Raw genomic sequence first — 112588 nt, forward strand, 5'->3', positions numbered from 1 at the left:
GGAGGGCTTAAAGCCACTGAGAGGGCTCCTTTCCCCTGGACCTCTCATGAAGCAGCTTGAACATTGGGCCCTATCAGGTCAGTCAATGAATCAATCAATCAATCAATCAGAATAGAAGGGGCCTTGGAGGTCTTCTAGTCCAACCCCCTGCTCAAGCAGGAGACCCTATACTATTTCAAAAAAATGTTTGACCAACATTTTCCTTTTTGCTCCTTATATACAGACTAGCTGGATACCTGTGCTATGCTATGAAACTATGTGGCGGGTCTTAGTTTTGGGGGAGGAAAATAAGGGGGAGAAATTATCCCTCTGCCTCCCAGCATCCATCGGTATTCATCTGGCTAGCGTCCTGTCAGTGTGTGAGAGAGTTGAGGGCTGTTTGGAAACTGAAAAGGTATTTGCTGTGTGAGCAAGGAGACAGCAGGGAGCTTGGGTGTGGCTTAGCTCAACTGTTCTGTACTAAAGCTGCTTGGTGCTGTGAAACTGAAACGAAACTCATCTCCTCTGCTTGTGTTTTGCCTTTGGAACAGATTTCTTTTCAGGTGGGGAGGGGAGTAGAACTCCTTAGCATCAGAACGTAAAATAGTTAATAATAATAATAATATAGGAAATACTTCTAAATGCTCTGATGGTCATTTCAAGAAATCGTTTCTTAGTGAGCCCCTAGAAGCCAACAGGGAAAATACAGGCCCAATTTCAAGTTTGTAGGCTTTATGGTTCTGGAGACTTTGTGATGATGCATGAGGGGACTTTCGCTTTTATATAGATAAATAAAACCTCTGAAAAAGTAAGATTACAGCTATCTTGCTCAGTTCTCACCTCAAACTCTGGAAATCCTCTGTCCATCTTTTTCAGAGAGGTCATTGGTGCCAAGATGTACAACAGCATCAACCTCCTTACTGGCATTCTTGACTACCTTAAAAATATGCCTCTTGTCTTGCTGGCAGTAGCACCCGGCAGACACCTGACTTTTTCCCAAGTGTCTACATCCTTTCATAAATTGGCATATCTTTTAATTGAGTCACCAACCAGAAAGTGGCTTCTCTTTTTACATGCTTTGCTTACCTCACCTGACTGATGTACAATACCTGGTTCTGTGCTGTCAGGCTCACCCGCTCTCACACGCACACAGCTAAAAGTGGTTTGGTGAGTTTATTAATATCTCCCAGCAATTCCTTTCACCAAAAACCCAGGACTGTCCTAGTTAAGTCCAGTTTTGGTCACCACATTATAAAAAAAGATGCTGAGACTCTAGAAAAAGTGCAGAGAAGAGCAACCAGGAGGATGAGGGGACTGGAGGCTCAAACATACAATGAACGGTTGCAGGAACTGGGCATGGCTAGTCCAGGGAAGAGAAGGACTAGGGGAGACAGGAGAGCAGCCTTCCAGTATTTAAAGGGAGAGGGAGAGAAAGAAAAAGAAAGAAAAGGAAAGGAAAGACAAAGAGAAAGGTAGGAAGGAGTGAAAGAAAAAAAGAGGGAGAGAAAGAGTGAGAGAAAAAGAAAGGAAGGAAGTAAGTAGAGAAAGTAAGAAAGAAAGAAAGAGAGAAAGAAAGAAAGAAAGAAAGAAAGAAAGAAAGAAAGAAAGAAAGAAAGAAAGAAAGAAAGAAAGAAAGAAAGAAAGAAAGAAAGAAAGGGAGAGAGAGCAAGAAAGAGTGACTAAATCATAAATTGAATGGTTGCAGGACCTGGGCCTGGCTAGTCTAGGGAAGAGAAGGACCAGGGGAGACAGGAGAGCAGCCTTCCAGCATTTGAGGGGCTGCCATAGAGAGGAGGAAGGGGTCAAGCTATTCTCCAAAGCATCTTTGAAGGCCAGACAAGGAATAATAATGGATGGAAACTGAACAAGGAGAGATTCAACCTGGAAATAAGGAGAAACTTTCTGACAGGGAGAACAATCAACCAGTGGAACAGGAGTTGCCTTCAGAAGTGGTGGAAGCTTCATCCCTGGAGGCTTCCAAGAAGAGACTGGACTGCCCTCTGTCAGAAATGGTGCAGGGTCTCCTGCTTGGGCAGGGGGTTGGACTAGATGACCTACAAGACGCCTTCCAACTCTGATTATCTGTTAATCTGTGTCCTTTGGGTTTTTCTTGCCTAAGTGTAAGACTTTACTTTTCTCTACATTGAATTTCATCCTGTTAGTTGAGGTCCTTCTTCGCACTGTGGCAACCCTGACACCTCCAAAATGCCCCCCATCCCCCCCCGGTCAGGTTCACTTCCCAGTTGGCACTCTACCTGTGCATTTGGTTTATCTCCCCTAAGTGTAGAACCTCATCCCTTTCTTCCTAGGGCTCCTAATCCTTGAACCAACCAGCTCCCCCTTCCCTGGACCATTTACTTATTTTTATTTATTTATTTGATCTGTCAATCTCTTACAGGATCATAGGTATGAGTATAAACATGAGTAAGAATACAGGAAATAGGTATGAATAAATGGGGACAATAGGACAGGTAGGAACGATGGTGCACTTATGCACGGCCCTTACACACCTCTTAGGAAAAGGGTGAGGTCAATAGTGGACAGTTTGAGGTTGAAGGAGTGGGGGGTTAGAGGATGTAACACCAGAGTCAGGTAGGGCATTCCAGGCATTGACCACTCTGTGGTTGAAGTCATACTTTCTGCAATCAAGTTTGGAGCGGTTTACATTGAGTTTGTGCTCTTGTGTTGTTGCGGTTGAAGCTGAAGTAGTCATTGACTGGTAGGACATTGTAGTAGATAATTTTGTGTAGTACACTTAAGTCTAACTGTAGGCGGTGTACTTCAAGGTTGTCCAAGCCCAAAATCTCAAGGTGATATAGGATATTCTGTTGCGAGCAGAGGAGTGGAGCCCTCTTCTCGTCAAATACTTCTGGACTCGCTCAATTGCATTAATGTCCGATATGCAGTGCGGATTCCAGACAGAGGAGCTGCGTTCGAGTATTGGTCTAGCAAAAGTTGTGTATGCCCTAGTTAGCAATTCTATATTTCCGGAGGAGAAGCTTCATAAGTTTAGATTTACAACTCTTCATGTCTTTTTGGCCATGCTGTTGCAGTGAGCTCTGGTGCTTAAGTGGTTAGATATCAGCCTCAGCTGCCCAGACTTGAGGTCATGGAAGAGGCTTCGGCCAAGCTGCCTCCGGAGAGGAAGTTGCTGGCCAACAACAGTGTAAGGTCAGCCAGGCCCTAGACAAGGCAGAGCCCAACGCAGCCTCGGCTGTCAGAGCGAAAGCAACCCGGGAAGGAGACAATGTCTTCACTTCTCTTTCCCCATCCTGGACCTGTCTTTTGTTTTATTTATATTATATTTCCTTCTTCCTCTGCTTGGATCCATTCGAGGACGTCCAGCCCCAAGTGGGATGCAGCCATGATTAATATTTCATTGTCTTTATGTGCAAAGCAATCCGATGTTGTTTTTTGGGGTTCTGCCTTAAAGACAGCCTGCAAAGATCTTTTTTAAAAAAGGAATGAATCAATGCCTGAGGTCATGTCCCGAAACAACATTTGATCAGCGTTGCTGTGTGTGTGTGTGTGTGTGTGTGTGTGTGTGTGTGTTTGAATCTTGTTGCAACCCAGAAATAGAAAATACAAATGCAAAGCCAGCTTAAGCCCAGAAACTAGCAGTTGGTTTGCAAAGGCTGCTTCTGAAAGAGGCCGGGAACCTGGTTATAACAGATAAGAGATCATCAGAGTTGGAAGGGACCTTGTGGGTCATCTAGTCCAACCCCCCATGCCCAAGCAGGAGACCATACACCATTTCTGGGAGATATTAGTCCAGTGTCTTCTTGAAAGCCTCCAGCGATGAAGCTCCCACAATTTCTGAAGGCAACTTTTGTTCCATTGGTTGATTGTTCTCACTGTCAGATAGTTTCTCCTTATTTCCAGGTTAAATCTCTCCTTGTTCAGTTTCCATCCACTATTCCTTCTCTGGCCTTCAAAGGTGCTTTGGAGAATAGCTTGACCCCCTTCCTCCTCCCTGTGGCAGCCTCTCAAATATTGGAAGATGCTCTCCTGTCTCCCCTGGTCCTTCTCTTCACCAGACTAGCCAGGCCCAGTTCCTGTAACCGTTCTTCGTATGTTTTAGCCTCCAGTCCCCTCATCCTCCTGGTTGCTCTTCTCTGCCCTCTTTCCAGAGTCTCAACATCTTTTTTATAGTGTAGTGACCAAAACTGGATGCAGGACTCTAGGTGTGGCCTTACTCAGGCTTTATAGAGTGGTATTAGTACCTCCCTTGATCTCAATTGTATCCCTGTTAATGCAATTTAGGATTGCATTGGCTTTTTTGGCATGGTGATGATTGTTTCATAAACGGGCAACAAAATGTCTCTTTCAAAGGAAAATTATTTTATTAAGAGGCCAACAACCGCAAAGTGTCCCAGGTCATGTTTGGCCCATTGGGTGAATTAGGGGTGGGCGGGCTTTTCAGGCACACCTTCTCCCAACCTTACCTGTGCCAGTGGAGATGACCTTGGTTCTCAAGTCCTTTGTGGTGTTTAGTCAGGCACTCCGACCTCTGTCCCAGCCTCTTCCTGTCCCTTTCTGTTTGGCAACTGGGGACAGAGAGAGGGCTGCAACCAGGTTCGGTTCAAAGCTGACCATAAGGCGTAAGATAAGACCTTTATTGACACTTTTTTTACTGTAAACAAACTGGCACACTTTAAAAAATATGAAATTTGGATGCTTGGAAAGAAAGAAAGAGAGAGAGAGAGAGGAGGAGGAAAGCTAGGAGGAAAGAAAGAAGAAAGAAAGAAAGAAAGAAAGAAAGAAAGAAAGAAAGAAAGAAAGAAAGAAAGAAAGAAAGAAAGAAAGAAAGAAAGAAAGAAAGAAAGAAAGAAAGAAAAAGAGGGAGAGAGAGCAAGAAAGAGTGACTAAATCATAAATTGAATGGTTGCAGGACCTGGGCCTGGCTAGTCTAGGGAAGAGAAGGACCAGGGGAGACAGGAGAGCAGCCTTCCAATATTTGAGGGGCTGCCACAGAGAGGAGGGAGGGGGTCGAGCTATTTTCTAAAGCCCCCAAAGGCCAGACAAGGAATAGTGGATGGAAACTGAACAAGGAGAGATTCAACCTGGAAATAAGGAAAAACTTTCTGACCGAACAATCAACCCGTGGAACAGAAGTTGCCTTTGGAAGTTGTGGGAGTTTCATCACTGGAGGCTTTCAAGAAGAGACTGGACTGCCATCTGTCAGAAATGGTGTAGAGTCTCCTGCTTGGATGGGGTGTGTGGACTACATGACCTCCAAGGACCCTTGCAACTCTGTAAATCTGTAAGTCCAGCCCAAAGCAGACTGATGCTAGTCCACAGAACAATGTCCAATGAGCCCACAAGGCACTTTGAAAATTTCCCAAAGAAGACAAATCCACCAAACAAACTTAAATCCACAACACAAGAGGGTTCACAAGGCACAATCCAAGTCAAGGCACACTGTCAATCCAAAGCAAGGAATCACAACAACCAGGAAATACCCAGCCAGGAAGTGAACACCTTGTTCCCAGCATCGCATCCATCTGTTTGCTGTACTAAATAGCCAACTTCTGGTGCAGCCCATCGAGAGGAACGAAGCTGCCTCCTCACAGGTAAATTTGGTTGACTTATTCTGCTCCTTCCTTTTCTCTGCCGTACGTGTTCTTGGATCGGTACAGAAGGCAGTTCCTCTTCCTCATCGCTGGCCAACTGCAGCTGTGTGCTTTCCCCACCTGAAGCCTCAGGTATTCTGTCCTAGGCGTCCCCCAAAAGCACTGAGCCAACTCTGTGTCCTGGCAAAACCTCTTTTATTAAAAGGGAATGGGAATTTGTTACATTCACATTCAGCCAACGGTCTGGCAAACAGTCTAGCAAAGGTATAATTATTAGCTCAGACCTTATCTATCTTGGAAATCTGCCCGGTAAGTATTTCTACACTCAGTGCTGACAGGGAAGGGCTGGGTTACACAGACAAATCTTCCCGAGGATGGAATGAATGAATGAACGAATGAACGAGTTGTTTCCTGCAAAAGTCCCCTCCCCTTTTACTCCTCTTTTAATCCTGATGGGAGGGGCCGTTCGTTGTCCACCAGTGGCCTTACTCCCACGTCAACCTTGAGATCTTAATTGTGCCTTCCTTTGGGCACCTCTCCACATGCGCAGCCTGGGAACCAGTTTCAGAAGCTCCCCCACCTCACTGCTGTCCAAGCCCGAAGGCAGCTGATGACTGCCAGCCTTCCCTGTAGGATAGGGTAGGGTATCTTTGCCTCCGACGCAGAGCCCTCGTCCGAGCCTTCCTCAGCCTCCAGGACTGGCCCGGGTTCCTCCCCAACCTTTTCGCTGTCTGACTCTGCTGCCAGCTCCATCAGCCGCCGGTGGGACACAACACTAGGTACGCCCTGCCTCAGCTGCACTTTAGCCAAATCCCTCTCTGCCAGCTGCCTGGAGCTATTGACCAACTCCCCTCCTGAGAGGCCAGGGTCTGGTTCATCCTCCTCTGAATTGACAGCTGGAGAGGGATCTGTGGAAGGATCCTGGTGAGACTCATCACAGTTTCACACCTTCTCCTATCCAAAAAAAACCCTTCTTCCTCTCGGACCACAATCTCCTGCTCAGGTGAATTATCGTCCTCATCGCAAACAGCTGGACCTGACCCCTCAGTGTCTCGATTAAGGTCAGCAAGAGTGCCGTATGTCTTAGGCCCGGGACCAGTGGTGGTATTCTAGTGGTTCGGCCCAGTTCGGCCAAGCCAGTAGCAGCGATAAGCAGCAGAGACTGAACCGGTTCTCTCCTCCGCTCTGCTGTTGGGCCCACCCGCCTGCCCGAGCTCCCGTACTCAACTGTTTCCTCTTCACCGCAGCAGCTGCTGCTGAAGCGACTGGGAGGGTGCAGGCTTGCAGGAGGTGAGTTGGAACGCCTCTGCGCCTGGGCGAAGGACACGTTTGGCATGTGTGCACACACCAAGTGCGTGCATAAGTGGAAAGTACGCCCACCAAGCCATGCCCACCAAACAGGTGGCAAAACGTTGTGAATCCCACCACTGGCAGGGACACACCAAAAGCTTCGTGTTGGTGGTTCACAGCTCTCGCCCTGCAAATGTCCGTACTGCCCTTCCACCTGCAGGATCTTTGGGGTGGGGTGGGCGCATAGCTGGGCACCTCCATGGAACAGGAGGGCTGAGCTGGACAACTAATTTCAGCCTGGAGAGGCACAGATTAGAGCAGGGGTGTCCAACCTTGGCAATTTTAAGACTTGTGGACTTTCAACTCCCAGAGTTCCTCAGCCAGCTTTGCTGGCTGAGGAACTCTGGGAGTTGAAGTCCACAAGTCTTAAAGTGCCAAGGTTGGACACCCCTGGATTAGAGACTCTAGAACAGGGCTCCCCCCAGGGCCATAGCCCACTACCGGGGCTTGAGCTGTTCAGAACCGGGCTGCAGAAGCGGTGAGTGAGCTCACACTCACCTCCTCACTTTGGGCATTGGGTGAGTGTTTGTCCTCCATTTGTGCCTTTGTCGGTACGCATGCCTGCCCCTCATGCAAATGGAGGTACGTGCATATACTTGCCTGCCACTTGCATGGAACCATTCCTTCTGATCCTCCTTGCGGCGATCCACCAAAGTGGAAAGATTGGGGAACTAATCTGTCCATGTAGACTAGCAATTTGTTTACAACTAAAACCTAGAACTACGCCGCCTTCGGTCCGATCTAAGTATAGTATATAAAATCATACATTGCAATGTCCTTCCTGTCAAAGAATACTTCAGCTTCAACCATAACAACACAAGAGCAAACAATAGATACAAACTCAAGGTTAACCGCACCAAACTTGATCGCAGGGAAATACAACTTCAGCAACAGAGGGATCAATGTCTGGAATCCTCTACCTGACTCTGTGGTTTTTTCCCCAAACCCCAAAAACTTTAACCTTAGACTGTCTACTATTGATCTCACCCCCTTCCTAAGAGAGGGGGTGTAGGGGGTGTGTATAAGCGCACCAACGTGCCTACCATCCCTGTCCTATTGTTTCTTTTATTTTTTCTTATATGCATCCATTTCATGTATTCGTAACTATGTCTATACTTATACCTGTAATCTTATAATCACTTGACAAAATAAATAAATAATTTTTTTTAAAAAAAACTAGGAAACTATCTGAATTTAAAAAGAGCACCAAGAAAGACAGCTGCAACATACTGACTAAATTAGTAGGTCAGCAAAATACTGTGGGTGTAATATACTTAAGACTTCAGCAAGGCATTCAACAAAGTAGACCACAACCTACTTCTTGGTAAGCTAGAAAAAAAGTGGGATAGACAGCACCACCACCAGATGGATTCGCAACTGGCTGACAAACCGTACTCAGTGAGTAGTCCTTAATGGGTCTCCTGCTTGGGTGGGGGTGGGTGGGTTCTCGACTAGAGGACCTCCAAGGTCCCTTCCAACTCGGCTAATCTGTAATCTGCAAAACAAAGTGTTGCATTAAACGAAGCCAGGCATTCTGAAATCAAATTGCAACCACAGAAGTATTTACCAAGAGTGAACTTTGAGTTATATGATTCGGGCGCCATTTAGGCGCATGGACGGCTACCTTGGTCCACTGGGCTCCGTCTCAGTCCTCCTGAATTCACAGTGAGCGGCCTCGGGTGCTATGCCAGTGCAAGGCAGATGCCACCAGATGAAGGGGCTACACCAGAGAAGCCACTAAAATATGGGAGAGGGGAAGACTGGAGAAGGTGTATCGCCGGCACACCGAAAGGTATCTCTCTTGAGTCCATAAGGAAGCAGGAGAAGAAATGATGGATGGATGGAAACACCTCTCTTGGTTGGCACGCCCAGTCGTTGATATTTCTGGATGGCTCAACCTGAATGACTTCAATGACTTCTGGAACATTCTGTGCTGGAATATTCAGTGCTATGTCTTCATTGACCAGTCAAGCAAGTGGGAGATGTTTTTAAATTAGGAGATGCTGTCAGCGTTCCAAGTAACAAACCCAAAGCAATCAAAACCCTGAGGCTTAGAGAAAGACCCCCAAAGCATAACTTTATTTGGGATGTCCTCTTGGCACAGCTGGTGAAAACCCTACTCTGAAGAACCCAGGGTTTTCCCCCTGCCAAATCAAAGCCCAAAGTTCTTGCCCCCAGACCCCATGGCCATCACATGGTCCAATCAGGTTGCAGTCCCAACTCCAGCTGGCTTTGGTCCATGCCCACCTGGTAGAGCGTCCTTGGCTCCCATGTGAAAGAATGTTATTTTGGCTACATATCCCCACCCCCAGCTATCTCTCCCTCCCCCATTATGTTCCCACAGCTTCACTCAGCCTCGCTGTGGCAGCCCTGAAGATGCCCCCCCACCAAAATGACTTCAGGACTGACAGGCTGCCCCCCTCAGCTGAGAAGGATCTTTTGCAAGAGAAAGTCAAAGGGAGGTTAGATGCTCCCTCCCAAAAATGACTTCGGGACTGACAGGCTGCCCCCTCAGCTGAGAAGGACCTTTTGCAAGAGAAAGTCAAAGGGAGGTTAGATGCTCCCTCCCAAAATGGCTTCAGGGCTGACAGACTGCCCCCCTCACTTGGGAAGGACCTCCTGCAAGAGAAAATCAAAGGGAGGTTAGATGCTCCCCCCCAAAAATGGCTTCAGGGCTGACAGAAGCATTTATGGTAGGGAAGATTACCTTGGGACACCTTCTGCTGATGATGATCAGTAAAACGGGTGTGAAGGAGAGAGGTGGATGCTAACCTCAAAGTCTTTCTCTCCCCCTCTCTCTGTCTATCCACTTGGTCACAATCCTGAATCAGGAAAACACTTTGAGCAACGTTGGGTTGGGCTGAGAAATGGGTTGGCTACCCCCAACTCTTTCATTGGTGCAGAAGGGGGCATTTCCACTGAGGAAGCAGCATGGTGGCCAGGAATTACTCATGAATAATTTTATTATTTATTTATCTTGTCATGTTTATGTTTACATTAGAGGTGGAGACCCTTTGAGAGAGCTCTTTGCAACGTAATTTCACTTTAATGTATGCCGATTAGGGTGCATTCAAAGTGACAATAAATTTATTCTAAGTCTAATCCAACAACCCAACTTTTGGGGGAGGAAGGAATGGGGGAAGGAGGCTGAGATATCAGCAGAAGAGATTCCCATGTAATGTGGGTCCTGTCTGAGGTATCTCAGTAGAGAACAGAGCAGAACAACAGGGTTGGAAGGGGTCTTGGAGATCTTCTAGTCCAGTCTAGTTCATATAAGTATGAACATAACATATAAATGTATAAATATAAACAGATATAAGTATATACTTGAGTACGAATATCATATCACCCATGTCATTCTTTTTCTTAAACTGGACATACCTAGTTCCTGCAACCGTTCTTCATGTCAGGACCAACTAATCCACCCTGATTCAAATCATAAGTCTCTAGCCGCATCTCTCAAGAGAAAATAAAATTGATTTATTAGAACTGGCCATGTTGGTGTTAGCTGGATGCAGCCGATCCTAAAATACATCATTTCCCCCTTGACCCTGGTCTTCCCCCGCACTCCCTGGATGTATACTCTCCAATGGGACACATCCATAGCCAAGAGTCATCAATCATGCTCTCCAGTAATATTCTTGCGCTCTGACAACTTTGGGCTGCCAGGGCGATTATCTAGGCACCTAAGGAATGCACTGTTTTCCCCCACTCCCTTTTCCTGGCAGCTAAAAAGACCAAAAGGAGTATCTTTCTAGTTGACATTTCATATGTTTTAGCCTCCAGTCCCTTAATCATCTTTGTTGCTCTTCTGTGCGCTTTTTCTAAAGTCTCCACATCTTTTTTACATTGTGTTGACCAATGCTGGATGTGGTATTCCACGTTCCCAAGCAACATTGGTGTTGTCATCTCAGAAATACGTGTGAGGTTGGGTTTTGAAATGGATTTTGAAGGTTCAAAAGACAAGCTTTCAAGAGCCTCTTCAGATACTCAGAAACCATGAAATCAACCCATCAACAGTAGACTACTTGGAGAAGGATATAATCAGCGGAACAGCTTGTAGGTAAGAAGGTGGGTTCTCCGTTACTGGAAGTTTCTAAGAAGAGATTGGACAGCCATTTGTTCAGAATGGTACAGGGCTTCCTGCTTGGGCAAAGAGTTGGACTAGAAGACCCCCAAGGTCCCTTCCAACTCTGTAATGTGCAAAACCAGGAAAGGACTAGGGATTCTGGGGTCTGGCTTTTCCACATTCCTTTCTTCCTCTTCCTCTCCTTCCTTTTCCTCCTCCTTCTCTTCTTCTTTTTCTTCCTCTTCCTCTCCTTCCTCCTCCTCCTCTTCTTCCCCTTCCTCCTCCTTCTCTTCCTCTTCCTCCTCCTCCTCCTCCTCCTCCTCCTCCTCCTCCTCCTCCTCCTCCTCCTCTTCTTTTGGAGTGTTATTCTAGATGTGAATATCACTGCTCGTCTGGTGACCTCAAGCTGGCCCTTAAAAGGCAGCACAGGATCAACAGTAAAAGACCTTCAAGTTTCTAGGTTCTTGTTATATGTGGAAATTATATATTGTCAGTTACACCTGAGAAAATGAAGAACAGAAGAGATTCCATGTTTATCTGATATCTGACCTGTACAACGATTACTGAACAATTAGATAACTGTATCTAGCAAACATATTATGTTTTGTAACTTGTTATGTTTTAAAAGTAAAATGTCATGTTCTTGGCTGGAGTGGGGGTTTGTAATTTTGGCTTGAAAATTAATGTAAGAGATATTAGATCACTCTGACCCAACGGAAGCCTGTTAATGATCCATTGTGCTTAGATGGACATAACAAGAAGACATGGTGATGAGAAAAAGGTAGTTTCCCAGAGATGATGGTCTGGGCGGAGTAAGGATGGAAAATTACTCAGAAAAACCCCTAAAACCCCTGAGCGAGCATAACAGGAAGAATTATGAGTATGATATCCTATAAAAGCAGCAACCATTTTAAGGGTGGTCCTATTTGTTAGGGAGATGGCGTCCTATTCACACATTTGCAAATATTCTGAATAAACAAAGCTTTTTACGAGTTCTTTGGTTCTCAAGTCTGTTTTTTGTGGTGAATGTCACAGTTCTATTCTCTCCCGGGACTTGAAATGGACAACTAACCTTAGAACCATCGTTGAAAAGGCATGGCAAAGAATGTTCTTCCTGCGTCAACTCAGAAAGCTCAGGCTGCCTACTGATCCAGTTCTACAGAGGAATCATTGAGTCTATCATCTGCACCTCTATCACTGTCTGGTTTGGTTCTGCAACCCAACAGGACAGACAGAGACTTCAGAGGATAATTAGGACTGCAGAAAAAAACAATTACTACCTACATGCCTTCAATTGAGGACCTGAATACTGCAGGAGTCAAAAAGGGGGCTGTGAAAATACCTACAGACCCCTCACATCCCGGACATAAAGTATTTCCTTCCCTCAAAACGACTCCATAAGGCATTGCGGGCCAAAACAACCAGACATAAATATATATTTTTTCTTCTCTGCCATCACTCTGATCAACACTTAATTCCCACAGCACCGTCTCATTTCTCCTCTGTTCTCATCTTCTCATCTTTCCTACTGTCTTCTCCTGTTGGTTTCTTATGATTTGTCAAATGTACATTAATCATTAATCATAAGCTACAATCATTCGTAACTTACGATTAATGATTGTAACGATGATTTATGATCTATGACTGATTCACGTGGTGTTTATAGGTACACTGTGAATTTATGCAGCGGAGACAAGTTCGTTGTGTGTCCAAACACACTTGACCAATGAAGAAAAAAAAAAGAAAGAAAGAAAGAAAGAAAGAAAGAAAGAAAGAAAGAAAGAAAGAAAGAAAGAAAGAAAGAAAGAAAGAAAAGAAAGAAGAAGGAAGGAATAAAGGAAGAAAAGAGAAAGAAAGAAAGAAAGAAAGAAAGAAAGAAAGAAAGAAAGAAAGAAAGAAAGAAAGAAAGAAAGAAAGAAAGAAAGAAAGAAAAAGAACAAAGGAAGGAAAGAAAAAAGGAAGGAAGGAAGAAAAGAAGGAAGGAAGGAAGGAAGAAAGAAAGAAGGAAGGAATAAAGGAAGAAAAGAGAAAGAAAGAAAGAGAGAGAGAGAGAGAGAGAAAGAGAGAGAGAGAAAGAAGGAAGGAAGGAAAGAAAGAAAGAATAAAGAACAAAGGAAGGAAAGAAAAAGGAAGGAAGGAAGAAAAGAAGGAAGGAAGGAAGGGAAGGAAGGAAGGAAGGAAGGAAGGAAGGAAGGAAGGAAGGAAGGAAGGAAGGAAGTGCAAGAACCTCGTGGCTATTTTTACCATCAAGCTGCCTCCAAGAGAGGCCAGCAGAAGGAAAGAGAGATGGAGTCTGTCTTTTAAGGGTCTATCTGGCAAACCGTAACCCTTCCAAATGATCAGATTGGATCCTTCTGTGCTTCTTCCTTGGATACTTGTTCTAAAGTAACCTGATTTCCATGTCTTATCTTGAGCCGTCTTCCAATATTTGAGGGGCTGCCCCAAAGAAGAAGGGGCTCAACCTTTATCCAAAGAACCTGAAGGTAGGACAAGAAGCAACAGATGGAAACTAACCAAGGAGAGAAGCAACCTGGAATGAAGGAGGAATTTCCTAACAATGAGAACAATTAACCAGTGGAACTGCTTGCCACCAGAAGTTGTAGGTGCTTCATCCGTGGAGGATTTTAAGAAGAGACTGGACAACCATTCATTGAGAATGGTATAGTCCCCTGCTTGAGCAAGGAGCTGGGCTACAAAACCTTTAACATCCCTCCCAAAAGTATTGTTGTTCTCAGAGTTTTCTCAGATAGACGAGGAAAAAAAAAAATCTGGTACCAGCCACCCAGCTTATTGGAAATGAACCCATGGAACAGCTGGCCACCAGAAGTTGTGGGTACTTCCTCACCACGGGTGGTTTTCAAGAAAAGACTGGAGAGCCATTTGTCTCGAATGGTAGAGGGTCTCCTGTTTGAGCAGCGGGGTTGGACTAGAAGACCTCCAAGGCCCCTCCCATCTCTATTCCGACTGACCTCGCCTTCAGCTCTGTGTCCTAAGAGAGAGACAACCCACAAACTCTCGTTCCAGTGGACACGTTGCTCTGATGAGGCAACCCTCGGAGTCAGGCGCAAAAGCCTCTTGAGGAAACAAAGGTACGTGAGCAAATATTTGATCTCTCGGAGGACACAGATGGAAATTCAAGCAAGAAGGAAAACCTCGCCGCCCCGTTCTCGGAAGCAGGAGAAAATGCAAAAAGGTCAAGAGGATCCTCGTAGGGCCCCGAAAATTCCACGTGAGCCCACAGAAAAGGCATCGGGTGGGAAACGCTTGAATCTCTCCTTTGTTTGATTGGATGAAAGAGTTTCAGGAAGGACATCAGAAATTGGCACCGTCATCGGGAAGGCTCTGTTCCTTCCACCTGGAAAGACGGAGCAGAACGAATGGGGAGGCCTTGCCGTGTTTCCTCTTCAAACTGCTTTTTAAAAAAAAGCTAATTTATGCAAATAGGGTACACAGGTCCTATGGTTGCCATTAGAGTAGTCTGTAGAGATTCTCCATCCTCTGAAGAAATAGAGTAGAGTAGAGTAGAGTAGAGTAGAGTAGAGTAGAGTAGAGTAGAATAGAAAGGAATAGAATAGAATAGAATAGAATAGAATAGAATAGAATAGAATAGAATAGAATAGAATAGAATAGAATAGAATAGAATAGAATAGAATAGAATAGAATAGAATAGAATAGAGAAAGAATAGAATAGAATAGAATTTGAGAATGGAACGGAACAGAATAGAGTAGAGTAGAGTAGAACAGAAAATATAGAATAGAATAGAGAAAAAATACAGTAGAATATAAATGAATAGAAATGAATAGAAATGAATAGAATAGAATAGAATAGAATAGAATAGAATAGAATAGAATACCTTTATTGTCATTGCATTCCACGAATACAATGAAATTTGAAAGCTACTCCAGCACAGTGACCCAAACACCACATCACAATCACACTACGGAGTATTTAAAAATTATTATTATTATTATTATTATTATTATTATTATTATTATTATTATTATTATTATTATTATTATTAAATAAATCAATTACTGTCTTGGAAAAGAAACTTGTTTCTCAATCTATTAGTCCTCATTTTAAGATACCTATAACGCCTCCCTGTCTTTCCAGTACTTACCAGCCCTGTCTAAGCAGTTTACAGAGCCAGCCTCTTGCCCCCAACAATCTGGGTCCTCATTTTACCCACCTGGGAAGGACGGAAGGCTGAGTCAACCTTTAGAAAGAAGGAAGGAGGGAAAGAGGAAGGAAGGAAGGAAGGAAATGTGAAAGGCAGGAAGGTAGCAATAGCGCTTAGACTTATATACCGCTTCACAGTGCTTTTCCAGCCCTCTCTAAGCAGTTTACAGAGTCAGCCTCTTTCCCCCAACAATCTGGGTCCTCATTTCACCCACCTCGGAAGAGTGCAAGGCTGAGACGGCCTTGAGCTAGTGAGAATTGAACTGCTGACAGTCGGCAGAATTAGCCTGCAATACTGCCTTCTAACCACTGGGAGGGAGGGAGGAAGAAAGATAGCAATAGCCCTTATATACCACTTCACAGTGCTTTTACGGACCTCTCTAAGTGGTTTACAGAGTCAGCCTTCCCCCCCACCCACCCCCGCCGCCAACCATCTATGTTCTCATTTTACCGACCTCGGAAGGACAGAAGGCTGAGTCGACCTTGAGCCATCGAGAATCGAACTAGCCTTCGGCAGGATTAGCCTGCAATCCTGCATTCTGACCCCTGCACCACCACGGCTCTTAAGTGAGTTTTGCCACGTCTTATTACCTTTCTTGTTCAACGAATCACCGCAGTTGTTAAAATTAGCAACACGGTTGTTCCAGTGGCGGAATTCAAATTGTTTTACCGCCAGTTCGGTGGGGTGTGGCTTGGCGGAGGTGCTTTGCGTGGCAAAGTTAGACCTCGTGCGCACGCGCCAAGGCTTTCCTACTGACCTTCTCCTGTGCTCCTGCACTTTTCCCGCGTCTTCAACAGCTGATGCGTGGCAGTCAGCCGTGCCACGCGATGCAGCCTGAGCTTCAAAAGCCGGAAATAAAGGTCAGTATGAGAACCTGGGCAGGTGAGCCCAACAGCTGATCGTTGAAGTGAAGTGGTTTGCTCCCCGATGATCTTCAGAGTTACCGGTTTGGGAAACCGGTCCGAACTGGTACAATACCACCACTGGGGTTATTCAGTGAATCTGGCTCCCCCATTCAATTTGATTGGTCAGAAAGTCGCAAAAGGGGATCACGTGACCACACACCCCTCCCCCACCCCACTCCACCCCTGGGAACACTGCAACCGTCCTAAGTACAAGTCAGTCGCCAAGCGGCTGAAATTCGACCACGGGGATGCTGCAACGGTCGTAAGGGTGAGGGAAAAAAATCCCAGTCCTAAATCACTTTTTTTTCGGTGCCGTTGTAACTTTGAACGGTCACTAAGTGATCTGTTGTAAGTTGGGGACTGCCTGTCAGGACCCGTTTTCTCCAACCCTCTTTCCAAACAGCCGATGATCTTTTGCAGTCTACAGACTCAAAGTGCAATGAAATCAGAAGTTTTTATTAAAACGAGAAACGCAACGTTCTTGGCTGTGTGTGTGTGTGTGTGTGTGTGTGTGTGTGTGTGTGTGTTGGCGCAGGGAGGGCCAGGTTCACGCCCCCACTTGGAAGCGACAAAGCTGTATCGGAGCCTGGTGAGGACGGCTCAAAAGGCCGCCATTGTCCCTTCTGGAGAACGACCCCTTTGTCTTCCCACGAACGGAGTTAGGTCTTGTGGGGGGTTTCTTTTGTCCAGAAAGAAGGAGAAACTCAAAGCTATGTGTTGAGGAGGAAGGGAAAGGACGGATCCTGCTACAAGAAACTTGCTTCTTCTTCTTCTTCTTCTTCTCCTCCATCGTTGTCCTTCACCGAGTTCTTCTCTTACGCAGACAACACCAGCAGATCCTGACCAAAACAAGACCCCATTTATGAATTCCCATATTGTGGAGCCTTCATCTTGCAACTTTCATGGGGCAGGAATATCATCCAGGGGTGGGATGCTGGGGGTTTCTCAGGGGTTTGGGCAATCCTCTAGCTAAGATTCTGTGCAGTTCAGAAAACCCCCCAAATCCCACTCCTGGGTGGCCCCACCCACCACCACCCCTCCCACGAGTCCCCACGTGGCCCGTTTTAGATGTAGGTTGTTAACTAAAAAGATACTCCTTTGGTTTTTTTTAGCTGCCAGAAAAAGGGACTGGGGGGGAAACAGTGCATTCCTTAAATGCCTAGATAATCACCCCAGCAGCCCAAAGTTGTCAGAGCATAAGAAAGTTATTGGAGAGCATGATGGATGACTCTTGGCTATGGATGTGTCCCATTGGAGAAGTCGCATCCAGGGGGTGGGGAGAAGACCAGGGTCAAGGGGGAAATGTATGATGTAATTTAGTATCGGCTGCACCCTGCTAAATGCCAACATGGCCACTTCTAATAAATCAATTTTTTTCCCCTCTGAGATGTGGCTGGAGACTTTTGATTTGAATGGGGATGGATTCGGTGAAGCCCTGACATAGGTAAGTGCAGGGCCCATGTGGAGGCTTGGGGAGGGTGAAAAACGGCTTCCAGAGAGCCTCCGGAGTCTGGGGAGGGCAAAAATTTCCTGTTTTAGCAGTTTCCATTAAAAAAATGGTGGGGGGCGGGGGGGGGGGAGGAAGGCAATCTAGAAGAGCAGGGCAGCAGTTTGAAAGCAAAAGTACATTCCAACTCTTTATCTTTAAAAGATTGCAACTCAAATACCAGAGCTTTTGTCCAAGAATATATTCAATTGGAGAATGTGATTGATGACACCCAGCCCGTGAACAGGCTCAATTGGAGAATCTGATTTATGACACACCCAGTGGGGAGCTGGGGGGAACAGGGTCCCAGGGGACTGGAAATGACGTAGGCCAGAGTTGGCTTCATGCAGGGCAGGGCCAGGATGTCGCCTCTAATGAATCCTTTGAATTTTTTTGAAGTTTGGCTCGAGAATCATTGTTTCATTAGAGCCTTCTCTCTCCCCCCTTCCCTCTCTGTCTCTTTCTCCCTCCCCCTCCCTCTCTGTCTCCCTCCCTCTCTTCCTCCTTCCCTCTCTCCCTCCCTCTCTCCTTTTCTCTCCCTCCCTCTGTCTCTCCCTCCCTCCTCCCCTCTCTCCCTCCCTCCTTCCCCCTCCCTCTCTCTGTCTCTCCCTCCTTCCTTCTCCCTCCCTCCCTCCCTCTCTCCCCCTCCCTCCCTCTCTCCTACATATACATTACTGACTTCCTTCTTTAGCACTTACTTCGATGACATCAACCGAGGCGTTGTTGAAATCGATGCCCAGCAGTTTTGGGAGGGGAACTCCTCCACCTAAGACGCCTGCAGTCAGAAACAAAACAGATCGGGTTTCTAAGCTCAAAGACAAAATTAGGGAGGTTTTGCTTCCTTCTCTTTTTATCCTCCCCCCGCCCCACGGTCTCTGCTGTGCCTCAAATAAAATGTGCATTTTGCAATATCGTGTGTGACAAACGAGCCAGGTTTACATGTGGTCCCATGGGTGAGGTCTGGGGCAGTTCTCCCTAGCTACCAAGGAGACACAAAATCACAGGTGTTGTGGTCCTCTCCAAGGTCCATCAGTTTAAAGTCCTTTCCCCAAGGGGAGGCATCACAACTTTGCTACCTATTAAACATTAATCATGATTCTCTAGGATTGACTGTCTGGATTCTCTTCTGGTTTTCAATCAGCCCAAGGATTTATGCATCTTAGAAAGATGGCAACAACTTCAGCGTTAGCGGCTGAAATTTATGTTTTCAGAACAGAGGATTTTAAATCTTGCTCTTCTCCTCTTCCCAGGAAGCTTGTGGGAAAGCCACAAACACAACCTGAGGTCTTAAAAGGACCAGCTTGCATGTGGGAAACGGCCTTTCTGTTCACCCGAAGACGTTCTGGTATAGATAACTTCACGGAGGGTCCATTGAATTAGGTTATTATTGGGGGTCCTTGGTGCTTCTCCAAGCTTGGTGGTTTTCTGGAAGATGTTTCATGACCCAACTAGGTAACATCATCAGTGGTAGAAGAGAGGAGGGTTTGCGGAGAGGAGGAAGAGGAGAAGGAGGAGAAGGAGGAGGAGGAGTTGATGATGGTGCTGGTGGTGGAAGGGAAGGAGGACGATGACTCTGGGGTCCTTGATGCTCTCTAAACTTGTTGGTTTTCTTGCAGGCATTTCATGACCCAACTAGGGAACATCATCAGTGCTAGAAGGGAGCGGAGAGGAGGAGAAGGAAGGAAGGAAGGAAGGAAGGAAGGAAGGAAGGAAGGAAGGAAGGAAGGAAGGAAGGAAGGAAGGAAGGAAGGAAGGAAGGAAGAGGAGGAAGAGGAGGAGGAGGAGGAGGACTGTGGGGATGCTCTCCAACCTTGGTGGTTTTCTTGCAGGCATTTCATGACCCAACTAGGGAACATCATCAGTGGTAGAAGGGAGCGGAGAGGAGGAGAAGGAAGGAAGGAAGGAAGGAAGGAAGGAAGGAAGGAAGGAAGGAAGGAAGGAAGGAAGGAAGGAAGGAAGGAAGGAAGGAAGGAAGGAAGGAAAGAAGAAAGAAAGGAAGAGGAGGAGGAGGACTGTGGGAATGCTCTCCAACCTTGGTGGTTTTCTTGCAGGCATTTCATGACCCAACTAGGGAACATAATCAGTGGTAGAAGGGAGTAGGGTTTGCTCTCTGTTTATATTCAAGTGGCTTGCTGTGTCAGTCTTGGTGGGAATGTTTTCTTCTTCTTGGTGGTGGTTTCTTGATTAGGTTATTGTTTATTGTTAACTTGTTTGTCTGAATTGTTTGGAGTATTGTTACTTCTTGATTGTTGGGGTAGTATTAACCTTGGAGTTAAACTCTGCTTATACCCCAATCAAAGAACCACCAAGACTTCCAGCAACACTGATAGGGCAAGCCACTTGTACCTAAACAGAGAGCAAACCCCAAACTCTTCTAGCACTGAGGATGTTACCAAGTTGGGTCATGAAACGTCTGCAAGAAAACAGTCAACTCAGAGAGCACCAAGGACCCCACAAGCCCTCCTCCTGCTCTTCCTTCTCTTGCTCCTCCTTCTCCTCCACTCTTTGTGGCTTGGGACTGGGTCACTTGAAGAACCGTCCCCTCTCGTTATTTCTTCTTCTTCTTCTTCCTCCTCCTCCTCCTCTTCTTGTCCTCCTCCTCCTCCTCCTCCTCCTCCTCCTCCTCCTCCTCCTCCTCCTCCTCCTCCTCCTCCTCCTCCTCCTCCTCCTCCTCTCCTCTTCTTCTTCTTCTCCTCCTCCTTCTCTTCCTCTTCTCCTTCTCCTCCTCCTCCTCTCTTCCTTCCTTCTTCCTCCTCCTCCTCCCTCCTCCTCCTCCTCCTCCTCCTCCTTCTTCCTCTCCTCCTCCTCCTCCTCTATCACCTCCTCCTCCTCCTCCTCCTCCTCCTCCTCCTCCCCTCCTCCTCCTCCTCCTCCCTCCTCCTCCTCCTCTTCCTTCCTCCTCCTCCATTCCCTTCCCCTTCCTCCTCCTCCTCCTCCTTTTCCTTCTCCTTCTCCTTTTCTCCCCTCTTCCCCTTGTTCAGTTTCCATCCATTATTCCTTGTCTGGCCTTCAAAGATGCCTTGGAGAATAGCTTGACCCCCTCCTCCTCTCTGTGGCAGCCTCTCAAATATTGGGAGATGCTCTCCTGCCTCCCCTGGTCCTTCTCTTCGCTAGACTATTATCCCTCCATTGTCCACAAAGTATCTAGAACCCTGTTGGTCAACCTTCCGTGGGTGTTGACCTCTGCTCCCAGAATTACTCTAGCCAACATTTGCCGTGGCAGAGAATCCTGGGAGTTGAAGTCCACACCCCTGGCAGTTGTCCAGGTGGAGAAATGCTGAGTTGAAGCCTCTCCAAGAAGCTCTGGAATTCTCTTACTGTTCATGGCAGGAAGGAAGGCCTCTTCAACGATCTTGCCCACCAGTCCCTCCATCAGGGAGACCTGCATCCAAGGGAAAAACCTTTTAACACCTTCAACTCATCCAAGGGGCATGGTGGAGACAATTGAGGTTCCCCTGGATTTTACCATTCATGAGCCCCACCTTCCCATCGTTGAACTTAAACGCAGAAAGGACGCTTGCCTAGCAAACATTCCTAGAATCCAAAATTTACTTTCATAACTTCTAAGAAAGGATGTTTAAATAAGACCCTTGCTAAGTCACACTTCATGCTTCCATGGCCCTGTTGGGTCTTTGAGGCATGATTTTAAGTCAGAGATGTCCAACCCTTGGTCGCTTTAAGACTTGTGGACTTCGACTCCCAGAATTCCTCAGCCAGCTGGCAGGGGATTGTGGCTCGCAGACTTGGACAGTGAGGAGGTTGGGGAGGAACGTGGGCCAGTCCCGGAGTCTGGAGAAAGCTCTGACGAGGGCTCTGCCTTGGAGGCAGAGGTGGGGCCAGGGCCGTCCGACAGTTATCAGCTGCCTTCGGAGTTGTAGATCAATGGGGCAGAAGAACAGCTGGAGCCTGTTCCCAGTGTGCGCATGCACAGAGCTGCCAGATGAAGGGAACAGCTAAGGAACGAGGGCCGACTCGGGAGGACGGTGGACGGTGAATGGCCCCTTCCATAGGGAATAAAGAGGAATGAAAGGGAAGTGGGGTTTGCAGGAGGCAATTAGTTCAATTCATGAGGGTGAAGATCTGTTCCTGACTCCTTGTCAAGTCATTGCTGCTACAGCGTGGCGTTTGGAAGCTATCGGCCTGGCAACTCTCCAAGCCTGATAAAGGTCTGTAGTTGTGAAATCTCTTGGAAGACTGTTTGCCGGGACTTTGCTGGAGTGGAATTCCCTTTAACCTAAATAAAAAGGGGTTTTATTGGGATGAGGATTCGGCTTCGTGATCTTGGGAAGCCCAGGTCAGAACAGGGGAATTCTGGAAGTCAAAGTCCACAACTCTTAAAGTGGCCAAGATTGTACACCCCTGATTTTAAGTTAAGCCTTTAATATCCATAAGCATGATCTAACCCATAAGGCATGCCGTTAAACATGTTACGTGTGAACATGCAAGCATTCAGCAGGAGGCGCAAACATGTCAAAATTCCTGTTGCGAAGCAAGACGGTTGTTAAAGTGAGTTTTGTCCCGTTTTACAACCTTTCTTGCCATAGTTGGTTCAATGAATCACTGGAGGTGTTGTTAGTACCACAGTTCTTAAGCATCTAAACTAGGGGTCTTCAAACTTGACAGCTTTGAGACTTGTGGACTTCCAACTCCCAGAATTCTTCCTCCAGCCATGTTAACTCAGGGATTCTGGGAGTTGAAGTCCACAAGTCTTAAAGTGGCCAAGTTTGGAGACCTCAGAGAGAGAGCAACCAACCAACCAACCAGCCACTGGCCATGCTATCTGGGGATGATGATGTTGACTAACCCATCATATTGGTGGAGGTTGAATTTGAGAGCAGGTGTGGATGTGATCCTTTGAGCCAGGAGTCTTCAAACTTGAAACAGCTTTAAGACTTGTGGACTTCAACTCCCAGAATTCCTCCTCCAGTCATGTTAGCTCAGGAATGCTGGGAGTTGAAGCCCACAAGTCTTAAAGTGACCAAGTTTGGAGACACTTTGAATAGATACATAGATACATAGATAGATGGAGATAGATACTGTAGATCAGGGGTCTTCAAACTTGTCAGCTTTAAGACTTGTGGACTTCAACTCCCAGAATTCCTCCTCCAGTCATGTTAGCTCAGGAATTCTGGGAGTTGAAGCCTACAAGTCTTAAGCTTGCCAAGTTTGAAGACCTTTGTGATAGATGATAGATAGATGATACATAGATAGATAGATAGATTGATTGATTGGTAATTAGGCAGGTAGGTATGGAGAGAGAAGAGAGAGAGAGAGATGATAGATAGATAGATAGATAGATAGATAGATAGATAGATAGATAGATAGATAGATAGATAATAGATCAAGGGTCTTCAAACTTGAGAGCTTTAAAACTTGTGGACTTCAACTCCCAGAATTCCTCCTCCAGTCATGTTAGTTCAGGAATTCTGGGAGTTGAAGTGCACAAGTCTTAAAGTTGCCTTAATCTAAAAGAAGTGAAACCACTGGACCAAAGTTTATTGAAACCGAGACGTTTCGTTACTCATCCAAGTAACTTCTTCGGTCAAAATCAAAATTTTAGTTAAGCGGAGAACCAGAAAGTCCTTGGAAGGTACTTCGTCTTGGCATAGCGACTGCAGGGGTTTCTCCCAGAATGTATTGCAGTACAGGTAGTCCATGACCCCCCAATTGAGCCCAAAATGTACATTGTTAAGTGAGAAACTGGTTAAGGGAGTTTTGCCCCATCTTATGACTTTTCTTGCCATGGTTGTTAAGTGAATCTGGCCTTCCCTGTGCTTCTCAGAAGGACACAAAAGGGGATCATATGAGCCCAGGACCCTGCAACTGTCATAAATGTGAGTCAGTTGCACAAATGTCTAAATTTTGATCAGCTGACCGGGGGGGGGGATGCTGCAGCGATCATGTGAGAAATGGTCATAAGTCATTTTTTCCAGTGCTGTCATAACTTGGAGTGGCCACTAAATGAACCATTGTAAGTCGAATGAAGATTCCATCATCCAGGCCAAAAGCATCTATCAAGGTTAAGTCATGGCAACTAGAAGAACCAAAGTTGATTAAACTGAGGCGTTTCATTACTCATCCAAGTAACTTTTTGGGTCAAAGTCAACACTTTAGTTAGAGTCAGAAAGTCTTTTCAGAATTTTTTTTTTTTTTTGCCCGGGTGATGGATTTTGAGTCTTCCTTTACAAATGGTTATTAAGCCAATCTGGTTTCCCCGTCTGAGTTTTTAACAATTATTCAACTGGCAACAGTTAATAAACTGGAAAGGGACGTGGAGACTCAGTGGCTAAGGCACTGAGCTTGTCGAGCAGACAAGATCGGCAGTTCGGCGGTTTGAATCCCTAGCGCCTTGTCATGGAGTGAGCTCCCGTTCCTTGTCCCAGCTTCTGTCAACCTAGCAGTTCGAAAGCACATAAAAAAGCAAGTAGAAAAATAGGGACCCCTTTGGTGGGAAGGGAACAGTGCTACGTGTGCCTTCGGAGGCGCTTAGTCCTGCCGGCCACATGACCACGGAGACGTCTTCGGACAGCGCTGGCTCTTTGGCTTTTTAATGGAGATGAGCAGCGCCCCTTAGGGCCGGAAACGACTAGCACAGGTGTGTGAGGGGAACCTTTACCTTAAACCAGCAATGGGGCAACAGAGCCTGTCGTGCCAGTGTGGGTTTTCTGCCAACTCAGCTGAGTCCTGGCAAAAGAGACCCAACGACCTGACCTCAAGAGCCAGCGGAGGGCAACTTCAGGCCGTGTCTCCAGAACTATCCGTCAAGTCATCAAGGAGGAAGGTTGAGTTGACTTCTTCTACCCTACTTCTCCCCGAAAGAGGCACTGCCTTTCCCACACCCAACAAAGAGCCAAAGTTTATTCTTACGTCAAATTTCCCAACGTTGGAGGAAACCAGCTTCACCTGGGACCTGCGGGAACAAAAGGAAAGGCGGATGAGAAGACGGGGGAACCTTTGAAATGGCTGGACTGGGAGGGACGGAGGGAGCATAGAAAGGAATTTTAGTGGAAGGAAGGAAGGAGGGAGGGAGGAAGGAAGGGAGGGAGGAGGAAGGAAGGGAGGAAGGAAGGAAAGAAGGGAGGAAAGAAGGAAGGAAGGAAGGAAGGAAGGAAGGAAGGAAGGAAGGAAGGAAGGAAGGAAGGAAGGAAGGAAGGAAGGAAGGAGGGAGGGAGGGAGGAAAGAAGGGAGGCAAGGGAAAGAAGGAAGGGAGGAAGGAAGGAGGGAGGGAGGGAAGGAAGAAGGGAGGATGATAGAGAGGAAATGACATGAAATGACAGAAGGAAGGAGGGAGGGAGGGAGGAAGGAAAGAATGAGGAAAGGAAGGGAGGGAGGGAGGAGGAAGGGAGGAAGGCAGGAGGCAGGGAGGAAGGAAGGAAGGAAAGAAGGGAGGGAGGGAGGAGGAAGGAAGGGAGGAAGGAAAGAAGGAAGAAAGGAAAGAAGGGAGGGAAGAGGAAGGGAGGGAGGGAGGAAAGAAGGGAGGAAGAAGGGAGGGGGGAAAGAAGGAAGGGAGGAAGGAAGGAGGGAGGGAAGGAAGGAAGAAGGGAGGATGATAGAGAGGAAATGACACAAAATGACAGAAGGAAGGAGGGAGGGAGGAAGGAAAGAATGAGGAAAGGAAGGGAGGGAGGGAGGAGGAAGGGAGGAAGGCAGGAGGCAGGGAAGAAGGAAGGAAGGAAAGAAGGGAGGGAGGAGGAGGAAGGAAGGGAGGAAGGAAAGAAGGAAGAAAGGAAAGAAGGAGGGAAGAGGAAGGGAGGGAGGGAGGAAAGAAGGGAGGAAGAAGGGAGGGGGGAAAGAAGGAAGGGAGGAAGGAAGGAGGGAGGGAAGGAAGGAAGGAAGAAGGGAGGATGATAGAGAGGAAATGACACGAAATGACAGAAGGGAGGGAGGAGGGAGGGAGGGAGGAAGGAAAGGAGGGAGGGAGGAGGAAGGGAGGGAGGAAGGAAAGAAGGCAGGGAGAAAGGAAGGAGGCAGGGAGGAAGGAAGGAAGAAAGGAAAGAAGGGAGGGAAGAAGGAAGAGAGGGAAAGGGAAGGGAGGGAGGAAGGAGGAAGGAAGGAGGGAGGGAAGGAAGGAAGAAGGGAGGATGATAGAGAGGAAATGACACGGAATGACAGAAGGAAGGAGGGAGGGAGGAAGGAAAGAATGAGGAAAGGAAGGGAGGGAGGAAGGAGGAAGGGAGGAAAAAAGGAGGGAGGGAGGGAGGAAGGAAAGAAGGAAGAAGGAATACAATGGAGGGAAGGAGGGAAGTAAGTCAGGTGGAGAGAGAAAGAGAGAGGGAAGGAAGCCGAGAAGGAAGGGAGGGAGAAATTAAGAGGCTTGCATGTGCAATTATATATTACTAAAATGTTATTCTTTGTGTGTCATCTTTAACTGGACCAAACGGCATATTTGAGGGCAACCATTTTTAAACCAAAGTATCCCCAATGGGCCAACTCACAAAGAGGCACACAAAATCCGGACCCCAGGACTCCCTTTGGGACTGAAAAAAACGGGCAGATTTCATGAAACGTTTCATGACCCAAAGACGGTTCCCCCCCCCCCCCGAGCAGTGGATGACATCCTACAAAATGCCACCAGAAACGTTTCTCGCGGCCCATGCCGGATCTTTGAGTTCCAGGCGGGCTCCTTTCATGGAAGACCCCTCCCCCAATACAGGTAGTCCTCGACTTACGACCACAACTGAGCCCCAAATTGTGGGCCTGGGACCACGACTGAGGCCGTAAAAGCAAGACAGGGGTTAAGTTGAGGCTTTGGAGCCTGTTTTTTAGGGCATGTCCTGCAGTTGTTCCCTTAGTCAGATGGCCATTCAGTGAATCAGGCTTCCCCATGAACTTGGCTTGCCTGAAGGTTGCAAGAGAGGATCATGTGACCCCCCCCCCCCCAGGGACGCTGCGGCCATCATAAATATGAGCCAGTTGCCGAGCGTCCGAATTTCGATCACATAACCAAGGGGGGATGCTGCCAGAAGTCGTAAGTGTGGAAAAAGGGTCGTAAGTCACTTTTTTTCAGTGCCGTTGTAACTTTGTACGGTCACTAAATGAACTCTTGTAAGTCAAGGCCTGCCTGAATCTCCCTGCATTCTTAAGAACTTTTATATACCAGAACAGAATAACAGAGTTGGAAGGGACCTTCAAGGTCTTCTAGTCCAACCCCCCTGCTTGAGCAGGAGACCCTGTACCAGTGATGGCGAACCTTTTTGTTGTGGTGTGCCGAAAGCCCACCCACAATGCAATGCGCCCTGCCCCTCCCCAACGCATGCACACGCAACACTCCTGCCCCTTTTAACTGCACGGCGCAACTGCGCACCTCCCAGCTGATTTTTGGCCCATTTGAGGCCGTATTCACCCTCCTGGAGGATCGAGGGAAGCCTCTGCAGCCTCGGGAGGCCGAAAAAATGGGGCAGTTCCACCGGAAATACCGGAAGTGCCCGTTTTCAGCCTCCGGAGGGCTTCTGGAGCCCAGTGCTAAAATGGGCCCATTTTTTTGGGCCCCAAAGGCTTCAAGGCTTCGCTTGAGCCCCCGGGAGGGCAAAAACAGCCTCAAACGGGCCAAAAATCACCTGGGAGCTGCGCGCACACACATGCCATAGGTTCAACATCATGGGTATAAGTTTTCCTGCTTCTTAAAAACCTCCAGTGATGAAGCACCCACAATTTCTGGTGGCAAGCAGTTCCGCTGGTTAATTGTCCTCCCTGTTAAGAAGTTTCTCCTTAGTTCCCAGTTGCTTCTCTCCAACTTAGTAATGGGGAAGGGGAGAAGCTGGACCCCCGCCCCCAAGGTCATCCTGGGAGGGGCCTCTACTTTATAAAAAAGCAGAACCTCGCAGTTAAAACAGCTGCCCGAGAAAATCCAATGAAAACCACTATACGTTGTTTTGGTTTTTGTTTTTTTTAAGGCATAGAAAATGGGAAATCATAACTGTCTCGACTTACTTGTCTAGCTGAGTGCTGATTTTGAGCTTGTTGTCTTCGACAGAAAATTTGGCCAGCAAAGAAGCATCCTAGAAGGACAAAAAATGGACCCATCCTGACAATATTGCAAAGGTATTCTTTGAGGGGCACCTCCAAAGAAGACAGTGCCAGGAACCCCCTGAAACAGTCCCGAAAATAAAAACAACCTTTTCCCTTAGCAGAGGAAAGAACCGGGAAGCAAGAGCTCCGGAGATAATTGGAAGTCTGGGCAGACTGCCAAAAAGCTATTAGTAGAAATAACAAAGCAGATGTTCTGACCCAAACCTTGTTCCAAGGAAGCAAACACCAGACAGAGGTAACAGCAAAACCTTCTAATGAGTCTTTACGAATTCCGTTCCTTCCTGGTTAAAAGGCTCTTTCAAACTCATTGTCTCTGGTAAGAAGGAGCCTTGCCAAGGTGGTGCAAGGGTGCCAAGAACACGAGATAAAGTTACCAAGAAATATTTCAAACACAAAGAGTCTCCAAACGCAAACTAAGAGAGGCCGAATGTCCACAAGGCTTGAGTGCAAAAACGTCTTTGCTTCCTGCAAAGAACTCCGGTTTCTCGGCTGGCTTTTATCTCTTAAGGGAGAGGCCATTACCTTGCAGCCTTACTCCTGAGCCGCCCGTGCTGCTGAAGCTGCTCTTTCCTTCGAGCAGCCCTGCGCGCATGCTTTGCACTGGGCACAGGCTCCTCGGGGTCCTCTTCCTCACTGCTGCCAGCCTCCACAATCTCCGAAGGTAGCACTCCACTCCCTGATGGTCCTGGCCCCATCCCTGCATCACACGCAGGCCCCTCATCCGAGTCCTCCCTCTCCGAGACCTCAGCTGTCCGCACCTGCTGCTGGTGAACCACAACAGCAGACCTGGAAAATACTCAAAACCCAAGCTAAAAATAACTCACCTAGGCAAAACCACAACTCCCTCTTTCCTTCCCCCTGACAGGATTAACCCCCAGGATAGGAACTAGTCCAGACTCCTGGATTAACCCATTAAGGCAGGAAGACAAGATCCAGGGCAACCGCTTCAACCAAAGGCACGCATCAAAACCAGGGATGGACTGCTACCGATTCACACTGGTTCAGGCGAACCGGTTGTTAATTTTATGGCCAGTTTGGCAAACTGACAAATCCCACTCCGGATGTAATCATTCCCCAAGTAGGTCTGTTGTAACTTTGAGTGGTTACTAAGTGAACCAGTTCTGAGCAAGGCTTCCTGAGACCGTAATTAAGCCCACGCTTAGTCCAAAGAACTCTTGTTTTATTTCAACGCTGGGAATTATGTGCATTCCCAACCCGTAATGAGTCCCAAAACAGTCCCTCGAGATAAGCACCCACCTTTCTCTCCTTTGAATGGCTGCCAACAACAAAAGTGCCAAATTAACTGTAGAAAGCCAAGTGGAGTACAAAGTCCACACAGAGCTTCAAGGCTTAAACAGAGCGAACAACGTTGCTTCCTGCAAAGGCTTCTCTACCTTTGCCTGTCTTTTATCCCTTAGGGGAGGGGCAATCACCTCCCAGCCTTACTTCCGAATCGCCTCTTTTGTCTCAGCTGCTCTCAGCCTTCTAGCAGCTCTGCTCACACGAGCATTGGGAACAGGCTCCCCTGGTTCCTCTGCCTCGCTGCTGCCAGACTCCAAAGGCTCTGGAGGCAGCTCCCCACTCCCAGATGGTCCTGGCCCCATCTCTGCATCGGACGCAGGACCCTCGTCCGAGTCCTCCCCAGACTCCCTGACTGATTCCCATTCTTCCCCACTGTCCGATTCCACTGCCGTCTGCATTGGCTGATGGCAAACCACAACAGGACCGTCATAAGTCAAGGACTACCTGGAACATGACCAACCAAATTGAAGGTCAACTTTTTATGGGTCCAGGATGAAATCTCTGCCTGTCACTCCATTCCCACATCAGGAAAAACAGTTTGTAGAGTTTCCCCATCATCGTTTCATACTCACGATGTTCAGGACACAGAGAGATTTGTCTGCACCATCGGGCTCCGTGGCAAAGATTTCTGCGGCGGCTTGAAGCTTAATCAAGCCCATGTCTTTCTGCAGCTTCACGGTTGGCGCCTCAGGGACCGAGATCTTCAGCAGAAGGGGCCGAGGCTCGGGGAACTTCTGAAAGATCTGGGGATCCCCCACCCCCCCAGAGAAAAGATATAACAATAAGGAGAGGATCTGTGCAGCTCAGGATTGAGTCCGAGGTCCTGGATGCTCCTGGAGCTTGGAGGGTTTTTCTAGCAGACATTTCGTGATCCAGATAGGTAACCTCATCAGTGCTAGAAGGGAAGCAGGGTTGCGGGGGAGAAGGAGAGGGAGGGGGAGGGGCAGAGGAGGAAGAAGAGGAGAAGGAAGAGGAGGAGGATTTGGGGGTTTTCTGGCATACATTTCAATACAACTAGGTAATATCATCAGTGCTAGCAAGGTATGGAGGTTGTGGAGAGGAGGAGGAGGAGGAGGAAGAATAAGAAGAGGAAGAAGAAAAAGAGGAAGAGGAGAAAGGAGAGAAGGATTGCGGCATTTTCTTGAATAAATTTCAATACCCAACTTGGTAACAACATCAGTGCCATTAGGGGAGAAGATTTGGGAGGAGGAGGGGGAGGAGGAGGAGGAGGAGGAGGAGGAGGAGGAGGAGGAGGAGGAGGAGGAGGAGGAGGAGGAGGAAAATTATGGGATTTCCTTACAGACCTTTCATGACCCAACTAGGTAACAACATCAGTGCAAGAAGGGAGGGAGGGTTGGGAGGAGGAGGAGCATCATAGTTTTCTCGCAGGCCTTTCATGACCCAACTAAGTAACATCACTCATGCTAGAAGGGAAGGGGTTTCCTCTCCGTTTACATAACCAAGCGCCCATTCAAGGAACTACCAAACACACACACACACCCCACCAACTGGTGTGTAGGACACTTCAATCTCTTCTCACAGGCACAACTGCTGAGCCAGAGGTTAGGAGGCACAACAGGGAGGACACTGGGGCAGCTCTTCATGCACATCAATGCTCAGCCGAGTTCTATATATATATATTTGGTCTCAGATCTCACAAACAGTGGTTAGGGCAATACATTTATGTTTTGATTGTACCTTTCATAAAACATGAAAAATATCTCTGTGTATAACCCTTGCCTTCCTCTTGCGATGGTATGTTTTTAGATTTAAGATTTATTTTTCCTATTGGATTGTTTGAGAACATTCAATGATATGAGTCTGTGATATGTGGTATCTGCACTATTTCATTTGCTGATCAGATAGCAGCATTTCTAATGTTGCAGCTTAACTCTTTTCTGTTTAGTTAAGGCTAACGCACACAGATTGGCTTTCTATATGGAACACCTTGGCCTGATTGATGGATTTGATTTGATTATTAATATGAATGTTGTGCTTATCGGGGTCATTAAAATGTTTAACATTGCGAACGTCGGAATTTGATTGAGCCACCATATTATTCTAAGGATCCATAAAGTAAATTTATTAATATAAATAGTAATATAATAGCTGGTGGTTTGTCTTTGGTACTTGGCTTCTCATTAACCACAGAATACATGCCTGAGTGGCCTTATCATTTCCCCAAAGTTTCCCTCTTCGAAGTAGCTAGAATCTTGCATCTTGATTTAATGGACCTTGATTTTGCAGGTTTATTTTTTAAAAGTTCTGCATCCAAGTTTTATCCAAATTCTAGACAGTGGTGGAATTTTGCTACCATGATGGATAAAGTATGTTACTTGGTATCAGTCTGGTCAATTATTGCTGTTCCCCCTTGAAGTGGGCATTCACATATTATCAGTAAATATAGCTTGGAAAGTAGATTTCTTCAAAACTGTCTACTTAAAATAGAGTTGACTCATCCAGCAAGATCCTTCCAGGATAAGTTGCTTGTTGTCCCCCATTTTTGTGAGGTGAGATGGGGTACAACCAGACAATACTGTTGTTTCATCATGGCTCCCATACACTTGAACAACTTTCCTTCAGAAGCTTAGATGTCTCCTTCAGTGGTGAGCTTCAAGAATGTAGTGAAATGATATTCTTCTGGAAGTCTTTGAAGATAAGTGTTATTGGAACCAACATTTCGGCTTGTTTCTTATTTATTAATCTTGTGCTCTGGTGTGAATGTGCCATACGATAAATAAATAAATAATCTTGTGCTTCATTTGTTATAATTTTTTACTTTGGCTTGATGATACAGTGGCTTGGAGTTTATGTTATTGTAATCTGGCTAAATTCGTTATGATTGAAGCATATTATGAGTTTGATAAACCAATTACATTTCATTTAGCGTTTTACATGGAGCAAACAGGAAGATACAGTGGTTCTCCCATGAGCTGTTCAGAGCATCCAGAAGTGGGAGGTGCTTCAGTCTTCAATGCGTGCACTTATTCTTCTGTTAGTTTGTCCAATGTATGTGGTGGGGCAGGCAGTGCAAGGGATTTCGTATATTCCTTGGTTTTCTAATTCGATTTTGTCTTTGGGGTTTCTTAGGATGGTGGATATTTTTCTGTTTGTGCAGAATGCTGTTTTAATGTTGTGTTTTTGGAGGATCTTGCTGATTTTGTCTGTAGTGCCTTTTATATATGGGAGGAGGGCTTTGCCGTTCTCTTGTTCTCTGTCTTGGATTTTGGTTGGGGTTTCTTTTTGGATTAGGTGGGTAATCTTCTTTCTTTGGAATCCATTGGCTGTGAGTACGTTGGTGAGAGTCCCAGCTCAAATCCCCCAGCAACTAAGACTAACCTGAGCACAACCAAGCCCCCACCTGAACAGAACACGCCTCTAACCAATCAGAACACGGCCAACCCCCCAACCAATCAGAACACAGCCAAACCCCCAACCAATGAGAACACACCCCCACCCAATCAGAACACAGCCAAGCCCCCACCCAATCAAGTCACACCCCCACTAGCAGTTAAAAGGAAGAAGCAGCTGCAAGCTCACATCACTCTGAGAAGCACAGAGCCGAAGACACAAGATGATGAATGAGACTTCATTGAAACGTTGCCTAGATCATGATCATCTATATATATAAAAGTGAAATACCACTCATGCATCATCACAAAATCTCCAGAACTGTAAAGCCTACAAACTTGAAATTTGGCATGTAGATTCCTCTTGGCTTCTAGGGGCTCACTAAGAAAGTTTCAGTTTCAGTTTCACAGCACCAAGCAGCTTTAATCGAGAACAGTTGAGCTAAGCCACGCCCAGACTCCTTGCTGTCTCCTTCTTGCTCACACAGCAAATACTGATTCACTTTCCCAATAGCCCTCAACTCTCTCACATGCTGGTAGGCAGAGCCCCAAAACTAAGCCCGACCACACAGTTTCATAGCGAAGCATGGATATCAAGCTAATATATATATATATATATATATATATATATATATATATATATATATATATATATATATATATATATATATTTGTTTTCTTAAGTTTTCGCGGTACTTACATGTATGGTGTTCGGCTTGGTTCGGGTATTTTCCCAGTCATTGTAGTTCTTTTAAAGTTGTAGCCGTTTCAGCAGAATCTCATCTGCCATCATCAATACAGAAGCCTGATGATGGCAGATGAGATTCTGCTGGCTGCTAAACAAAGAACTACAATGACGGGGAAAACCGCAACCCGCCTCATATATACTATATATATATATATATATATATATATATATATATATATATATATATATATATATGTATGTATGTATGTATGTATGTATGTATGGTGTTCGGCTTGGTTGGGTATTTTCCCACGTCATTGTAGTTCTTTTAAAGAACTATGTAGTTCTTTAAAGAACTACAATGACGTGAGAAAATCTGAACCAAGCACACCATTATATACCCGCGAAAACTTAAGAAAACATCTATCTATCTATCTATCTATCTATCTATCTATCTATCTATCTATCTATCTATCTATCTATCTATATATATATATATATATATATATATATATATATATATATATATATATGTTTTCTGAGGTTCTCGGGTATTTGTATGTGATCTTTGGTTATTCGGGTTCTCTCCCGCGTAAGATTCAAAGTATCTAGGCAACGTTGCGAGGTCCCACTCGCCATCTTCAGGCTGGTGCTTTCGGCTTAGTGCCAGTGCAAGCAGTGTGTGACCGGAGCTGCCATCTCTCTCTATACAAGTGGTGGGGATGGTGTGCTGGGCTGGTTGGCTGTGCTGCAGCCTCTTGATTGGTTGATGGAGTTGATGTTGGTATAATGGGCTGTGTAATGGCCTTTTGTTGTGGAGATATCCTGGATCTTGTGCTGTCATCTCCTGGGTCGTTAGCCTCTTGTGTTTTAACGGCTTGGGTAATGGGTTGTGTGATGGGCTTGTGAGTTCTTTTGTTGTGGTATCCTGGGTCTTGCGTTGTAATCTCCTGGGTCATTTGTGTTTTGATCTCTTTTCCATTAGCCTCCTGTGTAGTAACAGCTTGGGTAATGGGTTGTGTGATGACCTTGTGAGATTTATTGCTGTGGTATCCTTGGTCTTGTGCTGTGATATCCTGGGTCATTTGCTGTGTTGTGACTTCTCACAACATTTGCTGTGTTGTGACTTCTTACCCAAGCTGTTACTACACAGGAGGCTAATGGAAAAGAGATCAAAACACAAACGACCCAGGAGATTACAACGCAAGACCCAGGATACCACAACAAAAGAACTCACAAGCCCATCACACAACCCATTACCCAAGCCGTTAAAACACAAGAGGCTAACGACCCAGGAGATGACAGCACAAGATCCAGGATATCTCCACAACAAAGGCCATTACACGCCCATTATACCAACATCAACTCCATCAACCAATCAGAGGCTGCAGCACAGCCAACCAGCCCAGCACACCATCCCCACCACTTGTATATAGAGAGATGGCAGCTCCGGTCACACACTGCTTGCACTGGCACTAAGCCGAAAGCACCAGCCTGAAGATGGCGAGTGGGACCTCGCCAAACGTTGCCTAGATACTTTGAATCTTACGCGAGAGAACCGAATAACCAAAGATCCATATATATATATATATATATATATATATATATATATATATATATATATATATATATAAATAAAACAAATATGCGGTAATATATAAAGTAATATGCAAAAACATCAATCCTATTATCACATATATTATCTTCCATTATAACATCGATTATATAACTGTCAGAAATATTTACTCATCTGTTTTTCTTTCTTCTATAAACCATATTTCACCTAATTCCACTCCTCTAACCTCAGTATCTGTCATTTATAGAATAGTTGCCATGTTATGAAATAGTCCGAATCTTCTTTTCCTTTAATTCTAAGGGTTAGCTTATCCATCTCTGCACATTCCAGAATTTTTTTAAATTATAATATAGGCATCGTATTTTATTTCATTTTTCCCCAAAGCCTAAGCCGAGGAGTCTTACCGTCGGAATCAGGGCTCCAAGAGTTGAAGTGGTCAGAGGAGGAAGTTGAGGATACTAGGAGAAAAAAACACAATATGAACATAAATACTTGTGAGGCATTATTTATTTCTTGCTCCAAGGACTTTGGTCTCCATCAGTGTTCCATAATTTAGTTTTTTTCCTCTGATGAGGCTCAGGGTAGAAGAGCTGAAGAAGAGCTGAAGAAGAACTGAAGAAGAACTGAAGAAGAGCTGAAGAAGAGCTAAAGAAGAGCTAAAGAAGAACTGAAGAAGAGCTAAAGAAGAGCTGAAGAAGAACTGAAGAAGAACTGAAGAAGAGCTAAAGAAGAACTGAAGAAGAACTGAAGAAGCACTAAAGAAGAGCTAAAGAACTGAAGAAGAACTGAAGAAGCACTAAAGAAGAGCTAAAGAAGAACTGAAGAAGAGCTAAAGAAAAGCTAAAGAAGAGCTAAGAAGAGCTGAAGAAGAGCTAAAGAAAAGCTAAAGAAGAACTGAAGAAGAGCTAAAGAAAAGCTAAAGAAGAGCTGAAGAAGAACTGAAGAAGAGCTAAAGAAGAGCTAAACAAGAGCTGAAGAAGAGCTAAAGAAAAGCTAAAGAAGAGCTGAAGAAGAACTGAAGAAGAACTGAAGAAGAGCTGAAGAAGAACTGAAGAAGAACTGAAGAAGAGCTAAAGAAGAGCTAAAGAAGAACTGAAGAAGAATTGAAGAAGAACTGAAGAAGAACTGAAGAAGAATTGAAGAAGAACTGAAGAAGAACTGAAGAAGAATTGAAGAAGAACTGAAGAAGAACTGAAGAAGAATTGAAGAAGAACTGAAGAAGAGCTGAAGAAGAACTGAAGAAGAACTGAAGAAGAGCTAAAGAAGAGCTAAAGAAGAACTGAAGAAGAATTGAAGAAGAACTGAAGAAGAACTGAAGAAGAATTGAAGAAGAACTGAAGAAGAGCTGAAGAAGAACTGAAGAAGAACTGAAGAAGAACTGAAGAAGAATTGAAGAAGAACTGAAGAAGAGCTAAAGAAGAGCTAAAGAAGAGCTGAAGAAGAACTGAAGAAGAGCTGAAGAAGAACTGAAAAAGAGCTAAAGAAAAGCTAAAGAAGAGCTAAAGAAGAGCTGAAGAAGCACTAAAGAAGAGCTAAAGAAGAACTGAAGAAGAGCTGAAGAAGAGCTAAATAAAAGCTAAAGAAGAGCTGAAGAAGAACTGAAGAAGAGCTAAAGAAGAGCTGAAGAAGAGCTGTAGAAGCACTAAAGAAGAGCTAAAGAAGAACTGAAGAAGAGCTAAAGAAGAACTGAAGAAGAACTGAAGAAGAGCTAAAGAAGAGCTAAAGAAGAAGTGAAGAAGAGCTAAAGAAGAGCTAAAGAGGAAGTGAAGAAGAGCTGAAGAAGAGCTAAAAAAGAACTGAAGAAGAACTGAAGAAGAGCTGAAGAAGAGCTAAAGAAGAGCTGAAGAAGAACTGAAGAAGAACTGAAGAAGAGCTAAAGAAGAGCTGAAGAAGAGCTGAAGAAGAGCTAAAGAAGAGCTGAAGAAGAACTGAAGAAGAACTGAAAAAGAACTGAAGAAGAGCTAAAGAAGAGCTGAAGAAGAACTGAAGAAGAATTGAAGAAGAACTGAAGAAGAGCTAAAGAAGAGCTGAAGAAGAACTGAAGAAGAACTGAAGAAGAGCTAAAGAACAGCTGAAGAAGAACTGAAGAAAAGCTAAAGAAGAGCCGAAGAAGAGCTGAAGAAGAGCTGAAGAAGAGCTGAAGAAGCTTCTTGGATGAGAAGCTAAATGTATTCAAAGAAAAACCAGAACGTCCAGTTTCCTTTGGGACAACCATGATCTGGATGACTGAGAAGCCCCATGGACATGCCCTCTTTAGGAACCAAAGATCCAATTGTCTGGAGTTCTTGATTTCTCAACCCTCTGAGAAGCCACCTTCTGCTGTGGCTGGCTTGAAGGCTACCAAGATCTTGGACCTCCTGCCCAACGGGTGTTGATAAAGGCAGCCCGATCGATTCTTGAAATACATCGAGAACCAAGCAAACTCACCATCCCATCAGTGACGTCAAGGTTCAAGAGCCCTTGTTTCTGCAGGACGCCCAACACGGAGCTGAGGAAATTGACCGACAGTCCCAGCTGGGAGTTGGTTGTGTCTTCCATGGGTGGCATAGGTGGCATGGGCACTCTGCGGGGTGGAGGGAGGGATTCCGGCTTGCCCAGCGGGTAGTCGATGAGGGGGCCAGCCACATGCCCAACCACTGTCTGGGAGGAAGAGATAAAACAGTGGTAAACCTCAGGAAAGGATGGAGAAGCATTTGCATGTTACAGGTAGTCTTCAACTTACTATAGCTCATTTAGTGACCAAAGTTACAACGGCACTGGGAAAAAAAAGCAATTCATGACCGTTTTTCACATTTATGACCATTGCAGCATCCCCCATGGGTCATGTGATCAAAACACAGACCACTGGAAAGTGACTCATATTTATGATGGACGCAGTGTCCGGGGCTGTGATCCACTTTTGCGACCTTTTGACTAGCAAAGTCAAACGGGAAGCCAGGATCACTTAACCGTGTGACTAACTTCACAACTGCAAATGATTCACTTAGCAACCACAGCAAAAAAGGTTGTAAATTGGGGGGGGGATTCATTTGACAACGGTCTCACATAGCAACAGAAATTTTGGGTTCCACTGTGGTCGTAATGCAAGGACTACCTGTATTCTCTCCCTCGGTCTTATTGATGTCATGGTGGAAACTACAGTGAAGATGCCATTTGCATGAAACCATGATTGATTTAAACATATATTTTTTTAAAAAAAAAAAACACATTTATTACACACATTTCGTTCTTTTTTGCACTACTCTGACCAAACCCACATCACTCACAATATGGGTGGTCCTTGATGCATGACTGAAACGTTGAGCTCAGTTGTGATCTTAATTCAAGGACTACTTGACTGACGACCATAATTGCATTCACACATTTTGTTGGAATTTTGTTAGTATCACTTGGTTAGTTGTTTTGATGGTTTGCTGTGTTGTGAAGGACTAGAATTTCTAAGGGAACTACTACTAGTCTAATTCTATTGGAACTAGAACCACCATCGTGCCATTTTCTCTGTTGGAAGTGCCACCTAATGAGTTCGAAATGGAGAGACCCCATTATCCCTGAAACCATGATGAGGGTTGATGCTGATCATTCACAAGACCAATTGGGCCTTGTTGGTGGCACCAAAGGGCAGCTGAAGCAACGTGGCAGAGCAAACTCAGATTTAAGACTTACATTTAAATCAATCTCCAGGAAATGTCCTGTGACCAATGGCAGGCTGGAGACTGTATACTGGACACTTCCCAGTATTCCCAGAGGAACCAGAGCTGCAGAGAACAAGAAGGTCAACAGATACCATGGAATGGGCGCCATCACTTGACAGCTCCCCACATTGGCATTATCAAGTTGCATATCCTTAGAGCAACATGGCCTGGCCTTTATAGGTGCTACATTTCTCTGAAGAGGAGGAAGAGGAGGAGGAGGAGGAGGAGGAGGAGGAGGAAGAAGAGAAGAGGAAAAAGGGGAGGAGAAAGAAGAGAAGAGGAAAAAGGGGAGAGAAGGAGGAAGAAGAGAAAAAGGAGAAAAGGAGAAACAGAAGGAGAAGAGGAGGAGGGTGGAAGGAGAGGAAGAGAAGAAGAAGGAGGAAAGGAGGAGAAGGGGAAGAGACAAAGAGAAGATGAGAAAGAGAAGGAGGAGGAGGAGGAGGAGGAGGAGGAGAGAGAAGAAGAAGAAGAAGAAGAAGAAGAAGAAGAAGAAGAAGAAGAAGAAGAAGAAGAAGAAGAAGAAGAAGAAGAAGAAGAAGAAGAAGAAGGAAGGAAGGAAGGAAGGAAGGAAGGAAGGAAGGAAGGAAGGAAGGAAGGAAGGAAGAAAGGAAGGAAGGAAGGAAGGAAGGAAGGAAGGAAGGAAGGAAGAAAGAAAGAAAGAAAGAAAGAAAGAAAGAAAGAAAGAAAGAAAGAAAGAAAGAAAGAAAGAAAGAAAGAAAGAAAGAAAGAAAGAAAGAAAGAAAGAAAGAAAGAAAGAAAGAAAGAAAGAAAGAAAGAAAGATTTTTGGAAAGACACAGAACTGAGAAAAAAATGATCCTGGTTTCTCTTCAGTCGCTCTAACATGAAGAAGACTCTTCAAATACACAAGAAGAAGAAAGCAAAAACTCACAGTTCACAAGTCCAAGCTGGTCATTGACAAGGCCCAGGACTATGTCGAGGACGGGACAAAGCTGGAAAAGTTAAAATGTGTGTGATTTTCTATTCATGGTTATCTCCATCTCTTGGACATCCATCTCTGAAGCTGAAGTATTCATTGACATAAGAAGAGTTCTCCACTCCTCTACTCGTTGCAGAATATTTTCTGCCACCAGACTTGAAATTCTAGACCTAGAAAACCTAGAACTACGCCGCCTCCGGTCTCATCTAAATATAGTTTATAAAACCATTCATTGCAATGTCCTACCTGTCAATGAATACTTCAGCTTCAACCATAACAACACAAGAGCACACAATAGATACAAACTCAAGGTTAACGGCACCAAACTTCAGTGCAGGAAATACGACTTCAGCCACAGAGGGGTCAATGTCTGGAATACTCTACCTGACTCTGTGGTTTCTTCCCCAAACCCCCAAAACTTTAACCTTAGACTGTCTACTATTGACCTCACCCCTTTCCTAAGAGGTCTGTAGGGGACGTGCATAAGCGCACCAACGTGCCTACCGTCCCTGTCCTATTGTTTCTTTTTATTTTTCTTATATGTACCCATTTCATGTATTCATAACTATGTAAATACTTATACCTGTTATCTTGTAAGTGATTGACAAATAAATAGATAGATAGATAGATAGATAGATAGATAGATAGATAGATAGATAGTTAAATGAAAAGGATATCCTTTGGGGGAGGCATCATGGGTTAGCCACACAGATGTAAATGCACCGCATCTCCAACGAAGGTTCCATAAATGGTACCCTGGGGAAGCCAAGGGGGGCTGTGTGAATCACCTTAGCTCTGCTGACACCGGATGTGTATTGCTGCTGGTGTCCTAACTGATGGTGTTGAGGTTTGCTTTAGAATGACTCAGCAGAGCTGTGAGCTACAGGATGGATTCTGAAACAACTGCAAGGCTGGAAATGGCCTTTTTTTTCATGTATTGATGTGGTGCGTATTGTTAGAGGGGGTTGGGGCAGATATAGATGGTGATGAAGCATTGAGTTAAGACATGGTGAAGGTGGCACCAGGTGGGGATCAGTTAGTGAGGGTTGGAATAGGTTAGAGATGTAGACGTGTTATAGGCTTACTAGCATTGAGAGGTAATAGGTTAGGCGTGGCCAGAACTAGTACTGGGTGTGGTAGGGTGTGTGTCTCATGATAATGGTGATAAAAGGAAAGAGAGCAAACTCAAACCCAACGCTAACCTTGCCTGACTTTCAGCCATTCTTGCCTGATTAAGAGTATTTGTTGTTTCCTGATATATTGAATAAACCATCACCGTCCTAAAGAGGAGCTGGAGTTTAAAGACAAATCTTCAATACACAAGGACTGGCTGAGACAAAGAAGCTTCTTCAGTCCAGTTCTCAGAACTGAAGAAGCTTCTGGGAGGAGAAGCAACATGCCTTCAAGGAAAAACAAAGAAACTCCTGTTGCCTCTTGAAAAAGCACCTTTGGGACAACCATGACCTGGATGAGGGAGAACCTCCACAGACATTAAGTTTTGTGATTGGGAGCCTTTGTGTCCTGTTGGGGCCTTTGTTGCCACGCAAGTCTTGTTGGTTATGGTTCTGAGCTACTTGCCCGTCCAGACCGATCACCTCACTTACCAGATCAGGAAGAAGTCTGTTCAGGACACGGGCTAATAAATTGTCCACAATTGGAAGAAGGCTGCAGAGAAGAATAAAAACAAAGATGTGAGGAACATCTCCGGTTTGACAAATTGGCAGAAGAACATTTTGGGGAGCAAAGTGGCACCTCCATTAGCACAGATCTGATTGAGTCAGATCTTCTTGGTTTAGGTCCCACAAACCTTCAAGTCTTCTCGCCAAGAAAGAAGCAACAAATTGACAAGGGTTTCCAGGTTCTTGATTTCCCTCCTCTAAGTTATGGTGGACCTGATGTTCAGAAGACCAAGAGAGGTAGCCTTGAGGATGGCCTTCAGCTCTTCTTGGAGGGGGCAATAATTTTAGGGGCACATGGAAGCTGTCCATGTGTGGTCCAAGAAGACCTTCTGCAACTGAGCGCTTCAGATAATCTTTTCCTAACTTTATGCCACTTTATGAAGCTGTGAAAATACACAAGAGCTTGCTAAAAATTCAAAGTTCCACCTTTAATTGTGTGTTGGTGAGTAAGGAAGAGAGTAGAAAGAGTCATTGATGGCACATATATGTCTTTTTACAGAATAAGTAGGCATAATTAAAGGGCAGACTTAAATGATGGCCTTCGAGTTGGCTAAAATAAACAAAATTGTCCTCATAGGTAGTCCTTATTTAACGATGGTAATTGAAACTGAAAACTCTTAAACAATGTGGTCATTAAGTGTGACTTCACTCCACTGCAAAGGTAGCTCCAGCAATCCCAATTATTTTGGTTAAGTGCATCACCACAGACTGTTAAGCGAGCATCTGTTACTAGCGATTTCCTGTCGGCTTCCCCAGTGACTCTGTGGGAAACCGGCGGGAAAGGTCGCAAATGGGAATCACATGAGCATGGAACGCTGCAATGTCATAATTGCGAGCTGGTCAAAAAGTGCATAAATTGTGGTCTGGTGGCTGAGGGGACACTGCAACAGCTGAAACTATGCAGATCAGGCACAAATCGCATTCATTCAGCATTGTTGTTATTTTGAACGATGGCTGAATGTTGTGAAGTCTACCTGCATTTATATCACAAACACATACAAACGTTACCAATGAAAATATGAAGGTGGCTGGGAAGGTGATGGCACAGGAGGGACTGAAGTTCTCTTTGATGATGCTCACCCTCTAAGAAGTCTAATTTTAATGCCTCCCAGGAGCGTGTCACAGTGATCAATCACCAATGTGGGGTAGCCAGTGCCATCCATTGTCAGACGGACAATGGCTGTGATGTTCACCTCCACCGCAATGTCAAGCAAACCGAGAAGGCTGAAACAGAAGGGATAAGAAAACGCTGTTCAGGTCACCCATGGTTTGGTTTGTGGGGTCCTTGGTGGTCTCTGAGTTTGGTGGTTTTCTTACAGATGTTTCATGAACAACATGAACAACAACATACTCAAAAAGCACCAAGGACCCCACTCTCCTCTTCCTCCTCCTCCTCCTCCTCCTCCTCTTCCCAAACCCTATTCCCTTCTAGCACTGATGATGGCCCCTAGTTGAGTCATGAAAACATCTGCAAGGAAACAACCCACAATCCTCCTCCTCCTCCTCCTCTTCCTCCTCCTCCTCCTCCTCCCTCCTCCTCCTCCTCCTCCTCCTCCTCCTCCTCCTCCTCCTCCTCCTCCTCCTCCTCCTCCTCCTCCTCCTCCTCCTCAAATCCTACTCCCTCCTTTCACAGGTGATGTTCTCTTACCTCTCTCAACTGTTCGCCATATTGCTTACCTCTTCCCATTAAGTGCCACTCTGGTGTACAAATCCAGGTGAACCCCAATGCCAGGTAGAAGCCTCAGGTTGATCTTGGGAAGGGTCAGTTCCACAATTCGCAATCTGCAAGTAGAAGCAAAGTCGTTCAGATAATCCCATTTTTCCATTGACCTACAATGACAGAATCAACAGTTATCAACTGTAGAGCAACCAATTTAGACTGGAAATCAGAAAGGCTCCCAGCTAAATGCACACAGGGTTTGATGTCCACCGTCCAATCCCAAATTAAGTTCCATGTTACAATTAGGTGGTTTTAATGTATATGTTTGTTTTATATTTATAGTTTTCCTGGTTACTCAAATCCCAAGCAAGAGACTAGTACAGGGAATAATTAAAATCAAAAGAACACTACAGAAAAAGGTGAATGTCAATTCAAAACCTTCATCTCTGATCAAAACTGATGAAGTGTCAGGATTTCAGCAGTTACCCCCATTTAAATCATGAGTCTCGAGCCAAACTTCCAAAACTACACAGGATTTATTGGGAGTTAACCTGCCGGCACCGCCTGGGTGTAGCCGACTCTGAGACCCATAATTCACTGTCACCCTTGATCCTGGTTTCTCCACCCCCTGGGTGTATCATAATTCATATTCTCCAATGGGACACGTCCATAGCCAAGAGTCATCGATCATGCTCTCCATTTAGAATTTTGTACGGCAGAAACTTCAGTCACCTAGTTACTATCTTTGAAAAACTATTTATGGAATGCACTTTTAGTGTGCAAGCTGCCATACTGCACTTTCAAACCCTTTCCCCCCCTCCCTTTCTGTTGGCAACTATAAAACGGCCATAGAAAGGTTTTTATGAGTTGACATGACGAAGATAGTCTTAAGTGTCTTCTGGAATGTTGGAACACCCAGGACCAAGTGTACCTCTGGGCACAGACAATGAGGAAGTCTGCTAGAAAAAGTGCTCGTATTCTTAATTTGAGTTAAATTCTGGAAGTTGCAAGACATCTAATGATCACCAACTTGAGAAGCATGACGCAGTGATCCATCACCAGAAGACCATCCTTTTACTTGCCCAAGGATACAGTTTCTAAAGCTGGGGTCCCTATGAAAAGCATACATCAACAAGACGTTCTTACCCAGTCAGTCCTTGGACTGTGCTGAGAAGACCTCCTTCCCCAAGGATGCCAAGGACTCCACCTCCACCAAGTAGGCCTCCGTTGCCCAGCAGGCCTCCATTGCCGAGGAGGCCCCCACCTCCACCAAGAATTCCTGCAGTACCAAGCAGACCTCCATCACCCAGTAAGCCTCCTTGGCCCAGCAGATCGCTGGCACCTGGACCTCCACTGTTGCCACCACCAGTAGCCCTGATGCTCCTACCTCTAAGCATGCCTCCAGGTACCCTTTCTCCTGCTCCTTTTCTGCCACCACCAAGCACACCTCCAGGAAGTCCTCTTCTTCCTCGACCACCACCACCACCAAGCACACCTCCAAGAAGTCCTCCTCCACCACCACCTCTTTCTCCTCCTCCACCACCAAGCACACCTCCAAGAAGTCCTCCTCCACCACCACCTCTTTCTCCTCCTCCACCACCAAGCACACCTCCAAGAAGTCCTCCTCCTCCTCCTTCACCACCTCCTCCTCCATCACCACCAAGCACACCTCCAAGAAGTCCTCCTCCTCCTCCACCACCTCCTCCTCCTTCACCAAGCACACCTCCAAGAAGTCCTCCTCCTCCTCCTTCACCACCTCCTCCTCTACCACCACCAAGCACACCTCCAAGAAGTCCTCCTCCACCACCACCTCTTCCACCACCACCACCAAGCACACCTCCACGAAGTCCTCCTCCACCACCACCTCTTTCTCCTCCTCCACCACCAAGCACACCTCCAAGAAGTCCTCCTCCTCCACCACCTCCTTCTCCACCTTCTCCACCAAGCACACCTCCAAGAAGTCCTCCTCCACCACCACCTCTTTCTCCTCCTCCACCACCAAGCACACCTCCAAGAAGTCCTCCTCCTCCTCCACCTCCTTCTCCTCCTCCACCACCAAGCACACCTCCAAGAAGTCCTCCTCCTCCTCCTCCACCACCTCCCCTCCTCCTCCACCAAGCACACCTCCAAGAAGTCCTCCTCCACCACCACCTCTTTCTCCTCCTCCTCCACCAAGCAAACCTCCAAGAAGTCCCCCTCCTCCTCCACCACCACCAAGCAAACCTCCAAGAAGTCCCCCTCCTCCACCACCACCAAGCACACCTCCAAGAAGACCTCCTCCACCACCACCTCCTCCTCCGAGTAAGCCTCCAGTGAGGCCTCCCAGAAGGCCTCCACCCCCGCTGCCCCCCAGGAGGCCTCCTAAAAGACCACCGTCTCCACCACCTCCATTGCCAAGGGGCACTTCTCTCATGGTGCCTTGGAGGGCGTTGCTTTGGGCCATCGAGTTGCTGACAGCTGGAAAACAAAAGAACAAGGAGGTCACACATAACAATGGGGATGGACAAGACAACCTCACTCCTGTCCCTGTTTGGCTCTTTGGGGATCAGCAAGTTTCACCTCTGGGGTGTCTTTGTGAATAAGTTTTTATTTCAAGAGGAATGGAACACCTTCCATCACTATTCATCTCTTTCCTTTCTTGACCCTAAGATCAGGAATAGGAGGATGTCCTGGGTGGACCCCATGGGATGTCCTACCAGAGTGGCTTTGAGTTTGAGCACTTGCTTTCCATGCAAAGACCCCAGGTTCAACCTTCAGCATTTCCAAATAGGGGCCTTCTCTACTCCTGAAGACCATGGATAGTCTCCAAGCTCGCATCAATGGGCGTTATATAAAGCAGAGTAGACCGTACTAGATGGAACAACAGTTTGATGCAGTTGAATATCGAGTGTTTGATGGTGGGCAATAGAAAAATAAGAGAAACCATTAAAAACATGGAAACAGTTCATGGAAAAAGTGGGGTGTCTATTCAAACCTTCATCCCTGTCCATTTCTGAAGAAAGACAGTCTTCTGGAGCATTTTTAAAGCATATTTATGGTTTCTCCCAATTACTCAGTTCCTGGGTCAGTAGACAAGTCTAGGAACCAATTAAAATAATGAGAATATTAAAAACTGGACTTCTACAAAGCATGACCATCCCTGAAGAAAGATGTTCTTTAAGTGTCTGCCATTAAGACACTTAAAGAACATCTTTCTTCAAAGATGGCTTCTTCTTCATCCCAATCATCTTGTTGCACAGTCAGTTTCTCATAGGTGCAAATCGCCATTTCTAAGAATTGAAAAAGAGTGCCAAGAGAGTCTTTCCCTTCTTGTTCTTCTTCTTTGTATTTTTTGAATTCAATTTTCAATTCATCCACAAGTGATGCCATTGTAGAAAGACATTTTTTTCCCAAAACAACCACCCAAGTGTTTTTAGTCCTTCAATAATAATTTCCAAAAGTTCCAAAGTCACCAAACAGTCCAAATAAGCTGTTTCTTTTAGCACTTTCTTCTTTCTTCACTTTCTCTTTCTGGGGTTACTGTTTAGTTGCAAAGTTCTGGTTAAAATGTATCTTTTAAAAGTCTTGTCAGTATTTAATGATTCTTTAAAATTCTAGGCAATCTCCTCCTTGCTTCCAAATCCTACTCCAATTCTTTTCCTCTCCCTTCCCACTTACAGCAAAAAAATGTTTTTTTAAATGTTCAGAAATCCTTATCATCCCTTTAGCGTTTAATTATCCAGTTTACCTGTTGATGCCAAAGCGGGTTTTTCCGATTTCTCATGTATTTCTGTTCGCTGTCAACGTTAGGAAGGAGAGTGGGGAAAAAAAAGAACTTTCCCTTTTAACTTCCATTCGCCGCTTGTAAATCTCTGGGAACGATATATCTTTCACAAATTTTAAGTTCCAGGATACCTTCGTTGTTGCTTTATCCCAGTCAGCAAAAAAAAACCTTTCACTTCTTCTTAACTCCTCCTGCACTTTCTTTTCCGGATGAGTGCTTCTTTGTGGCGGCCATTTCTGACCGCCACTCTACCGCCTTCGGAAAAGGGGGTTTAGCCGGCTAGGGAAGAGAGGTGCGATTTCTCTCGACCCTGCCAGATCCCCCCCTATCTTCACCTCCTTCTACGGAGGTGGCTAGCCCTGAAGCCAGATGGCTCAGGGCACTCCAGCAGCGAGCGCAGGCAGAAACTGCGCATGATCGCGGATTCCTGCCTGCCCCGAAGTGCTGCAAACCGGAAGTCCAGTTTCTTGGTCATATTGCAGGAAGATGATTTAAATTTATTAATTTTTATTAATTTTAATGTATTTTAATTTGTTTTGGCATAGTTCTGGTTTGTCTTAGTCAGATCCTGAGTGATAGACAAATACAGAAAACCATTCAAAGTCATGGGAGACGCTCCCTAAACAGTTGGATGTCCGCTCAGATCTTCATCCTTGAGCAACCCTGAAGAAAGATCGTCTTAAATACCAATAAAGTAGAATATTTGTGGCTCAGGGTTCAAATGATGTGTCCTTGGTACTCTCTGAGTTGCAGACATTACATGACCCAACTAAGTAACATCATCACTACTAGAAAGGAGGAGGGTTTGCACTGATGTTATTAGCTAGTTGGGTCATAAAACATTTGCAGGAAAACAGTCAAACTCAGAGAGTACCAAGGGCCCCACAGTCCTCCTCTTCTTCCCCTGCCTCCCCACAAATCCCGCTCCCTCCTAGCACTGATGTTGTTACCTAGTTGGGTCATGAAACGTCTGCAAGAAAACAACCAACTCAGAGAGCACCCAGGACCCCACAGTCTTCCTTCCTTCCTTCCTTCTTTTGTCCCTCGCTCCTTTCCATTCCTCCTTCCTTCCTTCCTCCTCCTCTTTCTCCCTCTCCCTTCTAGCACTGATGTTGTTACCTAGTTGGGTCATGAAACATCTGCAAGAAAACAACCAACTCAGAGAGCACCCAGGACCCCACAGTCTTCCTTCCTTCCTTCCTTCCTTCCTTCCTTCCTTCCTTCCTTCCTTCCTTCCTTCCTTCCTTCCTTCCTTCCTTCCTTCCTTCCTTCCTTCCCTCCTCCTTCCTTCCTTCCTTCCTTCCTTCCTTCCTTCCTTCCTTCCTTCCTTCTCTTTCTCCCCCTCCCTCCTAGCACTGATGTTGTTAGCTAGTTGGGTCATGAAACATCTGCAAGAAAACAACCCGGCTCAGAGAGCTCCAAGGACCCCACAATCCTCCTTCCTTCCTTCCTTCCTTCCTTCCTTCCTTCCTTCCTTCCTTCCTTCCTTCCTTCCTTCCTTCCTTCCTTCCTTCCTTCCTTCCTTCCTTCCTTCTCTTTCTCCCCCTCCCTCCTAGCACTGATGTTGTTATCTAGTTGGGTCATGAAACATCTGCAAGAAAACAACCCGGCTCAGAGAGCACCAAGGACCCCTTATAGACTTAAGTGTCTTCTGGAATGCCAGAACACTCAAGACCATATGCGCCTCTTAGGGATAGTGTACTCCATAAAAGGAGGGCCTTCTACCAAAGATCCTAATATTTTTTTTAGCTGGAGTTAAATTATGGAAGCAGCCATGCATCTAAGGATCACCAAGTCAACATCTTTCTCTTCCATTTGCCTGAGGAGGCCATTTCTAAAACCGAGGCCTCCCCATAAACAGACTCAGTTGAGCTCCTTGTTCCTTGCTTGCTCTCTTAGACTTACCATTACGCAGCACGCCTTGGTTGACTCGGATGACCGCGTCGGTTGGAAGGAGTTGACTTCGGGAGGGAGTCAGCAGAGCAGAGACCACGAAGACGCCCCAGGCCGCTAACATCTTTGGTCAAGTGGGACCTGCTGAGATGCAATTGGAGCTGAGTACAGATGTCCTCTCAAAATTTCTCTCCGTCTAATTATCGGAGAGAGAAACCGAGTGGGAGATTTCTCTGAAGGGAAAAGAGAACCTGGCCGACCAATTCTGAAGAGCTCCGGGGGAGGGGGAGAGATCTTTCTGAAAAAGGCCATCAAGAGAACTTCTTCTTGAGATCTTCCCCTGAGGTTGAACCAGAGGTGGTATTCAGCAGGTTCTGGCCAGTTCTGGAGAACCAGTGGTGGAAATTTTGAGTCCTTTGGAGAACCAGCCAATCCCACCTCTGACTGGCCTCCATCCCTTCTCTGCCTCCTATTGAGTCCCAGCTGATTGGCTGGGTCTCCTTTGGTTGCCCTGCACAGGAGAACGGAGCTGAAAAGCAGGTTAGTGGGGTGGGGAGGGAAAGGGGATATTGCAGTAACCTTCCCCCTTTCCTCCCTTCTCCTGGCAGCTCTGCACATGCGCACACTGGGAACAGGCTCCAGCTTTTCTTCTGCCCCACTGATCTCCAACTCCGAAGGCAGCTGATGACAGTTTGACTGGCCCCGCCAACCCTATCTCTTCTCTGCCTCCCATTGAGTCCCAGCTGATCAGCTGCGTCTTCTTTGGTTGTCCTGCACAGGAGAAAGGAGCTGGAAAGCAGGTTAGTGGGATGGGGCGGGGGATGTTTCAGTAACCTTCTCCTGCCACGCCCACCCAGCTATGCCCACAGAACCAGTAGTAAAATATTTTGAATCCCACCACTGGGTTGAACAGCTGGAAGTCTTGGGAGGTGACAAACCATAGCAAATTGTCCCAAAGGTGCTTCCTCCATAAGGCAAATGGTCTTTCTTGTTCTTGATTTTCCTTGAAAGCATTTCACTTCTCATCCAAGAACTGAAGAAGCTTCTTGGATGAAAAGTGAAGTGTTTTCAAGGGGAAATAAAATCAAGAAAGTCTAGCTGCCTTTTGGAAAAGCACCTTTTCCATGACTTGGAGCATGACATTCCATGTCACTAACCACGACTTGGATGATGGGGAACCTCCATAGACACCTAACAAATTGTGGATTGAAAGCTAGGGCAGCCAGACCCCTGAGCAATCCTTGGTCACCTCACTGCTGTGATCAAGAACATCAGATCCATCGGTGAAAAGTCCTCTGATGCCATTTTTTTTTAAACCTCCATAAGAACCTTTTCCTGAAATTGAGTTAAAACTGGTAGTAGATCAACCTTTTGATACCATCTACTTTCTCAGTAGGAATTGAGAAAAGGAGATAAGATTGTTGGTAGGACTGTATCACCAAAGACTCAGCTGGCATCTTCTTTGGACATCATTCCGCAGAGATCCAGATTGCACCAATTTGGGCCCCATTGACCCAACTAAGCTTGTTCCAACGTCTGGGGCATTTGCATTCCCCCAAAAGTGCAAGTCAGGGAAAAAACCCACAACTGATTGGTTGTCGTTTAGATACAATTTGAATTCAAGTACAAGAGAATATTTGTGGCTTAGGGATGAAGTCCAGAAGTTGTGGGCGCTCCAACACTAAAGGTTTTTGAAGAAGAAACTGGACGTCCATTTGTGCAGAACAGCATAGGGTCTCCTGCTTGAACAGGGGGTTGGACTAGAAGACCTCCAAGGTCCCTTCCAACTCTGTTATTCTGTTACTCTGAACTCTGGGTCCCAGATGATCCATGAGCTAAATACATCATGTTTTTTAGGATTTCCACATATGGGTGTGATAATTCTCTCATTCCTATTCAAAATTATAATTTGGGAAAGTTTGATGAAGAGGTGATTGACAGGGTAAGATCTCATCCCTGTACTGCAATCCATCTCTTCTTTACTGGTTTTCTGCATGATTTTAAAGGTTTCTTTTTCTTTTTTAATTCAAAATTATAATTTGAGAAAATTTGAAGAAAAAGTGATTGACAGTAAAAAGACCTCATCCCTGTACTGTGTCAACTCATAAAACATTTCTATGCCTGTTTTACAGCTGCCATGAACAGAAAGGGATGGGAGAGACATACTGTCTGCCTCCAATTTTCCATAGAGTTTAATTTTAACAGATAACAGATAATCAGAGTTGGAAGGGACCTTACAGGTCATCTAGTCCAACCCCCCACCCAAGTGGGAGACCCTACACCATTTCTGACAAATGGCAGTCCAATCTCTTCTTGAAGTTCTCAAGTGAGGAAGCTCCCACAACATCTGAGGGAAAGCTGCTCCATGGGTTGATTGTTCTCCCTGTCAGAAAATTTCTCCTTATTTCCAGGTTGAATCTCTCCTTGTTCAGTTTCCATCCATTATTCCTTGTCTGGCCTTTGGGTGCTTTGGAGAATAGCTTGACCCCTTCCTCCTCTCTGGGGCAGCCCCTCAAATACTGGAAGATGTTCTCCTGTCTCCCTTGGTCCTTCTCTTCACTAGACTAGCCAGGCCCAGTTCCTGCAACCATTCTTCATATGTTTTAGCCTCCAGTCCCCTAATCATCCTGGTTGCTCTTCTCTGTACTTTTTCTAGAGTCTCAATGTCTTTTTTATAATGTGGTAACCAAAACTGGATGCAGTACTCTAGATGTGGCCTTACTAAGGCTTTATAGAGTGGTATTAGTACCTGCCTTGGTCTCGATTGTATCCCTCTGTTAATGCAACTTAGGATTGCATTGGCTTTTTTGCCGGCTGCTACCCACTGCTGGCTCCTATTTAGCTGGTTGTTCACTAAGACTCCAAGATCCCTTTCCCAGTTACTTCTATTGAGCCTGGTTTCACCCAGTCTGCTTCATTTTATTTTTAATTTACATACTTTAACCATTTCGACTCTTTTTCTCTTTCATCTTTTTATGACTTGTGAGCTGCAGATGGCTGGTAGGTAAATTTAATAAAGAAATCAAAGAAATAGAAGGAATAAATCAAAGAACTGCAGCCCCATCATCCACCTTGTACTCCTTTACCTGGATTTTGTTTCTGCTCAGGCTAATGGAGAATGGAGAATCTTGGCTTTCGACCTGCTAATTTTCAGTCTGTTTCTAGGTTGTTCTCAGCCACCTCACCTCCTCCTCCTCCTCCTTCGGGTTCTAGAACTGTTGAAGTGGCACCACCATTTATATCAATGGCAGGCAGTGGGTGGTGATGCATTGGGCGCCAGGGATATGTTGATAATGAGCTCACTCTTCTCTTTTTATCTGATTTCTCAAAGTTCAGTCTTTGTAATGAGTTGTAATTCTGGAACAGGGTATTAAGCCAGAGGTATCAAATGCCCAGGCAGCTCTACAATCTGAGGTTCATTGTCTCTAACAAGAGGAAAGGAAGGGTGTTGTAATGACGAGGCAGTCGAGTTGTTTGATCATGAACAATTGAATCATGATGATCTTTATTGGAGTCTAGTCTTGCATTTATACACATTTTTAGTTATCCTCCATCACTGGTTAACTTTGGTTACTGCTTAACTTTCGTTACTGTTTAGCACAGGAATCCATACAATTAATTATCTCTGGTTAAAGTCTAACATATGTTGACTTCCTCTCTCTAATCCTCCTTTAGATTAGTGACTTTGTTTACCTGAGTTGTATTTGCTTGGAAACATTCTTTATCTGAGGTTTGCCATCCAAGACTGGAACATTCCTGCAATTACAACTCTACAGAAGGGTTGATTTTTTCCCCCACATTTACAAAAATATGGAAGATACAGGTTAACAGAGTTGGAAGGGACCTTGTAGGTCATCTAGTCCAACCCCCACCCCCGCCCAACACCATTTCTGACCGATGGCAGTCCAGTCTCTTCTTGAAAGCCTCCAGGGATGAAGCTCCCACAACTTCCAAAGGCAACTTCTGTTCCATCGGTTGATTGTTCTCCCTGTCAGATAATTTCTCCTTATTTCCAGGTTAAATCTCTCCTTGTTCAGTTTCCATCCATTATTCCTTGTCTGACCTTCAAAGGTGCTTTGGAAAATAGCTTGACCCCTTCCTCCTCCTCCTGTGGCAGCCTCTCAAATATTGGAAGGCTGCTATCCTGTCTCCCCTGGTCCTTCTCTTCACTAGACTAGCTAAGCCCAGTTCCTGTAACGGTTCATCATATGTTTTAGTCTCCAGTCGCCTCATCATCCTGGTTGCTCTTCTCTGCACTCTTTCCAGAGTCTCAATTTTTTTTTATAGTGTAGTGACCAAAACTGGATGCAGTACTCTAGGTGTGGCCTTAACTAAGGCTTTTGTAGAGTGGTATTAGTACTTCCCTTGATCTTGATTGTATCCCTCTGTTAATACAATTTAGGATTGCATTAGCTTTTTTGGCTGCTGCTGCACACTGCTGGCTCCTATTTAGCTGGTTGTCCACTAAGACTCCAAGATCCTTCTCACAGTTCCTGCTATTGAGCCTGGTTTCACCCAGTCTATATGTGGACTTTTGGTTTTTCTTGAAATGTCTACTTGGGGGCCACAATTCTCCACCCTCCCTATGAAAAAGGGGATCTCCATGAAGACTTCTCTAGAAAGATCTGGACAAGTAAATGCAGCACATGGTTTCAGAGCCCTAAAATATCTTCTCCTTACTATCCTCGATGACAATCCACAGCATTTCTCCCTGTGACATTAGGGTACAAGCCTAGGGAAGGGGAAAGCTGAAGGTCTAATCAAACATGGTAAGGGTAACTCACTAGTTGGGTTCAGACAACTATGTTTTAACAGGTGAATTACAGAACAAGTGGACAGTTAAGTATGAAGTACGTTGCAGAATTTGGGTAAGGCTAATTTAACGAAAAAAAGGACTGGGGCAACATGACAAGAGTCTTCCAATATTTGAGGGGCTGCCATCAAGTAGAGGAGGTCCACCTATTCTCCAGAGCCCCGGAGGGAAGGACAAGAAGCAACAGATGGAAACTGATCAAGGAGAGAAGCAACCTGGAACTAAGGAGAAACTTTCTAGCAGTGAGGACTATTAACCAGTGGAACAACTTGTCCTCAGACATCGTGGGTGCTCCATCACTGGGGTTTTTGAAGAAGAGACTGGACAACCATTAGTCTGGGATGGTATAAGGTCTTCTGCTTGAGCAGGGGTTGGATTAGAAGACCTCCAAGGTCCCTTCCAGCGCTATTCTGATTCTGGACATATTCGCATTGCTCATTAATTTTTAGTGAATTTTAATTACTGGGAATATTGTGTGACTCCAGTCTAGTTGACTTTTTTTTCTCAAATTTTGGAAATTTAAGGCATGTGGACTTCAACTCTTAGGATTCGCCAGCCAGCTATGCTGTGTAGCTACATAGCTAGGTAGGTGTCCTAGTGGACAATGACTTAAACGTGAGCCAGCCGTGTGTTGCAGCTGCCAAAAAAATCCAACGCAATCCTAGGCTGCATCTACAGTGGGATAGAATCAAGATCACGTGAAGTTCTAGTACTGCTTTATACTACGTTGGTGAGACCACACTTGGGGCATAGAACATAGAAAGATAGAATAGGAAGGGACCTTGGAGGTCTTCTAGACCAACCCACCTGCTCAAGCAGGAGACCCTATACCATTTCAGACAAAGGATTGTCCAGTCTCTTTTTGAAAGCTTCCAGTGATGAAGCTCCCACAACCTCCAGAGGCAAGCTGTTCCATTGGTGGATTGCTCTCACCCATTAGGAAATTTCTCCTTAGTTCAAGGTTGCTTCTCTCCTTGGTTAGTTTCCATCCATTGTTTCTCATCTTGCCTTTTGGGGCTTTGGAAAATAGTTCGACCCCTTCATCTTTGTAGGAGCCCTGCAAATATTGGACCAGTGCTATTGTCAGGGTTCCATCAATTGCCCTAATTAAATCATGAGCCTCGGCCCAAGCTTCAAAAGAATCCAAGAGATTTATTAGGAGCAACATGCCGGCATTAACCTAAATGAAGCCAACTCTGGCATACGTAATTCACAGTCATTTGTGACCCTATTTCCTCTCTGTCCCCCCTGGGTATGTCATCAATCAATGAAGCACCTTCACAGGCTGGGTGTCATCAATCACATTTCCAATGAAGGATTTTTGAGGGCAGAAGATCCGGTAGCCTAGCTACAATCTTTGTAAGATAAGCATGGAATGTACTTCTGGTTTTAAACTGCCACACTGCTCCCCTCTCCTTCTTATGGCAACTTGGAAACAGGCATAGGAGTGTTTTACGCGTTGACAGCTATCATGTCTCCCCTAGTTCTTCTTTTCATTAGACTAAACATACCCAATTCCTGTAACCGTTTTTCATATGTATAATCCTGTGTCCATTTCTGGTTATCACAGAATAATAGAATAACAGTGTTAGAAGGGACCTTAGAGGTCTTCTAGTCCAACCCCCTGCTCAAGCAGGAGACCCTATAAGCTTTTCAGACAAAAGGCTGTCCAGGATCTTCTTAAAAGCCTTCAGTGATGGAGCACCCAGAACTTCTGGAGACAAGCAGTTCCACTGATCGATTGAGCCAGCCCAGGATTTTGAAATATGGCCTCGATCTGAAGTCAGTCAATCTAGCTTTCTCTAGACGGGGCGGTCCGTTCTAGGCACCACCAAGTCTGATTTAGCCCAGATTTCCTGTCCCTTCGGGTGAGCATTATTTTGAGAAATGTGTGGTAGCCCTCCCACTTGATACGGAGCTAATGGAGGGCTGATTTTTGATACCTTTCGGTTTCTGCAAGAGATCCTGAACTGTTTGGGATGCATGTCAGCTTCTCATTCAACTCTCTCCGGGGCCACAAAAGGCATCTTTGTCCTTCTAAATGGAACAGTTAAGACCTCAGATAAAAGGTATCTGAGATAAAACTTGTGAATGCTTCCGCCTTTGCATAAGAACGGGGATTAGCTGATCAGACGAAAGCCGTCTCAAAGCTCATTAGCTCCCTTTCCAGATTAAACCCAGAGAAAACACCTAATCTCTTTCCTGTAAAATCACATTAGGTTGAGGTAGTCCTTGACTTACATCCACCAGATTTTGCCCTGCTTCTCTCCCCAGACCCCACCCAGACCAGTAAAACCCAACCCAAAGGGCAAAGAATTGTATCTGTGAAGAGCAAGATGCTCTTTTATAAGTATGTTGCAAACCACTGAGTGTAGTGCAAGCCACTATGTTGGCCAAAGCATCAATACTTCTCCTGAGCATATCTAATAACAGGAATAATAGAATTGGAAGGTACCTTGGAAGTCATAGAGTAGTCGAACCTCCACCCCGCTCCACCCACTCAAGCAGGAGACCCTGAACCATTTCTGACAGGTGGCAGTCCAGTCTCTTCTTGAAAGCCTCCAGTGATGAAACTCCCACAACTTCTGAAGGGAACTTCTGTTCGATTGAATATAGATTAACAGAGTTGGAAGGGACCTTGGAAGTCATCTAGTCCAACCCCCCACCCAAGCAGGGGAACCTACACCATTTCTGACAGATGGCAGTCCAGTCTCTTCTTGAAAGCCTCAAGTGATGAAGCTCCCACAACTTCTGAAGGCAACTTTCATGTTCCATGGGCTGGTTGTTCTCCCTGTCAGGAAATGTCTCCTTATTACCAGGTTGAATCTCTCCTTGATCAGTTTCCATCCATTGTTCCTTGTCTGGCCTTCAAAGGTGCTTTGGAGAATAGCTTGATCCCTTCCTCCTCTCTGGGGCAGCCCCTCAACTATTGGAAGACTGCTCTCCTGTCTCCCCTGGTCCTTCTCTTCACTAGACTAGCCAGGCTTGGTTCCTGCAACCATTCATCATATATTTGAGCCTCCGGTCCCCTATTTAAAGTACTTGGTATGAGACAGAAAACCACAGACATCCATCCACATTGTAAATACCTTTATTGGGCAAGCAAATCATTAATTCTCAGAGAGGACAGTAGATCTCTACAATTTTAGCTATACAGTTGTCCATGGCAGACCAATGAAAGTGGAATCTGAATTGGGCTGAAGCAACTGAGGGAGAAGTTAGGATAGGTTGAGATTCACTTGCTTTGAGAATAGACAGGAAGTTGAGGGAAGCCAGCTCGTTCTTCTGACTTAGTGTCTTCTTCCTTCGGGGTCTTATTTAGGGGTCTTATTGATCACCAGCACCTCCTGGAAAGCAGAAAAGAGGCGGTCAACTCAGAAGCGGTCAAAGAGATCTAAAGTACGGATTCAGGGAGGGCAACGGCTTCTAGCTATGTGGGCAACTGTCATGGGATTAATATGAACTCCAGGACTTCAAGTAGGGAGGAATCCTATTGTCCACATCCATGACTTCATTCTAGAATATTAGATTGACCATGGGGTGAAGAGTGGTCTAGCATGGGCCTTGATCTGAGTCAAATAATACTCTTTCTTTCTTTCTTTCTTTCTTTCTTTCTTTCTTTCTTTCTTTCTTTCTTTCTTTCTTTCTTTCTTTCTTTCTTTCTTTCTTTCTTTCTTTCTTTCTTTCTTTTTCTTCCTTCCTTCCTTCCTCTTCCTTCTTTCTTTCCTTTCACCATCCATCTTCCTTCCTTCCTCCCTTCATCCATCTTCCTTCCTTGTTTCTTTTCACCATCCATCTTCCTTCCTTCCTTTCACCTTCCATCCATCTTCCTTCCTTCCCTCCTTCCTTCTGCCCTCCATCTTCCTTCCTCCATCTTCCTTACTTTCCTTTCACCATCTATCTTCCTTCCTTTCTCCCTCTCTCCATCTTCCTTCCTTCTTTCTTTTCATCATCCATCTTCCTTCCTTCCATCTACCATCCATCTTCCTTCCTCCCTTCCTCCACCTTCCTTCCTTCTTTCCTTTCATCATCCATCTTCCTTCCTTCCTTTCTCCCTCTCTCCATCTTCCTTCCTTCTTTCCTTTCATCATCCATCTTCCTCCTTCCCTCTTTCCTTCTGCCATCCATCTTCCTTCCTTCCTTCTGCTCTCCATCTTCCTTCCCTTTCACCATCCATCTTCCTTCCTTCCTTCCCTCCTTCCTTCCTTTTACCATCCATCTTCCTTTCTTCCTACCCTCTTCCTTCCTGCCATCCATCCATCCATCTTCTTTCCTTCGCCTCCCCTTCCCTCCATCGTCCCTCCCTCCCTTCCTTCCAACATTTAAATCCTGGACTTTGTAAAGCGAAGGTAAGTTTCCTTTTGGATGTGGAGATACAAAACACTGGCATTTCTTCCTTAGAAGTTATCAGCAACTTCTGACTCATTTCTTGAAGACAATGGCCAGCATCTTTGGAGGAATCTTTTCTTTAGGAAATAAACAGTCAGGCTCTTACATCCAGGGTTTTAACCACACCGTTGGCGAAGTTCAGGTTGAAAATATTCGGGAGCGGGATTCCGATGTTCAGGCCAACTAAACAAAGGCAACAAAACCACACAATTAGGTCCTAAATCCTAGGTGTTTGGTTCAAAGCGATGGTGCTGCACTTACTGTATTTTTTATTTTTTGCAAATCATTTAATGTGTGTCATTTGCACAATGACACTGCTGTATAAAGTGCATTAGGTATATGGCCCCTCCCTTCCCTGGCCAAGACCCTGCTCACAACACAAAGTTTGTCACAATGCAATTGTCTACAATAACAGGCCCCTTCGTGGATCACTCCCTTGTGATTGTGATTGCTGGAAGAAACATCAACAACCTCAAATAGGCAGGTGATGCCACTCTAAGGGCAGAAAGTGAAGAGGAACGAAAGAGGCTCTTGGTGCCGACAAAGGAGGAGAGTGAAAAAGTTGGCTTGAAACTCAACATGAAGAAAACTAATTTGAGAGAAAACCCTTAACTCTCTACCTGTGCCTATGCTTCCTAGCCCTGCACCTGGCTTGTACTGCTTCTCATATTTTTATTTATTTTATTTATTTGATTTGCCAATTGTTTACAAGATAATAAGTATAAGTGTATACATAGTTGTGAATACATGAAATGGGTACATATAAGAAAAATAAAAGAAGAATAAGAGAAACAATAGGACGGGGACGGTAGGCACGTTGGTGCGCTTATGCACGCCCCCTACAGACCTCTTAGGAAAGGGGTGAGGTCAATAGTAGACAGTATATGGCAGTATATTAAAGTGCTAGCTTGATAAAAGACACAAACTAAAGGGAAAGTTTGTAAATCTGCATTGTGTAAAACTTAATAGTTGCAAATGAACCCGTTTGGGGGGCTATTTTGGACATAACTATCTGGGACATTACGAGAACACGGAACCAAAAAGGGCAGATGACAAAGAGTTTTTCAGATAAGTGCCAAGCAACAGGATGGCACAGTGAAATGAGGAAGTATCCAGAGGTATTAAGTTTCCAGAGGAACAGAAGAGATGAGAGAAAAAGAGTATATAAGAAGGGGTTTTATCTCAGATCATGGCCACTGGCCATGGCTACTCCTTGCTGGACTTGGCCAGGTCAGTGGACCTTATTGCAATGGGTTGTTTGTAGGTATTACTTTACTGAAATGTTGTTATGTTATGTTCCAAATTGCTCATGAAATAAACCTCTGATCTCAAAGTAGGATTGATTGCCCGTGGTCTGTCTGTGTCCCTCTTTTATTGAATTATTTTTACGACACTAAGATCCTCTCAATTCCTGGCAAATAGATGGGAAAGAAATGGAGGTAGTGACAGATTTTATTTTCCTGGGCTCCAAGGTCACTGCAGATGGGGGGACTGCAGCCAAGTAATTAAAAGAGGCTTGTTCTGGTGAGGAAACCCATGGCAAAGCTAGACAGCATCCTAAAAAGCAGAGACATCCCCCTGCCAACAAATGTGCGTCTGGTCAAGGCTGTGGTTTTCCCAGTTGCAATGTAGGGATGTGAAAGTTGGACCAAGGAAGCAGTTAGGTACCCAGACATCTTTGTTCAAATGTATCCTCCGGACAAATCGGATGCAAAACTAGATAAAGCCACTTCCCCCAACCTTCTCCCTTCTCAATATTAAAATGGTGTTGATGTGTTGAGATATCTCAAGGCTATGACATTACATTAGAGCAATAACGCCCAGAACTGATGCCCAGAGATGTTGATAATTGTTAATAATTTCCTCCCAGGGAGGAAAGCTATGGCAAATCTAGACAGCCTACTCAAAAGCAGAGACATCCCCCCGCCAACAAAAGGGCGTAGAGTCAAGGCTATGGTTTTCCCAGTCGTAATGCATGGCTGTGAAAGTTGGACCCATGAGAAAGGCTGAGCGCCAAAGAATGGAGGCCTTTGAACCCTGGAGAAGACTCCGGCGAGTTCCTTGGACTACAAGGCCACCCAACCGGTTGGTCCTAGAGGAGATCAGCCCTGATCTTTAGAAGGCCAGATCCTGAAGAGGAAACTCAAAGACTTTGGCCACCTCATGAGAAGGAAGGAAGGACTCCCTGGAGAAGAGCCGAATGCTGGGAACGATGGAGGGCAGAAGAAGGAGAAGAAAGGGACAACAGAGAAGGAGGGGGCTGGATGGAGTCATGGAAGCAGTTGGCATGAGCTTAAATGGACTCCGGAGGATGGCAGAGGACAGGAAGACCTGGAGGAACGTTGTCCGTGGGGTTGTGATGGGTTGGACATGAGTTTGCAACTAACAACAACAATAACAACAACAATAACAGAAACCTGGAAGTCCTACCATTAATCAGAGGCAGGTATCCGATCTGAAGGATGTTTGTGATCCAGTTCTTAAGGGCATTTTCCTGCAAAAACAAAAAAACAAAAAGATGTGAGAAAGAATTCTTCCTCTCCTTTGCAAAATGGTTTTGCAATTAGTAGCACATTTGCTGCATTTCAAATTTTCAACTGCTGACCTCCAGCACGATTCCACCTCCCCTAGCTAGGGTGGTGTATTGTATTTTTGTAGCATTTTATTTGCATAGTTTTATCTTTTTAATATTGCAAGCGGCCCAGAGTTACCCTGTGGTAAGATGGACAGCATATACATTTAATACATGGACACATAAAATAAAATATAACATAAAATTATAGAATAGAATACAGAATAGAAAATAGAATAGAATAATAAAATAAGATAAGATAACAAAATAGAAAAAAATAGAATAGAATAGAATGAAAATGAAATAAAATAAAATAGTAAAATAAAATAACAAAATAGAATAGAAGTAAAAGAAAATAAATAGAATAGAATAAAAAATAATAGAACAGAATAAAACATAAAATAAAACAATAAAATAGAATAGAATACAAATAATAGAATAGAAAATAAAATTTAAAAAATTAGACTAGAAAAGATTAAAAATAAGATAATAAAATAAAATAAAACCCCCATAGAGAACCACCCCATCTCTGCAGATCCTGGAAAGTCATAATTAGCTAATGAAACGGTCTGATTTCCTGAAAGGCAGCATTATTTATTCATACAGTAGTCCTTGACTTACGACCATTCAATTAGTGAGTATTCAAAGTCACTGCAGCACTGAAAAAAGCAACTTATTTGTTTTATATTCTGTCTTTATTACTTTATAAATAACTCCAGGCAGCAAACATATCTGACACACCTCCTTCTGCCTATTTTCCCTACAACAACAACCCTGTGAGGTGGATTGGGATGAGAGGAAGGGACTGGCCCAAAGACACCCAGCCTGGCTTTCGTGCCTAAGGGAGGACTAGAACTCCCCACCTCCTGGTTGGCTCAAAGTCGCACCAACTGGCTTTCATGCATAAGAAGGGACTTGAACTCTCTCTCTCTCTAATAAGAGCCTGAAGCATCCACCCAAGCAGGGGTGGGATTCAGCTGGTTCGGGCCGGTTCGAGCGATCCGGATGTTCAATTTACATCTGTTTCTTCGGAGCCCTGGGATGGCCGTATTCGTCCTCCCAGAGGCCTGAGGGAAGCCTCCGGACTCTGGGGAAGATGAAGCATGGCCCTTCTGGAAGTTCCACCCTCACCCTGCAACCTCACAGAGAACCGAGATTTCTGAATCCCACCCCTGCACCCAAGCATTTCTAATTCACCCGATCAATGATATTATATCTAACCGCACCAAACTCGATTGCAGGAAATACGACTTCAGCAATAGAGCGGTCAATGTCTGGAATACTCTACCCGACTCTGTAGTCTCTTCCCCAAACCCCAAAAACTTTAACCTTAGACTGTCTCCTATTGACCTCACCCCTTTCCTAAGAGGTCTGTAGGGGCGTGCATAAGCGCACCAACGTGCCTACCGTCCCTGTCCTATTGTTTCTCTTATTCTTCTTTAGTTTTCTTATATGTACCCATTTCATGTATTCACAACTATGTATACACTTATACTTATTATCTTGTAAACAATTGGCAAATCAAATAAATAAATAAAAATAAATCTTCCACGTGTGTTGCAAATGCATTACAAGAGATAGACTTACATCAAAGGAGCCCACGTCGGCGACACGGAGTGAGACGCTGTGAAAAGAAATATGAAAATGAAGACATTTGCAGAAACGCCTGATATGTCTGAACGAGCCACACAGGTTCATCATGGGGGGTCAGGAGAACCTGGACAGCACCTTTCAGGCCTCTGCTGTCTTCTATATCCAGGTCAGGGATCTCCAAACTTGGCAAATTTAAAACTTGTGGACTCCAGGCCTTCTTTGGAAAACAGGTGGAAACCACCCCCCACTTCTTTGTGGCAGCCACTCAAATATTGGAAGATGCTATCATGTCCTCCCTATGTCAGCTAAAACATACTTCTTTGGTCTTTTTAGTTGTCAGCAGAAAGGGAGTGGGGGAAAGTAGTGCATTCCTCGAATGCTTCAGATAATTGCTAGGCAGTCAAAGCTGTTGGCGTGCAAGATTATTACTGGAGAGCATGACTGAGGACTCTTGGCTATGGATGTGTCCCATTGGAGAATATACATCCAGGGGGTGGGGGGAAGACCAGGGTCAAGGGGGAAATGAATGATGTATCTTAATGTCGGCTGCACCCAGGTAATGCTGACATGGTCACTCCTAATAAATCATTTTTTTTTTAACTCTGAGAGATGTGGCTAGAGAATTATGATTTAATGGGGGTGGATTTGACACCCTAGTCCTTATTTTCCTTGTGGACATACCCAATTCTTCATATGGTTTACCCTCCAGTCCCCTAACTCACTTGTGCATCTTCCCAATTTACTCCAAGGAGGTCTAAGAAGCAAGATCCCCAGGATGGTTATGCTAGAAACAGGGTGCTATCAATTGGAAATTCTCCTATCCAAGCTGAATTCGTTCTAGGTGTTCCACCACTGGAAGGTTTTGAAGAAGAGATTGGACAACCATTTGTCTGAAATGATATAGGGACTCCTGCCTGGACTAGAACAGTGGTCGCCAACCGGTGGGCCACGGCCCACTGGTGGGCCAGGAGAAAATTTTGGTGGGCCGCAGAGAAATCTCACCCCAGAGCACCCCCCCCAAAGCAATTAATCCAGGCTGCACAGAAACACAAGGCTTCGCTTACCCACATGGACCGTGGGAACCCTCCCCGCTCACTCACTCCTTACCCGGCAAACTTGTCTGCTAAGTTGCTATTTTTCCTTCCCCCCCGACCATCATCTGTTCTGCTGTGCCGGGAGATTTAGATTAGCTACGAAGCAGGAAATGGTTGGATTTCTTGCTTTCTAGCTAGTCTTTAGATCTATGGCTCAGCACAGCCGAACCTCCCTTAGGACTGAAGGTTTGCTTGCAAGCAAATTCAGTGCAGACTCACGGCAAGCAAATTTGAGAGACTGAGCTAGCCGATGGCAGATAGATAGATCACTCAATGATAATGTGAGCAACTCAATCTGCTTGCTTTGCCTGATTTTGGATAAAAGATGCTTTTTTTTCAGGGGTGGGTTTCTACCGGTTCGCACCGGTTCTATAGAACCGGTTGTTAACGTCACCAGTAATTCTAAGAACCGGTAAAACCGACCCCTGCTTGGCCTCGCCCCTCTCTGCCGCTCCTATGGGCCAAAAACCATTTTTTATTACTGCGCATGCACGAAAATCCCTTCTGTATTCTCCCCCGCCCACCCCTCCCTTTGCTGCCACGGCCCCCTCCCCTATCCGCCACTCAAAAGTTAAAAACCTGGTTGTTTTTTTTAAAAAAAACGTTTTTTTTTACTGCACACGTGCAACAATCCCTTTCTCATTCTCCCCGCCCTCCCCACCCCGCCTCTACTTATAGTGCATGTGCGCTAATTACAAAAATTTACCTGCACGACGCCATTGATCACACCAGCAGCAGCAGCAGCCGAGCCAGCCAGCCAGCCAGCTGTCCGTCCCTGCCTGCCTTCTGCCACCCTGCTGAGTGAGGCCAAGCCGCAAGCCCCGGTCGCCACCACTGTTAACCGTCCTTGCCTGGACAGCATGCCTTGCCCTGCCTGCCTCCCACCGCCACCGCTAGCCGTCCTCACCCGCCTGGACTCCCTACCCCGCCGGCGGCCTCCGAAGACACGGATCGGTAAGTATGATCTTCCAACCCAGTCGTCTACCTACTGCCGTCAGTCCCGGTCGCCCACCCCCATCTTCCCTTGACCGCGGCCCTCCATTTTTGCTGCCTTGCCTTCCCACCACCGATTGGTAGTGAGGAGGCAAAGCAGCAGCTCCTGCTGGCCCGGTCCCCTACCTCCTCTTGCCGCCACAAGCCCAGTCGAGAGCCGACTCCTGGGCCAGCCATCCTCACCGCAGCAAGCTAGAAGACTGAGGAGGACCCCGGCATAGTTGGCTAGCCAACTTGCCTGTCTCCTTTTTGGTACATTGCTTTTTTATATTTAATGTATTTATTTTTTTACTATCTGTTTTTGTTTTTATTAATCATGAAAACAAAACAGATACTAAAGAAATAAACACATAAATAAAAATTATTTTACTATTCATCTTGATGTTTTTTTTAAGCAAAGAAGAAACATCAAGATGAATAGTAAAATAATTTTTATTTATGTGCTTATTTATTTCTTTAGTATTAATAAAAACAAAAACAGATAGTAAAAAAATAAATAAATACATAAATAAAAAAAGCAACTTACCAAAAGGGAGACAGGAAACTTCTTGTTACATTGATGTTACACCTTATCTGTTTCTGCTTAAATCAATATATAGCAACATCAATGTAACAAGAAGTTGCATGCATACATAAATGAATTTTTTTAAATAAAAGTGTTTTATTTTTTTTAAAACATAAACAAAAACATAAAACATAAACCATCTTCAGTTACATAGTCTGTTGGTTGGTACAAATCACCTGTGCACAATCTCTGCAGTCTTTCCTTTCCAATTTGCATTAATCCTTATATCATGCTAAGCAATTGGCCACTAAGCGAGCACCTGGTCATTAAGTGAGGACCACTTAAATTTGGGTTGCCAGCCACATGGCCACCTGCCTGGGCCTTGCCTGGGCCTCCCCAGGCCTTGGAAACTGGCAAAAAGCACTTGCTAAGCAATTGGCCACTAAGCGAGCACCTGGTCATTAAGTGAGGACCACTTAAATTTGGGTTGCCAGCCACATGGCCACCTGCCTGGGCCTTGCCTGGCCTCCCAGGCCTTGAAACTGGCAAAAGCACTTGCTAAGCAATTGGCCACTAAGCGAGCACTGGTCATTAAGTGAGGACCACTTAAATTTGGGTTGCCAGCCACATGGCCACACCCACCCCAGTCACAGGACCATGTAGCCACACCCACCCCATTCACATGACCACCAAGCCACACCCACAAATTAGGCCATGCCCACAGAACCGGTTGTTAAGAAATTTGAATCCCACCCCTCCTTTTTTTTACAAAAAAAGTTCAATATTTACATACATGGTGTGTTGTGCATTAATTTTGTGAGTTTGCTTGCAAGCAAATTTTATGTGACAGACTGAGCTAGCCGATGGCAGATAGATAGATCTCTGAATGAATCTGTGATTCTGTGAGCAACTCAACCTGCCTGCCTGCTTTGCCTGATTTTGGGTAAAAATTGCTCTTTTTTAAAATAAAAAAATCAATATGTATATAAATATTTACATACAAGCCATGCCCAGCCAGTCACATGACCACCAAGCCACACCCACAAAATAGGCCACACCCACAGAACCGGTTAGTGGTCCCTGGGATCTGAAATTATGAGTTTGGTGGTCCCTGAGGTCCAAAAGGTTGGCGACCCCTGGGCTAGAAGACCTCCAAGGTCCCTTCCAACTTCTGTTGTTCTGAATTGGGATGAAGATCGCATCATCCTTCAAATGAGTAAGGCACATCTGTAAATAAGAGGTCCTGTTAGTCCAAAAGTCACAATTCCATGGGTGATTTGGCGTTTGCTTACCTTTCTAAGGCCAGGGAGATGACCAGCTTGGTTCGTGTAACACTGAAGCTTCCACTCAGGCTGATATTCTGCAATCATAACACCATCTGCATGACTTTGTTTCCTAGTAGTAGCTAACATCATAGAGGGTAAGGCTGATAGTAGCTCTTACTCTGGATGGCTATATTATTAGCTCCAGCTTTTGATTGGAGAAGGAGAAAGGGGCCTCTTTGAGTAATGTGTTTAGTAACAAGGAGCATGTTTGATTAATGTTTCTAGTATCTTTGGAGCAACATTCAAGACAGTGAAATTCTGATAAGACCCAGTTCAGACTTGCTAGAGACAAGGACGCTGAAGTTTAATCAATTGTAAACTCATTACAATGTAAAAGCCATGCCTCCTGAATGTTTAATTTGTCATTGACAAGATCGTGCTAAGAATAAAAACCCAGCTGACTTTTGTGCCTAAGGCAGGACTAGAACTCACTGTCTCTTGGTGACTGGACCAAAGTCACCTAGCTGGGTTTTGTGCCTAAGCTAGGACTAGAACTCACCGTCTCCTGGTGATTGATCCAAATTCACCTACCGGCTTTCATGTCTAAGGCAGGACTAGAACTCACCGTCTCCTTCTTTCTAGCTTGGTGCCTTCACCAGTAGACTAAACTGTCTCTCTTCCTTACGTCTTCCTCGTCCCTACAACTTACCACGGCCACCCCACTAACTCCCCAACCAGTCAGCTACTCAGAGACCAGAAAGCCATCCAAGGAATAGAGAAAACCACATCTTTACTGCTCCAATGAACGGTCTCTCTGGAAGACGGAAGACCTGAGTGAGGCCCGACCTTCTGGCACTCCGTGAAAGCCCCATTGTCCTTGGAGAGATCATGCCAAGGAGCAAGAAGACGGACTTCTGGTGGCAGGTGGCAGGGTTTAGAAGCCGCAAAGACTCAACTGGCTGCAACAGCTACTCTTATCAGGGATAAACAGAACTAAAGCTGGTAGTAATTAGGGACGAGGAAGTTGAGAGATTAGAAACAGGAGACCCCAAGGGACCAGAAGTTGAGCCTTGAAAATTCATCTTCCAAGTCAAGGATCACCCAACTGATCTACCCAGCACGATCCCATATTAAATATTGCAGAAGATTCTAAAGCCCTCCTGAGCGCTGTGTAAATTACGTTAGCCTTCCTATTACAAAGATATGGCAGGTATCAACGGATGGAAACTCATCAAGGAGAGAAGCAACCTGGAATTAAGGAGAAACTTCCTAACAGGGAGGACAATTAACCAGGGGAACTGCTTGCCACTAGAAGTTGCAGGTGCTCCATCACTGGAGGTTTTTAAGAAGAGACTGGAGAGCCATTTGATTGAAATAGTATAGGATCTCCTGCTTGAGCAGGGGGTTGGACTAGCTCTATTCCGATTGAATTAGCGTCAGGAACCTGGTCCTTCTCTTCTTACTCACCGTGTTTACGGTAAAGAGCGGGGTGAGACTAGAGTTTGAATGGGAGAGCACTTGCAGGTCAGCAGCCAGCTGGATCATGGCCTTCCCATTTTGCAAAGACACCTCCGGAAGGCCACGGACTCGAATCTTGACCACCAAGGGCAGGTCTTCTGCCCCAAGCTGAGACAACTGTGGACAATCAGACAAAAGGAATGGTTAAGACCAGGCATGGGATTCAACCGGTGTAACAACCGGTTGGGTGAGCACGCGCTTTGTCCATGCAAGTGCTCCAAACATGGACTTTGCGCATGCACAGAGCATTTGCAGCAATCCCTGTGTGTTAAACAGAGACCAGCTAAGCTTGAAAAACAGGATACAATACAATGCAATGCAATGCAATGCAATGCAATGCAATGCAATGCAATGCAATGCAATACAATAAGTACAATGCAATGCAATGCAATGCAATACAATAAATACAATACAATACAATACAATACAATACAATACAATATAATACAATACAATAATGAATGCAATGCAATGCAATGCAATACAATACAATACAATACAATACAGAGCCTGGGTGGGCAGGTGGGCCCAACAACTGATCGTTCCAGCAAACCAAACCGGTTCGCTCCCAACTAATCCTCGGAGCTACCAGTTCGCCCAAACTGATAGAATCCCACCCCTAGTAAGGACATAGCAGGAGGGGCAGAAAATTTCCCTGGCCATGATCTCAAAGATGGTTTTTATTTTCCCAAAAGGCAACTGGACTTTCTTGGTTTTTATTCCCCCCTTGAACACTTTTTTTCCCCTTTATCTAAGAAGCTTCTTCAGTTCTTGGATGAGAAGAGAAACATTTTCAAAATAAAAACAAAGAAAGTCCAGTTGCCTTTTGGAGAAAGCACTTTTTAGAGACCACCATGACCTGGATGATGGAGAATCTCCATAGACATTATCCTTGGTCATTATTGATTGATTGATTTAAAACCAGTGGTGGTATGCTACCAGTTTGGACCAGTTTAGCCAAACCGGTAGTAAAAAAAAAAGCCCCCAACGATCAACTGAGAGGAGAAAAAAAGAGAAAAGCACAGGATCCGCCCTTCCACTTGCCCTACGCTTTCATCTTCTTTATCTTGTGTGTGTGTGTGTGTGTGTGTGTGTAAGGTGCGTGCGCACATGTGTGCGATCATTAAACCAGGTAGGATCCCACTGCTGTTTAAAACATTTACATAGATGCCCATTTTCTAACCAACTCTGGGCAGCTCCCAACCAAAAGTTAAAAAAGCATAATTGTAAACCAAACCACATGAAAAGCACTACAGGTAGTGCTCAACTTACAACCGTTCACTTAGTGACTGTGTGAAGCTACAACAGCACTACAAAAAGTGACTTTTGACTTTTTTTTCACATATGACCCTTGCAGCATCTCCATGATCACGTGATCAAAATTCAGACACTTGGCAACTGATTTCATATTTATGACGGTCACAGTGTCCCATAGTTATGCGATCCCTTTTTGGGGAACCTTCGGATGAGCGAAGTCAATGGGGAAGCCAGGTTCAATTAAAAACCTTATGACTCAGGGGTGGGATTCTGCCGGTTTGGACCGGTTTGGTTGACCCGGATGTTAAATTGACATTGTTGGTTCGTAGTTGAACCAACCGACCGGCCCCGCCCACCTCATCCCGCCCCTCCCAGGAGTCTCCACGTGGCCCATTTTAGATGCAGATAAGTGCAGGATCTGCACAGAGGCTCTGGAGACCAAAAAAACTAAAAAGTTTTTTTGGAACCGGAAGTTCCAAAAGTTCAGAAACGGGCCCGTTTCCAGCTTCCAGAGGGCCTCCAGAGCCCGGAAGAGGCCATTTTCGCCCTTCCACGGGCCTGAGGGAAGCCTCTGGATTCTGGGAAAGGTGGAAAAACAGCCCTCCCAAAACTTCCAATAGGCCACGCCCACCATGGCCACACCCAGCCAGCAACCAGACAGACAACCGGTTACTGGGATGTTTGAATCCCACCCCTGGTATTACTGACTTAACATGTGCAGTGATTCACTTGACCACTGGGGCAAGAAAAGTCATCAAATAATGCTTAAACTCGTTTAACCACTGTCTCTCTTAGCAACAGAAAATTTGGGCTCACTTGTAGTCGTAAGTCAAGCACTCCAAGTAGAAGCAGCAAAAAACTGGCACCCAGTTAAACTTCTGATGCCAGTCACCTGATCTTATCCCAGAGCTAAGAGAGGCAAAAAGCCAATTATGACTGTGAGATCTCTTGTAGAAAGATTTTACCTCAGGTAGCACAGTCTGAAGAGCCAATGTTGTCATTGGAACAGATCCACGAAGCTAGAAGAAACAACAACGACGCAGGTTAAGTCAGAGAGCACAACTCCTTAAGTGTCTTATTTGCAGTTGACCCAAGTTTTTTCTAGCTGATGTGGTGATTTCTTTGGATTGTACGGGCTTCTGACCACCAACCCAAAAGAGAAATCATTTTCACTCAGGAAAAAAAAAAAATTACACGTCAAGCAAGAAAACAGAGGCATGAAACAGGCATATAGAATCAAGTTCACATGAAGTATTAGTACTGCTTTATAAAGCCTTAGTAAAGCCACACTTGGAATATTGCAACCAATTTTGGTCACCACCTTACAAAAAAAAGGTGTTGAGACTTTGAGAAAAGTTCAGAGAAACTAAGATGATCAAAGGCCCGGAGACTAAAACATATGAAGAATGGCTGCAGGATTTTGGTATGGCTACTCTAGAGAAAAGAAGAATTAGGGCTGACATGATATCAGTATTCCAGTATTTGAGGGGCTGCCACCAAGAGGAGGGGGTCAACTTATTTTCCAAAGCACCTGAAGGCAGGACAAGAAACAATGGGTGGAAACTAATCCTGCAATTAAGGAGAGACTTCCTAACAGTGAGGACAATTAACCAGTGGAACAGCTTGCCTCCAGAAAGAGAGAGAGAGAGAGAGAGAGGAGGGAGGAGGGGGAGGGAGGGAGGAAGGAAGGAAGGAAGGAAGGAAGGAAGGAAGGAAGGAAGGAAGGAAGGAAGGAAGGAAGGAAGGAAGGAAGGAAAGGGGGGAAGGAAGGAAGGAAGGAAGGAAGGAAGGAAGGAAGGAAGGAAGGAAGGAAGGAAGGAAGGAAGGAGAGGGAGGGAGGGAGGGAGGGAAGGAAGGAAGGAAGGAAGGAAGGAAGGAAGGAAGGAAGGAAGGAAGTGCAAGAACCTCGTGGCTATTTTTACCATCAAGCTGCCTCCAAGATAGGCCAGCAGAAGGAAAGAGAGATGGAGTCTTTTAAGGGTCTATCTGGCAAACCGTAACCCCTCCAAATGATCAGATTGGATCCTTCTGTGCTTCTTCCTTGGATACTTGTTCTAAACTAACCTGATTTCCATGTCTTATCTTGAGCCGTCTTCCAATATTTGAGGGGCTGCCCCAAAGAAGAAGGGACTCAACCTATTATCCAAAGAACCTGAAGGCAGGACAAGAAGCAATAGATGGAAACTAACCAAGGAGAGAAGCAACCTGGAATGAAGGAGGAATTTCCTAACAATGAGAACAATTAACCAGTGGAACTGCTTGCCACCAGAAGTTGTAGGTGCTTCATCAGTGGAGGATTTTAAGAAGAGACTGGCCAGCCAGTTGCCTGGAATAGTAAAGCGTCTCCTGAGCAGGGGGCTGGACTAGAAGACCTCCAAGGTTCCTTCCAGCTCTATCCTATTCTAAAAGTTGGAAAAGCTACACAATGTCTTTTGATAGGTAGAACTAGGAATGACCCATCTGGACATTCAGCTGAAGGTACGTTCCCTTCCCTCTGTGATCACCAGTGAGAAAACGAATAATTTAAAAAGGAAGTTATCTAAAGACTAGAGAAAAAAGGCCAAGGATACAACTGAGATGTTTCCAAGGATTTTTCCCTTGGTGAAAGCGAAGGAGCTGACAAAATAGAATAACCCGAAGATCTCTGCCCCACAAATACATTCCCCTTTTTATTACCCTGTAATCCAGAGCTCTCCAAATTTGGTAACTTTTAAGACTTGTGGATTTCAACTCCCAGGATTCCAGCTGGCCGGAGAATTCTGGGAGTTGAAGTCCACAAGTCTTAAAGTGGCCAAGTTTGAGGACCCCTGCTCAATTTGGGGTAGAGTTGACGCAACTTGGTGGAGCTGAGCATTTACTGGCTGGATTCCCTTCCTGATACCTACACGGAGTTCACAGCAGATATGTTCTCTGTGTACCCTGATAGAGCATTGAACTCTCAACCTTCCGAGCTGGAGGTGAGAGTCTTCCCCACCAGCTACCATTCTGCTCATATATCTATGGCCCACAAATAGGGGCCAGAAATGTCTTGAAGATTCGTTTCTTGTCAAGATGGCTCACCGACAGGCCAGTGAGGTCCGCGTCGAACTCTCCCTTCCATACGAGCATCTGGAGCAACGAGGTGAGGAGGTCGCGGGGAAGCATCAGCTGAGAAGTACGGTCCATTGCGGGAGGCAGAGGCAAAGAGGTGTTTTGGGCTCCAGGAAAATCCACAGGTTGGCCATTGCGGTCAGTCATCATCAGCTGGAGAAGGGTGAAAGGTCAAGAGAGAATTTATTGCAGAGGCACAAAAACCGAACATCAGATAAGAGACTGCACAGCCCATAGATGCATAATGGGTGGGGTGGGAGGGAAAGAGCAGAGGTGAGATTCAAAAACCCCCAACAACTGCTTCTCTGCCCGGTTCCTGGGTGGGTGTGGCCGACCGGAACTTCCGAGACGGCCATTTTGCACCTTCCCCAGAGGCCAATGGCTTCCCTGGGCTCAGGAGGCCCCCCAGAAGCTGGAAACAGGCCCGTTTCAGTTCAACTACGGTTCGACGAATCGGGTGTAAATTTAACACCCGGTTCGCCTGAACCAGCCTGAACTGTCTAAATCCCACCAAAAGAGCCCAAAATCCCACCATAAGAGCCCAAAAGAGGCTCAGGAGAAACTCTCCCTAGTTTCTCAGGGTGCGAAGGAGACCGTGAGAGATTTGTAATTTCAGATTTTCAAGTTTCTGTTAATATAATCAACGAGAATTCGTTTACAGGTAGTCCTTGACTTAGAACTGGGTTATTCAAAGTTACGACCTACTGAAAAAAGGGAGTTATGACCCAGTTCCAATGATCACACCATAGTTATGGGACTGCACCTCCAACATCAGCCACACAGCTGCATTTACAGCCGTTTGCAGTGTTTCCTGGTCGTGTGACTGCATTTTTACGACACTTTAGCCCCCGTAACTGGAAGTTACTCCTGGTTTTCAGTAAAACTGCAGCTTAATGACCAATGGATTCACTTAACAACCGTGGCATTCATTTAATGACTGCCACTTGTTTGATGACCACCATATTCACTTTATGACCTCCTAAAAATATTGTAAAATCAGGATAGTCATGTGACCAACTCAAATTATATCTGTCACAATGTACAACCATGATGGGCAGGATCAATTATAGTTGTATGTCAAGGATTACCTGCATCTGGTTGTGTTTCCTGTCTGCTCTACCTGAAAAGCTCCTTCTGTACCTGAGAGGCCAAAGGGGGAAAGGACACAGATCCATTTTTGACATGTTTGTTCCCTCTGGGAATTAGTCTCCATCTCTGAGCTTGGAAGAGGCTGATTATCCTACTTTCAGGTAGTTGTTCTGACCCAGCTCCCCAAACACAACAAACCCTCTGATGTGAACTCAAAAGATTCCCTTATTAGGAGCGCCAACAGCCCTGGCAAAACGTTTCTCTCTAACAAGTCCATCTGTTCAGGAGATGAATAGTTGTCTGCCACATCCATTCATCTCTGCCCCCTGCCTTTGATCCCCAGAGCCAGGGTGGGGCTTTGCTAAGCAGCAGTGGCTCTTCCATCCCAAGGACCGGCCCATAGATTTCCCCTGCTCTCCTCTCCTCTGTTTTCTGTGCATCTGTTTGTCAGGCACTGGACCCAGCTGTTCCTCCTCTTCCTCATCAGCCACCTCCAGACCTGGGGCTGTTGACTCTCCATCTGAGGGCTGACGGACGGCCCAGGCTCCACCTCTGTCTCTCTCTGTGTCTCTGTCTCTCTGCCAGCTCCATTCTCTCTTCTCCCCGGGAGCTCTCAGGTTGCCTAGATGCTGGCCCTGACTCCCACGCCTCCTCCTTCTCTGATTTGGCTGCTGAAGGAGCCAACAGGCCCCAACAATAGATGACAAAACATGGTTGACTGGGGAAGTTAGATTACTTAAATTAATTCCAGGGCTGTTGGATTAATTAGACTGCAACAATGACACCATCAAAGCCAACCTCTTTAACACATTCTTTGGCTCAGTATTTGTAAACAGCAATGGATTATGCCCAGTATTTCCTAGCCGAACCACAGAAAACTACAATGATCTAATACATATCGATTTCACAGAAGACAATGTTGAAAAAGCACTACGCAATCTAAAGCCATCTCTATCTATTGGACCGGATGGAATATGTGTCTACTCCTTAAAAAACTATCCACTGCCATAGCAAAACCTCTAAGCATAATCTTTGAAAAAACTTTCAGGACCAGCTCCTTGCCTAACCTATGGTCACAAGCCACAGTCATCCCTATCTTCAAAAAGGGAGACCCAAGCCTAGATGAAAATTACAGACCAATCAATCTCTTTATGTTGCATCACCTGTAAAGTCATGGAATCAATTATTAATCAAACCATTATCCTCCACTTAGAGACAAACAACCTACTCTCCAATAAACAATTTGGTTTCAGAAAAAAACTATCCTGCAATCTGCAACTCTTACACTGCAAAAACACATGGACTACACAACTCGATCAGGGCAAAGCAATAGACGCAATCTACATAGACTTCTGTAAAGCCTTTGATTCAGTGGTACACAACAAACTACTCCTAAAACTAAAATCTTATGGTATCTCTGGACAACTGCATAACTGGATTGAAGCATTCCTGTCAAACAGACAACAAATGGTCAAAATTGGGAGCATCCTATCAAATTCTGTACCTGTCAACAGTGGTGTCCCCCAAGGGTTCTAGGACCAACTCTCTTCATACTCTACATAAATGACCTCTGTGATCACATTAAGAGCAACTGCGTTCTCTTCATTGATGATGTAAAGCTGTTCAATACCACAGACAATACTGCTACCCTTCAAAAAGACCTTGACTATGTATCAGAATGGTCAAACAAATAGCAACTTCAAATCTCAACAAATAAATGCTCTGTCTTACATATTGGCAAAAATATCAGAAAATAAAATTCAGGCTGAATAGTCAAGACCTTGTTGATGATCCAAACTCTGTCAAGGATCTTGGAGTACTCATCTCTATTGATCTAAGTGCTAGAGCCCACTGTAACTACATAGCCAAAAAGGCATTAAGAGTTGTTAACCTAATCCTACATAGCTTTTTCTCTGGTAATATCACACTACTAACTACAGCATACAAAACATTTGCTAGACCAATACTCAAATACAGCTCATCAGTCTGGAACCCACATTACGTATCTGATATTAGCACAGTTGAGAAAGTCCAGAAATATTTCACAAGAAGAGTTCTCCACTCCTCTACTCGTTGTAGAATACCTTATGCCACCAGACTTGAAATTCTAGACCTAGAAAACCTTGAATTACGCCGTCTTCAGTCAGACTTAAGCATGGTATATAAAATCATACATTGCAATGTCCTACCTGTCAATGAATACTTCAGCTTCAACCATAACAACACAAGAGCACACAATAGATACAAACTCAAGGTTAATCGCACCAAACTTGATTGCAGGAAATCCGACTTCTGCAACAGAGGGGTCAATGTCTGGAATACTCTACCTGGCTCTGTGGTTTCTTCCCCAAACCCCAAAAACTTTAACCTTAGACTGTCTACTATTGACCTCACTCCTTTCCTAAGAGGTCTGTAGGGGGCGTGCATAAGCGCACCAACGTGCCTACCGTCCCTGTCCTATTGTTTCTTTTATTTTTCTTATATGTACCCATTTCATGTATTCATAACTATGTAAATACTTATACCTATTATCTTGTAAGCAATTGACAAATCAAAATAAATAAAATAAAAATAAATAAATAAAATAATTAACCCCAAATGTGGGCTTAATTAGGTGGGTTAAGGCACGCTCAACAATGCAATCTTAAACATGTGCACCAAAAACTAAATCTCGCTAGGTTGAGGAATTTTCATTTCCAGGAAAACTGTCGGAGAAGGAGTGGCAGGAACTGCAGGTGGCATCAAAAGAGACACCAGCCTAGAATCCCTCCCATAATCACAAGCAATCTAAATCCAACCCTCCTTATCTAATTCTGAGCATAAGGCCAACCATTCATTGAGAAGATTCCTGGGCATAGAGGGTTTTGCAAATTAATGAATTCATTTGAATTTATTGGGGGCCCGATCGCCATCGGTCCAGGATCGCAATCGGAGGAAGCCATGAAGGGAAGAAGAAGCTGAGGTGTTTAAGTGGGAAACAGGCCTTACGTTTAGATTCAGAACGATGTGTTGATCTTTGAACAACGGCAAGCCAGCCAGCGTGTAATGCAGATTTCCAAGAATGCCAAACGGGCACACACCTGTCAGGGGTGAAGCAAAAAAAAAGGGACTGAGAGCAGTGGTGGAATTCAATTTTTTTTACTACCGGTTCTGTGGACGTGGCTTATTTGGGTGGGCGTGGCTTGGTGGTCATGTGACTGGATGGGCGTGGCTTGGTGGTCATATGACTGGGTGGGCATGGCTTGGTGGTCATGTGACTGGATGGGCGTGGCCAACTCAATGTCACTCATATCAATGGGTGCCTCACCTGGCCCCTCCCCTCCCAGCCATTCCTTGTCATCCAGCCTCAACTTATCTATAGTTCTGTAAAAATGTTGTTCACCTTTTTTGACTTTAGTATCTGCATGCTATAGATGTACTTTCATGGACCATTGAAAAGAGGAAATGGCTCACATGCTTTACTCAAGAGTGTGATAGGCAACAAGCTTTTAAGGGGCTGCCACAAAGAAAGGGGGACAATGTATTTTCCAAAGTCACAGAAGGCAAACAAGAAGCAATGGATGGAAACTGAACAGAGAGAAGCAACCTAAAACTAAGGAGAAACTTCTTGACAGTGAGAACAAATAACCAGTGGAACTGCCTGTCTCCAGAAATTCTGGGTGCTCAATCACTGGAAGTTTTTGAGAAAAGACTGGACAGCCATTTCTTTGAAATAGTATAGAATTCACCCCAAGGTCCCTTCTAACTATTATTCTGACACCTTTCCCAGGATTTCTACTCAGAGTTTGGCATCCTCAGTTTTCTTGCCTGAGCTGGGGGTTGGACTGGAAGACCTCCAAGGTCCCTTTTCAACTCTTGTTAAACACATGTGTATTTTATGCTCTGGACTGTTGACATTGAATGCATGTAAACCCTGAAAAATATGTGGTAGCGCTGGGCAAAAGAAAAGCAGAAAAATCACTCTAGGTGTAGGGGCAGTGTAAAATATTAACACATGATAAATAATGGAACAATTAAAAATAATAGCACAGAGTTTTATCTCTCTCTCTCTCTTCCTAATTTTTTTTTCTTTCTTTCTCTCCCTTCCTCTTTCTTTCTTTCTTTCTTTCTTTCTTTCTTTCTTTCTTTCTTTCTTTCTTTCTTTCTTTCTTTCTTTCTTTCTTTCTTTCTTTCTTTCTCTTCTCTCTCTCTCTCATACACACACATACACACACACACACACACACACACAGAGAGAGAGAGAGAGAGAGAGAGAGAGAGAGAGAGAGCACTTAACAGGCAAGCATTTTGGAAGCAGCTCCTTTAAATTTCTCCAAGGCTGGAGTGGATTCCCCCACCCACTCTGTCAGACCGCACTCCTTCTCACTCCAGACACTTTAACTCAGAGGTCTCCAAACTTGGCAACTTTAAGACTTGTGGACTTCAACTGCCAGAATTCCCCAGCCAGCATAGTCTTAAAGTTGCCAAGTTTGGGGGCCCCTGCTTTAACTCACACAGGGAAAGCGATATTTGCAGCGTCCATGCCTTTCTTCCTTTCCCCCGGGGAGAAAGAGGACATGGGGAACGGAAAGCTAGGAGACCGATCACAGGTGAGCCACCGGTTCGGCAACCCACGCCAAATAACCGCTACCGGTTCACCCGAGTAGGTGCGAACCGGTTGAATACCACCTCTAACTGAGAGAGTAGAAAACACAACCGCCAAGCTTTTGGGGAGTCTCTTAGAAAGCCAGTGCTGCACATGGATACGGCTAGTCCTCAACTTATGGCCAACCTTTAAGTTTCTAGGTTCTATCATATCTCAAGATTTAAAATGGACACATTGCAGCCCTGGTCAAAAGGGCCCAGCAGAGATTATACTACCTGAGGCTTCTCAGAAAACAACAACTGAATGGAAAACTGCTGGTGACCTTCTACCGCTGCACCATAGAGAGTATCTTAACTTCCTGCACCTCTGTATGGTTTGCCAGTTGCACAGGGGCAGATAGGAAAGCACTCCAGGGGGTGAATGTCATTGCCCAGAGGATCAATTGGTTGCCCTCTCCCCTCTTTGGAAGAGCTTCATAGCTCCCGCTGCCTTAAGAAAGTTCAAAACATCCTCAAAGATCCATCTCATCCTGGGCACCACTTTTTTTCAACTATTACCATCTGGCAGACGGTACAGGATAATAATAATAAAAACAAGGACAAATAGGCTGAAAAACAGCTTCTATCCCAGGGCAGTAACTCTATTGAATTCTACTGCATAGTGCAATATTAATGCAACATCAGCGGGTTTTCCATTCAATGTATAGAATGTGAAGGACGTATGTTTGTGTTTATTTTCATAGTCATTATGTACACTGAAGATGGCATTTAATTTCATTATACGAGGTGCAATGACAATAAAGTAAAGTAAACTAACATCAAAAACATAAGACAACTATGTGGGTTAGGAGGATTGTACCATGTTCAATGTTTTTAATGTTTCGTTTTGTTTTTGTGTTTGTTTGCCTAATAAAAAAAAAAACATCATCAAAAAAGCACCACAAAGAATGTTCTTTCTGCACCAACTCAGGAAGCTCAAACTGCCCAAGGAGCTGCTGATACAGTTTACAGAGGAAGGATGGAGTCTGTCCACTGCACCTCTAGAACTGTGTTGGAAGTTAAAACCCACCCCTCTCCTAGGAAAATGAAATATTTTAGGATATACTAAAAAGACAGGATATTTCCCCTAAAAAGAAAAGTAGAAACTCAGAGAGGCAGAAACTCAGCCTCCCCGCCACCTTTGCTAATGGGCCATTACTCTGGCCTGGGCCAGTCTCTTCTACATAACAAAGATCTCCTCCAGGTAGAGCCATAATAGGAATTGCCCAAAGCCCTTTCATTACATCATCATCCAGCAAAGGCTCAACCAAGCGTGATGCTCAAAAGACAACCTACAGAGTTGCCCCTGCATGGCCCCATGGGAGTCTGACAACCAATCAGAATACAAGCTCAAATTCAAATCCCAACAGAGGGTATAAAACAATTGCACTCTCAGCATCTTGTCACTTTCCCTTCTTTTCCTTCACCCAACATCTTGAAGCTCGTGATCACCCTTTTCACTTGTGAGCTCCAAGCCATGTAGTCCTGTCCACCATTAAACCATCTTTCCAAACAGCCTCCATGTTTCCAGTGTCTTTCTTCCCCACTTGGAACTGAACCCAGAAGGATATTTCTTCCAACAACTGTCTGGAAGGTCACTGTCTGTTCCAAGGTCACTTCCATTGATGTTCTATGATGTTTTATGCTCAAGGGAGCTTTTGTGCAGGCACAGTAAGGCTTTGCAATTACTGGACTGCACATGACAGAGCATGTACTGCTTTGCACACTGAGAAGATCACAAATTTAATGGAGGCATCTAAGCTACTTCCCTTTATGGTCAAACATCAGGTAGGCGGTTCCTGAAAAGTAAAGAAATAAAATAGGAAAAATCCTTACTGTTGACTGTGGCAAGAATAGTGTTGAGAAGGTTCAGGACAACATCGGCAACTGGACACAGCTGTAGCAGTGAAGAAAACAGAGCACAGAATCAAAATCATGTGAAGTATTAGTACCACTTTATAGGTAAAGGCCACACCTGGAATTCTGCATCCAGTTTTGGTCACCACGTTACAAAAATGATGTTGAGACTTTGGAAAAAGTGCAAAGAAGAGCAACTAAGATTATTAAAGGCCTGGAGATCAAAACATATGAAGAACGGTTGCGGGATTTGGGTTGGATGTCTAAAGAAAAAAAAAGAATTAGGGGTGACATGATAACAGGATTCCAGTATTTGAGGGGCTGCCCCAAAGATTAGCGGATCGATTTATTTTCCGGAGGGCAGGACAAGAAGCAACGGATGAGAAACTAATCCAGGAGAGAAGCAACCTGGAATTAAAGAGAAACTTCCCAACAGGGAGGACAATCAATTGGTGGAATTGCTTGCCTTCAGAAGTTGTGGAGGTTTTTAAGAAGGGACTGGACAACCACTTGTCTGAAATGGTGTAGGATCTCCTGCTTGGGAAGGGGGTTGGACTAGAAGGCCTCAAAAGTTTCTTCCAAATCTGTTATTCTGTTATTCAGTGGAGCAGCTTGCCCTCAGATTTTGGGGGTCCATTACTAGAGGATTTTAAGAAGAGAATATCTCAAATTGTATAAGGTCTCCTGCTTGAGCAAGGGGGTGGACTGGAAGACCTCCATGATCCCTTTCAACCTAGTTATTTGTTATTCTTGTGATTCTTTCCATCCGGTCAGGCCCCTGAATCATCTCACCTCCCTCCAGTCAATCGATCTGGTGGTCTACTCTAAGTCCAGCAGATGCTATTCTGATGTGGTCCTTTCTGACCGATGGCCCAGATTGTGAATTTGTGTTCATTGAAGCTACGGTGCTAAAAGGAAGACAGGCAGGGGTGGGATTCAGCCAGTTTGGACTGGTTCGAATGAACCGGATGTTAAATTTACATCTGGTTCACTGAACCATTAGTTGAACCGACAGGCTGGACCCACCCACCTTGCCCCTCCCCTTCCAGGAGTTTCCACCTGGCCCATTTTGGATGCAGGTAAGTGTAGGGTTCCCACAGAGACTCTGGGAGGGTGAAAAACAGGCCTTCCGGAAGTCCGGAAATGGGCCTGTTTACAGCTTCCGGAGGGCCTCCAGAGCCTGGGGGAAGCCATTTTTGCCCTCCCAGAGGCCCGAGGGAAGCCTCCAGACCCTGGGGAAGGAGAAAAATGGCCCTCCCAGAAGTTCCGGAAGTCCGGAAATGGGCCTGTTTACAGCTTCCGGAGGGCCTCCAGAGCCTGGGGAAGCCATTTTGCCCTCCCAGAGGCCTGAGGGAAGCCTCCAGACCATGGGGAAGGATAAAAATGGCCCTCCCAGAAGTTCCGGAAGTCCGGAAATGGGCCTGTTTACAACTTCCGGAGGGCCTCCAGAGCCTGGGGAAGCCATTTTGCCCTCCCAGAGGCCTGAGGGAAGCCTCCAGACCCTGGGGAAGGAGAAAAATGGCCCTCCCAGAAGTTCCCGAAGTCCGGAAATGGGCTTGTTTACAGCTTCTGGAGGGCCTCCAGAGCCTGGGGAAGCCATTTTTGCCCTCCCAGAGGCCTGAGGAAGCCTCCAGACCCTGGGGAAGGAGAAAAATGGCCCTCCCAGAAGTTCCGGAAGTCCGGAAATGGGCCTGTTTACAGCTTCCGGAGGGCCTCCAGAGCCTGGGGGAAGCCATTTTTGCCCTCCCAGAGGCCCGAGGGAAGCCTCCGGACTCCGGGGAAGGTGAAAAACAGCCCCCCTGGAAGTTCCGGTAGGCCACACCCACCCAGCAACCGGGCCGCAAACCGGTTGCTGGGATTTTTGAATCCCACCCGTGAGGACAGGCTATCATTTGGTTGGAAGACTCACCAAGCCAGGAATGAGTTTATTCAAAAGAACACTCAGAACATTGTCCAAAGACAATGGAAGGAGCCTGAAAAAAATGAGTGGAATCGTTAACAATTATTTAAAAAGTTAATTATTATCATTCTTTGCTACATAAAAAAAATTCTGTTGGTCCACAAGAGAAAAATCAAGCTTCATCCTAGGACAACACTGGGACCAATCCCACAGCTTCCTACTACAGAAAGTCCTCGACATACGACCACAATTGAGGCCCAAATTGTTGTTGGTTGTGAAGTGAGTTTTGCCTTCATTTTACGACCTTTCTTGCCACAGATAAATGAATCCCTGCAGTTGTTAAGCTGGTAAGATAGTTGTGAAGGGAATCGGGTTCCCCATTGACTTTGCTCATTAAAAGGTCACAAAAAGGGATCATGTGACCTCGAGACACTGCGACTGTCATAAATAAAGCTAGTCCTGGATTTACGACCACAAAGGAGCCCTAAATTCCTGTTGCTAAATGAAAAGTGCATTAAGTGAATTTCGTTTCATTTTACGACCTTTCTTGTCATGGTTGTTAGGTGAATCACTGCTGTTGATAAATGAGAAACCCGGTCGTTAAGTGAATCTGGCTTCCTCCGTGGACTTTGTTTGCCAGAAGGTCGTAAAAGGGGATCCCCATGATCCCGGGATGCTGAGACTGTCATAACTATGAAACAGCTGCCAAGTGCCTGAATTTTGATCGTGTGACCATAGGGGGTTCTGCAACAGTCGTAGCTGCAGAAAAATGGTCATAAGTCACTTTTTTCAGTGCTTTTTAACTTCCAAGGTCCCTAAATGAACAGTTGTAAATCGAGGACTTCCTGTAACCACTTGGTGCTCTGTGATAAAAATCAACCATTCAGGTTTTCATACAACCGGAGACTCTTGAACTTATGCAGCTTTTGCAAAAGGGAATTCTGTGCTCATGGGCAGAGCACACAGAAGACATGTTTCCTAGGAAGTCTGGGGTTTATATACAGTTTCAAATATACAGTCTCTACCCATTTCCGGGTTCACAATCTATCCAGCTAAGCATCACCCTACTACGCAACACCCTAATATTGCAGCATACCATCTGTTTCCTTGTCCTGTTTACCCATTCCCATTTCCAGTAATCTCCATCATTATCATGACAGAGGACAGCGTGACCTGCCAAATATATGACCTTCATACAAAACAAAACAGAGAATTCTTACATAATATTCCAGTAAATCATCTTAGAGGCCCAAAATGGCGTTGCCATTGCTTTATATTTTCACAGGTATAATTTTACATAGCACATGCTCCATCAAGGATGTCTTCAAGAATCCAAGATAGGTGACAAGAGAACCACATCTGTGTGACCCAAGCCAGGACACTTTTTGTCATGTGACCATGACTGTAGGAAGCCCCCCTCCTAGAAGAATGAGATATTTTGAGGAATATTTTAAAAGGGCAGAATATTATATTTCCCTGAAGGGAGAAGTGGAGAAACATGTTTTTTTAGAGGCAGAAAGCAGGCTCAATCTTTCTTAATAGCTTCCCTGCCCATGAGCAGATATTTTGTGCCCATTAAGAAAGATTGGACCATCCGATCTACACAACAAAAGACCTTCATCTCCAGGGTGATGAGTGTCAACTAAAAAATACTTCCTTGGTCTTTTTAGTTGCCAGCAACTCCCTTATTGGGAGTGAACATGTCTGGCACTGCCTGGGTGTAGCTGACTCTGAGACACATAATTCATTGTCACCCTTGACCCTGGTTTTCCCTCCATCCCCTGGGTGTATTGTAATTCACATTCTCCAATGGGACACCTTCATAGCCCAGAGTCACCTAGTTACTATCTCTGAAAACATTTATGGAATGCACTTTCGATTTCCAAGTTGCCGCACTACTCTTTCAAACCCCTTTCCCCCCTCCCTGTCTGTTGGCAACTCTTAAAAAACCATAGATATATTTTATGAGTTGATATCTGGAGGCTGACATTGCTCCATAGCCTGACCTGATTGGACAGTCTAGCATCCCTGACCATCCATTCAAAACCTACTCCCCCCAGACACGTGAAACGCTTATTTGTGATGTACAAAGACTCACCCTGACAAGATCCGAATGCCACCAAGGTTGGTCCTGCAATTCTCAAGGAGAAGTTTGGGATTTCCCATCTTGTCCAGGACCAGCCGGCTGTTGGCTGTGATGTTCACTTCTACAAGGAGAGTCAACGGCCCTCCCAGAATCCTGAAAAAAAAATCCCAAAGAAATAGAGACAAGGCTGTTTATCGGACCAACAACCAAAAGTTTCCCAAAGAATCTTCCAAGTTTGGAGAGAGCTCTGACTTTTTCCATCCATCACAAATATTTATTTATTGGGTTTATATCCCAAACATTTCATCTAGGAGCTCAAGAACATTCAGCTAAGGGTTCCTTCTTCAATTCTACCTCCAGAGAAAGTGGGACAACCTCAAAATCCAAAATTAAGAGTAGATTTGAAGGTGAATCTCACTGATCACTGATCAACACTTTCCATATGACACCAGTGATTTTTCTTCTTTGGTTTCCTGACCTTGACGGATGTTTTATGCCTTCTTAAAGGCACGTCTCCTAACTATTGTTCCTACAATACCAAATCCTGATTTAACTATTTGAAGATACTACAATTTTTCTAGAGGAGGACAGATAATCAGAAGACCTCCCTTTCTTGAAAATCCCTTGTCCCACGGATCTTACTTTTGAATCAACCATGGTTGAAAGCTAGGAAGCCTCTCAGGACAGCATCAGTTCCTGGGGATTAAACCAGGCAAGATGGTGGAGGCGGTGTTATGATCCAAGTCTTACCTCTTTCTGTGTGCAACAACAAGGCACTTAAAAAGATGCAGGTCTTAGATTGCGATGGCCATGTCAATTGTTTTAACTAAACATAACACACAAGTCAATGTTTTCTCTTTCTCTACAAAATGGCTAACTCTACTTTACTGTACTCTACTCTACTCTACTCTATTCTATTCTATTCTATTCTACCTCTGACAACTAAAGCTGGAAGGAAGAAGCAGACTAGGAAATGCTACCTGTGGAAATATCAGCCAAGAAAGGGAACAAGATTTGCTATTTCCCAAGGAAACCAACTCACGTGTTGCCCTTGAGGGCTATTTTGGTGTAAATGTTCAAGCCAAGACCAACGGGGAAAAGCTTCAGGGTAACTTTAGGAAGGGTGATATCTACAAGCTTCAACCTGGAGATAAAAATGAGTTTTATGGTTAGCAACAGAAACTAAAATTATGAAGGACATTCAATGTCATAACCCTGAGTGGTGCGGTGGCCTAGAGGTCAAGCTCTTGCCTGACAATCAGCAGGCTGTGAGTTTGATCCGAGGTAGAGGCAGAAATTTCTCTTTCTTGGTATGATGACCATATATTATCTGCTGAGCAAAACTCCTCATTGGTGACAGGAAGGGCATCTGGCCAGTAAATACTTAGCTCCATTCAGTTGCCCAGACTCCACCCTGCAAGGGATTATGGGGCCAATAAAGGAGATGATGATTCAATGTCCTAACCCTAGACATGTTAAACCTAACTTTTTCCATGGGACTTAGGTTTTGCTGATCTACATTTGGGGTCCACGTATGTAATGGGCGGTGTGCATGTCTGTGTGTGTCTGTTATGAAGTGTGGGACACAGGGAGAACTGGGACAGGGGAATGATCTTCATCTCTATCTATCTGCTCAAAGTAAAGCAGGCAGCATATTTAAAAAAAGCATGAAAACAAGCAATAAGTGACCAGGTAAAGTTTTCCAAGGCTAAGTAATTCAGAAGGCAGAAGAAAGAAATTTAGAATTTAGATGGAAGAACTCAGAAATGTAATTATCTAAAGTGTTTGCTCTGCAGAAGACAACCAAATGTTCCCTTAGAGGCTTAAGTCATGCCTGCAACATGTCTGCATGTTTCTATCATAGCAGTAGCACTTAGACCAGGGGTGTCCAACCTTGGCAACTTTAAGCCTGGAGGACTTCAACTCCCAGAATTCCCCAGCCAGCAAAGCTGGCTGGGGAATTCTGGGAGTTGAAGTCCTCCAGGCTTAAAGTTGCCAAGGTTGGACACCCCTGACTTAGACTAATATACTGCTTCACGGTGCTTTTATAGCCCTCGCCAAGCGGTTTACAGAGTCAGCCTCTTGTCCCCAACAATCTGGGTCCTCATTTTACCCACTTTGGAAGGACAGAAGACTGAGTCAACCTTGCGCCTGGTGAGATTCGAACTGCCAAATTGCAGGCAGCTGGTGGGCAGCAGATATAGCCTGGAGGATTGCACCCAAATCAATGCGCCACCGTGGCTCCTTGTGGACTCATGTTGGAGTCTTCTGTTGAGTCATGTCAAGAACTAAAGAACTGAAGATCTAATTTAACATCAAGCCAAGGTATAAAGTCTGACAATAGGCAACTTACCCCAGAAGACCTTCATGTCCAAGGACACCACCAAGAAGTCCTCCATTTGGACCTCCAAGGACACCACCAAGAAGTCCTCCACCTTGGCCTCCAAGAACACCATCAAGCAGTCCTCCACCTTGGCCTCCAAGAACACCATCAAGAAGTCCTCCACCTTGGCCTCCAAGAACACCATCAAGCAGTCCTCCACCTTGGCCTCCAAGAACACCATCAAGAAGTCCTCCACCTTGGCCTCCAAGAACACCATCAAGAAGTCCTCCACCTTGGCCTCCAAGAACACCACCAAGCGGTCCTCCAACTTGGCCTCCACTCAACCCTCCTAGGACATCTTTACTCACACCTCCAGTAAGTCCTTGAAGCAGGTCATCTTTGGCCAGGACATTTGAGAGTACTGTAGAGGATTGAGAACAATTATTACAGGAGTTAGATTAAATTGAAACTCGGTCTCTTAGCTGTTGTTTCTAGCAGCTGAAGTTTAGTTTAGCTGAGTTTCTAAAATTATTCTTGATTTTTCTTAGTCTTCCATCCCACACGCCTGTCTCTGTCTTTGACCAAAATCACCTTTATTAATGCAGCAAAGCCAGAACATTTGATACATCTTGCTATAATTCCCAAAAGGTTAACATTTCCTTTTTAAAACAAGGTATCGGTCTTCACAGATATAGAGATAAGTCTGAAAATGTGTTGGGAAAATACATTGAATGGCCCCTAAATTCTGAGATCATGTCCCCCAGCTACAGAATTGAGTGTGGCCCATACCAGCACAAACTCCTGCAAAAGATTTTCTGTAGCACCTTCCAACTCAACTTGGATGAAAAAAGACGTTCTGAAGAAGTTCAGGAGAAGAAAGCCACCCACATTGCTCTGCTCTTCAGCACTTGGGCAGAAATGGGCCTACAGTTTAGTCTTAGAACCAGATTTCCATGATGGGCCACCGAGACACGGTAGACTTTCCCAGACCCTCCATAAGGAGAACTTTGAATAATCAGCAGAGGTTCTTCTGCCTGTGAATTTTTTGGAACAGACTGGAATGTTGTAGAAGATGGAGGGGCAAGATAGTCAAGATGACAGTTGAATCTGTATAGATTGTCAGTCATCCAGGTCATGCTTGTCCTAAAGGTGATTTTTCAGGAGGCAACTGGAGTTTCTTTGTTTTTCTTTAAAGATGTTTCGCTTCTCCTCCAAGAATCTTCTTCAGTTCTGAGAACTGGACTGGACTGAAGAAGCTTCTTGGATGAAAAATGACACATCTTCAAGGAAAAACAAGGAAAGTCCAGTTGCCTCCTAAAAAGCACCTTTGGGGTGACAGTTGAGTGCACATAAAAAGGAGTAAGGGTTCACTCATGCTGTTTTAAGCACTATCTTGACTTCAGGGATCAACTGATGTAGCTCAGGGAGTACTCCTTGGTGCTTTCTGAGCTTGGCTGATTTTTACAGATATTTCATCATGCAACTAGATTCAACCCAACCTTCTAGCACTGATGATGTTACCTAGTTGGGTAATGAAATGTCTCCAAGAAAGCTCCTGGAGTACCAAGGACCCCACAGTCCTCCTCCTCCTCCACCTCCTCTTCCATCTCTTCTTCCTCCTCCTTTTCCTCCTCCTCCTCTTCCTCCTCCTCCTCCTCCTCCTCCTCCTCCTCCTCCTCCTCCTCCTCCTCCTCCTCCTCCTCCTCCTCCTCCTCCTCCTCCTCCTCTCCACAAACCCCACTCCCTTCTAGCATTGATGATGTACCTAGTTGGGTCATGAAACATCTGCAAGAAAACAATCAAGCTAAGAAAACATCAAGGGACTTCAGAGTCCTCCTCCTCCTCCTCCTCCATTCTACAAATGAAATTTCTGCAAGAAAACCCCCAAGATCAGGGAGTCCACTTTCCTGAAGAGGACCTTGGGAGCATAGGTCCACATTACTGGAAGACACTCAATCTGGAAAAGGCTGTCCCATAAAAATCTGAGGCAAACTTATAATTGGATTTCCCCATCCAATAGACCCTTCCATTCTCTATGGTCTCCCACATAATATTTCCATAATAGTCATCTATGGAGACTTTCAATCATTCAGGTCCTGGTTGTCCCAAAGGACCTTTTTCCAAAAGGCAACTGATCTTTCTTGGGGCTTTTTTACCTTTGAAAATGTTTCACTTCTCATCCAAGAAGTTTCTTTGGTTCTGAATTGAAGAAGCGTCTTGGATGAGAAGTGAAACATTTTCGAAATAAAAAAAAAAACCCAAGAAAGTCCAGTTGCCTTTTCGAAAGAGGTCCTTTGGGATTCCATAATCACCATTCAGGAGTTAAATGCTTCAGAACACAGCCATGGGTTCTCCTTTCCAAAGTTTTTGGTTTGCAAAAAAAGAGACGAAAAATGAGACTCACAATTCTCCAGAACAGCCTTGTCCACCTGGGCCACAGATAACAGGTTTTCTGCTCCACCATGGGAGATGGGCAGGAAGCCACAAAGGAGAAGGAGGGTCAAAGCCTTCAGCATGTTGATTCTGGTGCCTGGGTGGGGGGGGGGGGATAGGATAACATAGGAATGCAAGTTAATCAACAGGTCTTCAGAGAACAGAATGTTGGCAGACCATGAGACATTAAGAGAAGAGGAGAGGAGAGAGAGGAGAGGAGAGGAGAGGAGAGAGAGAGAAGAGAAGAGAAGAGAAGAGAAGAGAAGAGAAGAGAAGAGAAGAGAAGAGAAGAGAAGAGAAAATATAGAAGGAAGGGAAGATATAAAATGGAAGAGAAGAGAGAAGAAAACAGAAGAGAGAAGAGAAGAGAATATAAAAGGGAAGGGAAGAGAGAAGAGAAGAGAAGAAAAGAGAAGAGAAGAGAAGAGAAGAGAAGAGAAGAGAAGAGAAGAGAAGAGAAGAGAAGAGAAGAGAAGAGAAGATATAGAAGGGAAGGGAAGAGAAGATATAAAACGGAAGAGAAGAGAGAAGAGAGAAGAAAACAGAAGAGAGAAGAGAAGAGAAGAGAATATACAAGGGAAGGGAAGAGAGAAGAGAATATACAAGGGAAGGGAAGAGAGAAGAGAAGAGAAGAGAAGAGAAGAGAAGAGAAGAGAAGAGAAGAGAAGAGAAGAGAAGAGAAGAGAATAACAGAGTTGGAAGGGACCTTGAAGGTCTTTTGTCCAACCCCCTGCCTAGGCATGAAACCCTACACCCCTTCAGGCAAATGGTTATCCAAACTCGTCTTAAAAAACTTCCAGTGATGAAGCACCCACAACTTCTGGAGGCAAATTGTTCCACTAATTGTTCTCACCGTCAGGAAATTTCTTCTTAGTTCTAAGTTGCTTCTCTCCTTGATTAGTTTCCTCCCATTGCTTCTTGTCCTGCTTTCAGGGGCTTTGGAGAATAGATGGACTCCCTCTTCCATGAGAGGGACCCCTGAGATATTGGAATGCTGCTATCATGTCTCCCCTGGTCCTTCTTTTCATTAGACTAGACATACCCAGTTCCTGCAATCATTCTTCATATGTTTTAGCCTCCAGTCTCCTGTGAAGGACCTGATTTATGGCACACGCAGGGCGGAGTGGGGGAAGCAGGGTCACAGGTGACTGTAATCAACATATGCCAGAATCGGCTTCATACAGGTCATGCCAGCATGTTGCCCCTAATGAATTATTTGAAGTTTTTTGATGTTTGGCTCAAGACTCATGATTTAATTAGGGCGATTGCTGGAATCCTGACACACTGATTGTTTCCTCAAAGGCCTGGAGCTAATTATGATATACTAATAAATTCCTGCATTGGGCAGGTGGGGAAATTGGACTAGGTCAAGTTTTTCAACCATGGCAACTTGGTTTTGAGTTCTATTTTACCTAAAGAACTCCATCTTCAGCAGTACCAACAAAGAGCAACTGGTGTTGAAGGTAGAGAGGTCTCTGCCCCTCCAGCCTTGGTTGGCGGTCTTCATTTCTACCTCCTGGTGGACTGGGTCTTCCACCCAAGAATCCTATCACAGGATTCCTGACAACCCTGTGACCCAAACCTGTTGTGGTTAGCCAGCAGCAGGTGCAGACAGCTGAGGAAAGTGAGGACTCAGATGAAGGGCCAGGACCATTAATTGACGGAACAACCTGCCTCCAGACGTTTTCAAGAAGAGATTGGACATCTTAATTTGCATTAACAGAGGGATACAATCGAGATCAAGGGAAGTACTAATACCACTCTATAAAGCCTTAGTAAGACCACACCTAAAATACTGCATCCAGTTCTGGTCACCACACTATAAAAAAGATGTTGTGACTCTGAAAAAAGTGCAGAGAAGAGCAACCAGGATGATGAGGGGACTGGAGACTAAAACATATGAAGAACGGTTGCAGGAACTGGGCTTGACCAGTCTAGTAAAGAGAAGGAGCAGGGGAGGCATGATGGCAGTCATCCAATATTTGAGAGGCTGCCACAGAGAGGAGGAAAGTGTCAAGCTATTTTCTAAAACATCTTTAGGCCAGACAAGGAATAATGGATGGAAACTGAACAAGGAGAGATTCAACCTGGAAATAAGGAGAAACTTTCTGACAAGGAGAACAATCAACCAATGGAACAGAAGTTGCCCTCGGAAGTTGTGGGAGCGCCATCACTGGAGGCTTCCAAGAAGAGATTTGACTGCCATTTGTCAGAAATGGTGTAGGGTCTCCCGCTTGGGTGGGGGGTTGGACTAGATGACCTATAAGGTCCCTTCCAACACTGATTATCTGTTATCTGTTCGTTATCTGCTATTTCTGCAAAAAGCATACATTTGCTGGACAAATGTTAAAATAGAGCTATTTTGGATCATGAATGTCTGGGACATTGAGAAAAAGGGGAACTGAAAGTAGCAGGTGGTAAGTGAGTTGGCAAAGAGTTAGCATATACCTACAAGCAGGTATTAAGTGATTGCCAGGATGAGGGAATAAGGAAGCACATCCAGTAAGATTACATACCACTGGGTGGGCTTCAGAAGAAGAAGGGGGTAAAAGAAGGGGGTAAACCTCAGATTAGGTCCACTGATAGTAGCTATTCCTCACTGGACTTAGCTACTATCTCTGGACCTCATTGCAATGGGTTGTTAGTAAGTACTATCCTACTGAAATGTTGTTATGTTATGATGACTTTTTATTTATTTATTTATTTATTTGATTTGCCAATTGTTTACAAGATAATAAGTATAAGTGTATACATAGTTGTGAATACATGAAATGGGTACATATAAGAAAAATAAAAGAAGAATAAGAGAAACAATAGGACACGGACGGTAGGCACGTTGGTGCGCTTATGCACGCCCCCTACAGACCTCTTAGGAAAGGGGTGAGGTCAATAGTAGACAGTCTAAGGTTAAAGTTTTTGGGGTTTGGGGAAGAAACTACAGAGTCGGGTTTATGTTGCAAATTGCTCATGAAATAAACCTTTGATCTCAAAGTTAGATTTATTGCTTGTGGTTTGTCTGTGCATTTCTTTTACTGAAGTATTTTTTTATCATAAAATGTTCAACGAAGGGGTGGAATCTCATCAAAAAGAGATCCATTCTGGAACTAAGGAGGAACCTCCTGATGGTGAGATTAATTAATCAGTGGAACAGCTTCCCTCTCCAAGGTATCTTCCAGCCCTAGGATTCTAACATTCGGACCATCAAGGAACCAGTGTCAATCAATCAGAATAGAGCTGGAAGGGACCTCGGAGGTCTTCTAGTCTAACCCCCTGCTCAAGCAGGAGACCCTCGACCATCTCTTCAAAGATGAGCCTCAAGAAACATTCTTACCTTCTCGATTTAGGGCCAGTTCGGAAAGAGCAGACCTTTGAAATCTCTGGAGAGGAACGGAGAGCCTTACCTTTGTCCAACTAGAGGGTTTACGAGGTATTCCACGGTTCCCGTCTGTCCCCAAGGAAGATGTCGTGGACCCAAAACCGGTGGTCCTTTTATGCCAAATATCTGTGTCAGGAATGAGGAAGAGAGCCACTTGGGGGAAAGGCCGGGATGTTTGCTTTGGTGTAAAATAGCAAGCGATTAATTCCATGGCAAATATACCTTTAGAAATCTTTAAAATGGGTCAATTGAGCAATGTGTGTTGAACATCTCATCAGGTGCATTCGATCCAACATGAAGGGGATGCCGATTTCCAATTTTGACACCACCACCACAGCCTAACCAGGAAAGCCAAGATCCTGTTTCACGGTCATCTCCGGTCCAGTGACTTCCAGATACCCTGGGTGAGAATGTGGCTCTCGTCTCTGGATCTTCATGGAATGGAGATTTTGCTTCCATCTCTGGTTGTAGTGTAGAGGAATACGAACAGGCTTGTACTGTGGGGTCCTTGGTGGTCTCTGAGCTTGGTTATTTTCTTGCAGACGTTTCATTACCCAACTGGGTAACATCATCAGTACTAGAAGGAGGGGGGTTTGGAAAGAGGAAGAGGAGGAGGAGGAGGAGGAGGAGGAGGAGGAGGAGGAGGAGGAGGAGGAGGAGGAGGAGGAGGAGGAGGAGGAGGAAAAAAACTGGAGTCTTTGCTGCTTCCTGTTGTTCCTTGCAAACATTTCATTACCCAACTAAGTACAGGTGAAACTCAAAAAATTAGAATATCGTGCAAAAGTTCATTTATTTCAGTAACCCAACTTAAAAGGTGAAACTAATATATGAGATAGACTCATTACATGCAAAGCAAGGTAGTTCAAGCCGTGATTTGTCATAATTGAGATGATGATGGCTTACAGCTCATGAAAACCCCAAATCCACAATCTCAGAAAATTAGAATATTACATGCAATCAATAAAACAAGGATTGTACATAGAACAATATCGAACCTCTGACAAGTATAAGCATGCATATGTACTCAGTACTTGGTTTGGTTTACATATATTAGGTTCACCTTTTAAGTTGCATTACTGAAATAAATGAACTTTTGCATGATATTCTAATTTGTTGAGTTTCACCTGTAACATTATCAGTGCTAAAAGGAAGTGGGGTTTGCAGAGAGGAGGAGGAGCAGGAGGAGGAGGAGAACAAGAACAAGAAGGAGAACGAGAAGTATGGGGTCCTTGATGCTCTCTGAACTTGGTTGTTTTCTTGCAGACATTTCCTTACCCAAACTAAGTAACATCATCAGTGCTAGAAGGCAGTGGGGTTTATGGAGAGGAGGAGGATGGGGGAGGAGGAAGAAGAAGAAGAGGAAAGAAGGAAGAGGAAGGAGGAGGACAGTGGGCTCCTTGGTGCTCTCAGAACTTGGTTCTTTTCTTGCAGACGTTTCATTACCCAACTAGATAACATCATCAGTGCTAGAAGGGAGTCTGGGATTTGCAGAGTGGAGATCAAGACATCAACTCCATGCAAACCTAAAAACTATTTTCCCTTTTTAGTTGTTTTGCTACCAGATCTTCCCTTCCTCCATCATCCTCTTTACTCTCCTTATTATGATACTGAACACGACTCTGGGTCCTTCCAGAACAGATATTTCCTTGAGCCCCTTTACAGTTTAGGATGCTGCACGGATCTTGCTTGCAATACTTGGGTTCCATTCACACAAAATGTAACCTGTTTACTGAAGTCAACTATCTTTGTTGTACGTTCTACCACAAGTTCTTGTTGGTGGCATTTCAGGAATGACTCCATAAACCTACCCTGCTCTGTTGTCACCATTTTGAAAATGTCCCCATCACACTACATCTCCTGGTACCTTCTCTCTCCTTATCAGAAATGAGTACACCCTGCCTCCTTATGGGTCCTGGGGTATCCCTCTTCCCATGAAGAGGAGAAGAAGAAAAGAGAAGGAGTATAATCTCCTCAACCTCATGGCTCCATCTTCGCTTCCTTCGCATCCTCAGTTCTCTAGATGTTAAATTTCTATCGCGAAGGCCCCGTAACTTCATCCAGTAGACCTGCCTTGACAATCATTGGATCAAGTTTCAATCCAGTAGGATGGCGCCAGTGGTGGGATTCAATTTTTTTTTTACTACTGGTTCTGTGGGTGTGGCTTGCTTGGTGGGCGTGGCAGGGGAAGGATATTGTAAAATCTCCAGTCAGAGGTGATATTTGCTGGTTCTCCGAACTACTCAAATTTTCCGCTACCGGTTCTCCAGAACTGATCAGAACCTGCTGAATTCACCACCTCTGGATGGCGCCAACTGTATAAAGCAATTCCTCAGTGGAACAACTTGCCTCCAGAGGTTGTAAATGCTCCAACACTGGAAATATTTAAAAAGATGTTGGATAACCATTTGTCTGAAGTGGTGTAGTAGGGTTTCCTGCCCGGGCAGGGGGGTTGGACTAGAAGACCTCCAATGTCCCTTCTAACTCTGTTATTCTATTCTATTCTACCTGTATAGGTACAGATAGGTGAAATATGGCTTAATGACATAATTGTGAAAGGGATCATGGAGTGAATGAACCAACAGCTAAAAAAACCAATGGAATCCTAGGCTGCGTTAATAGATAAAATCAAGATCATGTGAAGAGTTAGTACTGCTTTGTAAAGCCTTGGTAAGACCACACTTGGAATATTGCATCCAGATCGGGTCACCACAATGTAAAAAAAAAAAAAAGATGTTGAGATTCTAGAAAGAGTGCAAAGAAGAACAACCAAGATGATTAGGGAAATGGAGGCTAAAACATACGAAGAACAATTGCAGGGACTGGGTATGTCTATTTTCATGAAAAGAAGGACTAGGGGTGACATGATAGTGCTCTTCCAATATCTAAGAGGCTGCCCTGGACTACATGATCTCTAGGGTCCCTTCCAAAAGTATTGTTCTCAGACTTTTCTCAGACAGACAAGGAAAAAAAAATCTGGTACCAGCCACCCAGGTTATTGGAAACATCAGTTTCTTGAAACATCGATTGAATTCATAGATTTCTGTTCTTCTACCCCAGCAACATGATTTCACAATATAAATGCAAATTATAAAAAGGCAACAACGGGAAATGCTCTGGTCCCTTCGAGTGTCAATTCTAGAGTTGAGAGGCAGAGATCCGGGGGGGGGGAGAGAATAGACCTGGAAGGGACCTTGGAGGTCTTCTAGCCCAGCCCCTTGCTCAAGCAGGAGAACCTATACCTATTTCAGACATGTGACTATCCAGTCTCTTCTTGAAAACCTCCAGGAATGAAACACCTGCAACTTCTGATGGCAAGCAGTTCCACTGGTTAATTGTCCTGTTAGGAAGTTTCTTCTTAATTCCAAGTTGCGTCTCTCCTTAATTAATTTCCATCCATTGTTGCTTGTCCTGCTTCCCCTTTCTCACCCACAAGTTTTTCTGATGTGGCACAGATTTGGGGTGCTGCCCTCAACACTGAAAGCAGCCTGATTCCCCCCCCCCCAAGGGTGGGTGGTTTCCAATGGGGGAAGAAGACCCCCTTCTGCCCCCCCTGCAGACAAAGCACCAAAGGTGGTGCCCACGTGGCCTTTGTCCCTGCTGCGTCAGGTAACCTGCCCCACAACACTAGCTAAGCTGGTGCCAGAGGGAGCAAGTGTGCAAACAGTGCGCCTTCTGACACACAATAGGGACAGTGAGCACAGTGCCACATCCTGTTATCCGTATCTGGGATCTGCTCTGAGCCAAGTTCACGTAACCAGAAGGAAACCAAGGTCAGCAAACCCGGGCTCTGAGAAAGATCTTCTGCAGAGAATAAATAACAGAACAACAGAGCTTAATTTCACCTTTTTTTTTTTTTGTTATGCTAATGGAGCTTCCCTTTCTCCATCTAGGACCAGGAGACAGGAAGACGCAGCAGAGGGGTGAAAGAGCCACGTGCGGCTACAGAGCTGCGAGTTGCCAACACACCCGGTCTAGGTCATCCTCTTTGCTTTCTCCTTGAAACTGGACATGATTATGGATAGCTCAAGAAAACATTTTTCCTTGGGTCCCTTGAGAGTTAATGATACTGTATGGATCTTGTATAGCAGGGGTCCCCAACCACCGGTCCGCGGACTGGTACCGGTCCGTGGAACAAGTCCTACTGGCGCTGGTTTGCTGGGCGCGCCATCTTTTTGATGAAAAAGTGCTTCCGGTGAGCTTTTCCGGGTAGAAAGCTCACGGAAGCACTTTTTCATCAAAAAGATGGCGGCACCCAGCTGATGCCGGTACTGGGCCGTGGCGCCCAGCTGATGCCGGTACCGGGCGGCATAAAAAAGGTTGGGGATCACTGTTGTATAGAATAGAATAGAATAGAATAGAATAGAATAGAATAGAATAGAATAGAATAGAATAGAATAGAATAGAGAATAGACTAGATAATAGGAATAGAATAGAATAGAATAGAATAGAATAGAATAGAATAGAATAGAATAGAACAGAATAGAATAGAATAGAATAGAAAAGAGAGAATAGAATAGAGAATAGAATAGAACAGAATAGAATAGAATAGAAAAGAGCCAGGCAGGGCAGAATCGAATCGAATCGAATCGAATAGAATAGAATAGAATAGAATAGAATAGATAATAGAATAGAATCTAATAGAATAGAAAAGAGAGAATAGAATAGAGAATAGAATAGAAATAGAATCGAATAGAATCGAATAGAATCGAATAGAATCGAATAGAATAGAATAGAATAGAATAGAATAGAATAGAATAGAATAGAATAGAATAGAATAGAATAGAATAGAATAGAATAGAATAGAATAGATAATAGGAATAGGAATAGAATCAAATAGAATAGAAAAGAGAGAAAAGAATAGAGAATAGAATAGAGAATAGAATAGAATAGAATAGAATAGAATAGAATAGAATGGAATGGAATGGAATGGAATGGAATGGAACGGAACGGAACGGAACGGAACGGAACGGAACGGAACGGAACAGAACAGAACAGAATAGAATGGAATAGAATAGAATAGAATAGAATAGAATAGAATAGAATAGATAATAGGAATATAATCGAATAGAATAGAAAAGAGAGAATAGAATAGAGAATAGAATAGAATAGAATAGAATAGAATAGAATAGAATAGAATAGATAATAGGAATAGAATCAAATAGAATAGAAAAGAGAGAAAATAATAGAGAATAGAATAGAGAATAGAATAGAATGGAATGGAATGGAATGGAATGGAACGGAACGGAACGGAACGGAACAGAACAGAACAGAACAGAACAGAATAGAATAGAAAAGAGCCGGGCAGGGCAGGGCAGGGCAGGGCAGGGCAGGGCAGGGCAGAATAGAATAGAATAGAATAGAATAGAATAGAATAGAATAGAATAGAATAGAATAGAATAGAATAGAATAGAATAGAATAGAATCAAATAGAATAGAAAAGAGAGAATAGAATAGAACAGAACAGAACAGAACAGAATAGAATAGAATAGAACAGAATAGAATAGAATAGAATAGAATAGATAATAGGAATAGAATCAAATAGAATAGAAAAGAGAGAAAAGAATAGAGAATAGAATAGAGAATAGAATGGAATGGAATGGAATGGAACGGAACGGAACGGAACGGAACAGAACAGAACAGAACAGAATAGAATAGAATAGAAAAGAGCCGGGCAGGCAGGGCAGGGCAGGGCAGGGCAGGGCAGAATAGAATAGAATAGAATAGAATAGAATAGAATAGAATAGAATAGAATAGAATAGAATAGAATAGAATAGAATAGAATAGAATAGATAAATAGGAATATAATCAAATAGAATAGAAAAGAGAGAATAAAATAGAGAATAGAATAGAATATAATAGAATGGAATGGAATGGAATGGAATGGAATGGAATAGAATAGAATGGAATGGAATGGAATGGAACGGAACGGAACGGAACGGAACGGAACAGAACAGAATAGAATAGATATTGGAAAGAATAGAATAGACAATGGAATGGAATGGAATGGAATAGAATGGAATAGAATAGAATAGAATAGAATAGAATAGAATAGAATAGAATAGAATAGAATAGAATAGAACATGAAATGTAATAAGAAATGAGGAATAAGGAGTAGAGTAGAGAATAGAACAGAAGAGAACAGAACGGAATAGAATAGAATAGAATTCTTTATTGGCCAAGTGTGATGGGACACACAAGGAATTTGTCTTGGTACGATACTTATAATACTTGAATTCCATTCACATGAAACATAAGCTGGGTTTATTTCTACGGGGATTCTCCATCATGCAGGGCTGCTGTTCTACGAAAGTGGGAGGCTCATGCAAATGTTTGGGGGCCTTTTGTCCAAAAGAGGTCCAGGTCTTCTCCATCCTGGATGTTGAAGCCCATCGAGTGGACATGCTATCCAGACAAAGCTCAGAAATCTAACTTCATCATGTTTCTATGGAGATTCTCAGTCATCCAGATCATGATTGCCCCAAATATGCTTTTTTCAAGAGGCAACTGGACTTTCTTGTTGTTTTTTTTGAAGATGTTTCACTTCTCATCCCAGAAGCTTCTTCAGCTCTGACTAGGATGGCGGGGAAGGGAAGGATTTATATTCCTCGAAGAAGCTTCTTGGAGAAGCGAAACGTCTTCAAAGAAAAACAAGAATGTCTAGTTGCACCTTTGGGATAACCTGGGTTCTGAATTAACCCATTGTCTCTGTTCACAAGATACATTAAACCCTAAACTAACCAACAGGCCATATTTATCTGGTGCATTCGTCCCCCAGGGTTTACCTGACCTAATTTAGCATGTTGTGAAAACCCACCATAGGCTCATGTTGATGCCATTTCAGGAATGGCCTCAAAACCCCACTATCTTCATCATTTGAATTGAACAACAGAGTTGGAAGGGACCTTGGAGGTCTTCTAGTCCAACCCCCTGCCTAGGCAGGAAACCCTACACCACTTCAGACAAATGGTTATACAATCTCTTCTTAAAAACTCCCAGTGTTGGAGCATTTACAACCTCTGGAGGCAAGTTGTTCCACTGATTGTTCTGTCAGGAAATTTCTCCTTGGTTCTAAGTTGCTTCTCTCCTTTAATTAAGTTTCCATCCATTGCTTCTTATTCTTCATTCTGATGCTTTGGAGAATAGCTTGACTCCCTCTTCTTTGGGGCAACCCCTGAGATTTTGGAACACTGCTATCATGTCTCCCCTGGTCCTTCTTTTCACTAGACTAGATATATCCAATTCCTGCAACCGTTCTTCAGATGTTTTAGCCTCCGCCCCCCCCTAATCCTCATGGTTGCTCTTCTCTGCACTCTTTCTAGAGTCTCAACATCTTTTTTACATCATGGTGACCAAAACTGGATGCAGTATTCCAAGTGTGGCCTTACCAAGGCCTTATAAAGCGGTATCAACACTTCACGTGATCTTGATTCTATCCCTCTGTTGATGCAGCCTAGAACTGTGTTGGCTTTTTTGGCAGCTACTGCACACTGCTTGCTCATATTTAAATGGTTGTCCACTAGGAGTACGAGATCCCTCTCACAGTTACTACTATTGAGCAAGGTCTTGGAAACATCTCACCACAACCTTCAGTATCATCTCTCCCCCATCAGAAATGACCGCACATTGTCTCCTTATGCCCAGTTCTCAAGAGGCGCTACTTCCTGACATAAAACACTGTGATCCGATCTAGCAGATCTGCTTTTAGGATCATTCGATCAAGTTTCAGCCCATCGTCTATTGTTCCATCCACAGCCTGGCACTGTGGACAGGAGTCCCTCCAGAACCCCATAATATCCCGAGGAACATCAAGAGATGCAAATCCAAAGCAAACCAAAGAAATGCAGAAGAAATTGGAATATTTTATTTGATAAACATAGACAGAATCTCCCAAAGTCCCTAGTGAGCTGCTACTATAGAGAGTAGGACACCGCAGAGTAGACGTTTCCCGGGCAGGGAAGGAAAGAGATTCCCTCAACCATCCATGTTCCTGGAAGCACCAAATTTCAATAAAGATATTCATTGATTGCATAAATTTGTGTTCTTCTTCCCAATTAACCACACCTTAAAATGGTTTACAAAAAAAATGTGAATTATGAAGAGGCTTTGAACAAGGCTGCCTTTATCTTCTCGGTTGGTGTGTGAATTTGGTCAATTTTGTTCCAAGGAATAGATTCAACGTCTGAATGAGCAAAAAGGGGATGTGTTGACCTGGGAGACCTCCACACCTTCCCTTTTTTATGTCTTCTTGGGCGCCTCTCTGTAACGTCTTAGTCGCTCTGCCATCTCATTTTCATCGAAAGCCTCTATCTTCACGTGGAAGAGCAGCACATTCTGTGAAGATTGGAAAATTGACAGCCATTATTTCTTATTTGCACACACAAACACCTCTCACTTTCTTGCACTCTTACAAACAGCTGGTTGTCCTCCTTGCACGCCCAAAACATTGGCTACACTGGGACCACAAAATGGGAAATGGGTAGACCAAAGAGGCGCCTACACTTTTGCACTGATAGACGAGAACTTTTGTAGCACAGGGTTGAACTGGGTCCTTGGTGCTCTCTAAAGTTGGGGTCCTTTGGTGGTCTCTGATTAGTTTTCTTGCAGACGTTTCTTAGCCCAATTAGGAAACATCACCAATCCTAGAAGGGAGTGGAATTTACAGAGAGGAGGAGGGGGTGGCTATGGGGTCCTTGGGGGGTCTCCGTGTCAAGATTCCGGCAGTTATTCCAATTAAATCATGAGCCTCGAGCCACACTCCCAAAACTGAAAAGGATTTATTAGAAGTTAACATTCTATGTCTGGCATTAGCCTGGGCACAGCTGACTCTGAGACATGTAATTCACTGCCACCCTTGATCCTGCTTCCCCCACCCCCCCACCCCTCTGGGTGTATCATCCAATGAAAAAACATCCATAGCCAAGAGTTATCAATCATGCTTTCCAATTAGATTTTTGCATGGCAGAAGCTTCAGTCATCTAATCAGCCTCTGAAGAAAATATGAATGGAATGTACTTTCAATTCCACACTGCCGCCTGCTCTCTGAAACTCCCCCCCTTCTTTCTGTTGACAACTATAAAACAGGCATACAAAATGTTTTATGAGTTGACGCTCTGAGATTAGTAGTTTCCTTGTAGATGTTTCATGACCCAACCGGTGGTGGGATTCAAATTTTTTACTACCGGTTCTGTGGGCGTGGCTTGGTGGGCGTGGCAGGGGAAGGATACTGTAAAATCTCCAGACAGAGGTGGGATTGGCCGGTTCTCTGAACTACTCAAAATTTCCACTACCAGTTCTCCAGAACAGGTCAGAGCCTGCTGAATACCACCCCTGGACCCAACTAGGAGACATCATCAGTGCTAGAAAGGAAATGCTAGAAGGGAGTGGAATTTGCAGGGAGGAGGAGGGGAGGAAGAGGAGGAGGAGGAGGAGGAGGAGGAGGAGGAGGAGGAGGAGGAGGAGGAGGAGGAGGAGGAGGAGGAGGAGGAGGAGGGAGGAGGAGGGGAGGAGGAGGGAGGAGGAGGAGGGAGGAGGAAGAAGAGGAGGAAGAAGAGGAGGAGGAGGAAAGGAGGAGGAGGAAGAGGAGGAGGAGGAGGAGGAGGAGGAGGAAGAGAGGAGGAGGAGGAGGAGGGGAGGGGGAGGAGGAGGAAGGAGGAGGAGGAGGAGGAGGGGAGGAGGAGGAAGAGGAGGAGGAGGAGGAAGAGGAGGAGGAGGAGGAGAAGGAGGAGGAGGAGGAGGAAGAGGAGGAGGAGGAGGAAGAGGAGGAGGAGGAAGAGGAGGAGTTGGAGGAGGAGGAGGAGGGGAGGAGGAGGAGGAAGAGGAGGAGGAGGAGGAGGAGGAGGAGGAGGAGGAGGAGGAAGAGGAGGAGGAGGAGGAGAAGAGGAGGAGGAGGAGGAGGAGGAGGAGGAGGAGGGAGGAGGAGGAAGAGGAGGAGGAGGAGGAGGAGGAGGAGGAGGAGGAGGAGGAAGGCTATGGAGTCCTTGGTGGTTTCTGAGCTGGGTAATTTTCTTGCAGACATTTCATGACCCAACTAGGAAACATCCTTACTGTAGCCCATTCTGCACCCTTCCTGGGGTATCCGCAGGAGTTGAGGGATTGTCAAAATGTTCCCAGTAAAAGAGAGACGGAGATACAATTGCACTATATAACCTCCTTTTGAGACCCCTGCCCTGGCTCCTGCATCCTAGACATGGTTTGAGGCCAGGAAGGCTGGACCAGGGTTGGACCATCTGGGCAGCAGATGTTCTTCCGCGATAAGCAACCCAAAGACAGACCATTGGGGTCCCATCAACTCACCTCTCCAAAACCGAGTGTGGTTTCGCCCTCGCTGTACATCAACCCCAACAGACTTGGGAGAGGAAATTGATTCTTACTCAGGACATCTGCAAAGGAGGAGGCAGCTGTTGGGTCCATCCCTTCTTTCCCATCCAGGATGTCTATGGAGGCTTTCCATCATCCAGATCATGGTTGTCCCAAGGGTGGTGTTTGTTTTGTTTTTTCCAAAAGTCAACTGGACTTTCTTGATTTTGTTTCCTTGAAAACATTTTGCTTCTCACCCAAGAAGCTTCTTCAGTTCTAAGTTTCAGTTCAGTTCTTCTAGAACTGAAGAAGCTTCTTGAGTGAGAAGCAAAATGTTTTCAAGGGAGGAAAAAGCCAAGATGTCCAGTTTTCTTTTGGAAAAGAATTTTTGGGGATTCCCATCCAGGAGTTTTTGCCTTCAAGCAAGTTATTACTATCAATATTATAGCAGAGTCGGAAGAGATCTTGGTGGTCTTCTAGTCCAATTCCCTGCCCAAGAGGTGACCCTATACTATATCAGATAATTTTGCTATCCAGTCTCTTCTTAAAAACCTCCACTTGAAGCACCAACAACTTCTGGAGGCAAGCAATTCCTGTCAGCGTCCCAGCAAACCTCCATTCCAACCAGTAACTCTGAGACAAACATATCTCAAAAGTACCTTTATTAGAATAACACCTGGCACGTCTGTGGAATCCCAAAACTAAAAGTTTTTGGCAGGGGTGGGATTCAAATTTTTTAACAACCGGTTGTGTGGGTGTGGCTTAGGTGGTGAGCGTGGCTTGGTGGTCATGTGACTGGCTGGGCGTGGCCAACTCAATATCACTCACATCGAGTCATGCATCTCCTCGCCTAGCCTCTCATGACTGTGGGGATGCTGCAACAGTCGTAAGCGTGAAAAATGGTCATTAGACACTTTCTTCAGTGCCATTGTAACTTTGAATGGTCCCTCCACACAAGCAAAGTACCAGCAAAGGAGGAAAAAAAAAAACTCCAGAGACGTTCCAGAGACAGGGAGTCTAGTCCTGCCAAGAATGTAATAAGGGTTAACAGAGAGGCAGTTTCTGTAAGCAACACCAGAATGTTTCCTTCCTGCCTTCCTTACAGGATTAGCCCTGTAATTTCTTCTAACAACCGGTTCTCCGAACTGCTTAGAACGTTAACAACCGGTTCTAGCGAATAGGTGCAAACTGGTAGAATCCCACCCCTGGGTTTTGGGCTTTCCACAATTTCCCAAACTACAAATCCATCCTCCCTTGGTCATCATCACACCACATGGACCAATCACGATCCACCCAAGAGTAAGATCCTTTTTCCATCCTGCGCCACACTTAATAACCTTGAACTAACAAGAGAATTGTATTTTGTCTACTTAGAACTACTCAATTGAAATCACCCCCCTCCCAGTTTTTCAGGCTAAGTGGCAGTGTGGAATATGGCTTCCTAAGCTGACAGGCGTCCCCCTTGAAAAGGTCACCTCCTAAAAGAGATAATCAACCAAAATACAACCAGGGGTTAATGCGATGCCCTTAACCCCCTCTTCCCCCTCCAAGGGGACCCTTTGGTTTGTCAGGGAATTCGTCATGGAATTGTTTAACCAATCTATCTGCATGTACATCCCAACTTTTTACCCAAGTCGCATGGGACAAAGGGTAATCCTTCCATAACACCAGATATTATAACCTCCCTCGGTGTAATCTAGAATCGAGGATTTTCTTTATTTCATAATGTGTCTCCCCCTGTACGATTAAAGGTTTGGGGGGAGCTGCTGATATCGGCCTTAGATTCTATCCTAGAGCAGGTTTCAATAAACTATAGTACATGAAACACTGGGTGTATTTTCCCCAATAGCCGAGACTGTTACTGGATTGATTATTTCTGATATAGCGCATGGACCTAAGAATTTAGGCCCCAACTTCCTACTAGGAAGTTCCAATTTGAGATATTTAGTTGACAAAAAGACTTTGTCTCCTATTTTAAACGGTGGTTGCAGGGATCTAATTCTCACACTGATTTAATTCTCACAGTCAAGAAATTTATCCTGAATTCCTGCTTCTCTCCTTGATTAGTTTCCACTCATTGCTTCTTCTTCTACCTTCAGGTGCTTTGGAAAATAAGTTGACCCCCTCTTCTTTGGGGCAACTCCTCAGATATTGAAAGACTGCTATCAGGTCCCCACTGGTCCTTCTCACTTGACATACCCAATTCCTGGAACCGTTCCTCGTGTATTTTAGCCTCTATCTCCCTAATCATCTTAGTTGCTCTTTTCTGCACTCTTTCTAGAGTCTCAAACACTTACCACTGGCATGTGGGATCCAACCATCCATGGTGGTTTTCATAAAATCTTTTGCTGATTCTACCTATAACAGCAAAAGAAAAAAATATGTCAAAATTGGAGTAAGAGAACATCAGGAAATTTCATGGCAGGTGAAGCCAGAAGGGAAGTAGAGACTATGTCCCCTAGGAAAGGAAATCTCTTTTACCAAGAACATTATAAATATGTGACATTGAGCCCAAAGTGGACTTTAACTCAAAAGAGACCTCTACTCTTATTTACAAACAAGATCTCTGGATTCTATTGCACTAGACAGGCAATAAAAAGGATAAAAGAGGAATGAATAATCTGCTGGTATAAATGGAATGAACTGGATATTATTTTACTCCAAGCCGGGACCTGTTCTCGTCCACAAAGCTCTTTGCAAATGTCTAATATTTCAAAGGGAAGCAAAATGACCTCATCATGAATGAAGGTAAATACAGGTGTCTCAGAACACTATTGCAGGATCCAATCTGAGTCACTTGCCAGGACCCAAACGTTTATTCTTCCAAGATTTTGTGTAATGAACAAGAACATGCATTCAATTTCATAGCTAAATAAGATAAGATAAGAAATAAGATAAATTTATTGTCATTGTACTCAGAACCTGAGAACAACGAAATAAGGTGCTCTTTCACAACATACAACTGAACAACACCAAAAGACATATACAAATAACAATGTAAAACAAATTGAAACAATTAACAGTTAAAAACTATACAACCAGGATATATATATGTTAAGACCACCAGATTCATAACTCTGCATTTAACCTGATCACAGCACTTGGGTAAAAGCTATGTTTAAATCTACTTGTCTTGGCTTTCAGCACTCTATATCGTCTTCCTGATGGTAGGATCTCAAACAACGAGTGGCCTGGATGTGAAGGGTCTCTCAAGATCTTTTGTATCTTCCTTCTACATCCCATGTTGTACAAATCCTCCAATGAGGGAAGAGAACATCCGCTGATCTTTTGTGCCCTTTTTTATCACTCTTTGGAGTGCCCTTTTCTCCGCCTCTGTACAACTCCTAAACCACACACAGAGGCAATAGGATAAAATGCTCTCTATAGGGCTTCGATAAAAGGCAACCAACAGACTCTCTGGCAGTTGTTGTGATCTTAAAAGTCTTAAAAAATACAATCATTGATGAGCCTTTTTTTCTAGGGCTAAAGTATTTGCCCCCCATGTTAGATCCTGTTTCAGGGTGATACCTAGAAACTTACATTCTGCCACCTGTTCTACCAAAACACCATCGATGTACAACGGCTGGATATCCGAACTGCTCTTCCTGTAATCCACTATGAATTCCTTCGTCTTATTTATATTAAAAATAAGATTGTTTACTTTGCACCAGAGGGACAACTGATGAACCTCATCCCTGTACGCAGACTCATCATTATCAGAAATGAGCCCCACCAACGTTGTATCATCTGCAAACTTAATGATCTTATTACTCAGATGAATGGAGGTGCAATCAGACGTATAAATAGTGAATAAAAGTGGACTCAATACACAGCCCTGAGGAGTGCCAGTATTGAGGATCTTCGCAGAAGAGATATGTTCATTCATCCTAACCCTTTGTGAACGATGTGATAAAAAATTCAGAATCCACCAACATATAGAGTCCAGTAGCTTCAGATATTTAAGCTTAGACATCAATCTGTGGGGTAATATTGTGTTGAAAGCAGAACTAAAATCAACAAATAATATTCTGACATACATTCCTTTTTTCTCCAAATGAGATAGGGCAGTATGAAGAACAGTATTGACAGCATCCTCAGTAGATCTGTTTGTTCTATAAGCAAACTGATAATTATCAAAGGTAGCAGGAAGGCAAGAAATAATGAACAAGAACATGTGTAATGAACTTGTGTAATGAACAAGAACATGCATTCAATTTCATAGCTATTACGATTGTTGGCTGAACAGGGACAAAAATAGCCAGAGAAATGATTGAAGCCTGGGAAAGAAGCTCGTTTGTCAGTCAATAGGAACCCTGATTTACCACCCACCCTATCAGGTACTTAGGATCTGAGTGTGTGGGCAGCACAAGAAACAATTAATGACTTAATAGCAATCATCAACACCTTAATTAATAATTAAAAGCTACACACAACCAGGAACCATATGTAGAACAAACCAGTGCAAACATTCTGGAGAGGGTGAAGTTCTTTGACGATGGGATTCCAGCACGAGATCAAAAGCTTGGAAGAATAAACTTTTAATCCCAGTGACCAACTCAGACTAGATCCATCACCTCTTCAGGTTATTATTTCATCTCTCAGTCTTAGCCCAAAAGCCCATCACCATTTTGGTGGATAACACTACTCTTAAATGTGTGATGCTCACTATCCTAAAATAACTTCAGGCTTACGTTTCCAGCAGGGGAAGAAATCTCTGTTGATCTGTGAGAAGAAGGAGGAGAGAACATAATTACTTTCAGCATGTCCACTTTTGTCTCTTTATCTGCTCCATCTGCTGACCTACCAGCCTTACGTTTACTTTCAGAGTGGTCTGCAACAGAGTTTCCATGGTCAAAAAGAACCTGAACTTGGCATGCACAAGGGTGTGAGTCAAGCTCAAAGCACATTTATGCTGTTGCAACCATTATGGCTTTTCAACTTGCCAAAGGACTAGAGGGGAGGGAAGGGTGAGAAAGGAATGCAGGCTCCAGACTTCAAGGAAGAGAGCTGTGAGAGCCAAGGACACATCTGCAGGTGTCCGCCAAAGACCAGAGACTTTTTCTCATAACAGTACAATGACACTCAATTGGACAATGTGACCTGCACTAATCAGGGGGAAGGGGGGATTGTATATTGTAACGATGTGGGTTTGTGTGGGAATTAGGCAGAGCTGGTTTTGCCTTCAATGGTGCCAAAAGAATGTACTCGATAAAACATTGGCCGGTCTAGAGTGTGCTTGCTTTTAGTTAGGTTCATCAGTCAGGACGTTGACATTGTGACTGAAATTGACTTTTGAGGAGACCCCAAGGCCACTTCCTTCAGCTGGGGTCTTTAGAGCAAGAAGGTTTAATACCAGAGGTGGCATTCAGCAGGTTCCGACCAGTTCTGGAGAACCGGTAGAGGAAATTTTGAGTAGTTCGGAGAACCAGCAAATACCACCTCTGACTGGAGATTTTACAGTATCCTTCTCCAGCCACGCCCACTAAGCCACGCCCAGAGAACCGGTAGTAAAAAAAATTTGAATCCCACCACTGTTTAGTACCTGCAAGATCCCGCTTTCAGAGTGACGGCCAGGTGTTCCTCTTTGATGGCAAAACTGGCATTGCATTCCTGCACCTACAGTTGAAACACAGAAAGAAGATAGAGATGGTGGACTATGGTGGAATTGCTGGTTCAAGGAGAGGGGGAAGTAAATAGAAGATAGATTCCAGCATGGAATCGCTCCATGGGGAAGACATCCTAGACTAGACCAGAACAGAACAGAACAGAATAGAACAGAATAGAACATAGAATAGGAATAAAAAAGAATAGAACAGAATATGAAATAATTAATAGAAATAGAATAAAAATAGATAGAAGGGAAGGAAAGCCAAGAGAAGAGAAGAGGAGAGGAGAGGAGAGGAGAGGAGAGGAGAGGAGAGAAGAGAAGAGAAGAGAAGAGAAGAGAAGAGAAGAGAAGAGAAGAGAAGAGAAGAGAAGAGAAGAGAAGAGAAGAGAGCTGGAAGGGACCTCTGATGCTTTGGAGAATAATTTATTTGGGGTAGCCCCCCAAATACTGGAAGACTGCTATCATGTCCCCCGTGGTCCTTGTTTTCACTAGACTAGCCATACCAAAATACTGCAGTGGTTCTTCACAGGTTTTTATCTCCAGGCCTTTAATCCGCTTAGTTGCTCTTCTCTGAACTTTTTCCAAAGTCTCATCATCTTTTTTTGTAGGATGGTGACCAAAGTTGGTTGCAGTATTCCAGGTGTGGCCTTACTAAGGTTTTACAAAGCAGTACTAATACTTCACGTGATCTTGATTCTTTGCCTCTGTTCATACAACCAAGGATTGTGTTAGCTTTTTTGGCTCTGCTGCACACTGCTGGCTCATAGTTGGACAGCCCTCAATCCTTTCCACTCTCTCCCTCTTTCCTATCTCTTCCTTCCTTCCTTCCTTCCTTCCTTCCTTCCTTCCTTCCTTCCTTCCTTCCTTCCTTCCTTCCTTCCTTCCTTCCTTCCTTCCTTCCTTCCTGTAGATGGTCCCTAATTATCTATGTAGGTGTGTGAGTGCCTCAGTGATACAACATTGATAGAATGACCTTGGAGAGGTCTGGTTGAATTCAACCTTAACAAGAGTGCCATCGTATAAGTTATTTGGGGAAGGGGAGGGAGCCTAAACAAGTTATGTCTATTGGCCTCTGGCAAAGGGACTCATATGAAATGATGATCTACCGTGTCCACGGACAGGAGCTCAGCGCCATCTTCAACAGACAAGAATGAGGCTTTGATTCTGATTGTCATGTGGCTTCTGGTAGGCGACACAGTAAACGTGGCATTCACTTTTGGAGATATTTCAATTTTCATGTCTTTTCCAGAAGGTAGATCAGCCTGGAGAAAACGAAACATCCTTAAAATCAGACGGCTGTAAACTACAATCAAGTTTTTGAACTACCTTCACCAAGTTCACTGTTTGGGTGCTGAGGAGTGGGTAGAGAGAGACAGACACACACCCCTTGGTCTTTCACTTTCTCAGAGGTGACCTCCTTCTCTGGCCTTGGGTCTGCTGACCCTATAGTGTGGGCTTCTCTCTCTCTCTCTCTCTCCTCTCTCTCTCTCTCCATCCATCTTATCTATCTGTCTCTCTCTCTCTCTCTCATCCATCCATCTAATCTATCATCTGTCTATCCATCTATCTTCTATGTATCTATCTCTATCTATCTCTATCTATCTATCTATCTATCTATCTATCTATCCATCCTATCTATCATCTATCTATCATCTGTCTGTCTGTCTGTTTGTCTGTCTCTGTCTGTCTGTCTCTATCTATCTATCTATCTATCTATCTATCTATCTATCTATCTATCTATCTAATCTATCATCTGTCTATCCATCTATCTTCTATGTATCTATCTCTATCCTATCTCTTTCTTTCTATCTATATATCTATTTATCTATCATCTGTCTGTCTGTCTCTATCTATCTATTTATCTATCTAATCTATCATCTGTCTATCCAATCTTTCTATGTATCTATCTCTATCCTATCTCTTGCTATCATCCATCCATCCATCCATCCATCTGTCTGTCTGTCTGTCTGTCTGTCTCTCTCCATCCATCCATCTAATCTATCATCTGTCTATCCATCTATCTTCTATGTATCTATCTCTATCCTATCTCTATCTATCTATCTATCTATCTATCTATCTATCTATCTATCTATCTATCTATCTATCATCTATCTATCATCTATCTATCATCGTCTGTCTGTCTATTTGTCTGTCTCTGTCTATCTGTCTCTATCTATCTATCTATCTATCTATCTATCTATCTATCTATCTATCTATCTAATCTATCATCTGTCTATCCAATCTATCTTCTATGTATCTATCTCTATCCTATCTCTTTCTATCATCTATCTATCTATCTATCTATCTATCTATCTATCTATCTATCTATCTATCTATCTATCCTATCTATCTATCATCTATCATCTATCTATCTATATCATCTATATCCAGCTATCTATCTAATTATATATCTATCTCTATCACCTATCTATCATCTCTCTTTCTCCCTTATGTATCATCTATTTATTTATCTTTATTTCTCTATCTCCTATCTCTCCATCTCATTTTCTCTCTCTCTTTCTCATTTATCTATTGCCAACATCTTGCGGAGCCCAACAAATCTCTATAAAGCTGTCTTTTCCTTCTGAAATCATGTCAGTTCTTGCAAGGTAGCCCCAAAACACAATAAACTTACATCTGGCAATATTTCTTTCAGCTGGTCAGTCGTAGGAGTGGAACCCTGACCCAAAAAAGGGGGGGGAGAGAAATACTCAAGTTAGTAACAAAAATGAAATAGCCAAGCCAAAGATTGCAAGCAATGACCTTTCACCCCAAGTGAAGCAATGCTTATTTCCCATGGAAATCAACCTGGAAGAAAGTGAGCTGGATAAATAAATATCGCCAACACACCAATCCCTTTGTTTAGAATCTAGATTTTGGAAGGAGACGCCCTTGTGAAGGAATTTTAGAGATCTAGGGAGCATATCAAGGAATCCAAAGTGGGTTTTTCACCCAGAATCCAGGAATTGATTCTTTGATCACCTCAATTTTGGTAATAACAGAGTTGAACGAGCCATCCATCAACATCATTGCAACGTTGATGGTAGACACAGGTATGTAGACCGTGGTTTTTCCTTCCTCTTTTGGTGGCAGATCTTCAGGAACCGGATCAGGTGCGACTTCTACGATGTCCCCATTATTGGCTTGGAATTTAACCTTGAAAAGGAAGCATAAACACCAGCGCTGTCATTTCAAAAGCGAGTGAAACTTGTCTCAAAGTACACACTGGATTGGTGGGGCGCAGAGGTCATCTGCAACTTGGTTCTGTTCTTGGACATCTGATCTCCACATCCAATTTTATTCTGGGCTCCTGTTCCCTGAACCTCAAGCCAAAGTCTGCAAAGCAATTCTACGTTGATGGCTGGAAAGAAGCCAGAATACCAATAAATGAGAATATTCGTAGTTCAGGATTGAAATGAGGAGTCCCTCTGCTCTCATAGCTTGATTGTTTTCTTGCAGGTGTTTAATTACCCAACAAGATTACATCATTAGTGTTAGAAGGGAGTGGGGTTTGCTCCCATTATTTTTTAAATGCAAAAGAACCACCAAGCTCAGAGAGCACCAAGAATCACACATGTTCTGACCTAAAAGGCTTCCCCCAAAAGCGCTAAGCAGACTCTTTGTCCCGGCAAAATCCCTTTTATTAAACGAAGTTGGATTTCTTGCATTTGCATTCAGCCAAAGGCCTGGCAGCCAGTCTTCCAAGGGTGTAATTAGGAGCACAGAACTTATCTAGCCTGGAGAGCTGCCAAGTAACTATTTCCAAACGCAGTGCTGACAAGGAAGGACTCGGCACAGATTCTCTGAGATGCACAGACAGATCTTCACAGCAGGAAATTTCTCCTTAGTTCTAAGTTGCTTCTCTCCTTGACTAGTTTCCATCTGATGCTTCTTGTCTTGACTTCTGGTGCTCTGGAGAATAGCTTGACTCCCTCTTCTTTGGGGCAGCCCCTCAAATATTGGAAGACTGCTATCTTGTCACCCTTAGTCCTTCTTTTCATCAAACTAGATGTACCCAATTCCAGCAGCCGTTCTTTGTATGTTTTAGCCTCCAGTCCAGTGGTGAGATTCAAAGCTTTTTACTACCAGTTCTGTGGGCGTGGCTTGGTGGGCGTGGCTTGATTTGGTGAGCATGGCTTGGTGGGTCTGGCAGGAGATGGATATTGTAGAATCTCCATTTCCGCCCCACTCCAGGGGAAGGATATACTGCAAAGTCCCCCTTCCCTCCCCACCCCAGTAACCTGCTTTCCAGCTCTGTTCTCCTGTGCAGGGCAACAAAAGAAGACCCAGCCGATCAGCTCAATGGGAGGTGGAGAATAGATGGGGATGACGGGGCCAGTCAGAGGTGGGATTGGCCGGTTCTCCAAACTACTCCAAATTTCTGTTACTGGTTCTCCAGAACTAGTCAGAACTGGCTGAATCCCACCTCTGCTCCAGTCCCCTAATTCTTTTCATGGCTTTTCTCTGCACTCTTTCTAGATTAAGGCTGGTTGGTGACAACGTGGGGTGAAAATGATGAATGATGCAGCCAATCACTCTTACCTTGAGCTGAATCAAGTTGTAGTCTGGGAAGACCCCTGGTTCTTCGGCCACTTCATACCACACTGTGCTGCTCTCTCCAAAAGATTTTTTTTCTACGAAAAGATACAGGACAGCCTTTCTCAAACCAGGTAGAATTGATACGACTCCTAGAAGCCCCAAATTGATCTTGGGGAGCCACAAAATGGGACCTGCAAGGCTAATAAATGGTCCACACCAGGCCAAAAAAAATCATGGTTTGCAAACCACAACAAACCCACATCATCCCCAATGGTCAAATGACCAGGATATCCAGTGGAGAAATGTGGAGAAATGTTCTTTGGGGATTCTCTGTTACTGATTATGTGGTTTTTCTTTTCATTTAAGAGAAAAGTTTCGACCATGTTGTCAACTCGTAAAGCATTCCTATGCCTGCTTTCGAGTTGCCATAAGCAGGAGGAAGGGAAGCCTGAAGGAGCAATACGGCTGTTAAAACCAGAATTACATTCCACGTTTATCTTACAAAGATTGTAGCTAGGCTACCGGATCTTCTGCCTGCGAAAATCCTTCATTGGAGAATGTGATTGATGACATCCAGCCCCTTTCATCGGAGAATCTGATTTATGACACACCCAGAGGGAGGGGGGAAACAGGGTCACAGGTGACCATAAATTACACGTGGCAGAGTTGGCTTCCTCTGGGTCAATGCCGACATGTTGCTCCTAATAAATCTTTTGGGTTCTTTTGAAGCTTGTCTTGGGGCTCATGAGTTAATTAGGGCAATCTCCGGAACCCTGACACATGTGAGCTTCTCTGGAACACAAACTGAATTTGTATAATAAGATCTCTGGCCACCAAATCAATAACCCAACACCTCTCAAGTTTGGGAAGGAGCAGTTTGGAGTTTTTCTTTCTTAGTTGCTTTTCCAAAATTTCTTCCCAGAAACACAATGGAACAAAAGCTTTGCCTAAAGTTGACCAGATCCAACACTCCTATTTTGTCTTAACAGGATATCCCAAGTGGAACAAGTTGAGCAGCTCCCACCCCCACAAGAACCCCATCAATTGCAGAGCACAAAAGTCAACTGAAGAGTTGACTGTGGGAACAGGGTCTTCAGATTGTCTCCTCCCCCAAAAGGTAGGAAAAACTCAAAATGTTGGTCTTTGGGGTGCTATCGTATCCTCAAACTGTCTCCTGCAGCCTTCCAGGCATTAGGAGCCCCCAGCCTTGGAAATCTGTTCTTTTTCTCTTGGCAGCTTTGGTTCCTTTCTCACCT

General features: G+C 44.6%; 3 protein-coding genes across 5 annotated transcripts in view; all 3 read right to left on the reverse strand.

The window, feature by feature from the left end:
* Positions 1-16548: 16548 nt before the first annotated feature.
* LOC148131048 (BPI fold-containing family B member 4-like) lies at positions 16549-51299 on the reverse strand. 2 transcript variants are annotated; one of them, XM_087958952.1, is made up of 17 exons: positions 51200-51299; positions 48126-48257; positions 44747-44914; positions 43604-43736; positions 42475-42579; positions 41878-42021; positions 40723-40783; positions 39071-39131; positions 38152-38243; positions 36916-37128; positions 34893-34946; positions 29447-29617; positions 27474-27541; positions 24411-24453; positions 20862-20925; positions 18242-18318; positions 16549-16896 (listed from the first exon to the last, which is right to left on the reverse strand). In XM_087958952.1, exons 2-17 carry the CDS (start codon positions 48235-48237, stop codon positions 16873-16875), a joined length of 1590 nt encoding a protein of 529 aa, XP_087815078.1. In that variant the 5' UTR covers positions 48238-48257; positions 51200-51299; the 3' UTR covers positions 16549-16872. The 2 variants fall into 2 exon arrangements, with proteins under 2 accessions (XP_087815078.1, XP_087815077.1); XM_087958951.1 differs by having other exon boundaries at positions 44720-44914.
* A 4707-nt stretch (positions 51300-56006) lies between these two features.
* LOC148131049 (BPI fold-containing family B member 3-like) lies at positions 56007-90993 on the reverse strand. Its single transcript, XM_087959124.1, has 16 exons — positions 90915-90993; positions 87485-87610; positions 85111-85501; positions 83800-83901; positions 82770-82910; positions 80681-80744; positions 78751-78811; positions 75280-75371; positions 71173-71355; positions 69078-69131; positions 66805-66972; positions 65365-65432; positions 61475-61511; positions 59746-59809; positions 57422-57498; positions 56007-56273 (listed from the first exon to the last, which is right to left on the reverse strand). The coding sequence occupies exons 2-16, from the start codon at positions 87594-87596 to the stop codon at positions 56241-56243; spliced, it is 1647 nt and encodes a 548-aa protein (XP_087815250.1). The 5' UTR covers positions 87597-87610; positions 90915-90993; the 3' UTR covers positions 56007-56240.
* Positions 90994-98652: 7659 nt separating this feature from the next.
* Positions 98653-112588, reverse strand: part of LOC113428910 (BPI fold-containing family B member 6-like) — a 26189-nt gene continuing 12253 nt past the window's right edge. For both annotated transcript variants that reach the window (XM_087959128.1, XM_087959127.1), the window contains exons 6-14: positions 111336-111427; positions 109776-109949; positions 109429-109473; positions 107900-108055; positions 106728-106801; positions 105877-105907; positions 103483-103543; positions 101183-101268; positions 98653-99220 (exon numbers count right to left, since the gene is read on the reverse strand). In XM_087959128.1, coding sequence (XP_087815254.1) covers positions 99125-99220; positions 101183-101268; positions 103483-103543; positions 105877-105907; positions 106728-106801; positions 107900-108055; positions 109429-109473; positions 109776-109949; positions 111336-111427 — 815 coding nt within the window. In that variant the 3' untranslated portion in view covers positions 98653-99124. The remainder of the gene's footprint in view (positions 99221-101182; positions 101269-103482; positions 103544-105876; positions 105908-106727; positions 106802-107899; positions 108056-109428; positions 109474-109775; positions 109950-111335; positions 111428-112588) is intronic.

This window comes from Notechis scutatus, chromosome 3 (assembly GCF_049901735.1).
Source record: "Notechis scutatus isolate UNSWTSFEM ecotype Mainland chromosome 3, rNotScu1.2, whole genome shotgun sequence".
NCBI lineage: Eukaryota > Metazoa > Chordata > Lepidosauria > Squamata > Elapidae > Notechis > Notechis scutatus.

Coding starts and splice junctions, on each gene's coding strand:
- LOC148131048 (XM_087958951.1), bottom strand. CDS start 48,237: ATGTTAGCGGCCTGGGGCGTCTTCGTGGTCTCTGCTCTGCTGACTCCC. Junction 42,022..42,474: donor GTGGCACTTAATGGGAAGAG/GTAAGCAATATG, acceptor CTTCTGTTTCAG/CCTTCTCGGTTTGCTTGACA. Junction 38,244..39,070: donor CCAGCTTGGACTTGTGAACT/GTGAGTTTTTGC, acceptor TGTTCTCTGCAG/CTCTGGTTCCTCTGGGAATA.
- LOC148131049 (XM_087959124.1), bottom strand. CDS start 87,596: ATGCTGAAGGCTTTGACCCTCCTTCTCCTTTGTGGCTTCCTGCCCATC. Junction 78,812..80,680: donor ATAAACTCATTCCTGGCTTG/GTGAGTCTTCCA, acceptor TCACTGCTACAG/CTGTGTCCAGTTGCCGATGT. Junction 66,973..69,077: donor TTCAGACTGTGCTACCTGAG/GTAAAATCTTTC, acceptor GATTGTCCACAG/TTGTCTCAGCTTGGGGCAGA.